The 117147-nt window shown below is 41.2% G+C and overlaps 2 protein-coding genes across 7 annotated transcripts; one reads left to right on the top strand and one right to left on the bottom strand.

The window, feature by feature from the left end:
* The first annotated feature begins 14592 nt into the window (after window positions 1-14592).
* On the top strand, window positions 14593-84404 carry LOC101334865 (uncharacterized). 6 transcript variants are annotated; one of them, XM_073802913.1, is made up of 10 exons: window positions 31268-31615; window positions 34389-34484; window positions 43321-43410; window positions 52335-52423; window positions 54084-54159; window positions 54871-54943; window positions 59364-60000; window positions 61955-62081; window positions 62488-62577; window positions 79698-84404. In XM_073802913.1, the coding sequence occupies exons 7-10, from the start codon at window positions 59968-59970 to the stop codon at window positions 81029-81031; spliced, it is 1584 nt and encodes a 527-aa protein (XP_073659014.1). In that variant the 5' UTR covers window positions 31268-31615; window positions 34389-34484; window positions 43321-43410; window positions 52335-52423; window positions 54084-54159; window positions 54871-54943; window positions 59364-59967; the 3' UTR covers window positions 81032-84404. The 6 variants fall into 6 exon arrangements, 5 of the variants coding, with proteins under 5 accessions (XP_073659016.1, XP_073659014.1, XP_073659013.1 ...); XM_073802912.1 differs by having other exon boundaries at window positions 54084-58942; XM_073802915.1 differs by lacking the exons at window positions 31268-31615; window positions 54084-54159; window positions 54871-54943; ... (1 more) ...; window positions 61955-62081; window positions 62488-62577 and adding exons at window positions 14593-19387; window positions 60654-60666 and having other exon boundaries at window positions 52335-53801; window positions 79907-84403.
* Window positions 84405-102552: 18148 nt separating this feature from the next.
* GRM6 (glutamate metabotropic receptor 6) lies at window positions 102553-116512 on the bottom strand. The gene is made up of 10 exons (XM_033855085.2): window positions 116030-116512; window positions 114913-115129; window positions 114551-114686; window positions 113756-113910; window positions 112123-112263; window positions 111820-112020; window positions 109886-110031; window positions 109170-109793; window positions 106149-106460; window positions 102553-105398 (listed from the first exon to the last, which is right to left on the bottom strand). Exons 1-10 carry the CDS (start codon window positions 116510-116512, stop codon window positions 105201-105203), a joined length of 2613 nt encoding a protein of 870 aa, XP_033710976.1. The 3' UTR covers window positions 102553-105200.
* Between the last annotated feature and the right edge of the window lie 635 nt (window positions 116513-117147).

The following is a 117147-nucleotide window of genomic DNA, read 5'->3' as shown; positions in this document are numbered from 1 at the left end:
TGGAAAGACATTCACATAGGGGAAAGGTTTGTGCAATGGAAAGGAAGCATAAGAGGACATGATGTCCTCACTGTACTCTTGTAAGTAGTATTTTTTAAACTTCATTTTCCAATTATTTGTTACTAGTACATAGAAACAAATTGATTTTTATATATTGACCATATAGCCAATAACCTTGCTAAATTGACTTTTTCTAATAGCTTGTTTGTAGATTCTTTGGAATTTTCTGCAAACACAATGATCATCTGTAAATAATGACCATTTTATTTTTCTCTTCAGTTGTAATACATTTAAAATTTTCTTCTTACATTATAGTACTATATACAAGCCAGTACAATGTTGAATATGAATGATGGCATTCATTTTTCACCATTTAATGATGTTACCTTTAATTTGTGGAGATCTGTTATCAAAATAGAAACATACCCCTGTATTCCCAGTGTGCTGTGAGTTTTTATCATAAATGGGAGTAGTATTTTGTCATATTTATTTTCTACATTTAGTGAAATAATCATAATTTCTCTCTTCACACTTTTAATAGGTGATTATATGGACTGAATTTTTATGCTAACCGATGTGTTCCTGAAATAAATTCTACCTGGTCATGATACATCATCATCTACGTTGTATGTGTTTATAAGATCAGGTTTCTTCCTTAATAAGTAGCAGCTTGATGAAGTGACCAATATGTGTTTAAGAACTCAGAGCAAATTTTTTTATCATCCAAATCTGAAGGATGAATGGAATCATAATACCTAGAGAGAGGAAGGGGATGGCAAGGACAAGAGTACCACAGGAGCAAAAGGCTCAGAAGGAGAGTGTATGTAGCATCTGTAGAGACCAGCAGGTAAACAAGCCTTGCTGATGTGGAGGATTCCTGGTAGGATAGAAGAAAAAATAATATTGGAAATGAAAACTAGAGTTAGGTTATTAGAAACTTTAAATGCTATCTGAGAGTACAGGAATTTGGATATGATCCTTAGATATTAAATCAGTATATTTCTGAGGAGCAAATGGCCAATTTGAAACCTGTTTTAGGAAGACTGATGGGACAGAAGGTTCAAAGTTTCTGGCTTGAGAAACTGGCTGAAGGATGGATTCTTGAGAATAGTAGTTTGGGACAGTCTGTGAGAAATGTTTAGTGAGAAGATAAAAAAACAAAAACAAAACCAGAGGTTAGCTCTGCTCTTAGTGCTTGACAATTGTCCTGCACAAACTGACATACCACAGATGCTAAAATTCTTCAAGCTGACAGTGTTATTTTCTTTTTAATTAAGGTGCAGTTATGCTTTCAAAATGAGAACATATAATTTCAGTTAGTATTGTAAGTCAGTATGCTTCAGGTTATAAAAACAGTTGTTTAAGGAATACAACTTTCAAGAACTATTTTTAAAGTTTTTTTTTTGTTGTTTTCTTTGAGAGAGAGAACTTTCAATGAGAGCATTGGACAAAAAGTCAAGAGACCTGTGTGTTTTCCTGTCCCCATTCTGGTTCAAGTTACATAGTCCCTGGCCTTTTCAACCCTAGAAATTCCACTGTGTTTTTCCACGGTTCCTAATGGTATAGATTAACTCAAATTTTTAAATGTTCATCTTATGTCTTTTGGGGGTATAAACATCATTAGTAACAATATTAGCATATATTATTGGATAAAATAATCAAGTTATAGATTACAAACTAAAATTTTCAATCTAAAAATCAAATTGTTCTAGGAAGATGGAGTAGGCAGATATATACTTTTTGCTATTTGCCCACTAAGTACATTTTAAACCCCTGTATATTATATTTAAAACAATCATAAGAAGATTCTGAAGAATGGAGAGAAGCATATAGGCCAGCTAGGAACCTCAGGACCGGTGATAACGGTAGTTCTTTTTGCCTCATATATCCCAAGTGTAGAGCTGAAGAAGAAGGAACCCAGAAACAGCAAGAGACATAGACACAAAAAAATTTACAAAGCCCCAACAAAGCCTACTTTCATTAGCCAAAGGACCAGGAACAGGGTGCCCTAGCAAGACAGAAAACTCTTAGGTAATAACACTCTACTCCAGCCAAACAACACGGAAAAAACTGGTCCCATCACTACACACACCAGCAAAGGCTGAATGGAGAGCCTAGACTTCCACCCTTATAAGGCTGTAAAGAGGGGCCATAAAACTTTGCTGGTGTGTGTAGTGCCAAGAGCTAGGACATTCATTCATGCCCGGTGGTAATAAACAACCTCTCTTCCCAGCAATAATAGTGGACACTACATGGGGAACTGGGACACCACCCTCCCTTCCACTCAGTACTAAGAGCATCGCATCCTCTCCCTGCTGGGGTGGTATCAGAGGGGCCCTAGTGTAGGGACAGAATTTTTACCACTGCCCAACAGTGATGAGGCCACACTCCCACCCCATAGTGCCATAGGAGGCCAAGTAGGGAGCAAACAAGGCACTCTTATCTGTCTCAGCCAGAGTGGTATCATTGAAGGCTTAGTGAGGAACTAGAAATCCCACCCTCATCAAGGAATAAAAAGGAGACCCTTAACTCCTTGGGTGTCTAGGGAGGCCAAATAGGAAAGCTGAGCTTCTACCCCACATGGCCATTATGAGGTGGAACTTCATAATGCCATATTTGCTGTAGCAGTATCAAAGCAAGTCAGCTGAAGCAAAAGATTCAAATAAGATCTGGAGTTTCATAACATAGTACCCAAGTTTTCCAGGATTCAACAAAAGACTTTCATCATACCAAGAACCAGGAAGATCACTTGAATGAAAAAGACAATTAGTAAACATCAAGGATTAGGTGACAGAGATGTTAAAATAATCTAACAAAGATTTTTATAGCAGCCATCATAAAAATACTTTGATGAGCAATTTCAAAAATGTTTGAAACATGGCTTCCCTGGTGGCACAGTGGTTGAGAGTCCAGCTGCCGATGCAGGGGACATGGGTTCGTGCCCTGGTCCGGGAAAATCCCACATGCCGCAGAGCAGCTGGGCCTGTGAGCCATGGCCGCTCATGGTAGTTCTATTTTTATACCATAGAGAATGCACCATCAGAACTACCATAGTATTATGGTAGTTCTATTTTTAGTTTTTTAAGGAACCTCCATACTGTTCTCCATATTGGCTATATCAATTTATATTCCCACCAACAGTGCAGGAGGGTTCCCATTTCTCCACACCTTCTCCAGCATTTATTGTTTGTAGATATTTTGATGATGGCCACTCTGGTGTGAGGTGATAACTCATTGTGGCTTTGATATGCATTTCTCTAATGATTAGTGATGTTGAGCATCTTTTCCTGTGTTTGTTGGGAATCTGTATGTCTTCTTTGGAGAAATATCTCTTTAGGTCTTCTGCCGATTTTTGGACTGGGTTGTTTGTGTTTTTTATATTGAGCTGCATGAGCTCCTTGTATATTTTGGAGATTAATCCTTTGTCAGTTTCTTGGTTTGCCAATATTTGCTCCCATTTCTGAGGGTTGCCTTTTTGTCTCCTTTATGGTTTCCTTTGCTGTGCAAAAGCTTTTAAGTTTCATAAGGTTCCATTTGTTTATTTTTGATTTTACTTCCATTACTCTAGGAGGTGGGTCAAAAAAGATCTTGCTGTGATTTATGTCATATAGTGTTGTGCCTATGTTTTCCTCCAAGAATTTTGTAGTGTCTAGCCTTACATTTAGGTCTTTAATCCATTTTAAGTTTATTTTTGTGTATGGTGTTAGGAACTGTTCTAATTTCATTCTTTTACATGTAGCTATCCAGTTTTCCCAGCACCACTTATTGAAGAGGCTGTCTTTTCTCCATTGTGTATTCTTGCTTCCTTTGTCAAAGATAAGGTGACCATATGTGCGTGGGTTTATCTCTGGGTTTTCTATCCTGTTCCATTGATCTATATTTCTGTTTTTGTGCAAGTACCATACTGTCTTGATTACTGTAGCTTTGTAGTATAGTCTGAAGTCAGGGAGCATGATTCCTCAAGCTCCGTTTTACTTTCTCAAGATTGCTTTGGCTATTCGGGGTCTTTTGTGTTTCCATACAAATTGTAAAATTCTTTGTTCTAGTTCTTTGAAAAATGCCATTGGTAATTTGATAGGGATTGCACTGAATCTGTAGCTTGCTTTGGGTAGTAGAGTCATTTTCACAATGTTGATTATTCCAGTGCAAGAACATGGTATATCTTTCCATCTGTTTATATCGTCTTTGATTTCTTTCATCAGTGCCTTATAGTTTTCTGCATACAGTTCTTTTGCCTCCTTAAGTAGGTTTATTCCTAGGTATTTTATTCTTTTTATTGCAGTGGTAAATGAGAGTGTTTCCTTAATTTCTCTTTCTGATTTTTGTTGTTAGTGTATAGGAATGCAAGAGATTTCTGTACATTAATTTTGTATCCTGCTACTTTACCAAATTCATTGATTAGCTCTAGCAGTTTCCAGGTGGCATCTTTAGGCTGTTCAGTGTATAGTATCATGTCATCTGCAAACAGTGAAAGGTTTACTTCTTCTTTTCCAGTTTGGATTCCCTTTATTTCTTTTCCTTCTCTGATTGCTGTGGCTAAAACTTACAAAATTATGTTGAATAATACTGGTGAGAGTGGACAACCTTGTCTTGTTCATGATCTTAGAGGAAATCGTTTCAGTTTTTCACCATTGAGAATGATGTTGGCTGTGGGTTTGTCATATATGGCCTTTATTATGTTGAGGAAAGTTCCCTCTGTGCCTACTTTCTGCAGGGTTTTTATCATAAATGGGTGTTGAATTTTGTCAAAAGCTTTTTTTGCATCTATTGAGATGATCATATGGTTTTTCTCCTTCAATTTGTTAATATGGTTTATCACATTGATTGATTTGCACATATTGAAGAATCCTTGCATTTCTTGGATTAACCCCACTTGATCATGGTGTATGATCCTTTTAATGTGCTGTTGGATTCTGTTTGCTAGTGTTTTGTTGAGGATATTTGCATCTATGTTCATCAGTGATATTGGCCTGTAGTTTTCTTTTTCTGTGACATCTTTTTCTCCTTTTGATATCAGGGTGATGGTGGCCTTGTAGAATGAGTTTGGGAGTGTTCCTCCCTCTGCTATATTTTGGAAAAGTTTGAGAAAGATAGGTGTTAGCTCTTCTCTAAATGTTTGATAGAATTTCGCCCATGAAGCCATCTGGTTCTAGGCTTTTTTTTGCTGGAAGATTTTTAATCACAGTTTCAATTTCAGTGCTTGTGATTAGTCTGTTTATATTTTCTATTTCTTCCTGGTCCAGTCTCAGAAGATTGTGCTTTTCTAAGAATTTGTCCATTTCTTCGAGGTTGTATGTTTTATTGGCATATAGTTGCTTGTAGTAATCTCTCATGATCCTTTGTATGTCTGCAGTGTCAGTTGTTACTTCTTTTTCATTTCTAATTCTATTGATTTGAGTCTTCTCCCTTTTTTTCTTGATGAATCTGGCTAATAGTTTATCAATTTTGTTTATCTTCTCAAAGAATCAGCTTTTAGTTTTTTTGATCTTTGCAATTGTTTCCTTCATTTCTTTTTCATTTATTTCTGATCTGATCTTTATGATTTCTTTCCTTCTGCTAACTTTGGGGGTTTTTTTGTTCTTCTTTCTGTAATTGCTTTAGGTGTAAGGTTAGGTTATTTATTTGAAATTTTTCTTGTGTCTTGAGGTAGGATTGTATTGCTATAAACTTCCCTCTTAAAACTGCTTTTGCTGCATCCCATAGGTTTTGGGTCATCGTGTTTTCGTTGTCATTTGTTTCTAGGTATGTTTTGATTTCCTCTTTGATTTCTTCTATGGTTTCTTGGTTGTTTAGTAGCATATTGTTTAGCCTCCGTGTGTTTGTATTTTTTATAGTTTTTTTCCTGTAATCAATATCTAGTCTCATAGAGTTGTTGTCAGGAAAGATGCTTGATACGATTTTAATTGTCTTAAATTTACCAAGGTTTGATTTGTGACAGAAGATTTGATCTGTCCTGGAAAAAGTTCCATGTGCACTTGAAAAGAAAGTGTATTCAGTTGTTTTTGGATGGACTGTCTTATAAATATCAATTAAGTCCATCTGGCCTAATGTGTCATTTAAAGCTTGTGTTTCCTTATTTATTTTTTGTTTGGATGATCTTTCCATTGGTGTAAGTGGGATGTTAACATCACCTACTATTATTGTGTTACTGTTGATTTTCCCTTTCATGGCTGTTAGCATTTGCCTTATGTATTGAAGTGCTCCTGTGTTGGGTGCATAGATATTTACAATTGTTATATCTTCTTCTTGGATTGAAGAAGATATAACTACTCTAGCTTTCTTTTGATCTCCATTTTCATGGAATATCTTTTTCCATCCCCTCACTTTCAGTTGGTATGTGTCCCTAGGTCTGAAGTGAGTCTCTTGTAGACAGCATATATATGGGTCTTGTTTTTGTATCCATTCAGCCAGTCTGTGTCTTTTGGTTGGGGCATTCAATCCATTTACATTTCAGGTAGTTATTGATATATATGCTCCTATTACCATTTTCTTAATTGTTTTGGGTTTGTTTTTGTAAGTCTTTTCCTTCTCTTATGTTTCCTGCCTAGAGAAATTCCTTTAACCTTCATTGTAAAGCTGGTTTGGTGTTACTGAATTCTCTTAACTTTTGCTTGTCTGCAAACCTTTTGATTTCTGCATTGAATCTGAATGAGATCCTGCTGGGTAGAGTAATCTTGGTTGTAGGTTTTCCCCTTCATCATTTAAATATATCTTGCCACTCCCTTCTGGCATGTAGAGTTTCTGCTGAAAGATCAGCTGTTAATTTTATGTGGATTCCTTTTTATGTTATTTGTTGCTTTTCCCTTGCTGCTTTTAATATCTTTTTCTTTGATTTTAATTTTTGTTAGTTTGATTAATTTATGTCTTGGCATGTTTCTCCTTGGGTTTATCCTGTATGGGACTCTGCACTTCTTGGACTTGGTTGACACTTTCCTTTCCCATGTTGGGGAAATTTTCAACTGTAATCTCTTCACATATTTTCTGAGACCATTTCTTTTTTCTTCTCCCTCTGGATGCCTATAATTCGGATGTTGGTGTGCTTAATGTTGTCCCTGAGGTTTCTGAGCCTCGTGCTCTGTTATTCGGTTCATTTATGTTTTGAATTATTATATTTTCTTTTTCTCTGATTAAGGGCTTTAACACAGAATATATAAAGAACATTCACAGTTAAATAAGAAGGCAAATAACCCCTAAAAAACTATTTGAACCCTTTACCAAAGAAGGTACATAAATGTCAATTAAGTACATGAAAAGCTATTCAAAAATAGTTATTGGAGAAATGAAAATTATGAGACTGATACAGTGCCTACTTTGCTAAGGAGGCAAGTTTGGAGAAATGCAAATTAAAACCACAATGAGACACCACCACGCACACACCAGAATGCCTTAAATGTTAAAAACTGATAATACCAAGTGCAGGCAAGGATATAGTACAATAGAACACTCACACAGCTGAGGGGTTAAAAATGGTTCACGCACCTTGAATTATTTTATCTTCTCAGTGGATTGGCTCTTTTATCACTATAAATGTCCTCTTCATCTCTACTAACTTTATTGTTTTGAAGTTTACCTTGTCTGGTTTTAGTATAGCCACTCCAGCAATTATCTTTCTTCTTTGCATGAAATATATTTTTCATCCTTTTACTTTTAATCTTTTTGTATCTTTGAATCTAACATTTGTCTCCTATGGGTAGTATATAGATAGATCTTGTTTTTTTTATCTAGACTGATGATCTCTGCCTTTTTATTATGTTTTGTGTAATCTACTCATATGTAAAATATTTTATTTACAAACTACATTTTACTTTTGGATTTCTATGTCTCAGGTATTTTTTGTTCCTCTATTCCTCTTACACTGCTGTCTTTTACATTAAAGTGGATATTTTCCATAATAGCATTTTAATTTCTATGATTTTTTCATTATAATTTTTAAAGTTGTTTCCTTCATGCTTCCTCTAGGGCTTACCTTACACATCTTAACTTATCAAAATAAGCTTCAAATTTATTTTAACTTAATTCCAGTGATGTATAGAAACATTACTTCTATATAATTATATTCTCTTTCCCCCCCTTTTGCAGTATTATTGTTATACATATTACATCTATAAATATAACAAACCCAACAGTACATTGTTATAATGATTATCTTATGTAATGTTTTGACTTCTAAGAAGCTGAGAAAAGAAAGGAGTACAAGTAAATGTTTGTAGCTTTTGTTATATTAACCTCATTATTTATCATTTCTGGTTCTCATCATTTGTTCCTGTGGATTACCATCTGGAATTATCTTCTTATCCCAATACAGCTTTGTTTCCACCCACCTTTTTTGTACTATAATTGACAAATATAATACCTTTCTAAATGTTAGGCTTGACAATACATTACATGATTACTGTTTTATTCAACTACTTTTTAAAATCAGTTGAGACAAATAAGAAATATGTATATATATTATCTATTAGAATTACATAATTACCTTTTCCAGTGCTTTGTTTTTTTCATTTGGATTTGAACTACAATCTGAAGAATTTCCTTTTAAGTTTCTTGTTAGGTGGGTCTGGTAGAAACAAATTTTTGTTTTTGTTTATCTGGGGATGTCTTTATTTTGTCATCATTTTTTAAAAGATAGCTTTGCTGAATATATGATTCTTGGTTGACAGGTTGGTTTTTTTTTCCTTTAGCTTTTTGAATATCCCACTGCTTTCTAGACTCCATTGTTTCTGATAAGAAGTTAGCTGTTATTCTTATTAGGTTTCCCTTATAAGTGACAAGGGGTTATTCTCTTGCCGTCTTCAAGATTATGTTTTTGTTTTGGCTTTCGGTATTTTTAGTGTGATGTATATAATTGTGGCTCTCTTTGCATTTATTTTACTTGGAGTTTGTTGAGTTTCCTGAATGTGTAGGTTATTGTGTTTTTTAAATAAATTTGTGTTATTTTCAGTTATTGTTTCCTCAAAATAATTTTCTGCTCCCTTCTCTCCTATCCTTCTGATACTCCCATTATGCATTCATTGGTGTACTTAACCATGGCCAATATTTATGTGAGTCTCCTTGCATTTTTCTTCATTCTCTCTTCTCTTTTTCAGATTACATAATTTTTATTATCTACATTCAAGTTTGCTAATTCTTTCTTCTACTAGTTCAAATCTATTGAGACACTCTAGCAAGTTTTTCATCTCAATTGTACTTTTTCAGCTATTTTGAAGTATTTTTCTGTTTCATCTGACATCTATTCACAGGCAATTTCTGGTACCTGCTTATTTTCCAGCGTATGGGCCATGCTTTTCTATTTTTTTGTGTGTCTCATATCTTTTGTTGTATTTTGGAATATCTTTTGTTGTATTTTTGGAGTATTTCTAATACCTGTAGATCATTACTTTTATGTTCATATTTATACTGTTAATGACTGGCTGGATTATTTTAGCAAACTCTACCCACCCCCAGAGACACACATACACACACACACACCCCCCACTCACGGTGTTAACCTTCTGATATTATACAATTCAATGGATGCAACACTTGTCTCTCAAACAGAATTGGGATCCAGATTTACGTGACTTTAAGTCCTGTCTTTAAGACCAGGATCTGGTTCAGAATCAGATGGAGTCTACCACTGCTGCTGGGCCTGAGGTCTGTCAACAGAAGACCAGGAAATGGGTGTCGAGATTACCATAAAGGACCCAAGGTTCACAGAACCCATAACAGTTACTCGAGTGTCTCAATATAGTTCACTTTTGAGGCGGCAGATCCAGAGCTCTGAACCTCAGAAATGTGGATGGACCAAGCCTGGAGCTGGTCCTGGGAAGTGGGAGGTGGCCATGTGCACAGGAAAGCTGGCTGGAACAAACACCATCAGGGCTGGGTTAGATGGCCCAGACCTACTCCTTGGCTCTCTGCCTCTGAACCTGCCTTTCTCAGGGGCCATGAACATTCTACACAATATCCCCAGATGATTCCCTCAGCATTGTTGCTTTGGGCCTCAGTTGTTGAGGAGCAGCTAGGAGAGAGAGGCAGGGCAAGCTCAGTGTGTGAAGTCCTTTCCAGTCTTGTGAAGACAGGGCCATAGGCAGAGGCTGGTCTCATAATTCTCTACTCTGCTCCGGGCAGTGTGATGAGCTAGGCCAGCCCATGTTGGTCACCTAAGGATCATGAAGTGGAATATAGAAGAGACATACACCTGAGGGGATATGTTCCTCCCAATCTGGCCAGGTTCTGCTGTAGGGCTTCTCCATAATGACGGGCCAGTGTTCACTTGGCCTCTTGAATATTCAAGTCTTACAAACTAATCTGGGGACATTGTTTCCCGTTCTTCTTTGTGGCCCTGGGCTTGAGACTCTGGGCAGTTGTCTTTGCTGTACATGATTTTTCTTCCTTGACTCAAGATGAAACTTCCAAAGGATTCCCCATTCTTACAGCAAGGACTGGCCAGGAAGGGACAGAGAAATGTGGATGCACCTTGGCATGACTCACTCTGTATATTCGAGTGGTTTTCAGAGGCCCTCCCCCTACACTGACAAGGCCCACACATGCCTTTGTGTCTGTCAGTGGGAGAGGATAAAACATTAACAAGAAGGTCAGAACCCAGCATCATTGGGAAAAGTAATGTCCAATCCCTGTACTCAAGGGCTTGTCAGGAAGCATCTGTGTGCCTGGGTATTGTTAAAGTTCACTAATGAATAACGAAATCTGAAAACTCACAGAACACAAGGACTTTGACTAAGTATTTCACTGCCTGAAAGGGCTCATCCTTTGTTTCAGGAATGTAATCTATCCTCAGAAGGGGCCTTGATTACCCTCTGCTTACCACTCTGTAGACAAAGACAGAGCTGTAGGTACAGGAAGCCACAGGCCCTGTCAGCCTCAGAGATGCCCCTGTGGGCCTGGGAGGGGAATTTAGAGCTGGTGCAGGTCCTGAGGCTGAGACAGAAAGTTTAGAGAGAAAGAAAAGTGACTGATAGAATGTTGTAACCAGAAAGCTTCTCTTGTCCCTGAGTTTCCTTTTCTTTCTTAATGACTTAAAATTTTTAATATTTCAGTCATCACCTAATTTTTAAAAATGAAGATATTTTAACATGAGGTAATCACTATTAATTCACAATCCTTGCTTGTGAATCTGTTAAAATATGGAAAATCACACTATTGAAAATAAAAATCTAACATTCTTAACACTAAGAAGCAAGCTAGAATTACATTATATAAAAGTAACAGGACTTCCCTGGTGGTGCAGTGTTTAAGAATCCACCTGCCAGTGCAGGGGACACGGGTTCGAGCCCTGGTCCGGGAAGATCCCACATGCCACGGAGCAACTGAGCCCATGTACCACAACTACTGAGCCTGTGCTCTAGAGCCCTCGAACCACAACTACTGAGCCCATGCTCAGAGCCCATGCTCTGCAACAAGAGAAGCCACAGCAATGAGAAGCCCACGCACCCCAACAAAGAGTAGCCCCCACTTGCCACAACTAAAGAAATCCTGCATGCAGCAACAAAGACCCAGTGCAGCCAAAAATAAATAAATAAATTTATTTTTTTAAAAAAAGTAACAAAGATTCTCAGTCCCAAGTTAATAATCAAGAATTTATTTCAAAATCCTTTCAGAGCCTCCCCTTCTGCCTGTAATGAAATAATAAGATCCAGACTTCCCTCCAACATCAAATGAGTAAAAAGCCAGATGAACTATGTAAAGGAAATATTTCAGACACTGGATGAGAAGAGCGCAGGACAGTGGTCTAGAGGCAGGTAGCAAGTGAGGGGAGGCCCAAAGCTGCCCCAGCTCAGAGCCTGCAGAGCTTCCAGGATACAGTGATGAGGAGATCCAGGCAGAGAGCGAATTAAGTTAAGGAAACAGGGATAAAATTTTGAGGAGGGAAAGGCAGCTATAAATCTAGGGCCACACTATAAAGAGAAGGTTCCTGCGCACAGAGAGAACTCTGGAGATCTTCATGGGTGTTTGCTGAACTCTTTGCACAGGCACTAATGAGTATATGCACATGAGGAAACTATCCAGGCTGGATAAGAACCATGGATAGGGGAGCAAGCTGAACAATCCCCGGGGTCACTCAAGTGGGTCATTCCGTGTCCGCAGAAGTCAGAATGTAAAACCTCCTACCTGGTGGGTCATGCTATAGAGTCCTTAGAAATGTATTGCCCCACTAGCAAAGCCACATTAGCCTATCCTGATCCTGCCTCACAAAGCTTTTATAGTATCCTCAAAAGACCAAGCTCCTTAAAGCAACTGCATCATTTTAAAAAGTCTAAAAATATTTAAAATAATTCTGTGATGGTTAATTTTATGTGTCAACTTGTTTGGGTGAAGTGATGCCCAGATAGCTGGTCAAACATTATTTCTGGGTGTCTCTGTGAGGATGCTTCCAGAAGAGATTAGCATTTGTATGGTAGACTCAGCGAAGAAGATCCACCCTCACCAATGTGGGCGAGCATCATTCAATCTGTTGAGGGCCGAAATAGCACAAAAAAATGTGGAGGAAGTGTGAATTTTCTTTCTCCCTCCTTGACCTGGGACATTCATCTTCTCCTGCCCTTGAACATCCAAGCTCCTGCTTCCCAGGCCTTTGGACTTGGACTGCATTATACCACCAGCTTTTCTGCTTCTCCAGCTTGCAGACAGTAGATCATGAGACTTCTTGGCCTCCAGAACTGTGTGAGCCAATTCCTATAACAAATTTCCTTTTATATATAATATAATATTGGTTACAGAAACAATGGGATATATGTATATTACATATAATAGGTCCTCTGGAAAACCCTGACTAATACAAACACACACACACACACACACACACACACACACACACACACACACACATATACAGTCTACCAACCACCAACATAAAATTAATGATGTCTAGCCTCCAGGCCCAAATTACAAGGTATGCAAGAAGTCCAATTCATGACAAGGAGAGATACCAGTCAATAGAAACAAACCCATAAGTGATACTTATAAAAGAATTAGTAGACAAGGACTTGAAAATAACTATTACATAAATAACTGAGATGTGAAAGACATAAACTGAGCTGAAAAATCAAAGCACCTTCACATTCTCATTAAAATTAGAATGGTAGCATAGCACAGTGGTTAAGGTCATGCACTCCAGGGCCAAGTGGCAAGTTCTAGTCCCAGCTCTGAAAATTACAACTGTGGAGTCTTGCTCCAGTGAGGAAAACATGCTGGACCTTAGTTTTCTATTTTGGAAAATAGGGATTGTAATAATACCTTCCTTGTAAGTTTCTATGAAAACAAGTGACTTAATATTTGTTATAAACATAGAAGATATTTCAGGGCTGTATAAATACATATGAAATAACTGAAAGACACATAAGCCAGTGACCTGCCATAAGCAGAGTAAGTAGATAGCTCTATTGTACCTCCTTTATTGCTGAGATTTCAGCTGCACTTAACACAAATTCTGGAGAGCAGTCTGTATTTCTTTTCTCTGCATCTTCAAGGCCTATTCTATTGCCCAGAGAACAGGCAATGTTCTCTTAGTGGAAATTTTTGTTATTGACACTGTTTGTTGTTTAAAGGTTTTATTTTTTATAATCACAAATAATTGCAGCTGATGAGCATCAAAGCCATCACCTATAGAGACTGTGCTCCAACTCGGGCATAGGTCCCCACTGTGTAGAGAAGAGTGGCTGCTAGGAGAGCTGGTGGCAAATGCAAGAGCATATGACAGAAATCTTAAAAGTTCAAAGTCCACACTGGTGTCAGAGTCAGGGCCAGAGTGGTCTTAGGCACAGCAACCCCTGCAGCCACAGGGCACACACCCAATGTTCCTGCCGTCTTCCTGCTGGCTTTGGGGAACCCAGCAAAGGCAGCTGGTTCCAGAATTGGTATTCCGAGTCTATTCATTTAGATACACAAGCTTTATGTGTTGTTAATGTTTCAGTCAAATCTCTTTTCTTTTTTAAAAAATTAATTAATTTATTTATTTTTGACTGCATTGGGTTTTTGTTGCTGCATGTGGGCTTTCTCTAGTTGTGATGAGCGGTGGCTATTCTTTGTTGCAGCATGCGGGCTTCTCACTGCGGTGGCTTCTCTTGTTGTGGAGCATGAGCTCTAGGCATGTGGGCTTCAGTAGTTGTGGCACATGGGCTCAGTAGTTGTGGCTTGCGGGCTCTAGAGCACAGGCTCAGTAGTTGTGGCACACGGACTTAGTTGCTCCGTGGGATGTGAGGTCTTCCCAGACCAGGGCTCAAACTCGTATCCCCTGCATTGGCAGGTGGATACTTAACTGCTGTGCCACCAGGGAAGTCCCTCAAATCTCTTTTCAACTCAACCTTTATTTCTTGTTTTAGATGTTTTGCTTATAAAATGCATATAATTAAATATTGTTTACTTTTTCCACTCTAATAAGTCATTTAACTGGAAGATTTGGTCCACTTACACACTTACATTGAACATAAGTACTGATACGTTTATATTTAAATAGGCCATATTACTCTGTGCTTTCCATTTGTTCCATCTGTTCTGTGTCCCCTCTCTTTTCTCCATCCTTGAATTCTTTTTTTTTTTTTTTTTTTTTTTTTTTTGTGGTACACGGGCCCCTCACTGTTGTGGCCTCTCTCCCATTGCGGAGCACAGGCTCCAGACGCGCAGGCTCAGCGGCCATGGCTCACGGGCCCAGCCACTCCGCGGCATGTGGGATCCTCCCGGACCGGGGCACGAACCCGTGTCCCGTGCATTGGCAGGCAGACTCTCAACCACTGTGCCACCAGGGCAGCCCCATCCTTGAATTCTTTTGGATTAATAACTTTTAATCATTCTATCTTTTTTCTCTCTTCCAAGCAGAAGTTACTCACTCTGTCATTTTTATTCTAGTGATTAGCCTAGAAATGCACCACATGCATTAGTATTTATCAAAGCCCAATATCAATTGATGTTAACTGAGGATTAATTACTGTCCTCCTAGAAAATAAAAGGACTACATCTACAAAACACTTTTCTGCATGTGTTTTGGAGAGTATAGGTATCCATATCTGTTGGAAATAGGAGTGAAATTGCTGAATAGTAGGGTAGACATGTGTCAGCTTTAATATTTAATAAATACTGCCAAACAATTTTATAATGTGATTGTACCAATTTATATTTCCCTTATCATTGCAAACAAGGTGTTGCCTATCTATTATTGTAATGGATCTGGTGGGTGTGTATTGGTACCTCATTGTGATTTTATTTTATGATTTCCTAGTGTCTAATGAAGTTGAGCATCTTTCCCTATGTTTATTGGTTATTTGGATATCCTACTTTTTTTTTTCCATTTTGATATCCTTCTTGTGTATTCATGTTTCATGCCCATCTTTCTATTGGGTTCTCTGTTTTTTACTGATTTCTAGGAGTCCTTTATATTTCATGAATTCAAGTTTTTGTAGATATTTAAGTATTACAAATATCTTCTCCACTCAACTGCCTGCCTCTCATTATCTTAGTTGTCTGCCCACTTCCTCAAGTACTAATTAGGTTACCTTTTGGAGGACTTCTGGTGAAGGGATGCTAGTTGTTGAAGGCCCTTCTTAGAGGCAGCTTCTAACTGCATTTCCAGATTTGAGTCCAGTTCTCTTTCAGATAAACAAACTGACTTTCTGAGGGCAAACAAAAATGAGCATACCCTTGGTGACAGACTCAAACTATTAAAAATCAAAGAATCTTATGGACATCTTAATGAAATTGCTGGCTCATAAGGATGTAAATGTTCAATTTGAGTAGTTACAGCTAAAGAGTTTTCCAAAGAAGTTGTACAATATACATTTTGTATCCAGCCTGCTACTGCACATCCTCATGAACACTAGATATTGTCAGTCTTTTAATGTTTCCCATTCTGCTGGGGATGTAGTAATATTGTGTTGTGATTTAAATTTGCATTTCCCTGATAATTAAAAAAGTTTATTGGCCATTTTGATATCTTTCTGTTCAAATTACTTGTTCTTTTTAAATTGGATTTTCTGCTTTTTTTCTCATTTATTTTTAGGAGCTTTTCATATATTCTGGATGTGTCCTTTGTCAGTTAAGTGTGCTACAAATATCTCTTCCCATTGTGTGTCTTGCATTTGAATTACCTTAACTATCTTTTGATAAACAGAAAATTCTAATTTGAACGCATGGTGGTGCCAACTAAAAATTGTCACTTGCCATTTGCCTCTACAAGAATTAGGTCATTAGCCACTGCAGTCACTGACCTTCAATACACTCTGAAAAGAGTTCAGGGTGGAGATCAGGAATGAGTCACTCTGTGCTCTGGGAAAAAACCAGCAGAACAAGCCTTCAGATAGTTAAGATATTTTCAGGAGAAGATCTTATGAGCCCAATTTCTTGCATCTTCTCATATCTAGAAAAACACTAAAATCAATGGACATAGATTTTAGTAACTATTACTTGCCTCTTGGTTGTCACTAGAAATCAAGGTTTTTAAGAGTAGGGCATTCTAATTTAAATACATAATTAAAGCTACTGAAAATAATAAAACATTTCAGTATGGTAGAATGTGTGTTTTCCATGAAGATGGTATGAGAAATGGAATTACATTTTGCTGAGAAAGTTTTGTACCTGGTCAGGAATAACTAAATTTAGATTGAAGTTAACTAAGTAAGTGGATTTTTTTTTAAGTAAGCTAATACAAGACTGGAATTTGATTTCTCTCTGTTAGACGTGCTCTTTTTGATAACAGATTATATAAGTTTCTATGCCCTTAGGTGATGCGTATTTGTTTTCTTTTAATCGTTTTGTGACTTTAGTTAAATGAATAAGTATTGTTTCACAGTGACCTGTTGTGTTTTAAAACTGTTTTGATATTTTTAACAAACTTCCCAAATATCAAATCTAAGCTTTTTAGCCTCCAGCTGACTATGGGATACTTCGAAAGAACATCTCTGAGACATCTCAGAGAGAAATGTCAAACTAGGTTTATTTGGTATGTTAAACTACTTCAAAAACATTGTCAAGTGATTGGAGATGAACCTTAGGTTATAGTGTATAGATAAATGTCATTTATATAGATATTCCAAAATTTATATGGAATCCCTAACATCTGATATGTCCTGATATGTTATCAATCATAATACTAGTTATTCTAAAGTGGTATACCCAAGTTTCCTGCTAATTGCATTGTACTCAAATCTTTAACTATGCTATTTTAAGTTTTGTCCTGATGTTTTTACAAAATGAAGATTTTCAAGAAGGCTGATAAAAAATGAACTTTTAAACAAATATAAGTTTCTGTTAGCCTTTAGATAATATCACTGGACTGGGTAACAAATGACAAGACTAATGGGAAACCTGATTATTTCATCCAGATCAACGGGAATTAATTACATGGCACTGAATGAACTGGTAAATATGATTTATAACTTTATGACTTTGGGAAATATACTGGCTTTAATCTTTGTTTTTCGGAAAAACCTTTTCTCTTATGCTATGACCTACAACAAGTTGATAAAGTATGCCTTTGTAAACAAAGATGAAACCTTTTTTTTCTCTCTACTTGATCCTGCCAGAATTTGTTGTCTCTAGCTGGCTCTCCTGTGGACTTAATATTATGCTAATTATTGTTTTAATTTGTTCTTTGTTTCCAAATTGTTTGTGCTTTGTGTCTCCCTGCTGCACTATGTCTTTGTCAATATTACTAGCTACATTACTTATATCCTGTCTATTTTATAAGTTTGTTGCCTCTTGTAGTACCTAGTGTGTAACCAGGCCTCCAACAAAACTTCTTCTATGGCTAAACATCTTAAGGAAATAGATCACATTATAACATAAAATAATTGTAATAATGTGATTCTAGGTATGGGAAGAAGCAACAAGGGAAAATGTCTTCTGGATCATAATTAGACAGAGGATCCAGAGAATCTTTAATTATCAATAGGGCCTAATCCGAAAATTAGCACCTGGAGTAGCATATCAAGAATTTTCACCTGACCTCGGATAAGCCTCCCAGCACTGTGGGACAAAATTTGGTCATAAAATGTCTCCCAAATATTGGTCAAATTCCTGACCAAGAGGAGAAGATCAATCATCAGGGATTGCAGCCCTCCAACGTGAGCCAGTGAAGCCTGAGAAAACTCAGGAAGGAGAAGAATACCTGCCATCTGGCAGCCATCAGACTGCAACCACTCCCTATGGTGAGTCCTGAGGAAACTCAGGATATGAAAATACAGGATACAGGCCCCAGATAGCTGTGGTATATATCAAAGGAACGATTTCATTGAGCCCAGACTCTTGCATCTTCCCATACATAGAAAAATGCTAAATTCCTTAACTTGAGATGTGGCCTCCTAAGCTAGAAGCCCTCAAAATTCCTGTTAACTCTCAACTTTTAGGCTGTAAATATTTTTAAGTCTACAGGTGTAAAGTAGACTCTTCCAAAGCGGAACAAAAGACAAATCTCAACATTTGGAACTCTGACACCGATGGCAGACACTCCCAGAAAGATCCATCTTACTGAGCAGTTAAAGCGTTGTCACCCCTTTTTCCACAAGATTGTGGATTGGACATTGACAGTGGGGAATTGTAACAGGGAAGAGCTAAATTGGACTCTATGTGATCTGTTTCTTTCACTTTACCCTTTGCTTTTCGTTGCTTTTGTTATTATAATCATACATAATGGCCGGCCTCAGGGAACCCTGCCCCTCTGCCTGAATGTTAAACTAAAGTGACTCTGTTCAGCTCACCGGAAGACAATCTGACCCCGCCCACCTGTGGATGGCTGCAAGAAAGAAGAAATTTACACATCCCCTCACCGAGGCTGGCCACTCCAGGAGATATTTGCAAAATTTATGGCCTTTTAACTTTACTTCCTCATCTCCTCCCCTTCTCTGTGCTATAAAAGAAACTGGCATCCAAACCCTGAGAAGACGGTTTTTCAGAGACAGTAATCTGCTATCTTCTCGGTCTGCCGGCATTCCGCATAAAGTCGTATTCCTTGCTTCATCACCTCCTCTCCGATTCATTGGCCTGTCGTGCAGCGAGCAGAGCGAGCTCGGACAGGGTAACATGGGGATCTGCTCACGGGCAGGTTGCCCCACAGGGCCGCTGGGCTTGATCGGAAGCTCGGGGATCTCTGTCTACGCCAGCCTCCTTCAGGAGAGCAGAGGGTCGGAGAATATCTCTGAGTCCAGATTGCCAGGGACTCCCTGCCACAGAGCTGTGCCCGGGTCACACCCCGCCCGTCGACTTGGCTGTGGAACTCCGAGGCTGCGGCGTAGAATGGGGGAGAGGCTAACCTAGCAGCTGCCGAGGCTCCTTTTGCCTTGAGGACACCTTCTCTTCTCATGCCCGCGTCGGCCTGGACTTCCACTCCAAGAACACACTAAATATTGGAAGATCAGAAAGAGGGCGTTTGGAAGTCGAGACGCACCTGTCAGCACCTACGGTGAGTCTCCCGGAGTGCACTCCATGACCTTTGACTGTCCCCGTACGGGAACTTCGGTTCCAATTTGGGAATTTCCCTACAAGGGGAAATCCTTATGTGGAATTCTCCCTGCAAAGGGAAAATTCTGATGTGGAATTCTCCCTGCAAAGGGAAAATTCTGATGTGGAATTCTCCTTGCAAAGGGAGATTCTGATGTAAGGCGCCGCTTTGGGGCAACGGTCCAGGTGGAGTGGGACTCGGAAGTCACGTTTGGGTGCGTCTCCGCCATATGTTTCTCCTTTTTCTTTTTGAGCATCCCTTTGCTGTTTCCTTTTACGGTTTATGTTTTATGTGCGACTTCCAGCTGACGAGGTGAAGGTTTATGTTTTGATTTGAGCGCGCTAACATCTAACGTCTGTTACCAACTGCTCGAGCCAAAACAGGAAGCGCTTCCCCTAAGGTTCCACCCCAACATGGGAACGCTTGGGGAAAATTTTAAATGACTGGTCGACCTATAGCTATGATCCAATGACAAAGAAAAATGACCTGAAAATGGGTCTCCTACAATTAAATCTCTATTGCCACAGGATGGGAAAATGGACTGAGGTTCCCTTATGTTCAGGAATTTATGTCCCTTTTATTATAATCCTGCTCTGGGTGGCTGCATAATCAAAAGCCTGAGGGAAAAAACCCCAACTCTCCTGACATTCTAAATGATCCCCTTCTAACTTCTCCCAACTCTCAGGATGGGGGAACCAAGCTTCCCCCACTCCTACAAGTTCCCTTACTCCTTCAGATTCTTCTGATCAAACTAAGACCCCACCTCCCCAGAGGGACAATCCCTGCTGGGACAACATTTTATCAACCAGTCTGCCCCTGTTATCAGAGCCAATTTGAGCACTATCTGGTTTAACTTTTAGCTATGAAACCATGACCACAGAAAGAGAAAGATGATTTTCGACAGTATGGCCACAATATTGTTTAGACGCCAGAGAAAATTGGTTAAAATAAATTTTTTCTTAAAATAAAATTGCAAAAACCAGTCCTTTTGGCGTGTGCAATTAGAAAAAACTACCTTGTTAAACTACTTCTCTTCAAAATTCTGACCCTGAGAGAACAAAAATATACCTAGGACAAAGCTTGAAGTTAACTCTTATCATGTCCTTGAGCTACAAACACAGCCCACTTACCTGAGACTTCAGCCTTGGGTTAATTAGTAGAACTTCAAGCCAAGAAGAAAAAAAAAAAAGAGGCAAAGAGACATTTTAAATCTCAAGTGAAAACTATGAGAGCTCTCTCTGTCTGGATATATGTGTATGTCTCAGTATGTGTTTTTGTCTTTGGATAATATTGCTGAGGTTAATTTGTAAATGAGCTCTATTTAATTGGCTTAAAAGAAAAGTAAACAATTCTAAATACAAGAAAAATTAGGCTAAATAAATTTCAGGTTCATGTGACCTGGGAAATATTCAATATTAAATTAATACCTGGTATTAATGTTTAAGTTTGTTGATCTAATCAATATAGACATGTCTTTAGAGCCAGCAACATTAAGTATAATACTTTTATTGTGCCTAGGTTTAATATAAACTAAATAAGATCTTATTATATCTGTTACAAATTTGTCAACAATGAAAATAACTCGATGTGAAGAAACTTCCAAGACAAAAAAATGCAAATAAGATAAGAGCCTTGGGTGAACTTTTTAGGAATAATTATGCTTTAGTAACGTCTACTTAAGAATAATCTCTCTAGATATTCGACAACTTAAAACATTTAGAGTTGTGCTAAATTAAGTTAAAGGATGGAAGTTTATTAAATAACTAGTCCATTTCCAAATAAAATAAGATACTGAAACTGTAATTACTGAACATTGGCTTCCTTTTACAGAGAAACAAAAGGTTTAGAACTATTAAAAAATGTGTTTGGTGCCACACTGAGATGTTTTCTATAAGAAAGCACATTCTTCAAAAATTATTATTTGGATGTATATTTACCAACCTACAGAGTGGTGATATAAAGGATAGTTCATGGTTGCTTAAGGAAAGTAGGATGTATGTTTTTAGTAAAAAAGGTATGAGGGGGCTTCCCTGGTGGCACAGTGGTTAAGAATCCGCTACCAATGAAGGTGACACGGGTTCGAGCCCTGGTCCGGGAAGATCCCACATGCCGCGGAGCAACTAAGCCCGTGCGCCACAAGTACTGAGCCTGCGCTCTGGAGCCCACGATCCACAACTACTGAAGCCCGTGAGCTACAACTACTGAAGCCAGCGAGCTACAACTACTGAAGCCCGCGCACCTAGAGCCCGTGCTCTGCAACAAGAGAAGCCACCGCGATGAGAAGCCTGCTTACTGCAACCCTCCAGTTCGCCACAACTAGAGAAAGCCCGAGTGCAGCAGCGAAGACCCAATGTAGCCAAAAATAAATTTATTTTTAAAAAAGGTATGAGGAATGGAATTGCATTTTATTAAGGAAAAAGGAAGTAGGACTAACTTACAGGTGGCTGTTTCTGAATGGGAAAATAAAGTGATGGATACAGAAAGTGATAAAAAAAGTTTGTGGAAAGTGGACCCCAAGAAAAGAGTTTTGTGCATGGTACAAGTTTTCTTAAGATGTTGAACTGCCTTGGATGACAGATTTTAATTCTTTACCTTTTAAGTGATCAGGTCTATATTTGCCTTTAAAATCTTTTACTGTTACTTTGGCTAAGTGAATAACTGTTGTTTCACAGTGACATATGATCTTATCTGACTGAGTGTTCTAAACCCTTTTGTTTTTTTGATAAAACTTCCCAAACCAAACAGTAGTGGAGTTTCTTTGACCTCTAGCTAACTTTGGGATGCTTCAAAGGGCCCCTGAAACATCCCAAAGAGAGATATTACACTAATTAGGTTCATTTGGTAATTTAAAAGTACATGGGAAGTATTGTCAAATGTGTAATAAATCTTCTTAGGTTATATTGTATGGTAATTGTTACTAATACAGATATTCTAGAAATTATATATGGAATTTCAAAAAATTCTGATATGTAGTGGTAAAATGTTATCAGTTATAATTCTAGTTATTATCGTAAGTGTCATATGTCACAACAGTAACCAAGTTACCTTGTTAATTACATTGTAATCAGATTTTAAACGTGCCTTAAGTCTTTTGTCATTATAGACACTTACATGGTTTTACTCTGATGCCTTTGCAAAAATGCTTCCTCTTCAAGAAGATCTATAAAAAGGACTTTTGCATAAACACAAGTTTCTGACTTTCAGACCATAATGATAAACTGGATATAAAGAAGCTCTTCTCCTCAAGCTACTTATGATTTACAATAATTTGGTAATTTACATCTGTGTGTAAAATTAAAGCATTTATCTTTTCTCTATATCTGCTCCCTCCAGAGATTGGAAACTCTTAGGTCCCCAGCAGCTTTATCAGATAAATTAGGAAAGCTATCTCACAGGTACAGAAACCTCAGGGTATTTCGGAGAACTTGAAAAGGGAGGAATTCACCTAGATATGGTAAGCAAAATCTGTGACAAGCCCTTCGTGTGACTTTCCTGAGAGGTCTTTTAAAAGTTCACTCTGAGACCCCTTATAAAAATTTCAGCAAGCAAAAAAGCCTATATGATCAATTACAGTTATATAAATCATCAGGCCAAGTTTGTTGAGACCAGACTGAAATTTGGTTCTCTCTCTGTTAAGAGAACAAAGTTTTCTTGGAGTGCTGCTTTTAATAACAGACTATGTAAATTTCTTTGCCTTCAAGTGATTTGTATGTGCTTTTAAAATCTCTCGGTATTTTGGTTAAGTAAATAAGTATTATTTCACAATGATCTATGAAGATTTTGACACACATAGATAAAGTTCATTAGGCTTCTACACAAATTAACCCCTCATTGTCAGACTTTTGCTATCCTGATGTCTTTGTAGCATGGCAACGGTCTATTCCTAAGTCAGAAAGTTTAAAATGGGTAAACAATAGCTGTAAATTAAACAGTCAGGGCTATGGAAAATCCAAGATGGCCACTTGGCTTTTTCTGTCTCCCTGGTAAATCTCATTTTATTTGATAGGATAAAGCCTTCCCTGGCTACAAGATTAATGCCCTCACAATGGAAAAAAAATTATGTTTCACTAAATATTAAATTCTAGTTTTGTTAATTAAGGTCTGTGTTTACCAAGACTCACTTCCCAGATAGTTCCTTGCTGTTATGTTATATTGCTAAAAGTTTAATTAGATTATTAAAGGAAACTCTTAAGTTTGTTTGTAAAGCTTATCTCAGTAGTCTATCTTTAGATGAAGATCGGATGCCCTATGACTTACAACCAGGGGATTATACATACTGGAAAAGACACAATTTAAAGGACTATCTCCAACCTGGATGAAAGGACCCTTATCAGAGAGAATGGCTGACCTCAAAATCACCTTAAAACAACGCTCAAGGGCTTCCCTGGTGGCGCAGTGGTTGAGAGTCCGCCTGCCGATGCAGAGGACACGGGTTCGTGCCCCGGTCTGGGAAGATCCCACATGCCGTGGAACGGCTGGGCCCGTGAGCCATGGCTGCTGAGCCTGCGCGTCCGGAGCCTGTGCTCCACAACGGGAGAGGCCACAACAGTGAGAGGCCCGCGTACCGCAAAAAAAAAAAAAAAAAAAAAAAAAAAAAAAAAATGTACATGACCATGCCAAATGACTCCATTCCTTTGGACAGGGTAACACAAGTGCTGACTTTATCTGGACTAGGATCAAAATTACTACCAAACGAAACGTGGCTCGTAGGCTTGCTTGGGCCCCTGGTTACAATAATTCTTTTACTAATCTTTGGCCTCTTTTTTTTTTGAACTACTTGTTAAATTCTGTGTCCTCCAGAGTACAACAGGTTCACATCAAGATAATGATGATGCAAAGATTCCAGCTATTTCTAAGAACAGATCCTGCCAAAATAACAGCGGAAGTCACCGTGGAGCCCCTTTATAAAACAGGGCAAGAGCTCCATGACCCCAACTAGGTGGGGTCTACGAGCCCCTTGCCAGCCTGATGAAGCTACAGAAGACAGACTGTAGTCCCTCATCCTCCCAATAAAGATTTCTTGGGGTTCATGTCTCAGGGGGGATTTGAAATGGAAGATAGATTGGCCTCCGGGCTGGACAGCTGGTGTTTGTCAAATGGAGCAAAACTGAAGTTTTGTCCTCAGTCAGACAAGAAGGGCGCCCGTTTCCCTTCCTCCGTTAATATGGAGGGAATGAACTAGCAGGGGGGAATTTGTTGCAGCAAAAATAGAAATGAGACTTTTCTGATAAACAAGGAAAACAAGCAACAGTGAACAGGCTGGGAAAACAGCATAAACAGGCCTGAAAGAGTTAAGCAATCTTGGTTATTCTTTAGCTGTTACTACTAATGAACACTTGTAACTAGACTTGTACTTCACAAAGCTAAAGAAAGCTGATTACTCTGATTCCATATGAATTGTTCCCTGCCTCTAGCATTTACCCTCGCTGCATTCTCTTAGCAAATCACCCCTTGTAACTGTTTACTCAGGCCATAACCCAGAGATAAACGGACCCAATTACCAGGTTGCCTGATGACAGCAGTGACTGTTTTAAAATACTGCAAGAAGAAGAAGAATGCAAGACCCTCACCACTTTGATCCTTATCACTTATCCTGGACTGTGAGTTCCACCTATAAGACACCCTGTGATTCCCCAGGACAGGAGGGCACAGTTGTTGCGGCGCTAGCCTGCTGTGTCTTCCCTTCTGCCTGTCAGAAAAATAAAGCCATCTCTCTCTTCCTCCAAAATCTCTGCCTCCGTGTTTCTGTTCGGCATCGGTGCACAGGGAAGCCGATATTTCGGCAACATCAACACCTCGTCTCCGATTCATTGGCCTGTCTGCGGCGAGCAGAGCAAGCTTGGACTCGGTAACAAGTGCAGTTGCAAGATATGTCTATTACAGAAAGTTTTATTGAACAGCACTGATTTAGAATCTACATTTCTTTACCATTCACCTTTAGATCTATAATCCACATACTATTGAAACAGTCCTCCTAAAATCGAGTTCTGCTGACAACTTTAAGATTAACTTCTCTATCCAAAATGTTATTCTTTTTCTTTTTCAACACCTGTTCCCCTCAAGATTGAAGAGTATCAAAGAAAAGGTGGGGGGCGGGGGTTGAAACTGAGCAGGCCCTTGTGGGGCCCTCTTGGGCCCAAAAGACTTTTTGTGTCCCCCGTTTCTGGTTTATAGGAAAAAGGTTTTCAGCCTCCTAGACCTTACCTGAGTTCCAAAGAGCATTATCAAATAGTTACTAATTAGGGCAGTGAAAGAATACAGAAAGAAACCGGGGTACAGCATGGGGCAGGGTCCTGGTTCCTCCTCAAGGAATATACATAACAATATGTCTCTGCGTTCTTCTACAGGAACTAGCCTCCCCACCACCAGGTGGAGGATGGTAACTTCAGGCTGAGCACAAGCACCTGGGCCCAGACTGGTAGGAACCAGGAGGCTGATGATTGAGATTCTTGGAACCCCACCCCGTTGCCTCACCACCAACCAAATCAGGAAGGTTACACACCCTGCAGCCCTTCCCTCAACTTTTTCCTGTAAAAACTCTTCCTTGAAAACTATTGGGGAGTTTGGTCTTTTTGAGCACAAGTCACTTGTTCTCCTTGCTTGGCCCTTACAGTAAACCTTTCTCTGCTCCAAACTCCGATGTTTTGGTTTGGGCTCATTGTGTTTTGAGCACACTAACTAGGGTTCAACAACACTATTAAGTTTGTGAATAAGATAAGGAAAGGATCAAGTTTTATTTTTTATATATATATACACGAAAAGGCAAGTGAAAGAATATTCATAGCGGCATTCTTCTTAATATCCAACAACTGGAAACAACCCAAATGTCTGAAGGGATAAATAAATTATGATGTATTCACATAACAGAGTAATGGGCTGCAATATCCAACAATATGAGTTTATCTCCAAAGATAATGTTGAATGAAAGAAGCCAGACACAAGAGAATATATACTGTATACTGTAGTTATTTAAAGTTTTTAAAATGCAAAAATAATCTACAGTGTTAGAAGTCAAGATAGTGGTCATGTTAGCTAGGCAGCAGTAGGGAAAGGATAGAGTTAAACCAAAGTGTGATTTGTTTTGCAGAAACTATCAGTTAAATGGCAGAAACACACCATGTTCCAAAAAGGTTACAGTGCATTCCAGTCAAGATACCACAGTGCTAACAAAGAACCAAGAACCTGCTTGCTTGCAGTTTTTGGCAACCTAGCGTAACCTTTGCCTCATTATAATGATCATGCCTACCCTTTCATGAATATGTGTGATGCCCCCAGGCTTAAAACTTCCCCTGTCCAGCTGTTTATGGAGAGTTATGTCCCTATCTCCTTACTTGTCAAAAGTAATAAATGCCTCTGTTTTAATGGAAAGTACTTGGTGTGTTCATTGGCTATGCACCCCAAGGAGGGACCAATAGTGTCTAGTAACAGTTACCTTTGGGTAGAAGGGATGAGGTAGTTGTTGGGAGGGCATGAGGGGAGTATTTGGAGTACTGGAAACATTCTATTTCCCTGGATGGCAGCTATATAGCTGGGTGGTGGTTGTGTTATGGAATCAAACTTTGGTCTGCTAGCCTGCAGGCAGTAAACCAATCTACTATACTGGGTTGTGGTGAAGGAAAGTGCGGCGTCTACTGTAAGGCACCAGACAAAGAGTCTGGGACAGCTAGTGCTCAAAAAGCCCAAACTCCCGGATGGGTTTCAGCAAAACATTTTTAAAGGCAAGGTGAGGGAGGAGGAGTCCCAGGTCTGTGATCAGTTCATGCACAATTTTCTGATTGGTTGATGGTGAGGTAACAGGGTGGTATCACTGGGGTTAACGTTACCAATCCTCAGCTGCCAGTAGGCCTGGTGGCAACATGCTCATGGTCATCAGGTAGTTAATTTCTTCCATTTGGAGGGGTTTTAGCATTTGCAAAACAACTCAGGAAATGTGCATCAGATAGTATTATATAGGTACTTCAGAGAGGAGCTACAGCAGAGGATATAGGGGAGGGGTCTGTCCCAGGAAGGTCCCATAGGGTCCTGCTTGGTTACAGTTATATAGCAGTGTTAACTTGTGATGACCCATTAAGCAGTATGCTATTAAAGAATAGGGCTTCTTTCTTTAAGGTAAAATTATGACTGTCATATAGGTATAAAATGAACAGATTTTAAGTTAACTAGTGAGGGAACAAACAAAAAGTTACAAATGGTGCAAAAGACGTGAAATGAATTTATAAACAGATACAGAACTGTTTTTTTTTCTGTGTGTGAGGCGGGGGGCTAGAGGGAAATCAGTTGTCGCTCCACCAGACAATTTATTTGCCAGTGTACAGAAAAGAATAATTTGTATTGTTTTCAGCTGTCTACTGATATTTAAACTTACAAACTTTTAAAATAGCTCAAAGATAATGAAATGTTCATACCTTATAGAATCAGATAACCTGGAAGGGCATGCTCTAGACACATAATTTTCTCCTGCAGACACCAAATAATCCTTTTGGTCCATTTCACAGTCTTTCACATAACTTAAGAGTTGTCAGTCTGTATATTATACTTCCATTTAAAAAAAGTTTATTAAAAAATAAAATTAAATAAAGGAAAATAGAGAGTTCTGTAAAACATGCATCAGCTTTCTCAGGTGTTCCCCAAGGCTACTTTAAATTCCTGAGACTTCCGCACTGACCAGCTTTCTTTAAAGCTTCAACCTCTTGCCACATGGCTGGCCTCTGTCTTACTTCCCTCTTCCCAATTCCCCCTCCAGAGACTAACTATCCAGATGTCTACTTGGTGGGGCAGGGGAAATTGACTGTAATGTTGATTGGGAAAGGAGATCTAAAGATTTGCCTCAAAGAGTTTTCTCCTTGCCCTCTTTATCTTTTTTTTGTTTTAGCCTCCACCTTCAGTCCCACTTCCAGAAGTATCTGGTATTACCACTCCTGTTTGAGGTTTCTGAGATATAAAGTCAAACTGGCTTTCAGCTTTTTTTATAGCTGTCTGGGGATTTGGCATTTTTCAGGTTTGCCAAGAAAATAACATCCGTCTACTTTTCAGGTCCAAAATGTTACTGGTGTGTCCTTGCCTGATTTTTCCTGAACTTGTGAGTTAACTTTTCAAATAATACCTTAATTTTGGCTTTAGTAGGTTTTGGAAGGGAACAAAATTTGATGTATTGTTAGAGAAAAAAGTATTATCCTACCTGTTAAAAAAAATTGTTCATGATATTTGTTAAAGAACAGTAAGGCAGAGTTTATTCAAGGGGGGCCATTGTGATTGGGTATAGGGACCACTGCAATGGAATCTTGCAGTTGGGAAGAGGAACTGGGATCAATTCCAAATACAGCATAAGCAAGTAGGAATTTATAGCCAATGAGCCAGGTGGGGGTGGTCAGAGAATAGATAATTACTAAGAGGAAACATCAGGGGTGAGGGGGGGACCAAACTAACAGAATACTTGCTGAAAACAGACATCACCTGAGGCATGGTGGAGGAGGAATTACCAGATATCAAGAGTGATAAGATATGGAGGATGGGGTATTCTGGCTAAACTGATTTAGTAGTATTCTTGCTAAAATTTGACAATGCAGAAACAAAAATGAGAACCCAACTCTTGAGGCCTAATTGAAAAAGAGCTCAGAGGAGCCTGATTAGAGTGTGACCAGCCTAATCTCTAAATACTCCATTTACCTAAATTTTAAAAACTTTTCTGGTACTTTTAAAAATGTCTAATTGTATTGTTGTCAAAGAATGTGGTACTTATGATACCAGTTCTTTGAAATGTGTTGAGACTACTTTTATAACCTAGCATAAGGTCATTTTTTATAACCATATGATTAAAACTTATTTTCATTAATTTGGGGATGCAATATTCTATGTGTTTGTCCGTTAAGTAAAACTTGTTAATTTTGCTCTTCAGATATTCTATATCTTTAGTGATTTTTTTGGTGAGATTTTCTGTCAATTTCTGAGAAAAATAGTTTAAAAATAACTCAGTAGATTTGTCAGTTCTCTTCTGTCAATTTTTGCTTTATATATTTTGAAACTCCATTATTAAATACATAAAAGTTTATGAATATTTTCTTTTCTTGGTGAATTAACTTTTATTGTTATGTAATTACCTTTTCCACCTCTAGCAATATTTTTTGCTTTAATGTGTGTGTGTGTGTTAGTAGCTACATTAACTTTCTGGGGTTAATATTTGCCAGGTATATCTTTTGCCAGTTTTCCACTTTCAAGGTTTGTGTATCCTTATGTTTTAGCATATAGCTTAGATTTATAAAAATGTAGTCTGCCAGTATTTTTCTTTCAATTGGAAAGTTCGGTTCATGTGCATGTGTAGTGATTACGAATAGACTTGGCATTATTGCTATCATCTTCTTGCATATTTTTTATTTACCTGAGTTTTTATGTTTGTGGGTTGTTGCGTTGTGGGGGGGGGTGTTGGTTTCTTTTGGTCCTTCTCCCTCTCCCTATTCTACATTCTCTGCCTACTTGTTGGGAAATTGCACACTCTTATGTTGTGAATTTTATCAAGGGCCATTTCTCCACCAAACCATGATGAATATGTTCATGCAGTTTCTGATGTACGAATGACCTTGTAGTCCTGGAACAACTGTCTGATTCAAGGTATTTGAATCGAAAAATACAGTGGTAGATTTTTACTTTGTTGCTATCTGGGTTACCTTCACTTGATTAAATGAACTGTGAAGATTTTCATGTTTTTCAATATTTTGAAATAGTTCAAACATCTCTCAAAAAGAAACAGAGTTGGACACTAGTTTAACAGAGTAAAGACATATTTTATTCAGTACTATTACAATAGGGGCTTCAGTAAAACTGAACTCAACTCCCAGTAGAGCAAAGACAGCTGGGGATTTACAGCTCCAACAAGCAGGGTAAAGGGGGTCAGTGGATGGAAAATTACTAAAAAGGAGACAGCAAATTTGGGGGGATCCTTGCCAAAGGCTGGCCAAGGACTTACACATCAAGAGTAGGGGATGAGGAATTTGATCAGATATTAATAATGCGGGATTCTACCTAAACTGACTTAGCAGTATTCTTGCTAAAACTGGGCTCCACAAGCCAAGGACAGGGCTCAAGGAGGAGACCTAGTAGAAAAGAAGTCTCATAGGAACCTTCCTAAAGTTTAGTCAAAGGTGGAGTCTTTGTCACATCAATAGAAAGAGGCAGATGAAGCTACCGGTTATTTTTAGAAAAACAAATATTACAATCTAAGCTACCATATAGATCTGCCCCAAATGTCATGTACTTCTCCAAATTCCAGCGGCAGACCCAGCTGTAACTGACAGCTCTGGCCACACATTTAATTAGAGATTTTGTCTGCATTCCTTTTTTTAAAAAAATTAATTTATTTTTGGCTTCATTGGGCCTTCTTTGCTGCGCGCAGGCTTTCTCTAGTTTGTGGTGATCAGGAGGCTACTCTTTGTTGTGGTGCTCAGGCTTCTCATTGCAGTGGCTTCTCTTGCTGCAGAGCACAGGCTCTAGACGCATGGGCTTCAGTAGTTGCAGCACGCAGGCTCAGTAGTTATGGCTCACGGGCTTAGTTGCTCTGCCGCATGTGGGATCTTCCCGGACCAGGGCTCGAACCTGTGTGCCCTGCATTGGCAGGTGGATTCTTAACCACTGCTCCACCAGCGAAGCCCTTGTCTGCATTCTATACAGTGATAATTCTGAAGCAAATACGGCAGCACCTGACACTGAGCTAGGAAAGGAGGTACAGTAGCCACCATTCATGGAGTGCTCACTCTGCATCTGGTATGTTAACTACCACATCTACTCAGTCTTCTGACAACTTTGCAAGGGACTCCTCTAGGCTCCCTTTATTTCAGAGGAGGAAAGTGAGGCTTAGCCAAGGCTGTCTGCCCCTTCTTCCCTACCCATGGGTTACGAACCCACAGGTTCTAATGAGAGGCTTCTTTAGGGTTGCCGGGGTAAGGTTACCGCGCAGTCAACTCCTGGCTTGGCAAGCCACAACCTCACCAACATGAGGTAGCCATTCGGGAAGCCACCACCTTCCGTCCCGCTGGAACCGCCCCTCCCCCCACCACCCGAGGCCCGCGCCTGCGCACTCCTGACACCCCGCGCCGCGCCTCCGCAGCTTTGTGGGAAATGTAGTCCAGCTCCCCGGGGTGGAGATGCTGGGAGGGGCGGCATTGGTCCGCTGGTTGCTCTGGCTCCTGCTGGGAGAGGGTGAGTGCGGGGCCACGGCGGGAGGCGCCGGGTCTGGAGGGCGCCGGAGGGCCTGGCAGGAGGAGTCCAGTACAGCCGGGCAGGCCCCTTAGGGGCGGGGCGGGGCGGGCTGCAGATGGGCCGCGACCTCTCGGACCCTGCGTAGCGCCGGGCTTCTAGTTCCAGATGTTCCTCCTCTCGCCCCGGGGGCCCAGCCGGGTTGGGAACACCGAGAGCTGAGGCACCGGACGCGGTCCTTCCACCACCTGTCCCCCGAGTGGCGAGGGCAGGGGACCCGACGCGGCGGCCCCGGGTCCCAGGGGCAGGTGAGGGACCGAAGGCTCTGGAAGTCTCTCGGACCTTGGGTTCCTCCCCGTCGCGGGCTGTCCCCCGGACCAACCTCGAAAGTCTCGGGGGATGCTGGACCAGGGTGCGGGTGTCCGGGCTCCAGCACCTGCCCTTTGTGTAAACCGCATCTCGGGGACCGCCCTCAGTGATTTCCGATTCCTAAGGGTGATGGCGTGGGCTCCCCTTAACTCATCTCTCTGTAAGAATGGGGAGGCCAACCCTGTGCAGATTTCTGCTTCAGGGAATCTTTTTCTTTCTTTTCTTCCTTTATTTATTTAAAGCAGTTTTTCTCTTACCAAAAAAAAAAAAAGTTCATTGTAGGACAACTAGAAGATTCAGAGGAGCAAAAAGGAAAAAATCATTTGAAAACTGTCAGAATCTGCATGTCGGCATGTATATACGTATAAACACAGAAACGCTTTGTTTTTAAGCAAATATATGGATATTAGTATTCTTTTCTCCATTTACTTCAAAAATGAGTGCACAAGTCTTAAGCTCCGTGATTTTTTAATAAATATTTTTATCTGTGTAGTACCACTTAAGATGCAGAATAAACTTTTGTAAGTTTTGAAACTATCTACTTATACCAATTTTTAAGAACAGCTAAGTCTGCTTGTTAATGAACATGAGGAAAAGTATGTCTGTGCCATATTTAATCCTCTCTTTAGGCCTTTGTTTTCTTTCTCAGGGCTGTTGTGGGGTTTTTTGTTTGTTTAGTATTATAAACAATATAGGCCATCTGGCTACATATATCTTTGCATTCTTGTCTCATTCTATAAATCTCTTCAAGTGAAATTTCTAGATCATACTGTAAGGCTTTTGATACCTCCTGTCCTATTCTCTAGAAAAGTAGTAGTTTATAAACATTGCAAGGTAAGGGTGCCTGATTGACCCACAGCAAGTCTGAGTGTTACTATTCTCTAACTTTCTGAGAGGTGCAAACAATAGGGTTGTTTAGATTTGCTTATTGAAAACTAGTGAATATTTTTATGCAGTTTGCATTGTGTTTTTAAATTGTGTCTGATACACAAGTATATTTCCAATTTCTATGCAGAAATGTTACATTTTCATATGTTCAGATGTGCAAACCTTCCCTTCATGTTTGGGTCTTTGACATCATTGTTAGAGGGTCTTCTATTCCATATGTCACAAAATGTTCATCTTCATTTTCTTGTAGTACTTTAGTTTCACTTTATACGTAAATTTTTATTCTTTTCCAAATGGTAAGTCCTTGTTCCAAGTTACTGAATCATTCATCCTTTCTTCATTGATGTGAAATGTCACTTTTTTCATATCCTGAATTCTTATATATAAATTTTTTTTCTGAACTGATTGTGTTGGTAGGATTTTAATTTGTTCTATTCATCCTTTTCCCTGGTAGACTATAACATCCACGAGGGTAGAGAGTTTATCTATTTTGTTTACAGCTGTATTCATCCCTTGCCCTAAGAATGGTGCCTGGTACACAGTAGGTGGTCAATAAGATATCTGGTGAATGAGTGACACTATACAGTAACACTATGTTCTAATTATCATAGCTTTATAATATCTGGAGGGCAAGTTCTCACATCCATTGTTATACAACACAATTAACTTTTTTTAAAAAATCATTTTTTCCATAATTAACTTTACAAGATTATTATTTAGCTGTAACTTGGTTGGGAATATGTTAAGTTTATAAATTAATTTCAAAGAAGTGACAACTTAGGATACTGTGACATCCTATCCAGGAGTATGGTATGTCTTTCTCTGTTCAGCTTACTTTATATATCTAAATAAGCTTAATAAATAAAAAGTATAGTTTTCTCTACATTAATACTATACACTTCTTATTTGGCTTATCTGTAGGTATTATATTGTCGATAAGAAAAGATATTCACAACCTAAAAGTTGAGAGTTATGTTTTATTCGGCAGGAATTTTTAGGACTTCAAGCCCAGGAGGCAGCATCTCAAGTAACCCTGAGAGAACTGCCCCAAGGAGGCGAGGGGTGGGTGGGGGCTGGGGGGGGGCAGGATATATAGGAGTTTTGCAACAAAGGGCAGGTAGTCTGAATGTCAGAAGATTATGGTTAATTAAAGAAAACCAGATACCTCAAGTTGAGGAATTTAGCACTTTTCTGTGTATGGGAAGATGTAAGAGTCTGGGTTCACTGAAATCATTCCTTTGATACGTACCTCAGCTATCTGGGGCCAGTATCCTGTGTTTTCACATCCTGAGTTTCCTCAGGGCTCACTGTGGGGAGTGGCTGCAGTCTGATGGCTGCTAGATGACAGGTATTCTCTTCCTTTCTAAGTTCCCTCAGGGCTCACCAGCTCACTGGTGGTGGCTGCAATCGCTGATGACTGTGACATCCTTTGTTTACTGATATGGCAGGCAGTATTCCATTTCTCAATATTTTTTGTTGTTGCTGGAGTCTTGTTTCTCACATCTTTTCCTTCCCTCAGCTCTGCCTCCTCTGATCCTGCCCACCCCCTGGGAAGGACACCACAGGAAGGAAGGAGAAGGCAATGGCTGCTGGGCCTCTACTATTGGGAGTTCAGGTGAGCTCATTTTTCTCTCTTAAACCTCTCCCTTACTCCTTGTTCCTGTACTGTAGGTGGGCCTCACCACAGAAAACAGGGCCATTGAGATCTCTGAATGTTGGATGTTTTCCACAAAATTCCCCCTCAGCATCACTCAGCTAGGTTCTCAGCTTCCAGTTCCTTATTCAGCAGGATGCCTTGGCCTGCTGAGCTGTTGGTATTGTCCAAGTGTCAGAAAAGGAACAAAAATCATGTGAGAGATGGTCCTGGTGCTTATAGGGCTATGGACTTTCAGGGAACATAAAAGAGGTCACATCTCTACAAGGAACAGTCATGATGATTGTACATGTGTATGATAATAAGAACAAGTATGGTTAAGTACCCACATTGTCAGTGTTCCAAGACCTGGAAAGAGAGGAGATCAGTGTGGTGACCAGAAGTAGGGTTGGGTAGGGATACCTGGAGAGGATTTGCTGTAATGGAGTCAGAGTGTCCCAAGTTTAAATTCCGACTACCATTTAATAGCTGCACTGTCTTGGGCGAGTGACTTGACTTCCCTTGAAGCATCTGTTCCTCATGTGATGATAGAAATAACAGCATTAACTGAGTGTTTGCCACATACTTGACATTGATAAGAATTTCACCGGACTTATTTCATTTGAACTTTCAACAAACTTATGAAGTAGGTATTATTAAATGAAATAAGTAATGTAAGTAAAAAGAGCCCAGCTTTGGTTCCTGATATGTTGAAGGTACTAGCTCAGCGGTAGGCATTCTTAGCGTTATTCCAGCCACTAACTTGGTGTTTTAGAGTTTGTCGACTGAAAAAAAAATGCACAACATGAGGGTTGTGAGTTAAGTTTTATTTGGGGCAAATTGAGGACTATAGCCTGGGAGACAGCATTTCAGATAGCTCTGAGAAACTGCTCCAAAGAAGCAGGGGGGAAGGTCAGTATATATGTGATTTTGGTGAGGTGGGGGAGGTGCATGCAATCAAGCACATATTTTTTTTTTGTAGAAGGTTTCTGCTAGTCTCGTGAAGGTTACTGCTAGTCACGAGGAGCAGACGTCACCATAAAGGATTTTAGTGCTTTTCTAGATGTGAGGAGATATAAGAATTGGGCTCATAAAATTGTCTCTTGAAAATATCTAACTATCTGAAGACCTGTACTAACAGTTTTTCCCAGAGCAGAGTGCTGATCTCCACCCTGAACTCCTTTCAGGGGATGTTGAAAGTCAGCAGCTGTAGTGGCTCATAATTTGATCCTTGTAGGGGTAGATGGCAAGTGCCAATTTGTAGGTGACAAGTTTTAGAGGTGGAGCGAAGGTAGAAGGGACTGGAAGGGAGAGGGAATCAGATACAGTTTGGGGTCAAGTACCAGGAAGGAGGAGTTTGTGTGTTTGGTGGGGTGGTAGGCATGGGAGTAGAGGAGGAGTCAGAGGAATTTAAATAAGGGAGTTGGCATGATAAGAGCTTTTCTAAGAAGAAGTGTTGGACCTCCCTGGTGGCGCAGTGGTTAAGAATCTGCCTGCCAATGCGGGGGACACGGGTTCAATCCCTTGTCCAGGAAGATCCCACATGCTGTGGAGCAACTAAGCCTGTGCACCACAACTATTGAGCCTACCCTCTAGAGCCCGTGAGCCACAACTACCGAACCCGAGCACCACAATTTCTGAGCCTGCCTGCTGCAACTACTGAAGCCCACGTGCCTAGAGCCCGTGCTCCGCAACAAGAGAAGCCACTGTGATGAGAAACCCGCAACTAGAGAAAGCCCGCATGCTGCAGCAAAGACCCCGCATAACCAAAAAAAAAAAAAAAAAAAAGAAGAAGCAGTGTCTGTCAGCTAGAGGAAAAAAAGTGAGTAAGGAGCCTAGGCTTTTTTTGCCCTGTGAGATTGCTTGAAAATGGAACCTGCTAGTTTTTGCTAGAACCTGGAGTTGTTCCTTCTCTGGAAAAGGAAATAAGACATCGGGGCACTTTACCCAGGAAACCTTAAGTTCTTGGGTTGTTTTTGTTTTTGTTTTTAGGGTTAGGTTTACTTAACTTTGTCTGCCATCCCAAAGGACTTGTGGTTTTTCTTTATTCATAAGATCATATGTTAGGATTCTCTTAAATATGTCACTTGGTTATTTACAAGAGGAACCAGTTTAAAGGCTTCATGAAGACAAGCACTAACTGTTGTGATTTTTTTAAAAATTTATTTATTTATTTATTTTTGGCTGCATTGGGTCTTTGTTGCTGAATGCGGGCTTTTCTCTAGTTGTGAGCGGGGACTACTCTTCGTTGTGGTGTGTGGGCTTCTCATTACAGTGGCTTCTCTTGTTGAGGAGCACAGGCTTTAGGCGCACAGGCTCAGTAGTTGTGGCACACGGGCTTAGTTGCTCCGTGACATGTGGAATCTTCCCAGACCAGGGCTTGAACCTGTGTCGCCTGCATTGGCAGGTGGATTCTTAACCATTGTACCACCAGGGAAGTCCAGCTGTTGTGATTTCTATTTGTACTACTTTCTCTTCTCAGTGTTATCAAGCTCAGTTTTAAAAGGCAACATAACTCACAAAAATAGGTATCAGAGAGAGGGAGTTTCTGGAAGAGGGGAAGCTTTAAGGGGGGAGCACTCAGAAGATTTTGGTTGATGTAGGTTGTGGTATGGTTGTCAATAGCCTTGATTTTATTTTATTTAGTTAAAATAGCACTAACTAAATTTTTAAATCAGCTTTATTTTTCAGGTATAATTTACATAAAATAACCCACTTAAAGCATATAATTCATTGAGTTTTGACAAATTTATGCACCAACATCATCACCACCCCAGTCAAGCTATAGAACATTTTTATCACCCCAGAAAGTATCCATACCCTTCCTGTCCACGATCCCCATCCCAGGCAACCACTGGTTTGATTTCTGAATACTTCAGTATGTGTTTCCTAAAAATAAGGACCCTGGTTTTTTTTTTTGTAGAAAAAGGTACATGTTTATTTTTCACTCAGGCATAAGCAAAGCAAGGTCATTCCTGGGAGAGGGGCATGACCCATCAGCAAAACGGCTGTCATAGTGTCAGAGGATGGGAATGGTGATAGATTGAGGCCTGCAGTAAAAATATATATAGTGTAAGGACTGTGCTGAGCCCCACCCAGGGAATGCAGTGGAGAATATATTGGCTATTATTAACTTGACAAATATTTAATAGTTTAGCCAAAAGGCATTTGCTGAGCAAAGGACCCTGTTTTACATAGCCAAAATATAATTATCAAAATGAGGAAACTTACTCTGATACACTACTGTTAACTAATCTACAGACCTTACTCTTAATTTGCCACAAATGTCCTTTATCTGGTTCAGGAACTAATCCAGATCACATCTGGCATTTAGCTGTCCTGTCTCCTTAGTCTCCCTTAACCTGGAGCAGTTCTCAGTCTTTGTCTTTGACGACTTTTGACACTTTCGAAGAGTATAGTGATTGATTTAGGAGGTATCAGTGCAGCATTAGAGCTGTATTCCTTTTGTCATCTTTACTAATATTTTCATCTTTCCTACATTGGCCAGTGATGTGCCTGTGAATTGCCCGAGTATGACTTGTGTTTGCCTTTAAATTTTATCTTCCTTTTCTGAATATAAATATTAGGCGTATAGTTCTAAAAAGAAATTAAGGCCATAAGGTATATTTCTAGGTCTCAAGTCCTCAAAAATAACTATGGATGTACATTCTTCTAGCCTTTAAGATAGCTTTTTATATCCTTTGCCCCTTTTTATAGTGAGTTGTTTATATATAAAAGAAGCCTTTTATATAATGTGGATATTAGTCCTTTCCCATAAATTGTCATTCTTGTTCTCTGTCATTTTTCTTCTAAAATTTTTTATAATCTTCTACAAATAAGTTTTGAAGTCCTGTGCAGTTCACTTTCCTTTTCCCTTGTTTGGCTTTGGGATCGTTGCTTTCTGTACCCTAAGGTTATAGAAATACTTTTCTACATTTTTTATTAGTTTTATCATTTTAAATTTAGATTCTTGAGCTATCTGGAATTTATTGTATATATGTGAGGTTGTATTCTAACTTCATTTAACATGGTGTGGTGAGGCATTTCATCCATCCTTTCATTTAACAGATTTTTAGTACCTCCCTACCATGTGCGAAGCAGCGTTCTGGGTTCTAGGAAGGTAGCAGTGAATGAAACAGGTAACACCCCTTCCTCCTGGATCTTCTCTTCTAGAAAGAGGAGGCAGCAGTGAAGAAGAAATACTGCTGAGGACGAGGTTACGTGCTGTGATGGCCACGCAGCAGGGTGGCCTGGCTGAGTGTGATGGGGCACCTTTGAGGAGATGGCATTCAAACTGTTGTAAATCTGTTGAAATAATATATTGAATAATCTGCTTATTATCCATTGATTTGAAATGCTACCTTTAAAATATACTAAATTTATATATGTATATAAGATGTGCACATATAATATATTCACACACATACATACGTGCATGAGTTTATTTTTCTGGATTCTGTTCTATTGCTCTATTTCTACTATAGTAACACACTATTTGTTTTAGAATTTATTTTGTTATTTTATAAAGAAAATCCACCCCCCCCTTGTTTTTCTTGTCAAAATTTTGGTTACTGTACTGTTCTTATACATTTATCCTTAGGGTCAAATTTTGTTAACTATAATCAAGTTCTAACAGAAACAGTTAAAAAGAAAAAATATGCAATTTGGATTTGGATTCATTAAATCTGTATCAGTTTGAGGAAGATTACCATATTTACAATGTTTATTCTTCCTACTGAGTAAAAAAATTACCCTTCATTTTATTTGGATCTTTCATTATGGATTTTGTTAACTTTGATCATGAGGCTCTTGCTTATTCCTAGTAAGTATATTCTGAGATGTTTCATTTTTGTTGCACTGTGATTGGGATTTATCCATGATTGTGGCTTTGTTAAAAAAAAAAGAAGAAATTGGGTTACTAAGAATTATATTTGAAGACACTTTGCTGTTGTGGTGCCTAAAACTTCATCACTATTGTATCTTCTTTATAAAGTATACTTTCATTATTAAAATATCCCTATTTATTCCATTTGATAATTCATCTTTTTAAAGAATAACAATATCAAAAAAGCCTGTGTTTCAGGTTTAAGAAAACCTCTGCATAAAGGAGATAAACCCATGAAGCTGCTTATTTCAAACACCCTGAGTTACCCCATGCTTAATGTAGTGCTGGGGAGAAAAAACGCATAATAAGTGGAAAGGAGAAAGGCAGAAAACATTTTAAGGGATTAACAACAAATACATTTTATGAACGATACAGTTAAGTTTCACTTCAGCCTTTTAAAATGCCTTTCTGTACTAATCTACCCAGGGCTCCATAGTACGTTACATAGTAGGGACAAGCTCTGCAGCACGAGGGCTGGAGGTTGGGGGTGGGTAGGTTCTGCACTTAAGGGAATCTAGGGAATAGAAGAATCTAGGGAAGTGGGGAAGACCAGCATATAGCCCATAGGAGTCTGAGTTTGGGCTTTTAATTTTGCCCAATATGTTCAGCTAAAAAGGCGATTGCCTTGTAATTAATTTATTGAAAGTAGAGTAATTTTTGGAAAGAGTGTCATATTTCTGCTCTGTTGTTTTTCAGAAAGAAGGGGCTTATGTTTTGTTTCCACATATATTCTACCTTATTTGATATTGATATGGTCTCCTCCATGCCTTTTTGTTTGTTTGCTTTTGTCTGCTATATCTCGTCTCTATCACCACCCCTTTTTAACAATTTTTTGGTTTGTGTTTTAGGTGTATCTCTTGTATGTGCCATATAATTGTGTTTTAAACCAATTTTACAGTTTTTGTCTATTAATAGACAAAGTCAACCCATTTACATTTGTTGTTATGCATGTATCAAGTCTTTTTCTGGTTATTTAATGATTTGTCCTTATTATGCTTTCTTGTTTCCTTTCTTCTCCTTGCTTTAAATTTTTGAACTGATGATTTTTCTTGTTTCCTTTTCTTCCTTTCATAAAATGAAAATTCTGCCATGTATTTATATCCTGCTAGTAGCTACTTTTACTTTTCTTGACACTATTTGTCAGTGATTTTTAACATATTTTTGTTATTTTGATATACTGATTTAAAAGTATTAGGAGAAAATAATGAGGTAGAAAGATATATGATAAATTCTGTGCCTCAGTGTTGACACTTTCTTCTGGAGTTCATAGCCAGTAGGATATAAAATACACAACTTGCTTGGAAATTGGTTTCATTCCATCTCTGGTCTCTCCAGTCCTTTTCTTTCCACTAACTTTCTCCCCTTTGCCTATTCACATATTACAGTGCTCTCTGTCCTTAAAGGAAAACCTTTTCCATTGCTTTATTTACATGACTTATTCCTTACTTCTTTTCATACAGTGTTATCTCTCATCTTCACAAAAAGTTTGAAGTAATTTCATCTGGCTGCTTCTGATTCCTGATCCTATCTTCCTTATCTTCTCCACTGTAAGCTGACTTCTTCCTTCATGACTCTTCTGAAATTAGCTAATTTTCGAATCAGCAGATTCTTTTCAATCATCATTCTGTTTGACCCACCCAGCTTCTGATAGTGTTGACTAGTCCCTCCTCTTTGAAACCCTCTTTCTCCTGAGCTTCAATCCTGAGTCTCCTTCCATCTCCCTTTCTGTCTTTCTCTCGCTCTTCCTCTTGCTGAGGATTGCTAGGGTCTTTTCTTGGCCTTCTCCTCACAACATGAGGAGTTGAATGGCCTTGGGTTCAAGCTCTATGATCTTGGAGAGGTTATTTAACCTTTTTGTTCCTCAGATTCCTCATCTGTAAAATGATGACTTTAATTCTGTCACTTTAGCAGGTTGTCCTTTGGATTAAATGAGCTGAGGCATATGAACCTCCTATTAGTACAGAATTGAGTACAATGTGAGTTATCATGTATGGTAACTGCCACTCAGTTAGTGTTCCCTCCTTGTATTAGTTAGGGTTCTCCAGAGAAACAGAACCAATAGGATATATGTAGATATACAGAAAGAGATTATGAGGAATTGGCTCACACAGTTATGCAGGACAAAGAGTCCCCGTGATCTGCCATCTACACTCGTAGGGCTCAGGAAAGCCAGTGCTGCAGTCCCACTCCAAACGCGGAGGCCTGAGATCCAGGGACCAATGGTGTTAAGTCCTGGTCTGAGTCTGAAGGCTCAAGAGGTAGGAGCATTTATGTCTAAGGGCAGGAGAAAATGGCTATCTCAACTCAAGCAGAGAGAGCAAATTCACCTTTCCTCAGCCTTTTTGTTCTATTTGGGCCCTCAGCAGATTGGATGATGCCCTCCCACCTCTTTGCTCAGTCTACTGATTCAAATGGGAGAACTCTCACAGAAATACCCAGAAAGAATGCTTTACCAACTCTCTGGGCATACCTTAGCCCAGTCAAGTTGACACATGAAATTAACCATCATATGCATCAAACAGATAGTGAATGCTTACAGAGTTTTATTTCCTAGCCTAAGGGCTAGAAAACAAAGCTCAAATGGGCTTATAAATTTGAAATGCCATTTTCAAGTCCAGCTGGGTGTTTTGTTGGTTGTCTCATAGACCAACCACAGTCTAGATTTATCCTGTTTGCACATGCTTTCCCCACATTAACTGGAATTCCCACCCAGTGATTGTAAAGCCTAAAATTCCATGTGCTGCTTCTACAACTCTGAGCCTTAGGGAGCTCCAAAGACCTCGTTATGAGTTCCCCTGCTCTCCCTGGATAGGCCCCCACCCACTGGGAAAGGTGCCACACCCAACTAGCTCCCCTGTCAGCCTGGCCAGGTACACCTCTCCTAATCCTCAACGTAATGGTTTTCACCTCCCTAGCAGCCCACGAAAGTGTTCAAACAAGCCAGTCACATCTTCCCGTGGGAACCAAGGGTCACCTCAGCCTCCTGTCAGTACCAAGTCTGCCTCCCACAGCCCCTGCGGTTCACTGTGCCTGAGTACAGGCCCCGAGTGGTCTTGCATGGCATGGGGTTGTGAGGCCAACTTGTGACTAATGAACTCCTGTCAGGCTCATCTGTCCAGTGCTGGGTGTCATATATTCGGTCACCGTGTGCTATTTAGGGTGGGAAATCCCTCCTTCATCAATGGAGTGAGTAGGATACAATCAGAACACCACCTACTCTTCTCCAGTGCTAATCTAGAGCAGCCTTCACTATTCTTCCCTATGACTCCTTATACCTCCTCTTCCTGTCCTTAAATGTCAGAGCACTTTGTATATTTGTCTCTGATTATTTCATGATAATGTCGGTTTTTGTTGCAGGTGTTTAGTTTCTTTTGGAGGATAATATTTTTCTCTCACAGATCTCTTCTGTCCCTTCTAATGCTGCTTGTTTTTTTGTTTTTTAATTTCCATAGAGGGTGTTATTGGCATAATCCTTTGTTCAGTAGAAATTTATAGTTTCAGGAATCAGTGACATTCAAGAATGTGTCTGTAGATCTTACCTGGGAGGAGTGGGTCCAATCTAAATTCTGCTCAGAGGAACTTGTATGGGAAAGTGATACAGTAACCTGGTTTCGCTGGGTAAGGACTTCTCCTTGTAACTCAAAACCTACCTATTGCCATCTTTCCCACTATTGACATCTTGTACAGCCTCTGAAATTTGTGAATTTGGAGTTGAAATCCTGATACTACAGGACATTGTTTTAGGGTAGTTCCTTAGTGTCCTGTCTTTCAAGGTGAAAGGCCTTCTCTATAGAGAATGGAAAACTGGGAAATCTCAGAAGCCACACCTTCCTTTGTTACAGAAGCCCTGAAGATGAAGGGATAAGACATATGCTGGGAGTGGTTTTTATACTCAGTTCAGAAGTCAAATTTAGTGTTTTTCCTCCCGAGCAGGGCATCAGCTTTCCAAACCAAATGTGATATCTCAGCTGGATTGAGAACTGAGCCTGATGACAAAAGAACATCCAGGGTGCATTTCCCCAGGTAAGGATCTGGCTGCAAGAACTTGTTCCATGAGTGTCACCTTGGGGAGAAACCACTACAGAGGTCCCTGGGTCTCTTGAGACCTGTACCATTTGCTGTGTGTTTCTCAAATGCCTCTGCATTGTTGATGTCACTCATCCTGCTGAGGTCTTGCATGTGTCCTTACCTCAGTGGGAGGTAATATCTTATGAGAATTAAATGAGTTACTACATTTGTGACTCTTTTAAATTGCCTGGAACATACTGAACATTCAGTAAATATCAGCAGTTATTATTTCCTCTTCTGTCATCTGTGCTTTCTGTTCTTTTTCTTTCTTTCTTTTTTTTTGGCCATGCTGCGCAGCTTATGGGATCTTAGTTCCCTGACCAGGTATCCAACCCGGGCCCTTGGCAGTGAGAGCGTGGAGTCCTAACCACTGGACCACCAGGGATTTCCCTCATCTGTACTTTCAATCCCTGTCTTTCTATCCCGCTCTACTTTATTCTCTTTATTTTCTTTCGTGAATCTTCTCGGCCATTACCTATATCCATAGCTTCCTTTCCATTATTCATTTAAACATTTGTCAGCTTTTTAAAAGGAGGCTAACATTTCTCTTCCTGTGAATTATATAGGTGTTTTACACAGTCTTCATTTAAAAACAAATGACGAGTGAGTTTAGCCCTGTTCTTTTTACTAGTAACCTTACATTTTATGTATTTCCTTTCTCATTCCTAAATTTTTAATCTGAATCTACTACTTATTTAATCCCATTCTCCTCTAAGCATTTAATGCTTCGTAATCTTTGTTATCTGCCTACTAATCCCCCTCACAACTGAAATTTCTTTATTAGATGTTATCATGACTTTTCTCTGAAAAAATGCATTTTATACCTTTATCTTTTCTACTCATGTGAAAGTGTTGATCACTTCTTTTCATACACTGTTTAAAGAGTTAGGCAGATATTTTTTGATGTCTGGATAGTGTATGGCTATCTAAGTACAGAGCAATAAAAGAAATCAGTAAAAAAACATTGATAGGAAAAAAATCATCTTGTGACCATCGCTGCTTGTTTCCATTAAGCTTTCTAAAGAACAGGATTCTGGAAGAGTCACTGTGTCAAAGGATATATACATTTTTCTGGCTCTTGCTACATATTGTACAAATTTGGATATTATCTTATGCTTTCCATGCTAATTTTTAGGTATAGAATGATTGCTTAAGGTAGCTTTAATTAACTTTATTACAGATTTCTGTGGATTCAATTACTATTGCTATTTGTATTCTTACATAAATAACAAACAAATGTTTTTTGAGCACTGGGCCCTGTTCCTAACATTGGGTGTAGAGCAATGAGCAAAACAGGCAGAGTTTCCACGGGGAGTTTATAGTCTAGTCGGGGAAACAATAAATTAATCAAGAAAGAAGGCAGGGAAGGAGAAGGGAGAAGAAAGGAAGGAAGAAGGGAGGGACTGACTATTCATAGAGTCAGGTGCTGCGTAGAAAAACAAAGCATCATCAGGGAAGTAATCAGTTAACAGGAGTGCTGTTTTATAGGGGTGATCAGGGAAGGCCTCTTCTTTAAGGTGACTACTGAACAGATACTCAAAGTGATGGTCATGTGGGAGCAGATTCTGGGCACAGGGAGCAGCAGGTGCAAAGACCTTGTGGTAAATTGCATGGCATTGTTTGAAGGGAAAATGTGAGATGTGAAGATTTCTTTAAACTTTGTCTTTCAGTCCTTCTGTGAAAAAATTTATTTCTACTATCATATTTTTTATTTCTATGAGCCTTCTCATCTCTAAGTGCTCCTTTTTTTTAATAGCAATCTTTTAAAATGCATGTATTAAATTCTCTTGTCTGTATGATGATATATGAATTATATTTTTGGTAGGGGTTTTTGGTTTTGGTTTTGGTTTTCTTTTGCAGCATTTTGCTCCCTAGATTATTTTAGTGCATTTATTTATGACTTTTTCATTCTTTCACTGTCATGTTGGTGGGTTTTCTAGAAGCATCAAAGGCAAACAAAGGTATTGCTCATACTGGATTTTCCTCTCCCAGTTTTTTACCCACCTTCCAACTTCTCTATTGGGCTGAATCCTAAAGATTTATCACTTGCATATGATTACATTTCACACTGTATTTCTCTTGTCTCTTTGAATATCTATCTAGCCACTAGTATGTAGGCTCACTGAATTGTCATGATTGAGCTTACTTTTATTTATATGCCCTGCCTAGCATGTTGTCTGTGAGAGTAGGTATTTAATATCTTTGTTGAGTGAATATTAGATGACATCAAGTAGAATTTTTAGTAATCAGGTAAAACTATAGCTTTGAAAATTATATTTATTACACTCATATCAATGAATATTTTAATTATCAGGAAGAGCGAATAAGAAGGGCAAAGCAGCAAGGATGGAATCTTGAGGAATAACGTTTGACTGGGGGCCAAAGATGCTCTCGCAAAAGTGACAGAAAAAGTGGTCAGAGGGAGAGGAGAGAGTTATGGAGAGCTGGGCCAAGGGAAGAGAGAAAAACAGAGAAGAGTGCAACAGTGCCAAGTAAGAAATGAGAAACGCTATTGGTCTTAGTGTAGAGGAAGTGGCCTGTAACCCAGGGAGGAGCACTCTGGTGCTGCAGGACATGTGCCTGGGGAGAAGAGTGAAGAAGTAAACGAGGACTTTTATGGGGAATTCCCTGGCGGTCTAGTGGTTAGGACTCTGCACTCTCACTGCCAAGGGCCTAAGTTCAATCCCTGGTCAGGGAACTAAGATCCCACAAGCCGTATGACAAGTCCCACCACCACCACCCCGCCCCCCACCTCCCCAAAAAAGAGAGACTTTTAAGTACAGACTATCCTTTCAACAAAGTTAACTTTGAAGGAAAAGGAAGAAAGGGCAGGACCTGAAAGAAGTCAGATGTAGAATGCCTCCGATTTGTTTTTTACTGAGATAGAGACTTGAATGTATTTACAAGAGCAGAGAGGTACCTGTTGGAGAGAAGGAAATAAAGACACAGAAAAGTGGAGGAAGAGAACGGAGCTCAGAAAACATGATGATGTGCAAATTCCAGATCTTGTTCTTTCTAGATTTTCTTTTATGTTACTGCCAGTTAGTCTCATTATGCTGTCCAAAACCAAGAGGGGAAAGCGGCAACCAAGTGCTGTGCTCAGCTCTTCCCCAGGTATCATCTGATTTACCTCTCTGTGTGAGTAAATGTATATGTGTGTATACATGCACACACAAAGGGAGAGAATTTATGTGCTCTTACCGAGTCCCCATGTACCTTCATGCCACCTTCATAATGAGCCTCATTAATGGTTAGTACAGGCACATATCTTTGCTTCCAGTAGGAAAACTAATCTAAAAGGCTGTAATCAATGTAGGTGAATCCAAAAAGTTTGTTCATCCTTGCACAGGCTCTCAGCACTGGTGGTTCCTTCTGCCTGGGATGCTCTCCCTTTGATAGTCCTGTGACACCCTCCTTGGCCCCTAAAGTCTTGTCTTCAATGTCACCTTGTCAGTGAGGCCTTTCCTGAAGATTGTATCTAAAATTACAAACTTTTCCCCTTACCCATCATATTCCCTATTTCCATTTTATTGCTTTTATTTTTTCCATAAGGTATACCACTTAAATACTAAGTATTTTACTTATTTATTATGTTGATTACCCTTCTTCCTCTCACTAAACTATAAGTTCCTCCAGGGCACTTTTGTTCATTGCTGTATCCCTAGCACCTTGAACAGTGCCTCACTCAATAAATAGTTATTGAATGAATGATTTATCATGTTCAGAAGATCGATCTGGCTGCTTTGTGGAGAAGGCACTGTAGGGTAGAAAGAGTGTTACGTAGGAAGTCCAGTCAGGTGAGTACTGAAATAGTCTGGTTGAATGGAAGGAGTAACTTAACTGTTAGGCTGGAAGAAATATAAAAGGAGAAAAGAAAGAAATCAGCTTGCTCTAGGAAGAGCAGGGCCTGCTGCCCAAGTCTCTCACCCAGGCCCCCGACCCCTGGTCAAATACTCTGCAGGCTCTTGGCCTCTACTGTGGCCAGTCCCAGCCATAAATACTGAAAGAGCTGTGCTTTCCCATACCCCTTGGTCCTGGGGACTCTTATGTCCTGATGAGTACCAAAGTTAATATAAATCCTAAAGTTAACTAGGCATTCTAAGACTATAAGGGAGTATGGGCCATCACTTGAAAGAACTGCTTAGGAATAAAGGAACGGAAGAGAGAGCTGTATATTGTTTGACATAAAATAATAATGATAACCTCTAACAATCATTGACCTCTTATTGTGGCCAAGCATAAAGCTGTGCATGTTACAGGTCCTTATTTAATGAGAGCAAAATGGTAAGGATTGGAAATGTCCAATCCTGAAAGAGCTATGGTTTTGATATTTAGTGCTCAGTTCCAGGCTTCAATACTTCACTAATATGAGTAAAGCCACCTTAACAATTCTATGTTTTCCACAGAGACAGTTATGTAATCTGGGAAAAATGAAATTTCCTCCCCTCTCATTTGTCTACGAGTGGTCACGCTTTTGGAACAATATTAAATAGTTGCAGTAATAGTAAGCATCCTTTCCTTGATTCTGTTTTTTATTTTTTAAAATTTTTTTAAATTTTTAAAAATTTTTTATTTTTATTTTTTGCAGTACGCAGGCCTCTCACTGTTGTGGCCTCTCCCGTTGCAGAGCACAGGCTCCGGACGCGCAGGCTCAGTGGCCATGGCTCACGGGCCCAGCCGCTCCGTGGCATGTGGGATCTTCCCGGACCGGGGCGTGAACCCGCGTCCCCTGCATCGGCAGGCGAACTCTCACCCACTGCGCCACCAGGGAAGCCCTTGATTCTGTTTTTTAGTGTGAATTCTTCTAGTGTTTTCTTTTTATGCTTGGTACAATGCTAATATTTTTGTTTTTGAATCAGGATTGGATGTTGGATATTATCAAATACTTTGAAGCATCCATCAGGTTGATCATATGCCCTTTTTCCCATGACCTATTAATATATTACTAGATTCCTAATAGTGAGCATTCTGGAATTCCTGGATAAATCCTTTGTTCAAACATTTAAACATTTAAGTAACATTTCAGGAATGCTTTAGGAGTATTGCAATTTCTGAATCTTTCATATTTAAGAACATGTATTGTTTTTTTCCTATGCATGTATAGAGTACTGGCTATGTGGAATTCTTGAGTCACATCAGTTTTTCCTCAATCCTTTGTAGACATGACTCCATTGTCCTTCGCCATCCCATGTTCTTGGAGAGATCACTTAGGCCAGTTTTAAAAAAATTTGTAGGGCAGTCTATTTTTTTTCTTTTTCTTAAGCAACAAATCTTCAGAGGTAATTTTTTAAGTTAGGTCTCTAAATTCCATGAAGATATACTGAATCCTTACTATTAAGTTTTCTGCAGTATATGTTTCAACTTAAAATGATCAGTATTTTCCAAAACAGAAAATATTTTGTGGTTCTTCTCATTTGTTTTTTGAAATGTCATATATACAGAAGAATGTGTAAAATATGGGTACTACTTAGCAAAAACCTGCCTAGTCTTCTAAGCCCTTTATAAATATCAACTAATTATTGTTCACATATCAACACTAGATAGGTACCATTTAACAGATGAGGAAACTGGAGCACAGGACAGGTTAAGTAATCTGCCCAAGGTCGCACAGCTAACAGTGATGGAGCCAGGTGGTCCGGCTCCAAAGTTGTTGTCTTAATTGTACTGCTTTTTTTTATAGTTCATGATGATAAAAATGAATGAATAATAACAAAAGAAAACACCCAGGCACCAGAACCCAGATTCAGATTCAGAAACGGAACACTGCTAGTACCCTAGTAGCTTTATATGCACCTCCTCATTCCCATCCTCTTCCTCTACCCAAGACATAACCACTGTTCTCACTTCTGTGATAACTCCCTTCCCTTGCTTTTCTTTATAGTATTGCTATCCACAGATGAACAATATATTTAGTTATAGTCTGTTTTTAAACTTTATCTAAATGGACTCTTACTGTATTTATTTTTCTGTGACTTTACTTAAATTATTCATTTATATTGGTATGTGTGGCTTTAGTTTATTAATGTTTACTGTCTTAAGCAGTTCAGGCTGCTATAACATAATACCATAGACCAGGTGACTGAATTTATCAGACATTTATTTCTCATAGTTCCAGACGCTGGGAGTCTGAGATCAGGGTGCTAGCATGGATGGGTTTTTGGTGAGGGCCCTCCTCCTGGTTCACAGGATAGAGCAAGTTCCCTCATGTGTGCCACTTCTTATCAGGGCACTAATCTTATCAGGGCTTTACCCTCATGACCCAAAGACTCCCGCTTCTTAATATTGTCTCACTGGGGATTAGGCTTCAACATATGAATTTTGGGGAGAAGCAGACGTGAAATCCGTAACATTCACTGTTTTTATTTCTCTTGTATAAGTATTTGACAATTTAGTTATCCTTTCTCTTGTTGGTAGACATTTGGGTTGTTTCCAGTTTTTTGCTATTGTACACAATGCTACTTTAAAAATTATGAATCATGGTGAACCTTTACAATATAGATTTACCTAAGTGTATGTACCTACTAGTGGATTTGCTAAATCTTATAGTCTGTGTGCCTGTTCTGCATTCTAGGTAGTGCTAAACTGCTTTTCAAATACTTGAACAAAATTACACTCCTACCAGCAGTATGTGAAGTTCCCCCTACTGCACATCTTTCTAAATTCTGAGGCTGTCAGTTTGAATTTTTGAATTTTGTTTCTCAGGTGGATGTGGTAATAGTATCTCACTGAGGCTTTACTCAACCTTCTCCTGGTTACTGTTGGATTGGCATCTTTGCTTATGTTTACTCACTATTCAGGTTTCCTTTTCTTTTTCTTTTTTTAAAATAAATTTATTTATTTATTTTTATTTTTGGCTGCATTGGGTCTTCGTTGCTGTGCATGGGCTTTCTCTAGTTGCGGCGAGCAGGGGCTCCTCTTTGTTGCGGTGTGTGGGCTTCTCATTGTGGTGGCTTCTCGTTTCAGAGCACGGGCTCTAGGTGAACAGGCTTCAATAGTTGTGGCATGTGGGCTCAGTAGTTGTGGCTCACAGGCTCTAGAGTGCAGGCTCAGTAGTTGTGGTGCACGGGCTTAGTTGCTCCACAGCATGTGGGATCTTCCCAGACCAGGGCTCAAACCCATGTGCCCTGTGTTGGCAGGCGGATTCTTAACCACTGCGCCACCGGGGAAGTCCCCAGGTTTCCTTTTCTTAAGTGTCTATTCAAGTCTTCTGTCCATTTTTCTAGTGGGCTTAGTGTTAAACAGATATTGTTTTCCAAGTCTAAGTTCTAGAGCTCTTTTTGGGTCATGTGTTGCAAATCCCTTCTCCCAGTATGTAACTTTTTTTTTTTTACATCTTTTTTTTTTCACATCTTTTGATGACTGGAAGCATTTATTCTTCCAATGTTTATTCTCCCATTTGTTTTTAATGCTTTCCCCCCAACCCCGTGTTCTCCTGCTTTTATTATTTTAAAATTTTCTTGAACCTCTACCTAGTTTCCAAATTTGATATTTTCTGTGTGTCATTCATCTTTGAATAGTTTTGTCTGTCTGGACATTGTATTTGTCTAACAACGTGAATAGATGTCCCATGTCCTTTATGTTGTTTACTGGGTAGCACTTGGAATGATCTCAAAGAACTTCAGTTGGATAGCTGGATATGATAGAGTGAAGTGGGGCAGGAGGCAGCCTCCAGTTCATGTGTTGCCTGTTGGTATTTCATGCTTGACTGGATAGGTCCTCTCTGAAGTTACTTGGTGGTGTGTGTGTTTTACAGGTGGAGCCTGCTTGGCTTTCCACTTTTTCTGTTTTATGTAACCAGGTCAGATTGGAAGGAGGAAGTCCAGTTCATGTGTATCTTTTGCTTCATAGTAAACCTCCTGCCCACAGACCTTTGGTCTGTTGGTTCAGTGTTGATAATTTTGATCAAGCCAACAAGGTGATTTTTGGATTGTAGTCCCTGTCCTCTGCCTCTCTGCCTCCAGGATGTTTTGTCTGGGATAAGAAATGGGATCTGAGAAAATAAAGTCTGAGTGGCTACAAGGCCTTTCCTCCAGCCCCATCTCAAGCACTTCAACAGATTCTCCCCTACCTGCCTCTGCCACTAGTTCTTATCTGTAAGGAATGGATATTTAGGAAAGGGTAGGGCCCTTTAGGACTCTCTTACCTAAAGAGAGTGAGAAAATCACATGCTCCTTGTGGAGCAGAGGAGCTTTTAGATTTTGCCATCCTCCCTTGAGAGTTTAAGTTTCAAGTATGTTCTGGTATTTTATGTTCCAGACAAGTATGTTCCCTAAGCATAGTTTATATACATTAATTTACTTAATTCTTATCAGATTATTTTATCCTCATTTTATATCTCTGAAAACTCAGACTCAGAGAAACAACTACTTAAGATGATAAGTGATTAACAGCCAGTGTTTAAACCCACGTTTGTCTGACTCTAGGGTAAACAATCTTTTCACTGTGTCACACTGTGATGTTTTATGAAGATTTAGTATCAGAATTATAGGCAGCCTTCGGGAGGGAAGAAACTGCTGGTAGGAGTACCAGATAAATGTTCCAGGGCTTTGTGATCTGCCTCTCCCAATCCCAGCTCATCTGTATATCTTCCCTTAGTTCGATCTTCATTATTTAGTCTTGTCCAGTGGTCAGTGATTTCAGTATCTATCCCTCCTGCATAGGCTCACTCTTTCCTCTGCTTACCCTGCTTCTAGTTTCCCTGTTATTTATGGACGGCTCACTGTTTTTCCCTCCCTTCCAATTCTCTTCCTAATTATAGGGACATCTTTGAAAGCTCTCAGATGTGCCCTATAGTTATTCTCAGTTTCATTCTCTTCTTCCTGCCTTATACAGTTTTCAGCACAGAAACCAATGTGTATTTGAATTTTTATTTTTTTCAGACTGGGAGATAAGACTTGAAACCAAAGAGTCAACTACAAAGCCCTAATTACTGAAGATTTATCTTATGGGGTAATAATGGAAAGAGAAGGTCTCTGGCATTCTTCTTTAGGGGAAACCTGGGAACCTGATAATTGGTTAGAGGGGCAACAGAAAAACCAGGATAGACATCTGGGCCAAGTGCACATTACCCATAAGGAAACCCTCACTGTGAGAAGGACATGTGGAGGTAATGAATTTGAAAGATGTTTCAGTCAGGGTTCAATCATTGATACACAACAAACTATTCCTGTGGGGAAAAGTCCTCACAGTTGGAATTCACATGGAAAAGACACTAAACAAAATGCTGAATTAATTAAAACTCAAAGAATGTTTGCAGGAAAGAAAATCTATGGATGTAATGAGTGTGGGAAAACCTTCAGCCAGAGTTCATCCCTCCTTAAGCACCAGAGGACTCATACAGGGGAGAAACCCTATAACTGTAATGTATGTGGGAAGCACTTCATTGAACGCTCCTCGCTTACCGTACATCAAAGAATTCATACTGGAGAGAAACCTTACAAATGTAACGAATGTGGGAAAACCTTCAGTCAGAGCATGAATCTTACTGTTCATCAAAGAACTCATACTGGAGAGAAACCATATCAATGTAAAGAGTGTGGAAAAGCTTTCCGCAAGAATTCATCCCTTATTCAGCACGAAAGGATTCATACTGGAGAGAAACCGTACAAATGTAATGAATGTGGTAAAGCTTTTACCCAAAGTATGAATCTCACAGTGCATCAAAGAACTCATACAGGAGAAAAACCCTATGAATGTAATGAATGTGGAAAAGCCTTCAGTCAAAGTATGCATCTTACTGTACATCAGAGAAGCCATACTGGAGAAAAACCCTATGAGTGTAGTGAATGTGGAAAAGCCTTTAGTAAGAGCTCAGCTCTTACCCTGCATCAGCGAAATCATACTGGAGAAAAACCCTACAAATGTAACAAATGTGGGAAATCCTTTAGCCAAAGTACATACCTTATAGAGCATCAGAGACTTCATTCTGGAGTAAAACCTTTTGAATGTAATCAGTGTGGGAAAGCTTTCAGTAAGAATTCATCTCTTACTCAGCATCGGAGAATTCATACTGGAGAGAAACCTTATGAGTGTATGATATGTGGGAAACATTTCACTGGGCGATCATCCCTTACTGTACATCAGGTTACTCATACTGGAGAGAAGCCTTATGAATGCAGTGAATGTGGAAAGGCCTTCAGCCAGAGCGCATACCTTATTGAGCATCAAAGAATTCATACTGGTGAGAAGCCCTATGAATGCAATCAGTGTGGAAAAGCCTTCATTAAGAATTCATCCCTTATAGTGCATCAGAGAACTCATACAGGAGAGAAACCCTATCAGTGTAATGAATGTGGAAAAGCCTTCAGTCGGAGTACAAATCTTACACGGCATCAGCGAACTCATACGTGAGGGAAGCTTCCATGGGATCCTTCACCGTGATGAACTCTTCAGTGATAATCAGATCAGTCATGTGATGTAGAAACCTAATAAATGTAACGATTGTAGTAATCTTTTAGTTGAAGTATAATATACCATATCAGAAAATACAGACCACTGCAGAGAAACCATATAAAAGTGGAGAAATCTTGATTCAGAAAGTAAAACTTTATACCAGAAGGTTTAAGTAGCTAATGTTCTAAGCAATGAGGTTTCATGCTGAAGATAAGTTCTATTGTATTATACTGCAGATTCTCCTTTGGACATCAGAGACTTCACACTGGAGAGGAAATGTGAGAGTGCTTAACTGGATAGCCCAAAGACCTGGTATGTAGTCCTGATCTGCCACTAACTTGGACAAGTCACCTACTTTCACCAGGTCCCAGTGTTCTTATTTGGTAAATGAGGGATTTTAGATTTAGAAGGCTCCAAGATCCCTGTAAGATCTAAAATGCTACAAACATAAATATGCTTGCTTTTTCACCATGTTATATATGTTATCTAGATGGTCCTATTCCATAATCTGGTTTCCCTGAATGTTTTGAGTCAAAATTCTCTACCTCTACCAACTTCTATTATCCCTCCATGTCCTTCCCCCTCTCTCTGTTATTTTCTCCTCTGAAATATTGGCTGCTTGCTACCAGATGGTAGAATAATTGTGCAAATCTTAATGCAACAGTATGCTGTTTTAAGTTCTCAATTAACAGTCATTAAACTATTGTTAAATAAGCTAATTACTTAGAAAACAATATAACAAATATAGTCTTTGAGTACACAGGATTCAAATACATCTTTGTGTTGTACTCTATCAAAGTGGAAAGCAGAAGAGGCTGAACACTAACAGACATGAAAATTTGACATATTAACAAAATCTTTGCTACTCACAACATATTCAAAACAATCATAGAGAAAGATTTTAGAGATCCATAGTTATGAGAATAGTTAAGGCAATTTATTTTATACACATTTAATAAGTGCTAAATAGGTGATAAATATGATTAGGAAATCAAACTGCATAAGATTGTTTTGTTTTCCAAGGGCTGAACCGAGAAACTGGCAGTGGGATGGGAGAGGAAGGGAAGAATTCAAGCAATAATAAAGCAGAATCTAGGTAATGTAATCAATTAAATGGGAGCACTTGAACTTATTTGGGTGGATGGGTGCCATAATTAACACAAAACGTTGACTGACTTTGTGGGGCAATGATGAGTTTGGTCTGGGGGTATTTTATGAGTCTGTGGGTATCCAAGTGAAGATTCCTGTTAGGCAGTAGAATAAGTAGAAGGGGCAGTGATAAAGAGTTTTCTGGGAGTACTGTCTTTGAATGCAGTAAGTGGAAGGCGTCATCAGTAGAAGCTGAGGGGAAACAACAGGCAAAAGAAAAATGAAAAACAAAAATCAGGAGAAGGTGGTGGCATAGAAAAAATAATTTTAGCATAGAGGTAGGAATATTTCATATTTTCAAATGCCACAGAGGATTAAAGTAAGATAAAAATAGAAAATGGCCTTTGGTTTTGGTTATTGATAACCTCTGTAAATTTTAGTGGGTTGAAGAGTGACTTAAAGGTTGAAAGGACTTAGTAGTTTGAGAAAGGAGAGATTTAGGAAGATAACTAGAGAGAGATTGTGGTTGAGAGAGGGTGTATATATCAGAAGAGCTTTTGGCTACAAATAATAGAAAGCCCAGATAACAATGGCTTACAAGCGAATAGGGATTTGTTTTTCTCCCATAACAAATCTGGAGGTGGTTGGCATTGGTTCAGACAAAATAATTCAATGCCTTGAGTTTCATGACTTTTTCATCATGTCACATGATGGCTCCTATAGCTTCAGGTAAAATATCTGCATTCAGAGCAGGAAGAAAGGGGGTGTGTAGCACCAGCAACATCTGTGCCTTTTATCAGAAAAGGTTTTCCCAGAAGCCCCTCAGCAGACTTCTGCCTAAACCTCACTGACCACAGCTGTGTTGCATGGAGGCTAGGAGCAAAGGAGGCTGAAAAACATAAGTACTTAGCTCTTCCAGCCTCTATAGAGGAGGTAGGCAAGGAAAAGGGGGGATTGAGAAAGGTGTTGATTTAGCCAACGAATAATCTGCCAAGAGCATTTGTATGATTTAAGGTAGAAGAACTGAGCATGTTTATCACTGCATGGGAGAGTCTGAAGGTGCAGAAAGGAGGGGATGTGCAGCTCAAAGTGGGAAAATGAGATTTGGGGCACAGGTGGAGGCTGCAGGGATCCTTTTTCAACAGGAGGAAGGAAACTTTCCACTGGGAGAGGTGGGAATCAAGAAACGATGGGTACAGAAGATATCTGTGGGTGGCAATGGAGGAGGTTCCCCATGGACTCTGAGTGTTTGGAATTTGAGCAGTTTGGTTTCTTTGGGCTACAGGACCTCTATGGGATTAGAAAAGGCAAGGACTAAGGAGGAGTGAAACACTGAATTAATTGTAACCTCAGAAACTTAAGATTTTAAATAATGTCTCTCCCTTGCATCCGGCTTCTTCCTTTCTCTTCATGTATATTCTTGTTCCCCACCTGATCTCGAGACAGAAATGGAGGGGAAGAAGGAGGCAGAGAGATGGGTAGAAAACAGATGGAAGATTATAAAGACAGTAGCAAAATTAAAGGCTCAAAAGAAGGCAGAAGACAAGGGGGATAGGAAGAATAAAATGTATTGAAGCCTAAGATGGATGCAATAACCCCAAACTGGTAAAATATTAACACTTAGAGGGAGCAGCAGGAGAAATGGGTCAGATAAATGGGTCAGTAGAAGGTTTCACTACTTTTTCAGGAGGTTTGGAAGCTTCGGGCCCTTGTATGTCAGTGCTCAGCCATTCTGGGCAACAAGTCAGGAGGAAACTTCTGCACCTTTCCTCTATCAGCAGGAGCAGGACTCCTGGTCCCACTTACTAGACATGAGACCTTGGGCAAGGCACTTAATATATCGCTGTCTCAGTTTTCTTATTTGTTAACAGTGCAAACCTCATAGCTTTGGATTACATTCAATACTAATGTAAAGTGCTTATGAAAGTGCCCAACACATATTTAGGGCTCAATAAATATTTTATTATTATTATCCTTATATATCTGAAAACAGAACAATATCCAAACTCCTTAGCATGGCATCCACAACCCTTAATTATCTTAGGCTCTCAAAGCAAATGCCTTGTAGGAAGGTGATATAATTGTAGGAGGCTCTCTCTTCCCCCCACCCCACCCCCACTGGTGTAACAGCCTCCTAACTGGTTTCCCTGTATTCCCTCTAGCCGCACCACAGCCTGTTCGCACCACAGCGGACCAGTGATTCTGTCAAAATGTGTTCAGCCAAGCCACTCTTTTGCTCAAACCCCTTCAGTGGTTTTCTGTCACACAGAGAATACATGCAAACTTTTTACGATGTCCTTCAAGCCCTCTAATTACCCTTCCAACCTCCTCTCCCACTCTCCCTTGTTCACTATGCCCTCTTCTGTCACACTGGCCTTGCTAAACCACAGGCTCACCAAGCACACTTCTATCTCTGGTCAGCATTTCTGTTCTCTTCCCAGATATGCACATGGTTTCCTTCCTCACTACATTCAAATCTCTGCTCAAATGTTACCTCCTCAAAGAGAACTTCTCAAAACGCTGCTGAAAATAATTCCCACCTCCCCACCCCCGTCACACTCTAAACCGTAACACAGCCTCAATGTGTCATCACTACCTCATCAACATTTTCTGTTTATTGAGTACCCCCTCTAGTAGAATTCCACCTGCATAAGTTCAGGGTTTCACTATTTCTCCAGCCCCTAGAACAATGCCTGACACATAAACGCTCCAAAAGTGTCTATAGAATGAAATCTTCAGTAAAAGCCAAAACAGAATGCCATAGTGTTACGTAAGTAAAGTCACTGACACTGCTCACTGAGAGGTCCATTCTTGGCTTTTTTTCCGCCACCGACAAAGTTAAAACTCTCTCATCTTTCCTTCCCGAGCTCCGTGAAAATTCAAAGGCAACTAATTATCTCCAGTCGGATCTTTCTATATTTTACCTCATCCTTGCCCGCCTCCGCAAAATACTGTCCACAAAAATAAATACCACCTCGCTAAATACCACCCAGTTGTACAAGACAGACTCCTTGGCATCCAGCTCCTTCCTCCTGATAAGTCGTGGAGAACCAAGTTTATTCTACCTGTCGACGTTTCTCGCGCCGTGCCCTTGGTCCCGTGGCCACCACTCTAGTCCCAGCCACTATCCGCTGGGTCCTGAACTGCCGCAGCAGCCTCCTCACTGGTCCGCAGGCCTTCTGCCCGCACCTCCGTCCTCCCGGTCCCCGGGCCCCACTCATCGCCCGAACCACGCCCCAGCACGAACGCCAGGCCACACTGTTAGCTTTTTTGCATCCCCGTGGCCGAGGCACAGTCCCGCTGCCTTCTCAAGTCATCTCCGCGCGGTCCTCCCTCAGGAACGCCCCTTTTCGACTTGTCGCCTCCTTCTGAGTCCTTGGGGGCCGTCCTGGATCAGCTCTACTCACCGGATCAGGTGCCACTTCCTCGGACTGACCTTCCTCATCCCTTCGTTAACTTTTCGTTGGTCTCTGCCTTCCCTAGTCTGACCCAAACGGAACCAAATCCTCACGTGCGGGTTAGCGCGCGGGTGGTTACCTGCCTAGGGAACCGTGACGCCTCCGCCGAGGTCCCTGGGAAATGTAGTTTCTGCAAGGAAACCCCCTTGGCCTGGGTGGGGTGGGGGGTGGGGGTGCTGAGCGGCGGGGCCCTAATCTGCTCAGGCGCGCAGTATCAGTTTCTCCGCCCGGCGCTGGTGCGGGCGCTTGCCGCCGATTCGCCCTCTGGGAAGTGGAGTCTGCGAAGCAGAAGCGCTGCAGCTCTCTGACTTGAGGGAATCCGGCTCGGCGGGTCTCCCGGCAACGCGCAAGCGCAGTTCGGAATCGGACTGCAGACTCCACTTCATTGTGTTCTGCCTGCGATGTGGCGGTGGCGGTCTCTCGCCGCGGGCAGAGGCTCCTCGAAGGGCAACCCAGTGGTGACTAGACACGGTGGCCGAAGCCGCATCGGGAGAGCGGGAGCAGCCTTGGGGTGGTGGAGCCCGGTGGGAAGGGCGGATGAAAACCGAGTAGGTCTGGGTCGTGGTCCGTTCTGAAGGACGGTAATCTGATGCCCCAAACTTCCCGGGACGTATGGCTAAGGTTTGATTCCAAAGACAAAAAGGCCAGGTGTGAGCTCTCGGGTTTAGGGTCCGAATCTGCGGGTGCATGTGGAAAAGGATGCGGTCAGGGCCTCTGGCGTGTGTTTTGGAAACGACTCCGGGAAGCCCATTTACGCTCTGTGGTAGATGCTCCCGGTGTGGTCCGGATCACAGTATCCGGAACTCGCTGAGGCCGGGTCAGCAGCTGCGCAGCCCCTGCAGCAGCTTCCCAGGGGACCTGGCAGAGGGCGGGAGGGTGGGTTGTACGATTAACATTCGTGGCGCCCAACGCCCACTCCCACCCCCACCCCGCACAAATACATAGCTTCTCTCCCACCTTTGACTCCAGGTCTCCCAAACTGGGCGCCAGAGGAGGAGAGGCTTGAGGCCAGAGAACGGCATGGCCTTGAGAGACGTCTCGACAATGAAAATCCAGCCTTCTTAGCTTCTTTTCTAGGAGAAAGAAGACGACCTTCCTTCTCTACTTCTTTCACTCCCCGCCCAAGGATTAGGCAGCCGTCCAGGCAGGAGACACACTTTTCTTGAGATCTCTCAGCATAATTTAAGGGCAAAAGGCTGGAGAGTGTGTAGAAAGTGTGAAAACGGGCTGGAGGATGCTTTCTTCAAGAAAAGTCAAAGTATTTAAATACAGAAGGGAAGATATGGAGGATCTGACTCAGATTGCTAGGGGGAAAATTGGTGGGGGATGCTGGGAGTAGCTGCAAGGTGAGCTATTCCCTTTACAGGGGAGGCCATCAGAAAGACCCTCCAGGAGGAGAGAGGATTGGGAGCAAATAGGGACTAAGAATTCACTACCTGGAGTATTGGAGGATTCCCAGGGTGTGAATGCTCAAAGCCCCACTCTGGACTGCTGTGTGGTATTTTTTGACCCAGTCCTCTCCTCATAAACAGTAGAAGGTGTTACCAGCCTGAGGCTCATCAGAGAAGAAGGAATGGCAGTCAGGTGCCTGCCAACCGTGGTCCAGGTGAGTGAGGGATTGCTGTGGGCTTCCCCCTCTAAATTGCCGTAGGAGATTTGAATGTAGTAGTTGAGGAGGGTGGGCCTGTTTCTTTACCCTGACCAGGAGCTTTTCTCCCAGTCCAGTCTCACTCAGGAGCCTGACCCGCTCCTGCCCACCCCCCCCCCCCCCATCTTGGGCACATCCTGGTGGGTGTCAGAGCTCAGGAACTTGCTAAAGCTCACCTAAGTGACACAACTGGAAGTGAAAGCCAGGTTGGTCCAAAGTGGAAACCTGCACTCTTTCCACTAGCAAGTAAAATAAGAGTCTAAAGTAGTAAAGGCAGTACCTAACATAGGAGTGATAGAAGAGAGAAATTGGAATGCTTTCTTAGAAAGGTGGGATTTACTGGGCTTTAAAAAAAAATTATATTTGGCTTTTTACTTCAGAGGAATATTGGGTACAAATGAAGTCATTCAAGTGGTATGTTTTCAATTTCAATAAATTACTGAAAAGCTTTGAGCAGTGCTAACTTCATTAGAATAAGGGTATGGACTCCACTTTGAAGGAGACAGCGTTCATTTGAGTGTACAAATTCTGATGAATTTGGTAAATTTGTTCTAATTCATTCACACTTAAACCTGTCCAGGGCAGGAATCTGTGGCAGAAATCACTGGAAGGGCTGAGCAGCCGATTGAAAGTGCCATGTCAACCCAGTCCCAGCTCACTTGTTGCTCACCCTTCTCCTTGGTTTCTAGCTTGTCCTTTAGAACCCATCTCAGGCACCACTTTTGTTTTGAAACCTGTCTTCACGGTGCCAGTCCACTGTGATATTTCTCTTCCCTAGCCTTTTCCTCAAATTCATTGTTGGTGTCACACAATGATCTTGTGTTTACAGGCTGCCATAATTTTGGTTGCCATTCAGCAGACCTGTATTAGGGATGTAAAATGTGCCAGGTATTAGATCTATGCCCATGAAAGAAAGGTGAACAATGTTCCCTGACAGATTGGTTCATGGGTTCAGTCCAACAAATGTTCCTTGGTTCAGCCTACTTTGTGCAAGGCTCTGGGTGCAGGTAACAGAAACCTAATTCAGACTACCTTAAGCAAAAGCAGGTCTTTATTGGAAGGATACTGGGATATTGCCCAAAATCCAAAGGCCAAAATGCACCTGTACTTCAGCTAGGCAAGTGGGGTCTAGAATAATCTAAAAGTCCTTTCTCTTGGACCCTTGCCTTTCTTCTCTGGGCTTCTACTTAACTCTTCCTTCTCAGTTCACACCAGCTCTCTTGGCCTCTCAGCCAAGTGTTTCCACAGAAGGTACTAGCTGTGATCAGAGGGAACAAGGTCACATTGTCCAGAAGGACTGTTTCCATGGGAACCGTGTATGTGTGTTGGGTTCAGCTGAAGAAAAGCAGGAGTTGCTGAGTAATACATTTGTAACAGGTGCTGGGTACATGGGCCATGTTCTAGAAGACATGATGGGAAGACAAGGGAGATGTGGAAATGGTCCATAGCTTCTTGGAGTTAACAGTCTAGTGGGGGAAACCAAAAGTAAACCAAAACTCAGCAAGTGGGACAGTGCTTGGATGGCCCTGCACAGGTGATATGGGAGCAGTTGAGGAGGGGTGCTGAAGAGGTAATGCTGAAGCCAAGACCTAGGTAGGATTGGTCATAGGGGTGGGGGTACAGGCAGGGCTGTGCAGATTGATGGAGATGGGAGAAAATGTTTTGGGCAAGATGAACAGCCAGTGTGAAGTCCCAGTGCTGAGGAGGCCTGTCCTCTCCACAAGGTATTTTTCTTCAGGGGAACGAAGTCTGATAAAAGCTTGACCCCTAGGAAACCCTGAGGAAGTGCTTCCCTTGTTACAGAACACCATCCCCCTTCTGTGCTAACCGCCCTGCAGACGGTCACAGCATTTCCCAGAGAGTCATGTGAGGGAGTAGCCACCAGTCAACGGGGATGGGTTTGCCCTTACAGGAATCAGTGACCTTCAAGGATGTGGCCGTGCTTTTCACCCAGGATGAATGGGCGCAGCTGAGCCCTGCTCAAAGAGCCCTGTACAGGGATGTAATGCTGGAGAACTACAGCAACCTGGTGTCCCTGGGTAAGTGGGAGCCTCTGAAGTCTCATCTTCATATTTGGAGATTTCTTTGGGACCCATAAACTGGTTCCATACAGAAGTTTGGGTTGGGAGTGAGCTGTTCTGAGGATGTTATCTCAGTGCCTATCCTTTGTGTCCTGGGCACAGGGCTCTTTGGAGTCTAAGTGCAGATGTCTCAAAGGTGACTAGAGGTCGAATCCTCCCTCCCTTCCAGCAGAGAGGAAGACGGGAACAGATTCTCTGTGTCAGGCCCAAACCATCTTTTCCTTCTTCTGGGAACTGGTGTCTACCCTGGGCCCCTATCAGGTCACCTTTTCCAGGAAGTTCTATGGACCATACCTAATCCTTGCAATGATTTTATCTCTGGTATGAACAGATATGGCCCATTTGTTTTTCCCCTCAAAAACAGGACTCTTAGGACCCAAGCCAGATATGTTTTCCCAGCTGGGAAAGGGGGAAGAATGGATGCCGGAGGACTCCCTGGGAGGCTTCTGTCTTGGTAAGCATGCTGCATGTGGGAGGCATTGGGAGGAACACAGCACGTGCGCCAGGCCTGTGGACTGAGAAACGAGCATCTTTTCCCTTCATGTTCACCTCAATACCTTGTTGCCATATTTGTCCCCACGTGCATGTGGCACTCCTGTCTTGTGGCAGTTTGTGCCTCCCTGGATCCTCCTCCCCATGATTTTTCTTCTCTCTCTATTTGGCGTAGATGGACAGCTCCCCACTGTGCTTGTGTGTCCTGTTGTTCCCTTCAGCATCTGACCGTGCAGTCTCTGCTCACACTTCTCCAGTGAGGAGGAACAGCATAGGTTACACAGAGCTGAGCAGCTTCTGGTCCTCAGGGCCAGTCACCATGTGCCTACTGAGGCAGCTCTTCTAGCTAAACATTGCACATTTCTTCAACCACCTTCATATTTGTTCATCCACGTGTACCTACATTCAGCATTTAATTATTCTCCACCTTCTGCTGGTGCTGCACTGGGCTGTAAGCACCATACGAGCACAGCCAGATTTTTTGCCCGTTTTGCTGTATTGCTCATGCCCAGCACAGTGCTTGGCACCTAGTAAGTGGCAAAGACTTGTTGCCTGGGGATACAGAGAACACGACAGTTTAGTGGCTGTTACTTGTTTTGAGGAACCCATTGGATCTGGTAGCTTAAGAACGGGAGCAGGGGTGCCTTTCCCTAAACCCCCCAATATTTTAGAGAGCTATTGGCATGTTCAAGACATTACATTTCACTTTCTGCCAGCATTTGGCCAATTGTAAAATATTTTTAAAAACCTTTTGTTACTGATTTTTCACAGGAGCCCAATGAAGTAGGCAGGACTTTATATCCTACAGTAAGTAACTGTTTACTGGAATGTCTAGGATCTAATCTGTTATGGAATTTATATGTCTTAACTCCAAAACTCAGTTATCAAAAAAATCTTTTAACTTACCCCAATAGCATTCTGAATTTGTATGTTCTATTACACCCAAACTAAGGCATTTTTAATATTTCACTCAGTATTATATTATACAAGCAGTGTTTTAACAAAAAAAGACAAGGGATGGGAATTAAAAGAAATTAATCCACTGTCCTAGTACTCTGGCCTATTAACATCATTTATTCTTCCATTATTCATCATTGACACTAATTCTTTATTGCACTTTTGAGGGGGGATTGTGAAGATGAAGAGGACTTTTATGCCTAGAAGGGATTTTATAGTCAGGTATGAGTAATGACATGAAAAACCATGAGGTCATGGTTCAGTCCTTCCCAGATGCCTTTCACGATCCTCTGTTCCAGCACCTCTTGTTTCCTGGACACCCTAAGCTGTGAGCTGATTCACGAAGGATGATTAGTGGTCAGCCAGTCAGACATGGAAAGAAATCTTATATTTCCCAATAAACTTTTGGGGTTTTGTGTTGCTGTTGTTTGTTTGGTGGGTTTTTTTTTGTTTGTTTGTTTTTGTTTTTTGGCTGCACCATGCGGCTTGCGGGATCTTAGTGCCCCAACCTTAGTTCCCCGACCAGGGATCGAACCCAGGCCCACAACAGTGGAAGCACAGAGTCCCAACCACTGTATCACCAGGGAATTCCCCCAGTAAAGTTTTATAGTTGTTCTTTCAATTTCCTATTAAAATTATAGTGCTGTTTTTTAATAGAACTACCTCCTTGTTTTTCAACTGGAAATTGCTGCTGTAAAGAAGTGGTAGTCATTTCCAAATATTTATTCCCCTTGTCACTCTCCAATTCTTATTCTTAAAGTGTTCACTGAATTATTTTTAGTGTAGTTTTTTATTTCTGTTTCACTTCTTAATGACTGGCTAGGACTTCAAAAACCATGTAGAACAATGATAGTAGGTTTATCTCTGGTTTTTCAAAGGATCGGATCTAGAACTTTTCCATTGTTGCATCTATTACTCTTGGTTTAGAAAGACACTTAATTTTAATAATAGTAAGAAAAAGTCCTTCTGATAGCTTTCTTTTAAAATTTTTCTCTTCCCTGGGCCATGATCTAGTGTAGGCAGGGAGCTGACATTTGAGCCCCTGTGGATCAGCACTGTGCTGGGTGATCTCCGGGGATTTGTTAGCTGCCCCATTTCAACCTTACAGCCTGTGAGGCAAATATGATTAACCCCACTACAGAAAACCCAGAAAACTCAACTTCAGGATGGTTAACTAATATCAATGTATTTAATGTTGCCATTTTGTTGCAAGTCAGGATGAGGGTTAAACCAGTGTGACCCTCAAATGGTGTCATTCCCCCCCCCTTCTCCAAAATAGCTTTAATTCTTCAGAAATTGTTTACCCAGTAAACCTAAAGAAAATGACCTGATCCCTTAATTTGAGTAGATTGCTAATAACTTTTTACATTTCTTCCTTATTTATTAATCTGTTTAGTTTCTTTTTGTTATATCAATTGTACATTTGCCCTTTAGCTTTAAATTATCTTTTCTTGAGCCATAAAATGTATTCATTTACAACTGTGCATGGTATTCATCTATAATTTTTTTTTACATCTTTATTGGAGTATAATTGCTTTACAATGGTGTGCCAGTTTCTGCTTCACAACAAAGTGAATCAGTTATACATATACATATGTTCCCATATCTCTTCCCTCTTGCATCTCCCTTCCCCCCGACCCCCCCTCCCACCCCTCTAGGTGGTCACAAAGCACCGAGTTGATCTCCCTGTGCTATGCGGCTGCTTCCCACTAGCTATCCATTCCACGCTTGGTAGTGTATATATGTCCATGCCACAACTCCCGCCTGTCACAGCTTACCCCTCCCCCTCCCCATATCCCCAATCCATTCCCCAACAGGTCCGCGTCTCCATTCCCATCCTACCCCCAGGTTCTTCATGACATTTTTTTCTTTTTTTTTCCTTAGATTCCATATATATGTGTTAGCATACGGTATTTGTCTTTCTCTTTCTGACTTACTTCACTCTGTATGACAGACTCTAGGTCCATCCACCTCATTACAAATAGCTCAATTTCATTTCTTTTTATGGCTGAGTAATATTCCATTGTATATATGTGCCACATCTTCTTTATCCATTCATCTGATGATGGACACTTAGGTTGTTTCCATCTCTGGGCTATTGTAAATAGAGCAGCAATGAACATTTTGTCACATGACTCTCTTTGAATTATGGTTTTCTCAGGGTATATGCCCAGTAGAGGAATTGCTGGGTCATATGGTAGTTCTATTTGTAGTTTTTTAAGGAACCTCCATACTGTTCTCCATAGTGGCTGTACCAATTCACATTCCCACCAGCAGTGCAAGAGTGTTCCCTTTTCTCCACACCCTCTCCAGAATTTATTGTTTGTAGATTTTTTGATGATGGCCATTCTGACAGGTGTGAGATGATACCTCATTGTAGTTTTGATGTGCATTTCTCTAATGTTTAATTGTGTTGAGCATTCTTTCATATGTTTGTTGACAGTCTGTATATCTTCTTTGGAGAAATGTCTATTTAGGTCTTCTGCCCATTTTTGGATTGGGTTGTTTGTTTTTTTGTTATTGAGCTGCATGAGCTGCTTGTAAATTTTGGATATTAATCCTTTGTCAGTTGCTTCATTTGCAAATATTTTCTCCCATTCTGAGGGTTGTCTTTTGGTCTTGTTTATGGTTTCCTTTGCTGTGCAAAAGCTTTGAAGTTTCATAAGGTCCCATTTGTTTATTTTTGTTTTTATTTCCATTTCTCTAGGAGGTGGGTCAAAAAGGATCTTGCTGTGATTTATGTCATAAAGTGTTCTGCCTATGTTTTCCTCTAAGATTTTGATAGTTTCTGGCCTTACATTTAGGTATTTAATCCATTTTGAGCTTATTTTTTTTATGGTGTTAAGGAGTGTTCTAATCTCATACTTTTACATGTAGCTGTCCAGTTTTCCCAGCACCACTTATTGAAGAGGCTGTCCTTTCTCCACTGTCCATTCCTGCCTCCTTTATCACAGATAAGGTGACCATAAGTGTGTGGGTTTATCTCTGGGCTTTCTATCCTGTTCCACTGATCTATCTTTCTGTTTTTGTGCCAGTACCATACTGTCTTGATTACTGTAGCTTTGTAGTATAGTCTGAAGTCAGGGAGCCTGGTTCCTCCAGCTCCGTTTTTCGTTCTCAAGGTTGCTTTGGCTATTCGGGGTCTTTTGTGTTTCCATACAAATTGTGAAATTTTTTGTTCTACTTCTGTGAAAAATGCCAGTGGTAGTTTGATAGGGATTGCATTGAATCTGTAGATTGCTTTGGGTAGTAGAGTCATTTTCACAATGTTGATTCTTCCAATCCAAGAACATGGTATATCTCTCCATCTATTTATATCATCTTTAATTTCTTTCATCAGTGTCTTATAATTTTCTGCATACAGGTCTTTTGTCTCCTTAGGTAGGTTTATTCCTAGATATTTTATTCTTTTAGTTTCAATGGTAAATGGGAGTGTTTTCTTGATTTCACTTTCAGATTTTTCATCATTAGTGTATAGGAATGCCAGAGATTTCTGTGCATTAATTTTGTATCCTGCTACTTTACCAAATTCATTTTTTAGCTCTAGTAGTTTTCTGGTAGCATCTTTAGGATTCTCTATGTATAGGATCATGTCATCTGCAAACAGTGACAGCTTTACTTCTTCTTTTCCGATTTGGATTCCTTTTATTTCCTTTTCTTCTCTGATTGCTGTGGCTAAAACTTCCAAAACTATGTTGCATAAGAGTGGTGAGAGTGGGAAACCTTGTCTTATTCCTGATCTTAGTGGAAATGCTTTCAGTTTTTCACCATTGAGGACGATGTTGGCTGTGGGTTTGTCATATATGGCCTTTATTATGTTGAAGTAAGTTCCCTCTATGCCTACTTTCTGCAGGGTTTTTATCATAAATTTTTTTTTCAAAAAGTGTTGAATTTTGTTGAAAGCTTTGTCTGTGTCTATTGAGATGATCATATGGTTTTTCTCCTTCAATTAGTTAATATGGTGTATCACGTTGATTGATTTGCGTATATTGAAGAATCCTTGTATTCCTGGAATAAACCCCACTTGATCATGGTGTATGATCCTTTTAATGTGCTGTTGGATTCTGTTTGCTAGTATTTTGTTGAGGATTTTTGCATCTGTGTTCATCAGTGATATTGGCCTGTAGTTTTCTTTCTTTGTGACATCCTTTTCTGGTTTTGGTATCAAGGTGATGGTGGCCTCGTAGAATGAGTTTGGGAGTGTTCCTCCCTCTGCTATATTTTGGAAGAGTTTGAGGAGAATAGGTGTTAGCTGTTCTCTAAATGTTTGATAGAATTCGCCTGTGAAGCCATCTGGTCCTGGGCTTTTGTTTGTTGGAAGATTTTTAATCACAGTGCTTGTGATTGGTCTGTTCATATTTTCTATTTCTTCCTGATTCAGTCTTGGCAGGTTGTGCATTTCTAAGAATTTGTCCATTTCTTCCAGGTTCATCTATAATTTTAACATTTTACATTATATCCTCTTTCTCATTTCCAACTTTATCTGTGTATTTTTCCTCTAAAATTTGTTGAGACTTTTTGTAGAGAACCAGCTCCTATTTCTCTTACATGCTATAATTTTATTTCAACACTTAGCATTATCATTTCCTTTTTTTACTTAAAGCAAATATATATTGATACTGTAATCCTATCTACAGAACAGAATCTGTAACAATTTTGAACAGCCTGAAGAATGGGCAAACACCCTCCATACCCTGCTGTCCAGCTGAAGAAACAGAACAAACTGCATATGTGAAATTCGATGTGTCCCTCCTCATCAGATCTTCCTCCTTTCATACCAGAGAGCCACTAGCTTGAATTTTACATTAGCTCCTGTGCTGCTCTTCTTGCTCTTTACCACATTTATCCATAGCTCTGAGCAATATTGTTTAGCTTTGCACACTTTAAAGTTGATATATACATATATATATGTATTGTACTATAGATACCTTTCCACAGCTTGCATTTTTTTCAATCCTTGTTGAGATGTGTAGCTCTAGTCATTTTTAACTGCACTCTGATACTCCTTCAATGGCTATACCTTTATTTAACTATTTTCTTGCTGATAGACCTGTAGGTTGTTTCCAGACTTTTTGCTGCCTTTTGAATGATGCTGACCTGAATATTCTTTTTTTTTTAATTTATTTATTTAATTTTGGCTGCGTTGGGTTTTCATTGCTGCACATGGGCTTTCTCTAGTGGTGGTGAGTGGGGGCTACTCTTTGTTGTGGTGCGTGGGCTTCTCATTGAGGTGGCTTCTCTTGTTGCAGAGCATGGGCTCTAGGCGTGCAGGCTTCAGTAGTTGTGGCACGAGGGCTCAGTAGTTGTGGCTCATGGGCTCTAGAGTGCAGGCTCAGTAGTTGTGGCACATGGCCTTAGTTTCTCCACAACATGTGGGATCTTCCTGGACCAGGGCTTGAACCTGTGTCCCTTGCATTGGCAGGCGGATTCTTAACCACTGCACCACCAAGGAAGTCCAGACCTGAATATTCTTGTACATACTTCCTTATACACATGGGCCTTGTTTGGGAATTTCTTTAGGTGTATTCATAGGTGTAGAAATAGTGGGTTTAAGAGTATATGCTTCTTCAGGTCTACTACGTGGTCCCAGATTGCTGATTAAATTAGTTGATACAAATTATACTAATAGTTGATTCAGGTCAGTTGATGTTACTTTGGCAAGTAACAGGAACTGAACCAAAATTCCTAAGAAATGGTATCTCATTGTGGTTTTAATTTGCACTTCCTTGTTTACTGGTGGACTTGAACATCTTCATATGTTGATTATTTGTGTTCTGTGACATATTCTTCATCCATTTTTCTGTTATAGTTTATCTTTTTCTTATTCACTTGTAAGACTTCTATATATAATTAGGAATTGAATACTTTATCAGTTAATATGTGTGCCAGTCTATAGCTTATCTTTTCTCTTTCTTTACTAGCAGAAGTTCGTAATCAGTCTTTGTCTTAATGATCTTTATCTTAGTGCTTTCTGTGTCCTGTTTAAATAATGCTTTCTACCCTTAGCTCCATGAGGGAAGGACTTGGCCATGTTTGCTCTTGTATCTCAGCTCACCAGGTCCCAGTATGTATTTGTTGAATGAAATCATGAATTTTTTCTAATAATAATTTACTTTTGTCTTTTTTTTTGTATAAATCTTATCAGAGGTTTGCCTTTTTAATAAATTTAATAAATAATTTTTGACTTTACTGATCGTTTCTATTTTATCTTTATTTCATTAATTTTTGCTCTTCATTATTTCTTTCCTTTGAATTTTTTGGAGCTTATTCTGTCCTTTTTCTTTATTTTTAGTATTAAATGTCATAACAATAATGCATTTAGTTTAACGAAACTACAATGTTTATTATGAAAACTGATGGCCTCTTATCCCCATTCTCTCCTCTTTAGAAGTAACCATTTTCTCTTCTTTCAGTTGATTATTTGGTACATTTGTTTCCATGTCTTTAAGGAATGTGTTTATATTGCTACCTCTTGACTTTTCAGTTTTAGGCATTATTTACTGAATTCCTTCTATAAAAGTGAGGATTAAACTCACCTCCCCGACTATTCGTCTTACTACCTTTTCCATTCCCTATCCTTCCAGTAGGGTTATAGTGTACTTAATGGTCAGAGAAATAGTCATTGTTTACATTCTGAAGCACTATTCACAGCTGATCCATGAAGTAAGTCCTGGCAACTTTTGCTTTTGCTTTCCTAAGCAATCTTCCCAGGGTTCATTTAGTTTAATTTAATTTAATTTAATCTCAGACCTTCTCTAGTTGTCTGCATCTCGATTCTCAAGACTTTTAGATCAGAAGTCATTCTGACAATTTCATTTTCCTGGAAAAGTCTCTTCTGGAGCCATCTGACCTGCTCCTTTCTGGAATGGCAGGTGCCTAGCTGTCATCCTCCTGCAAATCCCGTCTTTCCCGGCCTGCACGTCCCACATCATCCTTTTTCTTGGCTTATCTCTTCATTTGCACATGTCTTCCAGTAGCTTCCTAAGAAAGGATGCACAGGAATAAGTTTTTGGTAACCTAGCAAGTCTATAAATGTCTTTTTCCTGCCGTAACACTTTCTGGATAGTTTGACTAGATAGAATTCAACACTGGAAATCTTTTTTCTTCAGAATTCTGAAGACATTGCTCTGTTGTTTTCTAGACCTAAGTCTGCTATTGAGAAATCCAAAATCTTCAGGTTCTTCATCACTTGTGACCTGTTTTTCCTCTCTGAAAGCTTGCATGATCTCCTCATTTACTCCAGTGTTTCTCAGTGGTGTACCCTGGTGTGCTCCTATACTTGGATCCACTGAGGATTGGTGAGCCTTTCCATCTAAATTTCTGCCCTGTGGATCTTGGACATTTTCTTCTAGCATTTTTTAATTTCCACCTTCAGTTTTCTCTATTTTTTCTTGATGGAATGCCTGATACCACCTGGACTGGTCTTCTAATTTTATCTTTTATATATATATATATATATATATATATATATATATATATATATATATATATATATAAATCTTACTGTCCCCAGTAAGTTTTTTTTGTTTTTTTAAAATATTTATTTATTTATTTATTTATTTATGGCTGGGTTGGGTCTTCGTTTCTGTGCGAGGGCTTTCTCTAGTTGCGGTGAGCGGGGGCCACTCTTCATTGCGGTGCATGGACCTCTCACTGTCGCGGCCTCTGTTGTTGCGGAGCACAAGCTGCAGACGCGCAGGCTCAGTAGTTGTGGCTCATGGGCCTAGTTGCTCTGCGGCATGTGGGATCTTCCCAGATCAGTGCTCGAACCCATGTCCCCTGCATTGGCAGGCAGATTCTCAACCACTGAAAAACCAGGGAAGCCCTAATTTTATCTTTTTATTAAAATTTCCATCTTTATTTTTTTTGTTCTACTTTTGACAGGTTTCTTCAGTTATGTCTTCCAGTTCATCTACTGAGATTTTTAAAATATTTTTAATGAGCTTCATTAAAGTATAATTTACATGCAATAAAATTCACCATTTTAAGTGTAATATTTGATCAGTTTTGACAAATTTATCACCAAATCAAAGGAATAACATTTTTGTCATCTCTAACCAAAAATGCCTTCTTACCTCTTTGCAATTAATCCCATCCCCTGTCCCCAGCCCCTGGCAACCACAGATCTGCTTCTGTCACTGTGAGTTTACTTTTCCAGGATTACTTTTCCATTGCCTAAAAATAGTTGTTTCACTTTTTCCCTGGTTTTCTAATTGTTTATGGTGGGAATTCTCTGTTGAGTTTTCAAATTCTGCCATCCTTTTTAATTTCCAAAAACTCTTGTTTTATTTGTAAGCTCTTATTCGTGTTTTACAATGGTAATATCTTACCTCTAAAGGTAATGATTTCCAAAAACACTTTCATCTCCCTTTATAGGCACTGTGTTCTCAAATTTTCTCTTTGATTGTTTTGATATCTCTTTGGTATCTCTTTCTTGTTAGAGGCTTTCCTCAGTTGGAAGAGGGAAACCTTCCAGCTCCTCTGAGTTGGGGAAGGGATCTGAGGGCATAAAGGCTTCATAAACTGACCTTAATCCAAAACTCCTTATTTTATCCACCCCCACTCTCAGATGTACTTGATAGTGCCAAGTCTTGAAACTTTTGATGATTTGGAGGAAATTGGGTCAGTTTCTGGTCTCTCCCTGGGGGTGACCTCTTGACTACATTGTATAGGGTTTGGATCATACTACTTGCATACCTTGTTTGATACCCTAGAGTTATCGATATATAGTTTAAACCCATACTTTTTTTTAGTGCGGCCCAATGCAGCTACAGGTACTGCTCCTAATTCAGCCCCCATGAAGTAACCTGGGCCCCAGTGAGAACTGACTCTGAGGGTCCAGTCTTTCCCCATCTCAGTTTATCTTCAGCGTCGTGAAACCAGGGTGTGTTTGACCCCCTCTTGATAACACAATTAGATGAGTGTTTTCCTGTAACACAAAACGTTAAAAAGCCAGTTTTCTCTTATATATAGGTGATATGTTTTATGATCACAATCCAGAAAAGGCTTTAATAAATATAGCTATCTAATAGCTGCTAGAAAAGAAAGCTAGCAATTGGTTGTTTTTATTGAGCCAAATTATTATTTTTGAAAGCCACTCCCAGATTTTTTAAAGTAAACTTTTATTGAAGTAATACTAACACAGGAAAATACATAAATTATAAGTGTACAACTCATCAGATTTTTACAGTATAAATACATCTGTATAACCAGCACCTATATCAGGAAATAAAATGTTCCTAGAACACCAGATATCCCCTCCCATCCCCTCTGTTTCTTTTGTCCTGAAGATAATTACTACCCTGACCATAGCTTTGTTTTGCCTATTTTAAAACTTTTTATAAATGGAATCATATGTGTCTACTCTTTTGTGTCTGGCTTCTTTGCTTTCACAGTGTATTTGAGATTCATCCATGTTGTCTTATGTAGCAATAGTTGATTCATTCTCATTGAGGTATGATATTTCACTCTGTAAACCTACCACTATTTATACATTCTACTGTTGCTAGACATTTGGTATATTTCTGACTTGGAGCTATTATCAGTAATACTGGAACTATTATGAACATTCTTGTACATCTTTTAGAGAATGTACGTTATACATTTCTCTTGAGCATATAGCTAGGAGTACTATGTTCATGAGTAGGCAAGCTTTTTTTTTTAATTTATTTTTTTTGGCTGCTTTGGGTCTTAGTTGCAGTGCACGGACTTCTCTCTAGTTGTGGTGTGACTGTTTTCTCTTCTCTAGCTGTGGCGCACAGGCTCCAGGGCACGTGGGCTCTGTAATTGTGGTGTGGGCTCCAGAGTATGTGGGCTCCATAGTTTGTGGCATGCAGGTTCTCTAGTTGAGGGATGTGAGCTCAGTAATTGTGGCTTGCGGGCTTAGTTGCCCCGCAGCATGTGGGATCTTAGTTCCCTGACCAGGGATCGAACCTGCGTCCCGTGCATTGTAAGGTGGATTCCTTACCACTGGACCACCAGGGAAGTCCCTGCAAGCTTTAATAGACACCGCCAAATAGTTTTTTTAAGTGGTTATACCCGTTTATACTCCAGCCAGCAGGATACGAAGGTTCCATGTCCTCTTATATACTTAGTATTGTCATTAAAAGTTTGTTTTTCACCATTCTAGAGGATATATGGAGTATCTCATTGTATCTCAACTTATGACTAATGAAGTTGATCATCCTTTTATTTTTTTATTGATCATTTAAATATCCTCTTTTGTAAAGTATCTATAAGTCTCTCCCCTATTTTCCATTTAGTTGTCTAATCTTACCTTATTGATATATTTTAGGGTTGTACATTTGGGATTTGATCCTCTGTCATATAGATACATAATGCATTATAAATATTATTTCACACTTCGAATAATGATGTTATTTGGTAAACAGAAGTTCTAAATATTTAGGATAGTCCAATTAATTGGGGTTTTTCTTAAAGTTAATGCTTTTTGTGTCCTACTTAAGACATTTAATGCCATGAAGATCTTCTGTGTTTTCCTTTATTCTTTTGTTTTTCATATTTAGGTCTACAGTCCACATGGAAGATTTATTTTCATTATTTTCCATAAAGGTATTCAGTTGACCCAGGATCATTTACTGAAAAGACTATCATTTCCCCCATTGTACTGCAGTGTACCTTTGTCATACATAAGGGGACTGCATGGGCATAGGTCTGATTCTGGGTCTATAATCTGTTCCGCTGGCCTGTTTGTATACAGACTGGACTTCCTTAAATGTTCAGAAGAATTCACTAGTGAAGCCATCTCTGCTTGAAAATTTCTTTGTGAGAAGGTATTAAATGGAAGATTCAATTTATTTATTAGATGTAGGACCATTCAGATTTTCTGTTTCTTCTTGCATCTGTTTTGATACACTATATCTTCCTAGAATTTAGTCTTTTAGTTTATTGGCATAAAGTTTCCTCATTATGCTATTATCTTATAAATCTCTTTAGAATTTGTCTTGATGTCACCTTTATCATTCTTGATAGTGGTAATATGTGCCTTCTCTCTTTCTCCATTAGTCTTGATAGAGGTCTATCAATTTTTTATTAAGTTATCGATTTCTGTTATTTTTATTATTTCTTTCCTTCTCCTTTGTATTTAATTTGCTATTTTTCTGATTTCTTGAGATTGATAATTGATACAGATAGATAGATGTACATTTCCTTCTAACCATGCTGTAGCTGCATTTTGTGAGTTTCATTTCATGGTTCTATTATCATTAAGTTTAAAATATTTTCTAATTTTTGTTTTGATTTCTTTATCAGTTATTTAGAAATGTATGGACTAGTTTTAAAATATCTGGATTTTCTAACCGTCTTTTTGGTATTTTGTTATTCACTTCTGGCATAATTCCACTGAGTTCAGAATACACATTCTGAATGATCTCTGTCCTGTGAAATGTGTTCATACTACTTCACCTCCCAGTATATGTTCAGTTTTTGTAAATGTTCTATATGCACTTAAATATGTATATTCTGTCATTGTTGGGTATAGTGTTATAAGTATATCATTTAGATCAAGTTTGTTTATCTTGTTATTCAGATCCCCTATTCTTAATGGTTTGATTTGTGAGTTATTGAGAATGGTATGTAAACATATCTCACTATCATTGTTAAGGTTTCTCTATTTTTCCTTTTTATTTTCTCAATTTTTACTTTATACATTTTGAAGTTATATTATGTGAAAATGTAGATTTGTTATATTTTCCTACATAATTGAACCTTTTGTCAATATGAACTATCTTAAAGCCTGTTTTCTCTAATATTATGAGATTTGTCTGATATTAGTGTAGGTATACCAGCTTTCTTGTGGTTAGTGCTTGCTTGATAAATCCTTTTCCATTCTTTTCTTTCCTTTTAATTCTGGATCTATATTTTTGATATTTCTCTCCTGAGTGCCATATAGTTGGATTTTATTTTTTTAATCCAGCCTCACAACAGTTTTTTATTTGTTTGTTTGTTTGTTTGTTTTTGCAGTACATGGGCCTCTCACTGTTGTGGCCTCTCCCGTTGCGGAGCACAGGCTCCGGATGCGCAGGCTCAGCGGCCATGACTCACGGGCCTAGCTGCTCCGCGGCATGTGGGATCTTCCCGGACCGGGGCATGAATCTGTGTCCCCTGCATCGGCAGGCAGACTCTCAACCATTGCACCACCAGGGAAGCCCAACCTTAGTTTTTTAATAGGAGAATTTAGACCAATTACTAATATGTATAGGATTGGACGTCTGCTATTTCATTATTTAATTTTAATTTTACTCACCTGCTTTAAGTCCATTTTTTTTCTTGTCTTCTTTTGAATCAACTATTTTTACTGTTCCATATTCCAATGAGCTTGTACCTTCTTTAACTAGTCTTAAAGACTGTATGAGCTTGTATCTTCTTTAACCAGTCTTTTATTGGTAAGTCTAATAAGTAAAACCAGCTTAATACTATCCAAAATAAATAATTCCCAGGCAATGCTAATAGCTTAAAACAATACTATTTCTTTCTTTCATGTCTTGTGGTGTTTTTGCTATGTATTTTAATTATGTATATATTTTCAACCTCTCAAGACATTATAATTATTGTTTTGTGCAATAATATTTTTATTTACTCTTTCCATTGCCTTTTCTTACTTTTACACCTGGGATTATCTTTCTTCTGCCTGGAACACTCCTTTTATTGTTTTTTTTTAATATGGGCCTGCTGGTGACACAATCTCTGTTTTTATTTGTACAGAAATATCCATTTCATATTTACCTTTTTGGGACATTTTGTTTCTATTGAGTTCTAGTTTAGCAATTTTCAGCACTTCAGATGCTATTTCATTGTCGTCTTTTTTTTTTTTTAGACAATTACAGAGCTATTTTTTAAAATTTATTTAATTTATTTTTGTCTGCATTGGTTCTTCATTGCTGCACACAGGCTTTCTCTAGTTGTGGTGAGCAGGGGCTACTCTTTGTTACGGTGCGTGGGCTTCTTGTTGCCGTGACTTCTCATTTTGCGGAGCACAGGTTCGAGGTGTGTGGGCTTCAGTAGGTGTGGCATGAGGGCTCAGTAGTTGTGGTTCATGGGCTGTATAGCGCAGGCTCAGTAGTCGTGGTACACAGGCTTAGTTGCTCCACAGCATGTGGGATCTTCCCAGACCAGGTCTTGAACCCATGTCCCCTGCATTGGCAGGCAGATTCTTAACCACTGTGCTATCAGGGAAGTTCCTATTTCGTTGTCTTCTGTTTTCCCTTGTTTTTGGTTGAAAAGAGAGCTATCAGTTTTATTTTTTTTCTCTTTTAAAGGTAATATATTTTTCCTCTCAAGGAAATTTCAAATTAATCTTATGTTTTCAGTAGTTTGACTATGGTGTACCTAGGTGGATTTTCTCTGAATTTATCCTGCTTGCAGTCTGTTGTGCTTCTCAAATTCATTTTTCAACCTTTTTTTTAAAAAATAGTGTTTTTTGCCCCATTCTTTTCCTCCTCCCATTCGAGAACTCCAGTCACACATATGTTAATAAATGTTTTCACCATGTCTTATATGTCTTTTTAAATTTTTTCCTCCAGGTTTTACCATGGATATTTTCTGCCTATGTATTTTTTTTAGTTCACTATTCCTCTCTTCTGCTATGTCTGATATACTGTTTCTTAAAATATTTATTCATTTTATTTATTTATTCAAAATTTTTTTTTCTCTGTGTCAGGTTTTTGTTGTGGCATGCAGGATCTTCTTGTTGCAGTGCAGAGGCTCTTCGCTGTGGCACGTGGGCTTCTCTCTAGTTGTGGCGTGCGTGTTTTTTCTCTCTCTAGTTGTGACACTTGAGCTCCAGAGCACGTGGGCTCTGTAGTTTGTGACACACGGGCTCTCTAGTTGCGCACAGGCTCAGTAGTTGTGGCGCACAGGCTTAGTTGCTCCGTGGCATGTGGGATCTTAGTTCCCTGACCAGGGATCGAACCCCTGTCTCCTGCATTGGAAGGCAGATTCTTTACCACTGGACGATCAGGGAAGTCCCAATGTCCAATATACTGTTAAAGCTATCTATTGAGTTCTTAATTTCAGTTATATTTTTCAGTTCTAGAATTTTCATTGGATTCTTTGGTTCCAATTCTCTGTTAAAGTTCTTATTCTTATCTGTTTTATTGAACATGTTAGTCACACTTATTTCAAACCCCATGTCTGATAATTTTGGTATCTGAGTTCTGAGGGTCTTTCTCTATTGTCTGTTTTTTCTCTTGATTCAATAATTTCTTAGTACTCCTGGTACTTTTTGACTGAATCCTTGACATCATGTGTGAAGGAGTGAATACGCTCTGGATGATGTTATGTTCCTCCAGAGAAAATTTTCCTTCCCTCTCGTAGACAGCTGGAGTACAAGCAAACCACCCTAATCCATCCACCCAGGGACTCATTAGCTGGAGATTGGGTTGAATGTTTATGAAGCTTTACCTATCTCTTGTTTGCCCTTGCTGTTAGGTTGTAGACCTCCAGGAGTCCCAACTGAGAGCTTTACATGTTTACTCTGACCACTGTTTACCCCACAGCCCCCCAGAAGGTCCTGAACTCCAGTTTTTGGCTCAACAGTACTATAAGACTATAGAGAATTCTGAATTTCTGCTTAGCTTAGTCTCTTGCCCTGAGAAGTTTAAGAATTCAGCAAATTCTCTGATGAAAAAAAAACACTGTTAGAATCACCTCTGTATTTCCCTTCTATCCCAAATATTAGACTATCAAGTTGGCTTCAAGTGATATCTGATGCCTTTAGACAGATTTTTTTTTTTCAATTCAGATTTTTTGGGTGTTTTTTGCAAGAACCTGGTCTTCCACAGGCTACTTTGTCAGGTCCAGAAGCGAAAGTCAGTTCTTAAGATTTTGAGATTTGGCAAAACTGGTGTTTAACTTTAAACATTCTTTGTTTTGAGCAAGGATATATTATTCTAAGCTCACAAGGATTGTAGCCTTAAAGTGCACCTGTTTAACTTTCTTTTCCAGGTAAGTACAAGGAGTTTTATTATTATTATTATTATAGCTCTTTATAGATTTTCTGGAGTGAGTAGGAGAAAAAAGCATTGAGGGAGGCTTGTTCTTGATAGGCTTTCCCAGGAATCTTTGCATCATCTGTGTTAGTATCAAGTCCTTATCATTGCATTTCTTAGTACAAAGTCTTAAATAGACTTAACACAAAAGACAGATATTCACAAATACGTACAGAAAACTAGTATGCATTCAGAACTCTACTTGTTAATATCAGGATACCCATGAGACCAAGTGAGACTGTTGTTGAGTAAGTGTGGAATTTGTTTTGGGGGAGAGGAATAATTTTGTCAGACATTCATGGGACCTTGGCCCAGATCCCAGTAGCAGAGTCCCATTTCTAATGACTATTATACTCCTTTCCCCAAATTCAGGGCCTTGCCTCCAAGACATACTGGATATATCCTGGCAGATTTGCTGCTTTCTTCCTAATTTTTTATGCTCACATATACATCCTCATGGTACATTTTCCTTATATCAATGTCACATTATTCATATAGGTTTGAAGATGTTGCTTCCTCACTGGTAGCAGGAGGTTCTAACTTTATTAGTAGGTATCAGTGTTTCACAGGCTCTATAGTAGCCTAACTTTTTATTTTCCATCTGAATGCTAAAATGTGTCTATAAAACATAAATGCTGGTTTTAGTAGTTACTCCGAAGCTGAACTTTTTTTCTACCAAGTGTTGACCTCTAGTTTCAATGGTTTCTTAAGGTCACATCTAGGTTATTTTAAAGACCATATCACTAAAACAGATAAGGTACATTTTTTTCTTATCTGTTAGCATAGTGTGGTCTTACAGGTATTTTTGAGGCTTCAAAATTCAGGTAACTTCTCTGTAATCACAAAGAAAATAAATATTGTACTCAGGATCCCAGCTCAGGCCTGTGACTTCTGAATGCCAGCTCCAAGCTCTCCTGCTTCATACATTGTATAGTTGTCAACCCCTTCCTGCCATGTCCTCTGTTCACCTCTTCTCCCTTTTCCTGTTTTATCTTCACTTCAAGAAATCTTCAAAATTACAACCTCTCTGTTAGCATTATAAACAAGGTCACGTTCTTATCCCAACTAGATGTTTTACTAAGATAAAACAGACATTTGAATTTTTGATGTCTTTCAGATTGGATGACTACACCTGTGAGTAAGAAATCAACTCTCAAGGCAGATATTCCTGAAGGAGAATTGGGTCAGTGGATGATAAAGGAAAGATTCACTAAAGATACTCACTGGAAATATGATACACTGTTGGAATGGCAGCATGGAAGCCAGGAGATAAAGTTGCAGCAAGTGATGCTTGCTCATGAGAAAACTTCATCTGTGGTTGGTAACCAGAAATGTGATGAATCTGGGAAGCACTGCACCATGAGCTCATCCTTTGTTCAGAGTCAGGGATTTCAATCTAGCAAAAAAGCCTTTGAGTGTAGTGAGTGTGGAAAAGTCTTCACTAAGAGTTCAACCCTCAATAAACATCAGAAGATTCATACTGAAAAACTTAATGCAAATCGGAAAATTCTTATTAAAGAGAAGCGATATGAATGTAGAGAATGTGGGAAAGCCTTTCACCAGAGCACACACCTCATCCATCACCAAAGAATTCACACTGGTGAGAAGCCGTATGAATGTAAGGAATGTGGCAAGGCCTTCTCAGTGAGTTCCTCACTTACTTATCATCAGAAAATTCATACTGGAGAGAAGCCTTTTGAATGCAACTTATGTGGAAAAGCTTTTATCCGAAACATACACCTTGCCCACCATCATAGAATACATACTGGAGAGAAGCCTTTTAAATGTAACATATGTGACAAAGCCTTTGTGTGCAGGGCACATCTTACCAAACACCAGAATATTCATAGTGGAGAGAAACCCTATAAATGTAATGAATGTGGGAAGGCCTTCAATCAGAGTACAAGTTTTCTTCAGCATCAGAGAATTCACACTGGGGAGAAGCCTTTTGAATGTAATGAATGTGGGAAGGCTTTCAGGGTGAACTCTTCCCTTACTGAACATCAAAGAATTCATACTGGAGAGAAACCTTATAAGTGTAACGAATGTGGGAAAGCTTTCAGGGATAATTCATCCTTTGCTCGACATCGGAAAATTCATACTGGAGAGAAACCTTACAGATGTGGTTTGTGTGAGAAAGCCTTCAGGGACCAATCAGCCCTAGCCCAGCATCAGAGAATTCATACTGGGGAGAAACCTTATGCGTGTAATATATGTGAGAAAGCATTCAGTGACCATTCAGCCCTCACTCAACATAAGAGAATTCATACTAGAGAAAAACCTTATAAATGTAAAATCTGTGAGAAAGCCTTTATCCGAAGTACACATCTGACTCAACATCAGAGGATTCACACGGGAGAGAAACCCTATAAATGTAATAAATGTGGGAAAGCTTTCAACCAGACTGCAAACCTCATTCAGCATCAGAGACATCATATTGGAGAAAAGTGATATGGAAGAGCTTTGAGACTAAGTGTATTAATTATTGAATGCAAGAGAATTTCCATTCTACATAATAACCATGAAAGCTCACATGAAGATAGTCATTTTATTTACTGAGAGTCAAGGTTCACAGTAGTGTGGGTTTTGAGAACTTAAGAATGTCAAACACTCATAATTCAGAACTGCCTCAGTTGAATAGTCTGAATTAGTCTGAATTACCAAGTATCAGAACCAACATGGACCTTCATTAACAATATAGAAATTAGTTGACCATTAAGATAAATTATAAAATTGTAAAAATTGAGAAGCACAGGAACAAAAAAGTAAGAAAATGGTCTATACGCATTTTACTGTACTTGATTCTCTTATGTAGGAGGGTTTCTACCTTTAATGGAATGCTTTGTTTTCCTCACCCCCACTATTTACACCCAGTGTAAAGAAAGTGCAATCACCTGTGCACTGGCCCAGGAGTTACTTAAATTATGCTTCCCACCTTCTGCTTCAAACCAACTTTTGTCAGATTTCCCTGGTTCATGTGTCCACTGGCTTCTTACCTGTATTCTTCTCCTGGGACAATTCATTTGAACTGTGTGTCCCTTTTTGATTTAGCAACTCCTAACTGATAACATCACATCAGTTACTACCACCCAGTTTGCCCTTGAAGACTGTGGTTATCTGACCTCACACAGTCCATGATTCTGGATGTTGTTCCAAACCCAGCTTTCAGAACTCAGGACCCCTATCTGGAAGGCAGAGGTTGATAAAAATTCCTGAGTAACCCAGGTCCTCTGGGCTTCAGTTTGACTCTGACCCTCAGATAATCCCTAAAGTAGGGGCTTAATCTGTGCAGACATTCCCCCCGCCAGTTGTTCTGCACTGTAGTTACACTACACATGGCAGTCAGGGGCATGCTCAGCTTCGGGTGTGACGATCCCAGCCACCTAGAGATGTTCTGGGCACTGCTACTTCTGTGACTTGCCATTTCCTGATGTGCATCTGACAAGGGAGGTTAGAGCCTCAAGGGAGTTGTCAAAAGGCTCTCACCCACTTTTTCCCTTGACTGGGCAATCCTCTGTGTCCACTGCATTAGTGTATATTTGTTACTCCCAGAATATTGAACTGCTGCATCCTGGTTCTTGCCCTGCTTTTGTCTACTTTTCTGAAGGTATCAACTCTGTTCACAGAAAACACAGAGAGCTTTGAATTTCTGATTTTGCATTTGGAAGTGGCCATTTCGTGTCCTCCACCTGGGTATTCCACCACTTAAAGATTACTCCGTTCTGACAGTGGTGAGCAGCGTGTTGAGTAATTCCATGGAGTAGTCAACAGCACCATGACATTCTCTGGCAGGGGCAGTGTCCATGCCCAGAAGTCTGAGTAATACTCTAGTCCTGCAGGTACAGTTCCTTCACTATCTTTAATTCTTCAGTGCTGTCTGTAGAAGTCACAGATAAAATAACATGTGTCCCTTTACACACAGCCTCTGGGGGCACCTCCCCTTCCCCACCACAAAGTATGTGGAGCCTGCACTACTGCAGACTGGAGCATACTACAGCATGAAGGTGGAAGAGCAAATCAACTGTTGTCTGGGAAGCAGTGTGACAGGTTCCTGGTCTGTGGAAGTGCTCTCTATCAATTTGGGCAACTGCCGGCCCCTACGAATGCTGCACCTCAGCTCCAAGTTACAGGAGAGGATAGTCTGTCATGGTGGAATCAGGACTTCAGGTTGAACATGGACTTGGAAGCTTCCAGCAGCTTTAAATACCCAAGTTCTCTAAATTCAGCTCCCACCTAATAAAGGCCAGTGGTGTGGGTAGGCATCTCCTGTTAGATCAGCAACTCATCCTTTCTTCCTTATTGTGCTTCAGGTGAAGCAGCATTTCAAGAGGTTGCTTGGAACTCTCCATGCCCTGGGCCCACACATGTTCATCTGCAGCCTTACATGGCTGGCAACCCCAGATTCCACAATAAACTTAGAAAGCTGCTCACTGCTACAGAGATCTGCCTTCAGTACTATCCCTATGGCCCGCCTTGTCCTCACTATTACCTCCTTGCCTTGAATCCCTCACAAGGAACATATTTCTCAGCTAACTTTGTTGTTCCTTATTTTTTTTTTTTTTTTCTGTATGCAGGCCTCTCACTGTTGTGGCTTTTCCCATTGTGGAGCACACGCTCCAGACGCACAGGCTCAGTGACCATGGCTCACAGGCCCAGCCACTCCGCGGCATGTGGGGTCTTCCCGGACCGGGGCACGAACCCGTGTCCCCTGCATCAGCAGGCGGACTCTCAACCACTGCACCACCAGGGAAGCCCATTCCTTTTGTTTTTAATGAGAGCTGCTGCCCCTTGGAATGTGCTTGCATTTGGGCTAAGGCCAAGACCTTCTGCCACTCATCCCAGTGGCAGCTCCAGCAGCTGTGCTTCCACCAGCATTAGTGCAGTCTGAAGGCCCTCCATATGATTACAGTCCACTTTCCCTGAGCCCACCACTGTCAGGCTTGGGTCTTCATGAAATTAGACCTCTGAGATGCCTCTGAGATGCCCCCTGGCTGGGGAGACAAAAAGTAAATGGCCTATTAGAAATGCCTGAGTCAACTTGGATATATTTATGATAGTACTGTTCATCTGACCAGACCATTAGCATTGGCTTTATTACATTATGCCATATGATTAACAACTTATGGTATGACCACCTCAACTAAGTGAGCCAAAATTCGCCTGGGTGCTATTTCATACTTTTTAAATCTGAAGTAGGTTCTCCACACCGACAGTCTAACCTTGGGCTTAACCCCCCAAAAGTGCGTTTTTGAGAACTCTGAGTTAAAGTCCCTCAGCCACCTTTTCTTCTGCCAGCTGATCTGCATGGTATTAGACAAGAGTTGAGCAATTATTTATTTTTAAAAATTTCTTTAACATACTTTATCTCATAGTAATTTTTCGTGAATATCTTGTTATAGAAAAAGTCTAAAGTAATGTAGATAATATTAAGCTTATATTGGTGAATTAGTTTATAAAAAATATATTCATATGAATTGTCTTATCTGTGCCTAACAAGAGTTGAGCAATTATTGACAGGGACTTCTCTCTACACCAACCTCCTAGGAGGAGCAGTTCATTCTGCACCTCGCTTTTCTAGTTTTACTGATAGACACCATGACAGAAGATGAGGACCACTGTTTGGGACACTCCAGGGTTAGATGTGCCGTCCTTAGCACATCCAGCCCAACCCCCACTACTCCTTACTGGCACAAACACTTCCCAGCACACCCACGACTATGCCATCTCAAGATAACGGGTCTGGGGCTTCCCTGGTGGTGCAGTGGTTAAGAATCTGCCTGCCAATGCAGGGGACATGCATTCGAGCCCTGGTCCAGGAAGATCCCACATGCTGCAGAGAAACTAAGCCCGTGTGCCACAACTACTGAGCCTGAGCTCTAGAGCCTGTGAACCACAACTGCTGAGCCCGTGTGCCACAACTACTGAGTCCGCATGCCTAGAACCCATGCTCTGCAACAAGAGAAGCCACCTCAATGAGCCCGTGCACTGCAAGGAAGAGTTTAGCCCCTGCTCGCTGCAACTAGAGAAAGCCTGCGCAGCAACGAAGACCCAACGCAGCCAAAAATAAATAAAAAATAAATTTTTTTAAAAAGTGGGGCGTGTGGGTAGGGAGAGTTGGGAACCATGTGAGCAAGGTGAGATTGGATGAGAAGAGGTGAGACCACACAGCCGGACCAGCCTGTGCGATGAGCTTTGGCAGTTTAACACAAAGGAAGCTACTGTCAGGTTTTAGCTTTTGCATTTCAAACTTCTAAGCTACAGAGAGTTCCCACTGATATATAAATTTTACTAGAGCATAAAAGATTGTAAATTTTTCTGATTTTTTTCTTTCCCAATTAATTTCCCTTGTAATGAATAAGACATTCCAAAGTTGGAAAAACTATTTAACCACCTAAAGTTCAATTGCTAATTTATTTCAGCAATATACCTTAACCAACGTACAGGGTTGCTCTCTGACACAATCCTGATTATTACCTGATGTTATTTTATAATTTCTAGCTCTTAGATACAAAAAATAAAGAATTATAAATATATTTTCAGGCAGGCATATGCCAGATTCCCCCTGGTAAGTTGCCCCAGGCTCCTGACCAATCTTTCTGGTGTGCTCCAGTCCATCTCCCACTCCAGCAACCAGTGATGTGTCCACCCTGCAGATGGTGAGGTCTCACCCACTTAAAAGCAAGGCCTTCAAGACCCTTCACAACCAGATCCATGTAGACTCTCCAGCCTCATCTCCCTACCTTACCCTGCAAAAATGGAACTGCCAGTAGCTCCTGGCATGCCAGATTGGGTTATCATCATCTCTTTGTCTAGTTCCCCAAGAAGGCTGTGAGCTAATGTTAAGAACTTGGCCCAGAACCCAACTCAAATTGAGCACATAATGGTGTCAACAGATATGTGTTAAATTAGTAAACAGGTGATCCTCACTATTTCCAACAAATAATTCGCTGAGGCCTGTATGGTTTATGACATATCTCTTTAAAGTAAAATGCCTTCAGTTGGCTTATGGGTTATAAAATGCACTTCTATTCCCAGGGCTACATTATAAGGGAAAATTCTGTACTCAGCCAGCTACCCTGTGTATAAATGTTGGGGAGGAGAAAGGAAGTGGGAGGAGTGGCTGCGTTATCCTCTGAATGTTATTCAGTAGATATATCACTGTTTTAAAGTGATTTAATGTGGTTTCTTTTTTTCCTTTTTGATAGCACGTGGTACAAATTCAAAACTTGTACAGTGAAAAGCAACTGCCTCTCTCCCATTCCTCCACCTTCCCAGTTTCTCTCCCCAGAGGCAACAGCAGTTACCAGATTCTATGTGTCCTTCCAGAGATAGTCTATACATATACAACCCCCAACTTTTTTTTTTTTTGCAGTACGTGGGCCTCTCACTGTTGTGGCCTCTCCCGTTGCGGAGCACAGGCTCCAGAGGCCCAGGCTCAGCGGCCATGGCTCACGGGCCCAGCCACTCCACGGCATGTGGGATCTTCCCGGACTGGGGCACGAACCTGTGTCCCCTGCGTCGGCAGGCAGACTCTCAACCACTGCACCACCAGGGAAGCACTCCCCAACTTTTTTATAACACAGATACTAGATATGTTGTCCTGTGTTTTGCTTTTATTTAACAACATATCTCAAAGATGTTTTCATTGTAGTACATATAGAACTTCCTCATTCTTTCCGGTGGCTGCAAAATATTCCATTGCTTGTGATAAAGGAAATATTCACATATTGAAGTATGGGGAAGTCATTCTGGCTTATACATGTGTTAACTTGAATTTGATGCTAACTAAAACAGCCTGTTTGTGGCCTATCAAACATACATTGTACATCTGCTTTAATTATTAAAGAAAAGGACACATTGACCAAAAGTAATGTCCATATTAAAAATAAAGATTAAATGCCTCCCTTCCTGGGACACCAATGCTGGTACTCCTTCTATGATAAGGCTGCTTTCCAGGTGCCAAGGCCATACTGACTTACTGTGTATGTGCTGATCTGTTTTTTGAAAACTTGAAGGAATGTATCCCTGACTTGTTTAATGTTCTTTGTTCTAACAAGATATAAAACTGTGCTGAAAGCCATGCTTCTCTGGAGCAGTTCCTCAGAGTTATCTGAGAGGCTGTCTTCTGGGCTATGGTTCTCAGTTTGGCTCAAATAAAACTGTTTTCTATTCCTATTATAGATTATTTATTGGTTGGCCTCATCGACACATGGATGCACCATAATACACTTAAATCAGTGCTCCCAACTGAGGTGCAGTGAGGTTGTTTTCAATCTTTCATTATTTCAAACAATGCTGCAATTAATGTTCTTAGATATGTGCCATTTCGTGCAAGTATTTCTGGTGGAAAAACTCCCTGAAGTGAGCTGCTAGGTTCAAAGGGTGTGCGCATTTTTAAATTTAGCAAAACAGTGCCATCTAGCCCCCCTTAGAGGCTGTACTGTGTGTATTCCACGGGCCATGGGAGGTGGGGGCCATGCCCCACAACTTGCCAGCACAGAACATTAGCTAACTCTTTGATCTTTGCCAATCTGATAAAAAGGGTGTCTTAAGGTGGGTTTTTGTTCCAGCTTGATTGAGATATAATCAATATACAGCATTCTGTAAGTTTAAGGTGTACAATGTGATGATTTTTTTGTTGGTGGTGTATAATTTCTTTACAATGTTGTGTTAATTTCTGCTGTACAGTGAAGTGAATCAGCTATGTGTATACCTATATCCCCTCCCTCTTGGACCTCCCTCCTACCCCACCCCCAATCCCACCCATCTAGGTCATCACAGAGCACTGAACTGAGCTTCTTGTGCTTTATAGCATGTTCCCACTAGCTATTTTATGCATGGTAGTGTATTTATGTCAATCTTAATCTCCCAATTCGCCCCACCCTCCCCTTCCCATCCTGTGTCCACATGTCCATTCTCTACTTCTACATCTCTATTCCTGCCCTGCAAATAGGTTCATCTGTACCATTTTTCTAGATTCCACATATATATGCATTAACATACGATATTTGTTTTTCTCTTTATGGCTTACTTCACTCTGTATGACAGACTCTAGGTCCATCCACATCTCTATAAATGACTCAATTTCGTTCCTTTTTATGGCTGAGTAATATTCCATTGTATATATGTACCACATCTTCTTTATCCATTCATCTGTCATTGGACATTTAGGTTGTTTCCATGTCATGGCTATTGTAAATAGTGCTGCAATGAACATTGGGGTACATGTGTCCTTTTGAATTATGGTTTTCTCAGGGTATATGCACAGTAATGAGATTGCTGAGTCATATAGTAGTTCTATTTTTAGTTTTTTAAGGAACCTCCATACTGTTCTCCATAGTGGCTGTATCAATTTACATTCCCATCAACAGTGCAAAAGGGTTCCCTTTTCTCCACACACTCTCCAACATTTATTGTTTGTAGATTTTTTTGATGATGGCCATTCTGACCAGTGTGAGGTGATACTTCACTGTAGTTTTTATTTGCATTTCTCTAATAATTAGTGATGTTGAGCATCTTTTCATGTGCCTCTTGTCTATCTGTACCAATGGCATTCTTCACAGAATTAGAACAAAAATTTTTGTTCTAATTTTCTAATTCCATACAATTTGTATGGAAACACAAAAGATCCTGAGTAGCCAAAGCAATCTTGAGAAAGAAAAATGAAGCTGGAGGAATCAGGCTCCCTGACTTCAAACTATACTACAAAGCTACAGTAATCAAGACAGTATGGTACTGGCACAAAAACAGAAATACAGATCAATGGTGCAGGACAGAAAGCCCAGAGATAAACCCACACACATATAGTCACCTAATTTATGACAAAGGAGGCAAGAATATACAATGGAGAAAAGACAGCCTCTTCAATAAGTACAGTTGGGAAAACTGGACAGCTACATGTTAAAGAATGAAATTAGAACTCTCCCTAACACCATACACAAAAATAAACTCAGAATGGATTAAAGACCTAAATGTAAGACCAGACACTATAAAAACTCTTAGAGGAAAAATAGGAAAATCACTATTTGACATAAACCAGAGCAAGATCTTTTTTGACCCACCTCTTTGAGTAACGAAAATAAAAACAAAAATAAACAATGGGACCTAATTAAACTTAAAAGCTTTTGCACAGTAAAGGAAACTATAAACAAGACGAAAAAACAACCCTCAGAATAGGAGAAAATATTTGCAAATGAAGCAATGGAAAAAGAATTAATCTCCAAAATATACAAACAACTCATGTAGCTCAATATCAAAAAAACTCCAAACAACTCAATTAAAAAATGGGCAGAAGACCTAAATAGATATTTCACCAAAGAAGACATACAGATGGCCAAAAGGCACAATGTGATGATTTGATACACATATATATTGCAAAATGTTTACCACAATGAGGTTAGTTAGCACAGCCTTCACCTCACATAATTACCATGTTGTTCTCATTGTATGGTGAGAACATTACAGCTCTACTCTCATAGCAACTTTCAAATGTACAATGCAGTATTGTTAACTCATTCACCATGCTGAACATTAGATCCTGGCACTTACTCATAACTGAGAGTGCAGTTGTCTTACAATGAATTAGATTGGGCATCATTTCGTGTGCTTAAGAGCCACTGTATATCTCATTCTAGGTTTGTTGGCTTCTAGAAATCAATTTGTAGGTTCTCTTCCATAACCAGGCAATTAGCCCATTGTCATGAGTTGCAAATGTATTTTATAGTTTTGTTTTTGGTCTTTTAACTTTGTACATAATGGTGTTTTTATTTGTTACAAAGCTTTATTTTTAAACAAAATTGATTAATTTTTTCTTTCATGGCTTCTGAGTTTTAAATCACAGGTAAAAAGTACTTATCCACACCAAGATTACTTTTCAAATTGTCCACTGTTTTCCAGTTTTATTTTTTACTTTAAAATCTTTGAGCCCTTGAAATAATTTTGGGTAAGATGTGAGACTATAGGGCAAATTTAAATTTTTTCAAGATGGCTATCCAGATGTCACAACATTGTTTATTAATTAAGCCATATTTCCCCCCACTGATTTAAGATGTCATCTTTATCTTTCACCACATTTCACACATATTTTGGTCTATTTGGACCATTCTGTCCCATTGGTCTATGATCTATGAAGCAGTACTTTGAATTATTATAGCTTGATATATATGTGTGTATATATGTATATATGTTTATATAGATTGACCTTAAAATACAGACAATAAAATTTATGTATTTCTGAAGTAATTTATCTCAAAATCTTTCTTCACTTTACTTAAGAGGATAATTATAACTTAATTTTTTGTGTGTGTGTGTGGTACGTGGGCCTCTCACTGTTGTGGCCTCTCTCACTGCGGAACACAGGCTCCGGACGCGCAGGCTCAGTGGCCATGGCTCACGGGCCCAGCCGCTCCACGGCATGTGAGATCTTCTCGGACCGGGGCACGAACCAGTGTTCCCTGCATCGGCAGACGGACTCTCAACCACTGCGCCACCAGGGAAGCCTTATAACTTGATTTTAATGCTGGGAAGAATGTCGATGAAGATTTTAAGTCTTTCACTTCAATGAAGATTTAAAAAGTGAGAAACTGGGTCTTACCTTTTAGACCCAGTTTTCAAGGATGTGTTTCAGTCCTTTGTACACATCCTTTTCCTTCACAGTTGAATTCCCTGACAACCAACCTAGTCTAAGGAGAAACTCTGAATGGAGCTCAAGAGTCACTGCTTTTGGCACATTTAAGGGCGTCCATGTGTCTTTGTTTCTATGTGGTTTTAGCCCTTTATCTTTTCTTGCTTTATTTTTAACTTTAGTCATTGGACAAAAAGTCAGTATGATATAAGAAATCATGGTTAACAAACTTGACCTTATAGGACTATATACAGAATGCATCATTGACCCCTGCAGAAAACTGATGGTAATGAAATGGTACATATCAAAGCTAATGTAGTCCTCTTATTCTACTTGAAATGCTAGATTGTGTGTGATCCCCTTCATGGATGATATTTTCAAGCTTGTCTTCATAGTAAGCAGGTTATTTTATTATTTTTTCTTGAAAATGTGGTCCTTTTTTTCCATGTGAATACTTCAAGGGAAGTCATCACTAGCTTTTGTTTAGTATAAAAAAGGAAAAAAGAAAGCTACAAAAAATAACCTTGGACTTAAAGGAAACCTAAGTCTGTCACTAGGAGTCTGGTTGAAGAATTCATATTTTTATAAAGGAAATAGAGTTCAGATTTTTCTACATAGCAGTTTTTAAAGAAGCAATGCTAGTGCAGGGGTTGAGAGGCTTATTTCCCAGGCTCAAAGTGATTTTGGGAAGGTGTAGCAGGTTATTTTTTTAATTTGTGTCTGATAATTTCAATATCTGGAGTATTTGCTCCAGATAGTTTTCTGCTGGTTGTTTATCATGGTGCTTTATTTCCCTCTTTGACTGATTACTTTTTGATGCTATGCTGTTCCTTGTTTTTGAATAACTATATTGGAGGAATTCTGAAGCCTAGTTGAAGGTGCATTCTTCCAGAGAAGATTTGCATTTGCCTGTGTGAAACACCTCATGATCTGGGATATTTTAGAACACTCAAGGGAGGTAATGGCTCTCTTCACTAATTTCTTGGATTGGATCCATTGTTTCTTGGATCCCATGTACACTTCTCTCTTGGTTTACCCTGTAGGTTTTGTTTGTTTTTTTATAAATTTATTTATTTATTTTTGGCTACATTGGGTCTTTGTTGCCACGTGCGGACTTTCTCTAGTTGTGGTGAGCAGGGGCTACTCTTTGTTGCAGTGCGTGGGCTTCTCATTGCGGTGGCCTCTCTTGGTTGCAGAGCACGGGATCTAGATGCGAGGACTTCATTAGTTGTGGCATGTGGGCTCAGTAGTTGTGTCTCACGGGCTTAGTTGCTCCGCGCCATGTGGGATCTTCCTGGACCAGGGCTCGAATCCATGTCCCCTGCATTGGCAGGTGGATTCTTAACCACTGCGCCACCAGGGAAGTCCCTACTATGTAGTTTTTGTTGGAGGATATCCTCCAAAAGCATTCTAAGGAAGCATGAGAGATGAACTTCATGTCCTTGCATGTCTGAATATGTCTTCATTCTGCCTTTGTTTCAGATTGGTAGTTGATTGATTATAGAATTCTAAGGGTGGGTGAGGGGCAGATGAATTTTTCTGTAATTAGGTTTGTAAATAATACCCTTGTTTCTAGTCCCCTGCCTCACCCCTGTACCCTGCCATGCCCTGCCCCTGTATCTAAGACCTCAGTCTTTGCGAGTCAATGTCTCTAAGAAAAAAATCTATCTTCTTCTCTCATCCCTGGTGAGTAGGTGTCTATTGGTGGCTTTCTGCATCTGGTGTGAATGTAGAGGTGTACTGTGTCATAGATGGACTTTCAAAATAACTCCCTGTTTTCTCTGCCCCTGCCCAGGCACACTCCCCCTCTTTTCTTTACCTACTACTTCTAAGCATTCAGTCTTTATGGGAGACTCTTGTGCAAATTAGCCCTCTCTGCTTTACATTTTCCATAGTACTGTTGCTTACTTTGTCCCTTTTTATACTCTCTTTGTTCATCTGAGTTTATATAATTTTTATACGTGTCATTTGAGTGGGGCCTTAAGTAGGTGAGAAGATAGGTGTGTGTTTAATTGGCCACTTAAACCAAAAGGCTATGTATCAGTTTACAGAGGTGAAGACAAAAGAAAAGTAGGCCTTTGTCATAGCTTTGTGTTATGCTATTTAGAACTGAAATTTGTTCTGTATGCACATGTCCACCCTCATTCTTTTCATGACATTATATTAAAAGTTGAAACGGGCATTAATATCCAGGGATCAACATTGAAACCTAACAGTATAGCAAATCAGAAGCTTTCCGTAGGTCAATACATTACATGGAAATTATCTTTTAGGCAAAGAATATCTAAAGTTGGAGTAGAATAGTTGTAAGTAGAGTCTGGCTTTCATGTAAACAAGGATATTCAGTAACCTGTTTCTGGAAAATATGTGTTTCCAGAAAACTAAGGTACATCATTTGGGAGAAATTGTGTAATAAGTTTTGAACATAAGGTGAAGTTAAATTTCAATCAGTTCTAATGGGGCCAATCTTGATTAGTTAATCATATTGCCTCTGATGTTACTGTATTATTATGAAGCGTTTGTATGAAAAAAATTCTGAGATGAATAAATACTGAATGAAAATTACTGGGCCTTAGTATCAGCAGAAGTAATTCCTCCACCTTAATGTTATTGTTCACACAGTTCTGTTATTTGTCCTAATACTAAGTTTTACCCAATTTGTTTTTTAGAGATGAGAATTGTTAAAAAATTAAGGGTTTAAATTTAATATATTTGCAAGTATTTTCTCCTGAGATTTGATTATGAATGTTCAGAATCACTGGGGATGAAAAAGATGAATGAGCCATGAACTATTAGAGGTCATTTGGTTTGATGGTCACAAGCAGCCACAATACATGAGGTGCCATGAGGAGATAAGAACAAATTGTTGTTGGAATTCACAGAAATGACAGAAGTCTTGGCAAAGGCTTCATGAAACTTGGTTACATACAGTAAGATCTTTAAAACTGAAATCACGTGGTAAGCAATGTGGAAGAAGCTATGCGTGGGTACTTTTGAAAGAGTCATGCTGTTTTTGTAGGGGTGATGTACTCAGAGACACAGACTTGCCTTTCATTTCTGGCATTTCCTAGGTGTGTTACTTGGGGCAAATCTTATATCTTCTAGTATTTAGTTTCTTTACTGATTAAAAAAAAGGAGCAGACCAGAGAATTTTAAATATCCTATCCACTTATATTATTTCTGCCATTCTTTGTCAATGAGGATGTAGTCTGAGAATGAATCTTAAAGGGCTTTTGTTACCAATGTTATGTGTTTGATCTTATTAAGTAGGCAGTGGGGATGGACTGGGATGATAAGAGAAGAGAAGGTCATGATTACGCATTTTCATTAGGGAAGTGATTTGTTAGCAAGGATGGTTATCAGGATTACCTGTGGAGGTGTTAAAAAATGTAGCTATTTATGTCTTTGGCCCTACTCCAACAGATTCTGTGGCAGGAAATTATTGTGGATACCTGAAGTTAGGGGGAGACTGGATCTTGAGAGTCCAGTTATGCAGCTGTTACTATAATTTGTGTGAGTTAAATGATAATATCGGTAAAGAAAGTGTCTATGGCTATTCTTTGAGAAGTAAGCCGTGATCCTCATCTTCATCCTCATCTTTTAGGTTTTCTTTAATCATCAACTTTTCTTACGCTTTCTAGTTGTTTTTATTCCTACCATCATAGAGTCACAGATGTGTTCACATCATAGGTAATATTCACTAAGCACGTACTATTGGTCAGGCTCTGTACACTTTACCTACATTATGCCAAGAAATTTATACAAAACCCCCAGGTTTGTGGGGATGGATGATTATCTATCAGCTAGATATGATTATCATACTCACATTATAGATGAGGCATCTGTGAGTTGTCCAAAGTCACAGTGTTAGAGTAACAGAAGTGTTTAAATGTGAAGTCTTTTTGAGTCTAGAAACCAAACCCTTAAACACTAAACTGCACTGCCATGGATTGGAGACTTTGTCACTCTGGCTGCCAAAGTCCTCCACTCACCTCTTCTCTCTCTTCCTTTTTATACACTTCCCAAAATATAAGGTGACATCAAAAGGTGTTTCTAAGAATGCTAGTGCATACGTGATTGAGAATAGTGTTATTTCAATGAATGAATGTGTCCACCACACTGGTCTGCATGTAATATACTCTGAAAAGACACATGCACAGAAGATGTTTCTCTCTCTCTTTTATTTTCCAACATCTTTATTGGAGTATAATTGCTTTACAATGGTGTGTTATTTTCTGCTTTATAACAAAGTGAATCAGCTGTACATATACCTATATCCCCATATCTCTTCCCTCTTGCGTCTCCCTCCCTCCCACCCTCCCTATCCCACCCCTCTAGGTGGTCACAAAGCACCGAACTGATCTCCCTGTGCTTTGCGGCTGCTTCCCACTAGCTATCGGTTTTACCTTTGGTAGTGTATACATGTCCATGCCACTCTCTCACTTTGTCCCAGCTTACCCTTCTCCCTCCCAGGGCCTCAAGTCCATTCTCTAGTAGGTCTGGGTTGTTATTCCCATCCTGCCCCTAGGTTCCTCATGACTTTTTTTTTTGGATTCCATATATATATGTCAGCATACGGTATTTGTTTTTCTCTTTCTGACTTACTTCACTCTGTATGACAGACTCTAGGTCCATCCACCTCACTACAAATAACTCAATTTCGTTTCTTTTCATGGTTGAGTATAATTCCATTGTATATATGTGCCATATCTTCTTTATCCATTCATCTGTCGATGGACACTTAGGTTGCTTCCATGTCCTGGCTATTGTAATAGAGCTGCAATGAACATTGAAGTACATGACTCTTTTTGAATTATGGTTTTCTCAGGGTATATGTCCAGTAGTGGGATTGCTGGGTCGTATGGTAGTTCTATTTTTAGTTTTTTAAGAAACCTCCATACTGTTCTCCATAGTGGCTGTATCAATTTACATTCCCACCAACAGTGCAAGAGGGTTCCCTTTTCTCCACACCCTCTCCAGCATTTATTGTTTGTAGATTTTTTATGATGGCCGTTCTGACTGGTGTGACATGATATCTCATTGTAGTTTTGATTTGCATTGCTCTAATGTTTAATGATGTTGAGCATTCTTTCATGTGTTTGTTAGCAGTCTGTATATCTTCTTTGGAGAAATGTCTCTTTAGGTCTTCTGCCCATTTTTGGATTAGGTTGTTTCTTTTTTTGATATTGAGCTGCATGAGCTGTTTATATATTTTGGAGATTAATCCTTTGTCAGTTGCTTCATTTGCAAATATTTTCTCCCATTCTGAGGGTTGTGTTTTCATCTTGTTTATGGTTTCCTTTATTGTGCAAAAGCTTTGAAGTTTCATTAGGTCCCATTTGTTTATTTTTGATATTATTTCCATTTCTATAGGAGGTGGGTCAAAAAGGATCTTGCTGTGATTTATGTCATAGACTGTTCTGCCTATGTTTTCCTCTAAGAGTTTGATAGTGTCTGGCCTTACATTTAGGTCTTTAATCCATTTTGAGCTTATTTTTGTGTATGGTGTTAGGAAGTGTTCTAAATTCATTCTTTTACATGTAGCTGTCCAGTTTTCCCAGCACCACTTATTGAAGTGGCTGTCTTTTCTTCATTGTATATTCTTGCCTCCTTTATCAAAAATAAGGTGACCATATGTGTGTGGGTTTCTCTCTGGGCTTTCTACCCTGTTCCATTGATCTATATTTCTGCTTTTCTGCCAGTACCATACTGTCTTGATTACCATAGCTTTGTAGTATAGTCTGAAGTCAGGGAGTCTGATTCCTCCAGCTCCGTTTTTTTCCCTCAAGACTGCTTTGGCTCTTCAGGGTCTTTTGTGTCTCCACACAAATTTTAAGATTTTTTATTCTAGTTCTGTAAAAAATGCCATTGGTAATTTGATAGGGATTGCATTGAATATGTAGATTGCTTTGGGTAGTATAGTCATTTACTCAATATTGATTCTTCCAATCCAAGAACATGGTATATCTCTCCATCTGTTGGTGTCATCTTTAATTTCTTTCATCAGTGTCTTATAGTTTTCTGCATACAGGTCTTTTGTCTCCCTAGGTAGGTTTATTCCTAGATATTTTATTCTTTTAGTTTCAGTGGTAAATGGGAATGTTTCCTTAATTTCTCTTTCAGATTTTTCATCATTGGTGTACAGGATTGCAAGAGATTTCTGTGCATTAATTTTGTATCCTGCAACTTTACTAAATTCACTGATTAGCTCTAGTAGCTTTCTGGTGGCATATTTAGGATTCTCTATGTATAGTATCATGTCATCTGCAAACAGTGACAGCTTTACTTCTTCTTTTCCAATTTGTATTCTTTTATTTCTTTTTCTTCTCTCATTGCCGTGGCTAGGACTTCCAAAACTATGTTGAATAATAGTGGTGAGAGTGGACATCCTTGTCTTGCTCCTGATCTTAGAGGAAATGCTTTCAGTTTTTCACCATTGAGAATGATGTTTGCTGTCGGCTTGTCGTATATGACCTTCATTATGTTGAGTTAGGTTCCCTCTATGCCCACTTTCTGGAGACTTTTTTATCATAAGTTGGTGTTGAATTTTGTCAAAAGATTTTCCTGCATCTATTGAGTTGATCTTATGGTTTTTCTTCTTCAATTTGTTAATATGGTGTATCACACTGATTGGTTTGCATATATTGAAGAATCCTTGCATACCTGGGATAAATCCCATTTGATCATGGTTGGATTCTGTTTACTAGCATTTTGTTGAGGATTTTTGTATCTATATTCATCAGCAATATTGGTCTGTAATTTTCTTTTTTTGTAGTATCTTTGTTTGCTTTTGGTATCAGGGTGATGGTGGCCTCATAGAATGAGTTTGGGAGTGTTCTTTCCTCTGCAATTTTTTAGAAGAGCTTGAGAAGGATGGGTGTTAGGTCTTCTCTAAATGTTTGATAGAATTCTCCTGTGAAGCCATCTGGTCCTGGACCTCTGTTTGTTAGAAAATTTTTAATCACAGTTTCAATTTCATTACTTGTGTTTGGTCTGTTTATATTTTCTATTTCTTCCTGGTTCAATCTGGGAAGGTTATACCTTTCTAAGAATTTGTCCATTTCTTCCAGTTTGTCCATTCTATTGGCATAGAGTTGCTTGTATTAGTCTCTTAGGATGCTTTGTATTTCTGCGGTGTCTGTTGTAAGTTCTCCTTTTTCATTTCTAATTTTATTGATTTGAGTCCTCACCATCTTTTTCTTGATGAGTATGGCTAATGCTTTATCAATTTTGTTTATCTTCTCAGAGAACCAGCTTTTAGTTTTATTGATCTTTGCTATTGATTACTTTGTTTCTATTTCATTTATTTCTGCTCTGATCTTTATGATTTCTTTCCTTCTGCTAACTTTGGTTTTTGTTTGTGCTTCTTTCTCTAGTTGCTTTAGGTGTAAGGTTAGATTGTTTACATGAGATTTTTCTTGTTTCTTGAGGTAGGCTTGTATTGCTATAAATTTCCCTCTTAGAACTGCTTTTGCTGCATCCCATAGGTCTTGGATCATCGAGTTTTCATTGTCATTTGTCTCTAGGTATTTTTTGATTTCCTCTTTGATTTCTTCAGTGATTTCTTGGTTGTTTAGTAATGTACTGTTTAGCCTCCATATGTTTGTGTCTTTTACGTTTTATTCCCTGTAATTGATTTCTAATCTCATAGCGCTGTGGTCAGAAAAGATGCTTGATATGATTTCAATTTTCTTAAATTTACTGGAGCTTGAGTTGTGACCCAAGATGTGATCTATCCTGGAGAATGTTCCATGCGCACTTGAGAAGAAAGTGTAATCTGCTGTTTTTGGATGGAATGTCCTATAAATATCAATTAAATCTATCTGGTCTATTGTGTCATTTAAAGCTTCTGTTTCCTTATGAATTTTCCCTTTGGATGATCTGTCCATTGGTATAAGTGAGGTGTTAAAATCCCCCACTAATTTTTTTTTTTTTTTTTTTTTTGTGGTACATGGGCCTCTCACTGTTGTGGCCTCTCCCGTTGCAGAGCACAGGCTCTGGATGTGCAGGCTCAGCAGCCATGGCTCACGGGCCCAGCCGCTCCGCAGCATGTGGGATCCTCCCAGACCGGGGCACGAACCCGTGTCCCCCGCATCAGCAGGCGGAGTCTCAACCACTGCGCCACCAGGGAAGCCCCCCCCACTATTATTGTGTTATTGTTGATTTCCTCTTTTATAGCTGTTAGTAGTTTCCTTATGTATTGAGGTGCTCCTATGTTGGGTGCATATATATTTATAATTGTTATATCTTCTTCTTGGATTGATCCCTTGATCATTAGGTAGTGTCCTTCTTTGTCTCAAGTAACATTCTTTATTTTAAAGCCTGTTTTATCTGATATGAGTATTACTACTCCAGCTTTCTTTTGATTTCCATTTGCATGGAATATCTTTTTCCATCCCCTCACTTTCAGTCTGTATGTGACCCTAGGTCTGAAGTGGGTCTCTTGTAGACAGCGTATATATGGGTCTTGTTTTTTTTTCCATTCAGCAAGCCTGTGTCTTTTGGTTGGAGCATTTAATCCATTCACTTTTAAGGTAATTACCAATATGTATGTTCCTATGACCATTTTCTTAATTGTTTTGGGTTTGTTTTTGTAGGTCCTTTTTTTTTTCTTGTGTTTCCCACTTAGAGAAGTTCCTTTAGCATTTTTTGTAGAGCTGCTTTGGTGGTGCTGAATTCTCTTAGCTTCTGCTTATCTGTAAAGCTTTTGATTTCTCCATCAAACCTGAATGAGATCCTTGCCGGGTAGAGTAATCCTGGTTGTAGGTTCTTCCCTTTCATCACTTTAAATATATCATACCACTCCCTTCTGGCTTGTAGGGTTTCTGCTGAGAAATCAGCTGTTAACCTTATGGGAGTTCTCTTGAATGTTATTTGTCATTTTTCCATTGCTGCTTTCAATAATTTTTCTTTGCCTTTAATTTTTCCCAATTTGATTACTATGTGTCTCAGCTTGTTTCTCCTTGGGTTTATCTTGTATGGGATTCACTGAACTTCCTGGACTTGGGTGGCTATTTCCTTTCCCATGTTAGGGAAGTTTTTGACTATATTCTCTTCAAACATTTCCTCTGGTCCCACCTCTCTCTCTTCTCCTTCTGAGACCCCTATAATGCGAATGTTGTTGCCTTTAATGTTGTCCCAGAGGTCTCATAGGTGGTCTTCATTTCTTTTCTTTTTTTTCCCCTTTATTCTGTTCCACAGCAGTGAATTCCACCATTCTGTCTTCCAGGTCACTTATCCGTTCTTCTACCTCAGTTATTGTGCTATTGATTCCTTCTAGTGTAGTTTTCATTTCAGTCATTGTATCTCTGTTTGTTTGTTCTTTAATTCTTCTAGGTCTTTGTTAAACATTTCTTGCAGCTTCTTGATCTTTGCCTCCATTCTTTTTCCGAGGTCCTGGATCAACTTCACTGTCATTATTCTGAATTCTTTTTCCAGAAGTTTGCCTATCTCCACTTCATTTAGTTGTTTTTCTGGGGTTTCATCTTGTTCCATCATCTGATACATAGCCCTCTGCCTTTTCATCTTGTCTATCTTTCTGTGAATGTGTTTTTTGTTCCACAGGCTGCAGGATTGTAGTTCTTCTTGATTCTGCTGTCTGCCCTCTGGTGGATGAGGTAATCTAAGAGGCTTGTGCAAGTTTCCTGATGGGAGGGACTGGTGGTGAGTAGAGCTGAGTGTTGCTTTGGTGAGCATAGCTCAGTAAAACTTTAAACTGCTTGTCTGCTGATGGTTGGGGCTGGGTTCCCTCCCTGTTATTGTTTGGCCTGAGGCAACCCAACACTGGAACCTACCTGGCTCTTTGGTGGGGCCAATGGCAGACTCTGGGAGGGCTCATGCCAAGGAGCACTTCCCAGAACTTCTGCTGCCGGTGTCTGTGTTCTCATGGTGAGCCACAGCTACCCCCTGCCACTGCAGGAGACCCTCCAACACTATCAGGTAAGTCTGGTTCAGTCTCACTGCTTCTTCCCCCTGGGTCCCAATGCACACACTACTTTGTGTGTGCCCTCCAAGAGTGGAGTCTCTGTTTTCCCATGTCCTGTCAAAACCCTGCCATCAAATCCTGCTTGCCTTCAACGTCTGATTCTCTAGTAATTCCTCCTCCCGTTGCTGGACCCCCAGGTTGGGAAGCCTGTCATGGGGCTCAGAACCTTCACTCCAGTGGGTGGACTTCTGTGGTATAAGTGTTCTCCAGTTTGTGAGTCACCCACCCAGCAGTTATGGGAATTGATTTTATTGTGATTGTGCCCCTCCTATCATCTCATTGTGGCTTCTCCTTTGTCTCTGGATGTGGGGTATCTTTTTTGGTGAGTTCCAGTGTCTTCCTGTTGATGATTGTTCTGCAGTTACTTGTGATTCCGGTGCTCTCACAAGAGGGAGTAAGCACACATCCTTCTATTCCACCACCTTGAACCAATCTGGGAGCCATTTCTTAAAATATATGTCTTGACATTATGCATACACACACACGCACACACACACACACACATCCTATTAGGTATAAGTTAGATAGTTAGTAAGATGATAAGATAGATAGATAGATCTATCCATCTATTTTTTTAGCCTTTCTATCTATATCTATACATACTATATATTTTCTCTATCTCTATCTCTATCTAATCTATCTATCAGCGTTCTCCACAGAAACCAATATGTTCTATTGGTTCTGCTTCTCTGGAGAACTCTGACTGATATACCTCACCTACCTTTCTCACATTGTTTCCTCCACTTGCCCTGCTGCAACCGCACCAGCCTCTTGACTGGGTCTTCAGACACACATGCATGCCCTTGCCCTAGGGCTTCTGCACTGGCCGCTCCATCCACTAGACCCTTCTTCCCCCAGATAATTCCATGGCTCACTCTCCACTTCCTTCAAGTTCCACCTTCTCAAGGAAGCTTATACTAACCACTTTATTTAAATTGCAGCCCATCCCCTCTAGTCTTTCCCTTTCTCCCTATCCTGCTCTGTTTTCTTTTTTCCACAGCACTTTATCACCTCCTAACATATTTCATAATTTATTTGTGTTACATTTGTTTATTGTTTGTCTCCACAACTAGGATGTAAGTTCCATGAAGGAGACAATCCTTGTCTATTTTATAGACTGATGTATCCCAGGTGCTTAGCACAGAGGAAATACCCAATGATAATTGTTGGAGCAGCAATGAATGAGCAGTCTGTGGAGATCAGTGAATCAGAGGGCTAGTGGGTCTGAGAGGGGTGATGGGACTTGTCAGCTGAGGACTTTGCTTAATGAATGGGGTCTGCATGGACAGTGATTGGTAGGACTAGGAGGGTCAGTAGTAGGTAAATGGGGTCAATGGCTTGGGCATCTCTGTGGAGATCTTTAAGGAGACTGGCTATGGGAGAGGCTAATTATCTTGCCCAAAGTCACCCATCTAGTAAGTGGCAGAGCTGGAATTGATCTCAAGATGTCTTAACCTCAGTGTTGTACAAGTCAAGATGTGAAAGCTGAGTGAAGGAAGTATACAGGGGCAGGGGCAAGACAAGGTCTGCGGATCCTGGAAATTTTCCCTGTGTAGCAAATCAGAATGGGGAAAAAACTAGAAAGTTGATACTACAGGTAAATTCAGCACTCAAGAGCTCTGGTAGAATAACCTAATGATGCTTAATCTGTCAGATTATATCAGTGAACAGTGCATGAGGCCATGATTCTCTAGACTAGTGCACCCTTCCTGCAATTTCTGCTTCTGAGTCTACAGGTAAATATGAGAATGAATCACAGCCTGATGCAGGTGTTGGGAGAGGGCAGGACCCACAGCAATGTTCCTATAAGTGTGGGGAGCTGGTGCCCTGGCATGATGATTTTGATACTGGTGTGTAGGATGAGAGGGGGGAAAATACAGAAAGCAGAAAGACTAAAGTTTTGCAATAGTAATCCATGAATGAAGTGATGAGGCTAAAAACGTCCAAACCCAGTCCCATCACCATTAGTGCCTCTCTCTACCTTTCTTTGCCTTTTCCATCCAATCCTCCCACTCAGTCTTCCCCTTTCAGAGCTGCAGCCCATCTTGATTCCTACTCTTTCCTCCACAGATTAAAATGTCATCTCTGAAACTCCCAACCTACTTGTCATAGCTTTCAGTACTCTGCTCTGTCCACACTGGAGCAGATTTCTCCCCTCAAAGCCCAAGAGGTAGGAAATGTTTACACTTAGGAATTTTTCATATTTAGAGGCAAAGACGTCAATATAACAGTATTCCTGAAGAGGTTTCCTTCTATAAAATGTTTCACTTGGAGTTATCATTTTATTCCATTTTACAGGGAGTCTTGCAAGTTAATAACTATATACAAAAGGAACAGAAAACCCAAGTCAAACGTTTGGGAAAATTTACATTTATTTACAGAGAAATTACTGAATAAAGTGAGAGACAATGAATGTAATGAATTTGGGAGAAATTTCCAAAGACCACAAAATGTAATAAATGTGACAAAGTTGTAATAAATGTTATAAATGTGTCCACTAAAAACCACACTAGTGAAAATGCATAAGAGTATAAGTAATATAAAAAAATCCCTCCTGTACAAGTCTCAACACATTGAACATAGTGAATAAAAGCTTATAACAAAATGTAATCTTACTCTGCTTTAGAGAACTCACACTGGAGAGAAATACTGTGACTGTAATGTGGAAAAGCCTCCAACCAGAACCCCGTTTTCACTGGAACATATAATCCATACTGGTGAGAAATCATTCAAGGACAATGAATGTAAGAAAGCCTATAGGTATATCCTGGCTCTTATTCAACAGAAAATGAAACACATAGGCAGAATGCCTTATAAATTCCACAAATTTGGGGGAAAAACTTTTTTCAGGGGTTCAAATTGATTGATTGGACATCGGAGAAGGCAAACTATGCATGCAAAGAGCATGGAAAAACCTTCAAGGATTTGTCAACCCCCACTGAACATCAAAGAAATGATCCAAGGTAGAGACATTATGTACACACTGAGTGTGGAAAAGCCCTCTTCCAAGAGTCAGAACTTTTTGTACACATTAGAGAATTCAGAAAGGAGAGAAATCTCACAAATGTACTAAATATGACAATGCCTTTATCAATAGAGGATGCCCCCACTGCACACAAAATGGTGCATGCATCTTCTACAAGTGGACTGAATGTGAGAAGGCCCAGAAGAAGACGACAGAACTCACTGTGCATCAAAGAATCCACATCAGAGAGACCAGTCTGAATGAATGTGGGGGTATATGAAAGTCTTCAGCAGGAAACCAGGACTCTAAGTCTGAAACTTCACATGGGGAGGAAACCTCTAAATGTGGAAAAGCTTTTACTAAGAAATCATCCAAAATCTAAGTCACAGAGTTCAGAGTGGGTAAAACCACAAAAATGTAAAAACTGTGGAAAAGTTTTCAACTAGAAGTCAAGACTCACGGCACATCAGAGAATTCATACCAAGAGAAACACCAAGAAAATAATAAATACAGGAAAACCTTCATTCAGAGATCAGAGCTCATTGTTCTCTAAGAGTTAATATAGGTGAAAAACCCTATCAAAGCACTAATGTGGAAAAGCCATCAGTAAGAAAACACACCTCATTGTACATCAGGAAACCCACACAGGAGCGAACCTGTATGAAATAATGAATTTTGGTAAGCATCCAGCAATATATGAAATGTCATAGTTCACACTGTGGAGAATTCCTAGGAATGCAACAAATGTGAGGAAGGAGAATCTGTACACCAAAAATGTTATTCTGAGGAGAAGCCCTATTAAAGAATGCAGAAACACCTAGTCCCAAGGTCAAAATGGATTACGCAGAGACTCTGTCTAAGGAAGAGTCTCCATGTTGTATGAAGTGTTGTTGATCTTCAAAATCAGTTCCAGACATTAGATACTAGAGAATTCATACTGATAAATAAAAAGAGTCAATTTAACAAATTTAAATTCTATCCCAGGGAAATAAAATTCCATTAACTTAAACTGAACTTCTTGTTAAAAAAAGATTAATGAAAAATGCATTTGAAGTCCAAGCATCTTCCTTCCCATGCCTCATGCTTGCCTTTCGAAGGGGATCTCCCCAGGAAATATTGGAAGAGAACAGTTTTGATGTTCATCCTAAGTTTTCCACTTGGAATTAATCTTCACCATGGACACAACTCTCTCTGTCACTGGTCCCAACCTAGAACTTGTGAACACCATCCCTTACAGGCATCAGAGGAGGGCAAACACCACCCTTGCTAGTTTATTCTCACACCCCTACCACCACACAAGTGTATCTGATTTTCTTAAAGTTCAGGGTTCATTTAAGGGAATACACATGGGAAAGGAAAAAAAAGCAGTTCTCTAAGTATGACATCCCCCAGATCCCAGGAGAAAAGATCTCGAGGAAAAGACCCTGCCACAAATAATCTCATGGGAGCATGCCAGTTCCCTCTGCTCATTCCCCTGCCCTGTGCAGGCCCATCTTCTCTCACAGGGCTCTCATCCAAGGCTCGATCCCTCTGTACCAGCAAAATATTTACCCAAGCCCAAGTTAGTCCAAAATACAGACCCACAGAGCTCTTGTGGAAACTGCTCCTCCCTGACCCCAACCCTGAATTTCATTCTGGGGTCTACATATTCTCACATGCTGCCCAATCCCCAAATTCTGGTGGTTGATCAAGGGGTGGAAATCCACTCACACTGGGCCAAGCCCAGGGCTTCATCATGATCTCTGAACTTCAAATCAGTGAGTATAAGTTTAGTCCCTCTCCAGAGTAGGATTCTCTCAGTGGCTGTTTCCCACCATGAGTAGAAAGTCTGGTCTGCAGTGAGGAAGTATGATGCCATCATGCACAGAAAAACAGAAAAAGGTGTCCTGTGGGTCCAGGCCAGCTCCATCTTGGTGGCCGTGGCCTTTGTGGACTCCCCACCCTGATTGCTCACTGCAGATCTGGGCTCTTCACAGCTTCCACCATGAAGCAAGGAAAAGAAAAGAACAGAGGACGGGGAGCAATTGTCCCATTCATTCCTTACTTGCTACTTGGGGGCCTCTGTGCCTTCACCCTTGGGTGGGGCTGCCACTGTGGAGGTTGTCTTGAGGCTCCGTTTCCGCTTCTGCACGTTCTGCTCCGGGTGAAACAGGATGACGTAGGTTTTGGGTACATAGAGCATGCCGAGGGACACCGATGCACTCAGGCTTAAGGACACAGTCAGTGTGGTGGTTTGGATGTAGATCTAGGCCACAGAGGAAGGGACCAGGTGGGACTCAGCCCAGGTCTCTCCCGCCCTCCACCCCCACACAGCCTGGAAGTGAGTCTATTTCAGTCAAGTGACTGGGAATGAGCACTCAATAAAGGAGAGCAGTGTAAGCAAAGGCCCCGTGGCATGAAGAACTGGTAGTCACTGTTTGGCTCTGGTATAGGCAGGAAGAAGGGTAAACGACACAGGACTGAGTGGACAAGTGATCAAGGGAAGTGAGAGGTTCATTCACAGAGAGCAACACCTGGGGAAATGGTCCATATGCCTAAAAAGTGCTAGAGAATGTTAATGAATGAATGAACATGTTTTCAAATGTACAAATGAATGGATGAACCAAACCTGAATAAAGGAGCAAGTAGGCAAACAAAGGGAAGATGGAGGTGAATAAACAAATGCTCCACTGTACACATGAATAAATGACTGTCAAACAAATAGACCGACAGATGAATGGATTGGCAGATATAAAGTATATGAAAAGATAATTGAATAAAATAAAGTTAATTGATGGTTGGAAGAAGCATGGATGAAAAAAATGAATGAATAAACAATGGAAAGGGGACTAAGAGAACAACTGGAGGGAGACTGGAAAGACAAATGAGTACATGAATTAATCAGCCAACCAAGCAAGCATTCATATGGGTGGCCCAGCTCTGGGAATAATCGAGCCCTTCCGTGGACAGGCAGGAAATAAACGAGGTCATGAAACTGACGGGGGACCCAGATTACCTTTTCAGCTGACTGGGCAGTGCCAAAGAAGATAGGCACAAAAGCCAGCCAGATGATGCAGGTGGTGTACATGGTGAAGCCAATGGGCTTGGCCTCATTGAAGGTCTCAGGCACGCCACGGGCCTTGATGGCATACACCGTGCATGTGACCATGAGCAAGAGGCTGTAGCCCAGGCAGCCGACAAGGGACAGATCTGACATGTCGCACTTGAGCACCCCTCTGGCCTGCTCTGGTTCCACCGTCCGCTGCTCTTCATAGTCAATCACACTGTGTGGGGGCTGGGCGCCCATCCAGGCCATCACTCCCACCACCTGCAGGAGCCAACATGGTATCAAGGACACACCCAGCCTCACCCTTGACTGAGATCTCTAGCAGGTTAGGGTCACTTTTAGGCTCCTGGCCTATTGAGTGGGATGCTCAGGCCTGAGAGCCACTGTGGAGAGGGGAGGGTTGTCCAGGAGGGGAGTGCCTGGGCAAAGGCCTGTGACACAGGCAGGTGGAGAGAAGGGGTTGCAGTGGAAGTATGTGCTGGGGACATCTGGGCTGATTGGGGAAGGGGCCCTGTATGTCCTCTTCCTGTATTTCAGCCATTACCACCACCGTTTACTGAGCCCAGCAAGGTGCAGTGACTGCAGGCAGGGGCTCTGGAAAGGTGACCCTAATCACATCTCCTCTATCTACCGAATGGGAACCCTCATAATCTGTTATGAAGACATGATGCCAGCTTGGGGGAGGAGTCAGTGCATGTCCCACTGATTAGGAACCAGGCCCAGCAGAAATGTTTCCCTTCACAACTGTCCAGGGAGGCAGTATCATGTATTCTGTAGGTGGGGAAAACACTAGCTGTATCTAATCTAGCAATATGGCAAACCAAGTTCCTGAGGACCCCCTTCCTTCTCCAGATCCAGAACACTGTTGAACAAGATATAATGAAATTGTGTGTGAATGCATAGTGAGGCTCAAAATATAGAGGCACTGAATGGAGAGCAGTAAGAATGTGAACTGATGCCAGGTGGCCAGGGAGGTCAGAGTCAGACACAGGCCCTAACAAGGAGAAGATGGAGTATGAATTCCTTCACAGTGAGGGGAGACATGACCTTGAGCCAAGGGAAGCTGGGGAGTAGGAACTAAGACACCTGCATAAAGGTGGGACCCTGGAAGGGCCGTCCCCTACATTTGTCCAGGTGGTTCACTGCACAAGATGCTTGACTTGGGAGGAGTGGGGCTGAAACCTAGCCAACACTTCAGCGCCATACTGGGCACCTGGAGTAGGGCCATGTGATCCTAGAGGAAAGAATGCTTTTTAAATAATTTGCACACCCAGAAGGAACACCTTTTTGTGATTCTCCCAAAGGCAGCAGCCCCATGAACAAGGGACTAATAAAATAAAACTCCACCCACTGTCCAGGAAGGAAGCATGGAGGCTCCTCTTAGAAATCCTCTAGCTGGGGGGGAAAGTTGCCCAAGAGAAACTAAAACCCAAGGCCTATGATACACGGGAGTAGCAACCAAAATGCGCCCCACTGAATTTGCAACCCACGTACTTGGTAAAAGAATTAGCATCCAGTACAGATAACAAAAGCCTACAAAATAATAGAAAGTGAGCAAAGCACAGGAAGAGGCACAGGCACATCACAGAAGAGGAAGTACAAAGGCTAGCTGCACTAGTAAGTAGAGACAAATTAAAACAATGAGATACCATTTCACATCCATCATATTGCTGAATAACCTTGTAAAGTTGAAGGTGTGCATCTTTGAAAAGATTTGGGATTTCTAGAAAGAGAGGTATAATGTGGAGAGTCCATAGGTGAGCCGGATGGGGGTACTGAATGCAGTCTAAACATCTCTATCCTGGGGCAAGAGGTGCCACGGGGGTTTCAGGCAGGAAGCAGTGAGGTGCTTTCTGAGGATGGGCTGTGCACTGAGATTCCGGCCCTGACAGAGGACGCTCAGACCCTGCTATGTGTCAGAAAATGGCAGCACCTTCCAGTTGTGAAGAATTGCATGGACTGAGGCCCATGGGTGGGAATGACCATGTTATATGCAGAGCTGGGTAGGAAGAAGGGCTCTCCTGGGGTGGAGAGTGAGCCGTGTCCAAATGAGCTGAGCATGGGCCATCCAGCTGGCCCTGAGAACTGGGCTGGCTCTGCAATGTCATACAATGTCACACACACTTGTCTCTTAGCACCCTTTACACAGAAAACATCCAGTGCTTTCCAGACCACAGGAGCCATTTCCAATGTTGTAATATTACCATCTCAGAGAAAACCCTAAAGGAACTCTGCTTTTGCTGCACATACAGCATGAAATTCTGGCCATCAATGGAATTGGATGCTTCACTCCACATAGTATCATTAGACCCTGTGCCTCTTATCCAAGTTACCCAGTGACTGGGCAGCAGGAACTGCCTTTATGGAAACAGATTCTCTGCTTGGGGGAAATTTATCAGATTCTCTTTGCCCTGGGAGCCAAATTATGGAAGAGCACGTTCACTTTATGAAAATAATTTCACTGTTTTACAGAAAAATAACAGGATGCTTGCACTCCCCACCTTACTGATCCATTTTCCTTCAAGGATGAAGCAGGAGGAAACAGCTGCTCCTAAATGAGTTCTTCTAGTTACAGAAATAGTAGCGCCCTATCTCCTGGGACTTTTTCTTTTTTTTTTTTAAACATAGAGGCCAAAATAGAAGAGGGACTCTGATTTTTTTTTTTTTTTTTTTTTTTTTTTTTTTTTGCGGTACGCGGGCCTCTCACTGTTGTGGCCTCTCCCGTAGCGGAGCACAGGCTCCGGACGCGCAGGCTCAGAGGCCATGGCTCACGGGCGCAGCCGCTCCGCGGCATGTGGGATCCTCCCGGACCGGGGCACGAACCGTGTCCGCTGCATTGGCAGGAGGACCCTCAACCACTGCGCCACCAGGGAAGCCCGGGACTCTGAGTTTTAAGGTGGAGGTCAGTCCCGTACCCCCAGCCCCGACCCCGTTTGCCCACCCCGTCACTCTGGGAGCCCAAGGACTCACCTGCACGGAGGTGAAGCTGAAGGTGATGACGAGCTGCGAAGTGGGGCTGATGAAGGGTGGGGGCGTGACCGAGCGCTTCCCTTGCTCAAAGATGCGGTAGATGCGGTTGGTCTTCGTGAGCAAAGCAGAGTAGCTGAGGGTGGTTCCCAGGCCGAGGAAGAGCCTGCGGGCAGCGCAGACAGCCGCCCCGGGCTCAGCCACCATGAGGAAGGTGACCGTGTAGATGAGGAAGATGCCGGTGAGGAGGACGTAACTGAGCTCGCGGCCAGAGGCCCGGACTATGGGCGTGTTGTTGTGCCGCACGAAGGTGGCCACCACTGTGGTGGTGGCCATGATGCCCAGCACGGCCAAGAGGAGGGGCGGGGCCGCCCAGGGCGAGGACCAGGACAGGCGGACCACTGGCGTGGGGCGGCAGCCCGTGTGGTTGTGCGTGGGCCTCATGTCCCCGGGGCAGGCCTCGCAAGTGAACTCGTCCACCTGGAAGCGGTACCCGTCGCAGGCCTCACAGTGCCAACAGCAGGGGACGCCCTTCACCATCTTTTTCCGCTCTCCCGGCCCACAGGGGAGGCTGCACTGAGACTCGGGCACCTCTCGGGGGTCTCCCGACCACTGCAGGGCTTCCACCTGGGACACAGGGGACACCGGGACCTGTGACTCCCACCCCCAGGAAGGTGGGTCCGCCTCCCTGTGCCCAGAGCTCATCCCGTGCCACTCACATCCAGTCTGAGGGTCTCCGCCCACTGGCCCACAGCCTGGTAGCTGCCACTGCCCGCACTGCCATTGGTCACCTGGTACTGGAAGATGTCGTATCGCCCGGGTGCATCCCCGTTCTCATTGAACATCACAGGGGTTCCTGCGCTGCCTGGAAGGAGAGCCTGTCATCCTCAGCTGGTTCTCGAGCCCATCAAAGGCCCAGCCAGGACAAAGGAAGAGCTTAGCAAGCACGTGAAAAGGTGCTCAGCATCACCTATCATCAGGGAAATTCGGATCAAAACCACAGTGAGATACCACCTCACACCCACTTAGGATAGCCACTGTCAAAACAACAGAAAGTAAGTGTTGGCAAGTGTATGGAGACATTGAAACCCTATACTTCACTGGTGGGAATGCAAAATGATGCAGTCAGTGTGGAAAATAATATGGTGGTTCCTCAAGAAATTAAACAGAATTACCACACAATCCAGCAATTCCTTTTCTAGCTATATACCCAAAATAATGGAAAGCAGGGACTCAAAGAGATATTTGTACACTTATGTTCACAGCAGCATATTCACAGTAGCTAAAATGCGGAAGAAACGCAAGTGTCCATCAACGGATGAACGGATAAGCAAATTGTGGTCTATACATACAATGGAATATTATTCAGCCTTAAAAAAGAAGGAAATTCTGACACATTCTACAACATGGATGAACCTTGAGAACATTATGATAAGTGAAATAAGCCACTCACAAAAGGACAAATCCTGTGTGATTCCACTTATATGAGGTACTTAGAGCAGTCAAATTCATAGACAAAATGTAGAATGCTGGGGGAGGGGGAGATGGGGAGTTAGTGTTTAATGAGTACAGAGTTTCAGTTCTGCACAATGAAAAGAGTTCTAGAGGTTGACTGCACAACAATGTACACCACTAAACCGTACACTTAAAAATGGTTAAGATAGTAAAGATTACACTATGTGCATGTTACCACAATTTAAAAAGAAATAAGAAAGAGCTTAACTGTGCAGGCGAGAGGATGAGTTCAGACTTACAAAGGTACTGATTTGAACAATCAGTGTGCCTTATTTCTTTTAGAAGCTTGTTCTACCAGCTTGCAGAGCTGTTCTGGAGTACTATTAAGTCATGCTCTTTATTTATTTATAACTTTTTGGCCATTGGCATGAGGGATCTTAGTTCCCTGACCAGGGATCGAACCTGTGTCCCCTGCAGTGGAAGCACAGAGTCTTAACCACTGGACCGCCAGGGAAATCCCTAAGTCACGCTCTTTAACGGAGAGCTTGGCAGAGGAAAGGTGCTCAACATTTGGTGGAAGAAGAGAGTTCTTAATTTACTAAAGGATAGTAATTGAACACAATGCGAAGCCCCCCCAGCAAACCATAAGCACGGCTGAGTCCATCTGGGCCTTTTCAGAAACCCTTATTCTGAGCCTTGACCATGTGCCAGGCCCTCCACTCGTATTGGAGGGACACAGACTCATGCCTTGTGCTCAGGCAGCACAGGGCCTGGCTGGGGAGGCATTCGGAAGCCTGAGACTCGGAGTGGGCTGCCTGTCCACTGTGTAAGCAGTGCCTTTGCACAGTCTGCACTGTGCCCCGTGCGTGCCCTCAGAGACCAGACGACTACAAACTCCGTGCAATCGAGAGGAGAGTTGTGTGTGACCCTCTGAGGGATCCAGGCAGAAGGGGCCACAGAGAAGTTCCCCAACACCTGGAATTTGCAGCCTGTAGCAGGAGGTACTGAAGCCTGGAGAAGGAGGGGTGTTAAAAACTGTTCCCCAGAACTTGGCTTGAGCCTCCAGCTCTCAGGCCCAGATGCTCCCACTATACTCTTCTGCTCTCCCATTCCTTCCATCCTGAGTCGTCCCAGGTCCCAAGAACTCCATCCCAGCAGGCTTCCCCTCATTCACGTAGGGGCTCTGGCTCCCACTCACCATTGAAACGTACAGCTCGAATATACTGAAGCAGTGTCCGCCCGTCGGTGGGCTCCATTGCCGGGCACAGGCCTGTGTGCCCGGGGCAGAGAGCCTGGTGCATGCTGTGGAGGGCGTGGGCAATGGCGTACACAGCATCAATCACAAACTGCACCTTCCCTTCCTGCTCGTAGGCAGAGTCCCGGCCGATGCGTTCCTCACCTGTCCTAGGGATGCCCAGAGGAAGTGTGCCTGGCTCCCAGATGCCCAACCTGGCCTCCCACCTTCTCCCTCACCACCCTCGCCACCCTGGGCAGCTCTCACCTGTGCATTTGCGGGTGGAATCGTCTGACTGGGTACCTGAGCTGGTCAGTTTGCAGTTAAAATTCTCTTCCCAGAACTCAGCAAACCAGATGTTCCGGCGGTTGTTCTCCAGGGAGCGAGTCATGAAGTACTGGTCAAATCCTGAGAGACAGGGAAGGAGGGAGGGGGCTGGCAACAGTCTGAGCTAGCCACAGCTCACTACTTGTGTCCCTTCACCGCTTGCTCACTTTGCAGCTGGGGATACCCATGTGACCAACTTCTGGCCTGGCCAATGAGTTCAAAGCCATCTAGGGACTCCACGGTAAATTTGCATCCTGATACAAGCTCAGAGCCTCACCACATGAGAGAATTTTTTGCTGCCTTTTCTTTCCTGGTTAGGATGCTGCTATGAAGATGTAATGGGTGGAGCTTCAGCAGCCACTTTGTGAATAAAACACCACAATCAAGAAGGCACATGGGACTTCCCTGGTGGCGCAGTGGTTAAGAATCTGCCTGCCAGTGCAGGGAACATGAGTTCGAGCCCTGGTCCAGGAAGACCACATGCCGCGGAGCAACTAAGCCCGTGTGCCACAAATACTGAGCCTGAGCTCTAGAGCCTGCGAGCCACAACTACTGAAGCCCGCATGCCTAGAGCCCGTGCTCTGCAACAAGAGAAGCCACCTCAATGGGAGGCCCATTCACCGCAACGAAGAGTAGCCCCCGCTCACCACAACTAGAGAAAGTCCGCATGCAGTAACAAAGACCAACCGCAGCCAAAAATAAATAAATAAATAAATTCATTAAAAAAACAAAAACAAAAACAGGTTGACTTTTAAAAAATAGAAGGCATATGGCAACTACAGAGGATGGGGGAACAGAAGGGGAGACAGAGCTCAGGGCTCTGAGAACATCATTGACTCACTGCCCCAAGCATGAAGTTGCCCCTACTTTGAAACCTCATGCCTTGTAATGAAATGCCTTTATTGCTAAAACCACTCTCAGTCTAGTCTGTTGCCTGCAACTGAATGCATTCTAAGGGAAAGAAAGAGTGTAAGGGTGGGTGTACACCTCCCAAAGGCTGGGAGCCCCTGCAAGTCAGGGCTCAGCATTTACAAGGGTCTGCACTTCATAAAATACCCCGAAGTGCCTCATCAAAGCATGTTCAGTTTAGCCTTTGGGGAAATGAGCAATCCTAGTGTAAAGTGGCCATCTTTCCTGCATTCTTCCAGATATTCACAGGCGGGATGGTGGAGGAGGGGTGGAGAGGAAGGCCTCATTAATTGATCAACAGGACAGTACGACCCACATCCTTGGTTTCTATCCCTCCCACAGTCACCCTCAAATTAGAGTGCCTTTGGCAGAACCAGGAATACAGGCATTGAATTAACACAAAACTAAACAAACAAACAAAACCTAACAATTCTTCACCCTGTAGAGTGGGATGTGCATTTCCTCACCTGCCAATTCATTCAAACACTGCTTGGAGGGATGTATTCACAGAATCTCAGAATTCTAGAATCTGGGAATCCTAGAAGGGACCCTGGATCATGGTACAATTTTATAGAAGGGGAAAATGAGCACCCCCAAGAGGGGATCATGGGGAAGGATAAATATGGGTGGGAGATGCAGTGGGGAAGGGCGTTCCCCCACTCACCATCAATAGAGGCCCTCTTGGGCAGGATGGTGATGGCTCCCACGGCCACGTCCTCCAGGTTCAGGATGGGTGAGATCTTGGCTCCCCAGCTGTCTGAGCCAACCCACAGGAAGTAGCTGGTCAGGTTGGCCTGGCGTGCAGCCTCCAGGACCCTCCTGGTAAGGATAGGGTAGGGGTGAGCGAGGGCCGGAGAGCCTCCTCCAACTTAACTCTGGTCACTTTCCATTCTTCTCTCTCCATCTACCCCATTCTGCATCACTCATCAGACCCTTTGTTTATCAGGAAAGGTAGGATGTAGGGAGTTTAGGACACTTGCCCTGGGTTTTTCAGGTAGTAAAGTGTCCACCCAGGCTCTGACCCCAGGCCTGCCCTCTTCTTCTGTGCACCATAGTCCACTGCATGCTGTCTTTAAGAAGGGCCTACCTTCTCTTGCTGGGGCTCATGGCCTTCTGCTGATACCCTCCTACCCCTGGGAGTCCTTCCCTGACAGCTCATTTTCTGCACTTACATGCGCCCACCAGTCTCTCTCCCACTGTTAATTATAGAAACAGACATATATTCTCGTGTTTCCCTGGCTAGGTTTGGAGCATCTTCACCCAGACCAGGCCTGGTTCATTTCTGGGGGCACCAGGCAGAGAGGTGGCAGTAGAAAAGGTATGTGGGGGCAGGAAGGTAAGGGGAAGTGAGAAAGAGGGAAAGGAGGATGTACGTGGCTGGGATATGTGAGAAGAGGCGGCAGGGTCTTCAAGGACAGCCTCTGAAGAACACGGTGATTGAACATGCCATCTGTCCCACCTGATGTCATCCTCGTTGGCAAAGATGATGATGCCCCGGGCATTTGGTGTCTCCATGAGTCTCCTGATCACCTTATTGAATTCTCCTGGCTTTGGCTCCCTGGGAATCTTGATGGACTGGGCAATACAGACCCCCCCTGGGTGTCGGAGATGCCAAAGTCAGCTGCGGTCCCACCCATTCACCCACCAGGGCCACCACCACTCATGCCTGTGGCAGGGGCTGAGTCTTCCAAAGGACCCCCACAGGGGGCACCATCCAGGCTCCCCATCATGAACCCAGTGCCCTACCTCACTGCTTATGCCCTGTCCAACAGACCCTCTATAGGGTCCTTCATGCCTCAGACCCCCCTGCCCCAAGCTCACCAGCCTCTCGGGAGATCTGCACAAAGGCGTCAACCCCACTCTCGCCATAGTTGCCCTCGGAGGCCAGCGTGGACACGTAGTTCCATCCCAATGCCCGCACGATGTCCACCATGGCCTGGGCCTGGTAGGAGTCAGGTGGCACCACGCGGGAGAAGAAGTCATAGCGTGTGGAGTCACTAAGCTCAGGGGCCGTGGAGGCGTAGCTGATCTGGGGTATCTGGAGTGGGGAAGGACACCAGGGCTGTGAATGGAGGGTCAGTGACCCTAGGCAGGGAGGGCAATGAGGACCCAGGACAGGGACGTTTGGGGTTACAGTGCTGGGGGCAAGCTGGAACAGCCACAAAGAGAGGCCAGGAGGGGCAGATCCGGCAGGAGAGCTGGGGAGGGGTTATTTGATTGAAGGGTGTGTCTGGACTAATGGAGGGGCCTGTTTAGAACTGGGTTTATCTGTGTGCATTAGAGTGATTAATAGCAGGGATTACAGCTGAGCTGATCCAGGAGAAGGAGTGCGGGCAGTAAGTGTGAAAGCAGAGTGGAGAACGGTGGCTGGGGAGGCTGGGAAGAGGGCGGCTAGCAGAGAAGAGGGTGTATCCCTCATGTTAAAGAAAAACTCACGAGCAAAAAAAAAAAAAGAAAGAAAACAACAAAACACACACACACATAAAAGGGAGCATGTGGGAGCTGGTATGAAGGTCAGAGAGGGGGAGGTTCTGGAAGAAGCGGGCTGGAGCTGGTCTAGGGAAGACAGAGATGTTTGAAGCTGAAACAGAAAGGAAGGGTGGAGTGTGAAGACGTTATGGAAAGGAGAGGGGAAGAGAGAGACAGGGAGATGGAAAGAGAAAATCAAGAAGAAAGACAAAGAAAGAGGGAAAATGAGAGAAAACGAGGCAGAGAAACGCTCATGGGCTACAGTGCAATTAATGGACGACTTAGTTACCCCGGGCACTCTAGACGCTTTAATTCCGAACAACCTTCCCAGACAGGCTTGCGTCTGGCCCAGGGGACAAGGTTTCTTTGCGAACTAGAGTGATTCTCGCAAGGAGGCCAGACCTCAGCCACGCCCAGGGCAAGGACGAGGGAGAGAAGCTGCAACCCAGGCGCTCCCCCGGGCCCTCACCGCAAACAGGCGCAGCACGTTGGCGACCATGATGGAGACGGAGCTGGCCGAGGCGCCCACGACAGCCACCACGCGCTCAGGGGGCGCGGCGCGCACCGGGGGGACGCCGCCTGGGCAGCGCACGGCTGCCTCGTCGCCGTCGCCGCGGCCGCGGATCAGCGCCTGCACGAAGCTCAGCGCCTGCTCCAGCGCGTACGTGTCCCGCGAGCAGGTGTCGAGCAGCCGCGCGCCCAGGCGCACCCCGGGCAGCAGCTCGGGGTCGGCGTTCACGCGGTCCAGCGCGTACAGCATGGCCTCGAGCCTGTGCACTCCCTGCTCCTTCTTCAGCGGCCCGCACGCTCTGCCCGCCGCGCCCCGCGCGTGCACCGGGAACAGGCCGCCCAGCGTGAGGCCGCCCGCCAGGCGCACCGAGCCCGCGGCGCCCGCCACGCCCGCCTGCGCCAGCGTCAGCAGCAGCGTCAGTAGCGGCAGGATCCCGGCCATCGGCTCGGGGACTGCGGGAGGAAGACGGGGTGGGGACGGGAACAGAACGGGAGAACGCTCTGAGCGCCCGGCAGAGGAAGGACCCGGGTCGGCGGAAAGGCGAGTGAGCCCCAAGCCTTGGGGAGAGGGGAGGCGCGCAGTATATAAATACTGGCCGAGTCAGCTGGAGAAGTTATGAAGCATCAACTCGGCCAGCCTTCCCGGGCCACCTGGCTCTCACACCCTCTGAACCTCATCACCTGGGTCCCCCCTGCTCGACCACTGGCTCCAGTCCTACCCCTGCCCTCCCCGACAGCCCTGGGCCGCTCTTACTGGGAGTCCACCCCCAGCGCACACCCAGGCCCCCTCTGTAGCCACACTCACCCGCGCCAGCCGCTGTCGGTTCAGGACGGGACAGTGACAGATGCCGAGGGCCCTGAGGGAGAGAGGATTTAAGGATTCTGGGGAAGGGATGAGAGGCCGCCCTGAGGGCGGAGACCCGTCCTGAGCAAGGCGTGTGCGCAGGACTGGCTCTCTCCACATCTCCTTTCCCTCCCTTTCCTACTCCCTGGGTCTGTTTCTTTCCTGTCTTTGGATATGTGTCTGACATACACACTCTGTCCTTTTCTGTCTTCTGGTCTCTCTATTTCTCATCT

This window comes from Tursiops truncatus, chromosome 3 (genome assembly GCF_011762595.2).
Source record: "Tursiops truncatus isolate mTurTru1 chromosome 3, mTurTru1.mat.Y, whole genome shotgun sequence".
Classification (NCBI taxonomy): domain Eukaryota; kingdom Metazoa; phylum Chordata; class Mammalia; order Artiodactyla; family Delphinidae; genus Tursiops; species Tursiops truncatus.
Note: the sequence above shows the minus strand (reverse complement) of the source record. Positions and strands in the feature narration are given on the sequence as shown.

What these genes read in the sequence shown, in the direction of transcription:
- LOC101334865 (XM_073802915.1), top strand. Translation starts at nt 52,411, where the DNA reads ATGGAAAGAGAAGGTCTCTGGCATTCTTCTTTAGGGGAAACCTGGGAA.
- GRM6 (XM_033855085.2), bottom strand. Translation starts at nt 116,512, where the DNA reads ATGGCCGGGATCCTGCCGCTACTGACGCTGCTGCTGACGCTGGCGCAG. An exon ending in CAAGAGGGCCTCTATTGATG is followed by an intron (nt 112,264 to 113,755) that starts GTGAGTGGGGGA and finishes CCTGTCTCTCAG; the next exon opens with GATTTGACCAGTACTTCATG. An exon ending in TCGAGCTGTACGTTTCAATG is followed by an intron (nt 110,032 to 111,819) that starts GTGAGTGGGAGC and finishes CTCTCCTTCCAG; the next exon opens with GCAGCGCAGGAACCCCTGTG.